Source organism: Artemia franciscana, chromosome 1 (genome assembly GCF_032884065.1).
Source record: "Artemia franciscana chromosome 1, ASM3288406v1, whole genome shotgun sequence".
NCBI classification, from domain to species: domain Eukaryota; kingdom Metazoa; phylum Arthropoda; class Branchiopoda; order Anostraca; family Artemiidae; genus Artemia; species Artemia franciscana.
Window position 1 is genome coordinate 68,124,047 of NC_088863.1, and position 144,179 is coordinate 68,268,225.

Consider the following 144,179-nt stretch of genomic DNA (forward strand, 5'->3'; position numbering starts at 1 on the left):
GCATAAACTGAAATATAAACCAATGAATCATTATTTACATCTATTACAATAGAGAATGAATGCGACTCACAAAGAAGGAATTTAAGTTCATCGAATAAAGAGACGAATAAAGGCCATCAGCTCAAAACGATCCAGGACAGAAGAACCATCAGAAGGATTAGATAGATTTAATAAAACATAATATTGCGAAGAAAAAGAAGAAAAAGTGGACAGTAAACAGCCAGTGAAAAAGTTTTAAAATTATGCGAATAGAATGATAAATTGAAAGATCATACACCGCCTACAATAGAACTGATTTTTCTTCTTTTGATTTAAGTGGAATTCCTTCAACATTACTTAAAACATACTAAATACATCTAAGTTTTCTAGTCGACACATCTTTAATATTTTAGAAACAGTTCCGAAGAATCAGTTTAAACTGTCAAGACACATTCAACAAAGTCAAATACACCATGTGCATAAAAGTAGTTGTAAGGGTAATTCTGCTATATTGAAGGATCGGCTAAGGGTGTTAAGTATATATTTTCAAATAATTAATAGAGGAACGATATTTAATCAAAATAACTTAGATGTTGTGTGTCACCTGGACTTGAAACCTATACCCCAAAAGACATAGGATTGCATGTTCAGCGCGCCATCATATTTCTAATGAATTAGGAACGGCTAACGGTTCAAAGTTGACACTTTCAGGGGATGATGAAGGGTATTTGGATAAAAAGACAATATTGGCAGTCATCTTATCAATTTAGCGTATCTGCAATATCTCGATAACAGCAATGAGTATGAAACTGTCAGGGAACAGTGAGGTGGGGATATGGAACTACATAAGGAGACACTTGGACGATTCAGATCATTAGAAGGGCATATCTGCAGTATCACAGGAACGCTAACGGTATTAAGAGGAAACCATCAGGAAATGTTGTCTAAAATAAAAAGAGCCCATGAGCATCCATGTGGTAAAGCAGGATTATCTCAAAAAGCACAATTTGCATAAAGGATTTTAAATGGGTGTATCAGAGATAATTTTGTAGCTGTTAAGATTTTAAAGTTGAAGTTTAACTTGAATTGAACTTTATGACTGACTAGGTGTATTTCATCTCACCTGGGATCTGAAGTTCAGATGTTTCATGGGGATTCTTTTAACCATAAGCTCTTGAAATTTTTAACAGCTGAGCTTGTAGGGTCACCAAACTGACCCCAAGCCTAAGCCTAAGAAATAGTAACACCAAGACTTAAGCACTCCGACCCCTAACCCTCCCCCCCTAAGACATTTAATTGCAAGCTTTCGTGACATCATATCTAGAGTAGGACAAGAATAGCTTATGATTAGGATTTTGAACTAACTAAAACAACAGTCTTAGCCTCCACCTTGTCAAAATGGCATATCTGCATTATTTCAATAACAATAATAAGAACTACTACTATTAGCTCACTCTAGCACCAAGCCTGCCTGAGGCCAACACAGCACACGCTTCTTCTTTATCCTAATCTACTCAAAGCCTCCATCTTTATACCCTTCAAATAAGATCCCATTTTCTTTAAATATGTTCTTACGAAATCCTCCCTACCCATCTGCGGACGACCTGCTTTTCGTTGGACGACATGGACAATGCTGAGCAATCTGTTATTCTTCATCCGTAGAAAATATCCTAGCAGCTCATTCTTTTTCGAATTTTAGTCCTAGAAAGCGGGATAGAACCACAATTTTCTTACAGCTTACCGTTTGAGATAGGTTCAGCCAGTTGGGTATCCGGAACAATCCGTAAGAAATTTTTTTGTAAAAAAAATCTAGCAAGTACTATAACTTTTACTACCATCAACTCACCACAGCACCAAGCAACCCAAGGCTAACACGACTACGCACACTCCTGCCTAATCTCAATCGTTTCAAGGATTCCCCTTTAAATCCTTCCAGGAAGTTCCCAATAATTTCCCACATAATTACCTTACGGTATCTTCCCATAAGCACAAAGGACGACCTGCTTTCCGTTTAACCATAAAAGGTTGGACAACAAGGAAAAATTTTCAATAATCTGCCACCCTTTATCCGCAGAACGTGAGAAGTAGCTGCCCCTTGGATTTGATGGGAGCCATATTCCTTCGAATCTCAGTTCCGACATTAAAAAAAAAAAAATTTCTTCAAGACGCAGGTGCTTGTTACATAATAGGGAATGTTTTTTCTTAAGAGATATAGGTCTTAATTACATAATAGAGAATTTTTCCTTAGCATTGAATGGGTTAATTTCTTAATAGTTTCTTTGATTGTTTAAAAACCTTCAGGAACCCGCCAAATCGAGATTTTTTTTGGTTGTTCCCTAATAGGGAATATTAGAGTCCGTTAGTCTAGTGGGGAAGTTTTATTAAGACACTTCTCTTTAAGATGTTTTTCAAGATGTTTCAAGACATTTCAATACGTTTATAAGACGTTTCAAGACATTCTTAAGATATTTTCAGGATTTCTTTGGTTGTTATGTAACAGGGTGACATTTACTTTTGTTGATGACGCGCTCTCGCGTGACAAGCTAGACTTCAGGGGCTTGTGAGAAATGCGCGCTTGTAAGTGAGGAAGACACATACGTGGGATGTTACGTAATGACGGTGCAAATATGGGATGTGACGCTACCTTGCGTCATTTGATAGATTTACTGGAGGTGACATAATCTTACGTGACTTGGTAGATTCATTAGGAATGAAGTAGTGGCAGCGCACACGTGAGGTGTTACGTAGTGACGGCGCACACATAGATGTTACATAATACTTTAAGATACTTTTTCCTTCTTGATTTAATTTTCTTCAGGATTTCATTTATCTTTCAAGGCGTTTGTTTCTTCAGGATTTCATTTTTTTCAGGATTTAATAATTTTCTTTCAAGGTGTTTTTTCTCAGGGAACCTTTATATTCCAAAGATTTCTGTCCACATTAGGATACGAAAGGGACTTCCCCTCAATGGAATGGAGCACTAGACAGGTGGGCTACGAAGGCATTTATGATAGTTGACTCGACAGATGCTTTTTAAATGACAACCTACTGCGCACAAGGAGAATACCCTGTTCCTGCTTACTAGAATCTTTAAATGACTCAAATGTTTCCATTCCTTTCCACATGAGAGCACAAGCATCCCAATACTATAGATTTTTGCTCTGTTCGATATACCTGCCTATTAAAGCGTTATTAATTTTCTAACATGACCAAGATAGATCAAGATGCATAGCAGATATTACATAGCATTGCCGTTAGATATTTTATTTACGTAACGAAGTTTTACCCTGGAGCATGAAATCTAGAGAATGAACACTTTTGCATATACAGCTTCTATTAATAAAAACAGACTTAAAAGCATTATTAAGACTCAAAAAAGCAATTAAAACACAACAAAGAGGAAAAACGTGAAAAAAGCTTATAAAGGATAGTTTTATAAAAAAAAACATGAATTAAAGAAAAGCAGGAACTCTAGCAACCATTTCCAGGGAGTTGGTGGGATGTTATTAGAGATAAATTTATGCCATATTGGGAGATAATTCAAAGATCTCTTAGTGAAAAAAGATTGTTTCTGTTGCTCTGTTAGAAGCGCCTGCAAGAAAAAGAAACACTTTTTTGCATTCAGTCATTTCTGAGAGCTTTTAGTGAAAATGCCACATTTCCTTGAGCCACGGCTATGCATATTTCACGCCACCGTGACAATAGGTGGATAGCTTAACCTAGCAATCAATTCCGGAGGAGTCGGTTAATATTTATATACTTAAGATTTTTCGAGGGCATTTAAGGAAAATGCCTCGTTTCTTTCACAGAGCGTCAGATTTCATCCCCCCACTCTGTCAAAAACCTTTTATCCCTGAGGTTTCAATGAATATGCCTTGTTTTTTTTTAGAAAAATATAGGCATTCCTGGTTGACAAGAGCACATTTGAATATTATTTTCTCTTCTTGTTTCAGATAATCTTGTTAAAGGTAAACTTAAACCATATGAATATACTCTTAAGTGTTTTAATGAAATTACCTCGTATCTCTTACAGAGTGTTATTTTTCAGCCCTCTCCGTCAAATTAACATTTTAAAGCCCCTCCCAGATGCCTTGTTTCTTCGAGCCAATACTATAGATTCCTAATCGACAAGGACACATTTGAATAATTTTTTCTTTTTATGCTCCTCAAAGTCACGTTAGAAGTAAATTTAAGCCACATTAAGACATTCTTGAGGGCTTTTAATGAAAATACCTCGTTTCTTTAACTGAGCTTTAGATTTCAGTCCCCCCCTAGTAAAATTTTTTAACACCTCCTAGCTTAACTTTAAGCTTTAAAAATGTTAGTCCAGGAAATTAATGCCAACATGGCAATATGTGGCTGGTACATAGCACTCCTTTGATGCATATTATCATTCCTAAGACATTTTCTTAAATATTTTCTTAATAATTTTATGCTTTAAGTCTATTGATTTGTCTTTTAGCAAGTCACTCCCAAATATGATGCCCTCTAAGGAAATTCACGCCCCTGTGGCAATATGTAGCTGGCCCGTGGTATCCCTATGATATGTGTTATCATTCCCAAGAGATTCTCAAGACATTTTCCAGATAAAATTATGCTAAGAGTTTATTGTTTGGTGTTTTTGCGAGCCACCCTCCACTGTTATACCCACCAAGACAACTCACACGACCATGGCAATATATGGCTGGCCTCTTGGCATCCTGTGATACAAACTACCTTTCCTAAGGATTTTTTCAGACATTTTCTTGATAATATTATGCTTAAAGTTCATTGATTTGTGTTTTGCTATCACCCTCCCCAACGTGATATACCATCTCAATTCGCGCCACTGCTCCGAGCTATTACTACTCCTTTGACACTCTCCGGCACTCCTCATCATTCCCAAGCCACTTTTCAGATATTTATTTTGTCAAAATCATTCTTTAAATTATTTAGGTCATTTTTTATAAGCCAACCCTCAAAAATACAATCAATTCCCACACCGTGCAACCCTATGACTGGCCATCTAGCACCCTCTAAGACCCTTAATTATTCCTAAGACGCTTTTTAGATATTTTCTTGTTAAAAATGATGTATTAAATCTAATATGTTCATGTTTTTGCAAGCCAGCCTTCTGTGATACACTATGACATTTCACCCCACCTTGGTACACTATGACTTGCTTCTCTGGTGCCTTTTGGCACCCCTAATCAGTCTTAAGATCTTTGAAAATATTTTCTTTAGTAAAGTGATATCCAGTTCCACTTCCTGCGCTTCTGACCGCAGTTACAACTGTTCCACCTCCGATTCTGCTGGCTTCCAGCCCAATTCAACCGATTCCAGTTCCAATTATGCCCGCCCCAATCCCAATTTCACATCTAGCTCCGCTTTTATAAGTTCTGGATTCCTCACTTCTAGCCTCTAATTCCACAATTCCAATCCCATCAATTCAGTTCCAAACTCTGTCGATTCTAACGATTGTGTATACATCTGCCTCCGTGGTAATCTATAACTTTCAAATGACAGCCCTCTGGCGCATATTATCACCCCTAAGGGTTTTTCAACCCCTTTTTATCACACAAGAAGCTTTATAAACTAAAAAAGACCATGTTTTTTTTTTGTTTGAACAGTGGAAACTTTCCATTTCATCGATAAATTTAAATGTTCCATGGCGTTTCCTGGTCTGTAACACTAAATGGCTAGCATATTACTGCTTCTGGCGAGTCTTATCACACTTCAAGCATTTTCAATGATTTTCCTGTGACTATATCCATTTAACCTTGGATTGATTGTTTAAGCTTAATGAAAAAAACAATAACGTCTCTCCTGATGACTGCAGGCAATTGAGGCCAGCGTGGCAAAATCTACCAGCCCTAAGAGATCCTCCGGGTTCAAATCTTAAGAAATAAAAAAGCTTTATTACAAAATACCAAATCTTTATTAAAAAAACAAAAGATAATTCTTACAAAACGAAAATGCAAAAAAAACAACAATTGTTCTGAAGAAATATAAAATACTTCTTACAAAACAAATAAGTACTTCTTACAAAACAAAAATACACCCTAAGAGATCACAAATTCTTCTTAAAAAATACAAAATACTTCTCAAAAAACAAAAATTAATTCTTACAAAACAAAAAATTATTCTTACGAACAAAAAATATATCCTTAGAGATTACAAATCTTTACTACCAAACAAAAATACTTTTTACGAAACAAAAAATAATTCTTACTAAAGAAAATTAGATAAAAAAAATCATAGGTTGTTCTTACAAAATATAAAATACTTCTTACAAAGCAAAAATTACTTCTTACCAAGTAAAAATTATTAAAAAACCAAATTACATCCAAAACAATTAAACACTGTTCTTACAAAATGCAAATACTTGTTATAAAATAAAACTACTTCTTATAAAACAAAAAATAATTCTTACAAAACAAAAAATACATAATCAGAGACCAAAAATTCTTATTACAAAAAAAAACTTTTACAAAAAATGATGCTTACAAAACAAAAATCCATAAAAGAAATAGATTGTTAAACAAAAAAAAAATACTTCTTACAAAGCAAAACATAATTCTTGCAAAACCAAAATGCATCCTAGACAATCCCAAACTGTTCTCACAAAATACAAATACTTGTTACAAGACAAAAAATATTTCTTACAAAACAAAATAACAACTTTTACGAAACAAAAATTCATACAAACAGATCACAAATTCTTCTTAAAAAACACAAAATACTTCTTATAACACAAAAACAAAACTTACAAAGCAAGAAATTTATTCTAAGAAATCACAAAGTCTTCTAACAAAACAAAAATATCTCACACAAAACAAAAATACTTCTTATAAAAAAAATACTTCTTACAAAACAAAAAACAATTCTCACAGAACAAACATACATACAAATCATAGATTATTCTTACAAAGAATAGTTCTTACAAAGCAAAACATAATTCTTACAAAATCAAAATGCATCCTAAACGATCACAAACTGTTCTCACAAAATAAAAATACTTGTTAAAAAAACAAACTACTTCTCACAAAACAAAATAACAACTTTTACGAAACAAAAACTCATTCTAACAGATCACAAACTCTTCTTAAAAATCACAAAATACTTCTTATAACGCAAAAATAAATCTTACAAAACAAAAATTAGATCCTAAGAAATCACAAATTCTTATAACAAAACAAAAATACCTCTCACAAAACAAAAAATATTTCTTACAAAAAAATTCTTCTTACAAAACAAAAAAATAAATCCTCAAAGGTCAAAAGTGTTTACTAAAAAACAAATGTACCTTTTACAAAACAAAAATAATTCTTATAAAATAAAAATACATCAAAAAATCTAAGACTGTTCTTACAAAATACAAAATACAAATTCTTAAGAAATAAAAATCGTTATTACAAAATACAAAATCTTTATTAAAAAAACAAAAGATAATTCTTACAAAATGAAAATGCAAAAAAAAAAAAAAACAATCAACAATTGTTCTGAAGAAATATAAAATACTTCTTACAAAACAAATAAGTACTTCTTACAAAACAAAATACACCCTAAGAGATCACAAATTCTTCCTAAAAAATACAAAATACTTCTCAAAAAACAAAAATTCATTCTTTCAAAACAAAAAAATAGTTCTTACGAACAAAAAATACATCCTTAGTGATTACAAATCCTTACTACCAAACAAAAATACTTTTTACGAAACAAAAAATAATTCTTACTAAAGAAAATTACATAAAAAAAATCATAGGTTGTTCTTACAAAATATAAAATACTTCTTACAAAACAAAAATTACTTCTTAGAAAGTAAAAAATTCTTAAAAAACCAAATTACATCCAAAACAATTAAAAACTGTTCTTACAAAATGTAAATACTTGTTAGAAAACAAAAAATTCTTCTTATAAAACAAAAAATGATTCTTACAATACAAAAAATACATCATCAGAGACCAAAAATTCTTATTACAAAAAAAAACCCTTTGCTAAAAAATGATGCTTACAAAACAAAAATCCATAAAAAATAATAGATTGTTAAACAAAAATAAATACTTTTTACAAAGCAAAACATAATTCTTACAAAACCAAAACATTTTCTTATTACACAACCTTATAAAAAAATACTTCTTACAAAACAAAAATTCTTATTACAGAAAAAAATTTTACAAATAAATGATTCTTACAAAACAAAAATACATAAAAAAATCATAGATTGTTCAACCAAAAAAAATACTTCTTATAATGCAAAATATAATTCTTACAAAACCAAATGCATCCTAAACAATTACAAACTGTTCTCACAAAATACAGATACTTGTTACAAGACAAAAACTACTTCTTACAAAACAAAATAATAACTTTTACGAAACCAAAACACATTCTAATAGACCTCGAACTCTTCTTAAAAAAACACAATATACTTCTTATAACGCAAACTAAATCTTAAAAAACAGAAATTACATCCTAAAAAATCACAAATTCTTTTAACAAAACAAAAATACCTCAAACAAAACAAAAAATACTCCTTATAAAAAAAATGCTTCTTACAAAACAAAAATATTTGTTACAAAACAAAAACTACTTCTTACAAAACAAAATAACAACTTTTACGAAAGCAAAACAAATTCTAATAGATTTCAAACTATTCTTAAGAAACACAAAATACTTCTTGTAATGCAAAAATAAATCTTACAAATAAAAATTACATTCTAAGAAATCACAAATTCTTACTGCAAAACAAAAATACCTCTCACGAAACAAAAAATGCTTCTTACAAAAAAATTCTTCTTATGAAACACAAAATAAATCTTCACAGATAACAAATTTTTACTGAAAAACAAGTTTACCTTTTACAAAACGAAAAATAACTCTTACAAAATAAAACTACATCAAAAACTCAAAGATTGTTCTTAAAAAATACAAAATACTTCTTACAAAAAATAATAACTTTTACCAAACAAAATTACATCTTAAAAAGTCACAAATTCTTCTTTCAAAACACAAAGTACCTCTCACAACACAAAAATGATTCTTTCAGAACAGAAATACATCCTAAAAGACCAGAATTCTTCTTATGAAACACAAAGTACTTCTTAAAGAACAAAAATAATTTTAAAAACAAAAAATAAATCCTAAGAAATCATAACTTCCTATTACAAAACAAAAATACTTCTTACAAAAAAAATAGTTCTTAAAAATAAAAAAAATAAGAGTTTGTTCTTACAAAATAAAAATACTTATTAAAAACTAAAAATACTCTTAAAAAATCAAAAGTAATTCTTACAAAACAGAAATACATCCTAAGAAATTAGAAACTGTTAATACAAAACACATAACACTTGTTACAAAACGAAAATACATCCTAAGCTATTTTAATCTGTTCTTACCAAATACAAAATACAAGTAACAAAATACGAAATACTTGCTAGAAGACAAAAATAATACTTATTAAAAAACGAAAAATAATTCTTAAAAAACACAAATACATCATAAAAGATCACAAATTCTCAATACAAATTAAAAAATACTGCTTAAAAAATAAAAATCATTCTAAAAAACAAGATACACACTAAGAAATCTCAAATTTTTATTGTAAAACGAACAAAATACTTCTTAAGAAGCGAAAACTATTTCTTAGAAGAAAAATAACAATCTAAAAGATCATTGCTTGTTCTTAAAAAATACAAAAGACTTGTTACATCAAAGATATTTCTTGCAAAGCAAAACATAGTTCTTAAAAAATTAAACACATTCAAAAGATCAAAAATTCTTAATACAAAATACTTCTTATGAAACAAAAAATAAGTTTTATAAGACAAAAATGCATCCTGCATAATCACAAACTGTTCTTATAAAATTCAAAATACTTGTCAAAATAAAACTTGTAAAAAAAATGCGAACTTCTTACAAAACAAATATTAATTCTAACGAAACGAAAATACATCCTAATAAATCATGAATTCTTTTTAAAAAACACATTTTATTTCTAAAAAACAGGAAAAAATAATTACAAAATAAGAATCCTAAAAAATACATCCTAAAAAATCAGATGTTATTCTTAAAAATACAAAATACTTCGTGCAAAACAAAAAATACTTCTTACTAAGCAAATATTATTTTTTATAAAACAAACATACATTCTAGGAAATCACAAATTCTTATTACATCATATAAAATACTTCTCACAAGGCAGAAAACAAATTGCAAAAAATTCTTAAAAAACAAAACCTAATTCTTACAGAACAGAAAATAAATCCTCAGAGATCACAAATTCTTACTAAAAACAAAAAATACTTCTCACAAAACAAAAATACATAACAAAAATCAAAGATTATTCTTACAAAAAATCAGATACTTTTTAAAAACAAATGAAAACTTCTTACAAATCAAAAACATGATTCATACACAACAAAAATGCATCCTTAGAGATAACAAATTCTCATTACAAAACAAAAATACTTTTTACGAAAAAAAAAAAATTCTTACAAAACAAAGATACATAAAAAAAAATCATAGATTGCTATTACAAAATATAAAATCCTTCTTACAATAAAAAAAATACTCCTTACAAAGCAAAAAATAAATCTTACAAGACCAAAATACATCCCAAACAATCATAACTGTTCTTACAAAATACAAATACTTGTTACAAAATAAAAACTACTTCTTATAAAACAAAAAAGTAATTTACAGAACAAAAATACATCCTAAAAGATGAGAAATTGCTCCCACAAAATAGAAATTACTTCTCACAAAAAATTTATTCTTACAAATCAAAAATACATCCTTAAAGATCACAGATTCTTTTTACAAATCACAATTTTTTTTTACAAAACAAAAATAATTCTAAAAAACAAAAAAATACATCCTAAGAAATCACAAATTCTTTTTACAAAACAAAAATACTTCTTATAAAACAAAAAATACTTCCTACAAAACAAATAATTCTTACGAAACAAAAGTTTATAAAAATAAGAGACCGTTCTTACAAAATACATCATACTTCTTAAAAAACCAAATAATACCATTTACGAAGCAAAACATCCTAAGAGATCACAAATTCTTATTACAAAACACAAAATGTTTCTCATAAAACAAAAAAAATATTCTTTCAGAGCAAAAATACATCCTAAAAGATCCCAAATTCTTTTTACAAAACACAAAACACTTCTTAAAAAGCGAAAATAATTCTTGCAAAACAAAAATACACCCTAAGAAATCATAAATTCCTATTACAAAACAAAAATACTTCTCACAAAAAAATGTTTACAAATAAAAATAAATAAAAAAAGAGATTGTTCTTACAAAATAAAATACTTAATACAAAAATAAAAACGCTTCTTAAAAACCTAAGAATGATTCTTACAAAACAAAAAACATAATCACAGAAATCACAAACTGTTCTTACAAGAAATCACAAACTGTTCTTACAAAATACAAAACACTTGTTACAAAACGAAAATACGTCCTAAGCAATTCCATACTTTTCTTACAAAACACGAAATACTTTTTACAAAATACGAAATACTTGTTACAAAACAAAAAATACTTCTTACGAAACAAAAAATAATTCTTACAAAACACATATACATCCTAAAAGATCACAAATTCTTAATGCAAAATAAAAATATTTTTACAAATAAAAAAATCATTCTAAAAAATAAGATACGTATTAAGAAATCACAAATTCTTATTTAAAAAAAAATACTTCTCACAAAACAAAAAATGATTCTTAAAAGACAAAATAACATTTAAAAAAATCATCGCTTATTATTACAAAACACAAAATACTTGTTACAACAAAGATACTTCTTACCAAGAAAAAATAATTCTTACAAAATAACAATAGATCCTAAAATATTAGAAGCTCTAAATACAAAATGCTCTTAAGAAACTAAAAATAATTTTTATAAAACAAAAATACATCCTGCATAATCAAAAACTATTCTTAAAAAATACAAAATACTTTTTATCAAAATGCAAAATACTTATTACACAACAAATAATAATTCTTACAAAACAAAAATACATCCTAATCTATATATATAAAAATAAGTTGTTTGTGTGTTATGTCTATCACATTATGTCTGTTACGCCAGATTATATCTTCTATATATATAAAAGAAAACAAACTAAAATGTAAAAACTGGGAATTGTATAAATATTTCGAAATATTTTGACAATAGATTTTCGAAAACCTTAAAATAGATACTTAAAATTTGAGGTTTATTATAAATTGATGAGTCTTAGTAAGCTTGGCACGTGAAGAGGAATTTTTAGTATAGATCTTAAAATGACAGAAGAAACAGCCAAGGAAGCTGCTCAAATAGTTAATTCAAAGAGAAATTTTAGTATAAATCCTACAATGGCAGAAGAAACAGCCAAAGAATCTGCTCAAAGGGTTAATTCCAAAAGGCTTGCGGCTAAAGAACGCAAAACCGCTCAGTTAGATGAAAATCCGAATGGACAGCGAGAGTCAAAACGTATCAAAACTAAAAATGATAGCGATGATGATTGGGTTTGGGATTTTGACTTGGATAAGGTCATCAATGCCTACCAGATTTTAGTTTAAAAAATAAAGGCTCGGCGATATGTATTTACGTCTGAAAAATAAAGAAAACTGAAAAAAGGAAAATGGTAAAAAACTAAAAAAACTAAAAAAAAAACAAAAAACTAAAAAATAAAAAAAAATCAAAATAAGTTGTATATATGCATGTTTGTTTGTTTTTGGGTTTGTATTTGACGTCATTATAAGTATATAAGGCTTTGTATATGACGTCATTATAAGATGACACTACAGACCGGAACACCAGGACACAAATGACGACCGGGACATAGGGACAGGGGGAATATAAATAACGACAATAAGTTGTATATACGCATGTTTGATTGTTTGTGGGTTTGCATTTGACGTCATTATAAGTATATAAGGCTTTCTATATGACGTCATTATAAGATGGCACTACAGACCGGGACACCGGGACACAAATGACGACAAAGACACAGGGAATATAAATGACGACCGGGATACTCAAAGAGAAATTACGGACCGGGACACCGGGACACAAATGACTACCGGGATAGAGGGAATATAAATGACGACCGGGACACTCAAAGAGAGACTACAGACTGGGATACTGGGGCACAAATGACGACCGGGACACAGAGAATATAAATGACGACCAGGACACAGGGACACAACTACAACGGGGACGCCGGGGGCACAGGGGGATATATAAATGACGACGGGGACACAGGGAATGTTCGATTAGCAATCACCATCAACAAAGCTTAAGGGCAATCGTTAGAAAAATGCGGTATAGATCTGAATACGGATTGTTTTCCCATGGACAATTATTATGTTGCATGTTCAAGAGCTGGTAAACCTGACAATCTATTTATATGGACAGACAATGGGACAGCAAAGAATGTTGTATATTCGCAAGTTTTACGTAGTTATATATCTATATATATAAAAATAAGTTGTCTGTGTGTGGATCTGTGGATGGATCAGGTGACGTCATGTTTGTTCGCATATGACGTCTGAATTATTTCACACTAATACAAAAGAAGAAAAAAACTAAAAAAGGTAAAAACTACAAAAAAAAACTAAAAAGAAAAAAAAACAAAAAAAGCTAAAAAACTAAAAAAAACTAAAAAAAGGTAAAAATCTAATAACTAAAAAAAAACTGAAAAAAAATAAAAAAAGGCAAAAACTACAAAAAAAATAAAAACTATTAAAAAAACTAAAAAAGCTAAAAAACTAAAAAAACTAAAAAAAACTAAAAAAAGGTAAAAAACTAAAAAAAACTAAAAACTAAAAAAGAAAAAAACTAAAAAAAAGGAAAAAACTGAAAAATAAAAGAGAAAAAGAAAACTAAAAAAATATGAATAAATATATATAAAAATAAGTTGTTTGTGGGTTATGTCTGTCTGTCTGTCTGTCGAGTGACGTCGTGTTTGTCCGCATATGATGTCTGAATTATTTCACACTAATACAAAAGAAGAAAAAAAACTAAAAAAGGTAAAAACTACAAAAAAAACTAAAAAGAAAAAAAACTAAAAAAGCTAAAAAACTAAAAAAAACTAAAAAAAAGGTAAAAAACTAAAAACTAAAAAAAACTGAAAAAACTAAAAAAAGGCAAAAACTAAAAAAAAACTAAAAACTAAAAAAGCTAAAAAACTAAAAAAACTAAAAAAACTAAAAAAAGGTAAAAAACAAAAAAAAAATAAAAACTAAAAAAGAAAAAACTAAAAAAAGGAAAAAACTGAAAAATAAGAGAAAAAGAAAACTAAAAAAATATTAATAAATATAAAAAATATAAATATAAATATAATATAAATTAGCAATCAACAAAGCACCGAGACACAAATGACGACCGGGACACAGGGAGTATAAATGACGACCAGGACATAAGTAAAAAAAAAAACTAAAAAAACTAAAAAAATGGTAAAACCTACAAAAAAAATAAAAACTAATAAAAAAACTAAAAAATCTAAAAATCTAAATAAACTAAAAAAGAAAAAAAAGAAAAAAGGAAAAAAATAAAGGAGAAAAACAAAACTAAAAAACGAATGTATATACAGACCGGGACACCGGGATACAAATGACGACCGGGACACAGGGAATATAAATGACGACCGGGACACAGGGACACAACTACAATGGGGACGCCGGGGGGCAAAGGGGGATATAAATGACGACCGGGACACCGGGACACAAGGAATATAAATGACGCCCGGGACACTCAAAGAGAAATCACAGACTGGAACACCGGGACACAAATGACGACCGGGACACAGGGAATATAAATGACGACCGGGACACAGGGACATAACTACAAAGGGGACGCCGGGGTGCACAGGGGGATATATAAATGACGATGGCGACTCAGGGAATGATCGATTAGCAATCACCATCAACAAAGCTCAAGGGCAATCATTAGAATCATGAGGTATAGATCTGAATACGGATTGTTTTCCCATGGACCATTATATGTTGCATGTTCAAGAGTCGATAAACCTGACAATCTATTTATATGCACAGACAATGGGACAGCAAAGAATGTTGTATATTCGCAAGTTTTACGTTGTTAAAAATATATATATATATATATATATATATATATATATATATATATATATATATATATATATATATATATATATATATATATATATCTTTCTATATTCACAGGTGGGACGCAGGGACACAACTACAATGGCGCGTAACTAATATGGCGCGTAACGACTTACGCGCGCGGGGGGGCTTGGGGGGGCGCGATTGCCCCCACCATATATATACATATATATATACATATATATATATATATATATATATACATATATATATATATATATATATATATATATATATATATATATATCTTTCTATATTCACAGGTGGGACGCAGGGACACAACTACAATGGCGCGTAACTAATATGGCGCGTAACGACTTACGCGCGCTGGGGGGCTTTGGGGGGCGCGATTGCCCCCACCACTACTAGTAAGCTAGTAAATCATAAGCCCCCAACAGCTAGTAAATCATAAATTCTTCTTACAAAACACAAAATACTTCTTAAAAAACAGAAAATAATAACTACAAAAAAAGTACATCCTAAGAAATCAGACGTTATTCTTAAAATACAAAATACTTCGTACACAAGAAAAAACACTTTTTACTAAGCAAATATTAATTTTTATAAAACAAAAATACATCCTAAGAAATTACAAATTCTTATTACATCATATAAAAGACTTGCTTACAAAACAAAACAAAAATTACGAAACAAAATACATCCTAAATAATCATAAACTGTTCATAAAAAACACAGATTACTTGTTAGAAAACAAAAAATGCCTCTTACAAAAAATAGTTTTTTAAAAAGGAAATACATCCTAAAACATCATGAATTCTCCTTACAAAATATAAAATACCTATTACAATACAAAGGATAATTCTTACAAAGAAAACAACATCATAAGAAATCAAAAATTCCAATTACAAAACAAAAATAAGTTCTTAAAAAACAAAAGATAATAATTAAAAAACCAAAGCACATCCTAAACAATCTTAAATTCTTCTTTCACAATACAAAATACTTTTTACAAAACAAAAAATCATTCTTATAAAACAAAACATACTTATTACAAAGCAAAAAATAATTCTTACAAAAAAATACATCCTAAGAAATTAAAAATTCTTATTATAAAATACAAAATATTTCTTGCAAAACAAACATAGATCCCAAAAGATCACAAATTCTTGTAACAAAAGGCAAAATTTTTCTTACAAAACAACTATTCTTACAAAACGAAAATGCATACTAAACAATCACAAATACTACTTACAAAATAAAAAATACTTTTTACAAAACAAAAAAAAATTCTTACAAAACAAAAATACATCCAAAGAAATCCGAGATTGTTCTTCCAAAATACAAAATACTTGTTACAAAACAAAAAATTCTTTTGACAAAGCAAAAAATGATTCTTACAAAACAAAAATAAATCCTAAGAAATCACAAATTCTTATTATATCATACAAAATACTTCTTAAAAAACAAATTAATTCTTACAAGACAAAAATACATCCTAAACAATCACAAACGATCCCTACAAAATCCTTTTTACAAGACAAAAATACTTCTTAAAAAAAAAAAATCATACAAAACAAATACTTCCTAAAAGATCACAAGTTTTTCTTACAAAATGCAAAACACTTCTTACATCACAAAAAAAAATCTTACAAAATAAAAATACATAATAAAAAATCATAGAGTTTTCTTAAAAAATATGAAATGCTTCTTACGAAACAAAAATCATCCTGGGAGGTGTTAGAACAAATATAAGCTGGGATATGCTAAAAAAAATTTACGGAGGAGGGGGAGCTGAAATCTAATGCTTAGTAAAAGGAACAAGGTATTTTCATTAAAAGCCCTCAAAAATCTCTTAATGTGGCTTAAATTTACCTCTCCCGAGATTCTGTGAAATATGAAAAGAAAATATTACTGATTTATTCGCATGTCCACTAGGAATGCATAGTCATGACTCAAACAAACGAAGTTTGTTCATTGAAAAATTGGGGTGAGGATGTTAAAACATTTTTTTGACGGGAGATGAAATCTAACGCTCAATGAAAGAAACGTGGAATTTTCATTAAAAGCCCAGAAAAATATCTTAGCAGACTTAAATTCACCTCTATTAAGAATATGCGAAATATGAAAAGAAACTGTTATTCAAATGTCTGCTTGCAACCAGGAATGCATTGTCTTGTCTCAAAAATGAGGCATTTTCATGAAAGGCTCGGGGATAAAATGCTTTTTTAATTAGGGGGCTGGAATCTAACGCTCATTGAAAAAAAGAGGCATTTAATCCCTTACAAAACCTAAGTTGTCTCGAAAATCAACCCTTCCCCCCGGAATACACTTCTGGGGTGGGCTAGCCACATATTGTAATCGTGGCATGAAATATGCTTAGTCTTAAAGGAAACGCGTCAATTTCATTAGAAGCTCTCAAAAATCACTGAATGCAAAAAATGTGTTGCTTCTTTTGTGGGTACGTGTAATAGAGCACCAGAAATGATAAATTTTCATTAAGACCTCTTAGAATTATCTCTTAATATGGTTAAAATTTATATCTAATTACAACCCACTCTCTGGAGATGGTTGCTAGAGTTCCCACCTTTCTTTAATTCATGGTTCCTTTTGCTTATAATTTAATCTTTATAAGCTTTTTTATGTTTTTTCCGTTTGTTGTGTTTTAACTGCTTTTTGTGTGTTTTTATAGTGCTTGTAAATCTGTTATTTAATAAAAGCTGCATTTACATAAGCATTCATTCTTTAAATTTCCTGTTCCAGGATAAAACTTCAATACGCAATCATTTACGCAATGAAATATCTAATGCAAAGACTATAACATCTGCTATGTAACTTCATCTTTAAGATCACGTTAAAAAATTAATAGCTCTGTAATAGGCAGGTGTATTCAACAAAGCAAAAATCAATAGTATTGGGACGCTTTTGCTCTTATGTGGAAGGGGTTGGAAATATGAAAATCATGTAATTATTCTAGTATGCGGTAACAGGGAATTGTCCTTGAGGGCAGTAGGCTATCATGTAGAAAGTGTTTTCTGAATCAAAACATTAGAAAGGCTTTTGTAGTCCACCCGTCTAGCACTCTATTCCATTTAGGGGATATCCATTTCGAATCTTATTGCAGACAGGAAATTTTTGGAATGCAAAGTTTCCCTGAGAAAAAAACCGTCTTGATAGAAAATGAAATCTGGAAGAAAAAACTTGAAAAGAAAAATTAAATCCTGAAGAAAAAACCGCCTTGATAGAAAAAGTGAAATGCTAAAAAAAATTAAATCTTAAAAAAATCTTTTAAAGTATTATGTAACAAAGAAAAAATTAAATCTTGGAGAAAAACCATCTTGATAGAAAAATTTAATTCTGAAGAAAATTTAAATTCCAAAGTATATCTTAAAGTATTATGTAACATCTTTGTGTGCACTGTCATTACGTGAAAATTCACATGTGCACTGTCATTGCGTCCTTCCCACATTCCCAATAGATCTAGCAAGTCACGTAAGATTAAGTCACCCCTAATGAATCTGTAAAATCACTCAAGATTGCGTCACATCCCACTTGTGCACCACGTAGCATCCAATGTGTGGGTCCTCCTCACTTACATGTTGGGAATTCCCACGAGCCCCTGCAGTCTAGGAGATCGCGTCATCCTTAACATAAGTAATCATTCTTCTTTTACCTAACAACCAAAGAAATCCTTTAAAACGTCTTGAAGAAAAATATCTTAAAAATCGTCTCGAAACGTCTTAAAAAACATTCTGAAATGTCTTGAAAAACGACTTGAAGAAGAATGTCTTAAAAACTGTCTTGAAATATCTTCAAATATCTTGAAAAATATCTTGAAAAAAAATACCTTAAAAAACGTCTTGAAATGTCTTGAAACGTATACATTTTGAAGAAAAGGTCTTAATAAAACTTCTCTGCCTGCCTAAAGGACTCTAACATTCCCTATTAGGTAACAAACAAAGAAATCCTGCTTTGGTGGGTCCCTGAAGGTTTTTGAACAATCAAAGAAACCGATAGGTAATTAATGTATGCATCATATAAAAAATCCCTGTTATGTAATTAACACCTACATCTCTTAGAAAACATTCTCTATTACGTAATAAGCACCTACTTCTTGAAGAAGTCTTAAAAAAAGTATCGGGACGGGGATTCGAAGGGACAGGGTACTCATCAGATCCACAGGGCAGTCACTACTAACGTGCTCTAACTGATTAGTAAGAGCACTTATTAGGTAATTTCCCTTAAGAACGTCAAGCAAATCTTCCTCTCTTTTTTGGAGCGCATTCTCCAGAATATTAAAAAATATCTTTCTCTGGTATTTTCACAAAAAAATCAAAATAGAAAATTCTCCTCTCCCCCCCCCTTCGAGATTTAAAATATATTTCAGATCTTTATGTCAAAAAGGCTGTAAAAAATTGTTCACACACCCTTCCTAACCCTATATTTTCGTTTATTTACACCACTATACATATTCCCCTGAACATGACATTTGGCAATTGTCAACACTATAGCTTCCAATATTCTATTCTTGGCTCGCAAACTTATCTTCCTATTTTTTAAATTTTTTCAAATTAAAAAAAAAAACACCTTGGGCCTTGGCTGTTTTTCTTTTAACACCTTCATTACATCCACCATATCTGCTAATAATATTACCAGGGTAAGTGAAGCTATCCGTTAGATCAATTTTTCGTAGCTCAGTGTCACCTTTTCATCTTCGCTTATTCCTAGCCTTTTTGGCTAAGTCTTGTTAACTTTAATTTACAACCTATTCTAGCACCCTGAATACGTAAATCCTCTACAAGTCTATTCGATTTAGCTCGGACTTTATCTAGGATGCTTAAATCACCAGCATATTCTAAATACAGCAATGTTTTACTCATCTCAATGATGCATACCTCAGGAAAGTAAGTCCATAAAAATGATGCATATACACAGGGATAGAGCAGGGCCCCTGCTAACCTTTGGATTTGATACGAAACCAGCTGCAAACCTCATTTCCTACCTTAACCACAGCAGTGTTATTGCCTTACATAGAAATAATTGCTCTAATGTATTGGCCTGGTTGATCGTACAAGGATAAGACCTTTGCTACAGCTCTAACATCAGTGTAATCAAACACTTGCTCATAGTCTATAAAACTGAGGACTAATAATCCAAGAGTAAAAAGTTGCTAGATTCATTCTCTACCCTTCCGAAAACATCCATACTCTTCTCTTAAAACTTTATCTACAACATTTCTAAGGATGAAAAGTATCACCATACTAAATATTTTGCTTCCCATAGCTATGCTAATGGATCTATAATTACCACACTCAATCTTATAAGCTTTTCCATACAATGCTTGAATTAGAGTTTTTTTTTTAATTCGCTTGGAACTTCCCCTTTTGTGAAAAGCATATTCATAATCTTCTTTACCTTATCTCAAACTTCACAATCACCACATTTAAAAAAGTATATTTCCACACTATCAGCATCTGGAGCCCCATTATATTTTAATGCTTTAAGAACTGTCACTAACTGTTCCCCACAAAATAAATCTTCTTTTACATCCAAAGTTCCACAAACTTTTTATTTCTTTTCTAAATCATTTCTTGTAACTGTCACGTTTTAGCATATTCTCAAAATGTTCAGCCCATCTATCCTTACCTCCTTCCTAATCGCTAATCGTGATCCCGTTCAACTGGGATAAGGCCAGTTTGACTATTTCGTCTCAATTTTATAGCATCCCAGTAAAATGTTTCACTGTTATGACGTCTGGCTGCATTTTTCAACCTTTGGGGAATTTTATTCGTGGCCTCCATCTCACACCTTAAATCACATTTAACTCTTTCTCCATTTCCTTTATGTTACTCTTATTTTCATGTGACCTACCGGTCAAATAATTCTTATACAGGCCCCTCCTCTTCTCTACTAAACATAAAACATTTTCACTGCCATTTCTAGCTGTGTTTCTATCTTTCTTCACTAAGACACCATCAGCGACCTTGAAAACTATTTCCCCATAATTATTCAACACATCTAGTACACTGTCAAATTTTAAACTCTCCAGTTTGGTATCCAACCACTCTTGAAAAGCTTTTTTATTAACTTCTCATCCATGAGTCTACCAATGTTCTAGTTTCCAGGGAGATAGTTATCCTACCTAAATTCCAGATTTGGATTAACCTTAGGCGCTACTAGAAGGCGATCTTTACTTTTAATAGAAATAGCAGCACTCCTGTAAACCCTAATATCTTTTATCAATCCTGCAAGTCTTTGTTTTGTAGTAATATAATCAATTAGGTTACCCGTCACACCATCATGTTAATACCATGTACACTTAAGTGCCATTTTATGACCAATCACTGTATTGGTTATAACTAAATTGTTATACCTGTAAAATTACAGCAGTCTGAAACCATTACTGTTTTACTTTCCTATGCCAAATTTACCCAGGTATGTTCTATCCGTGTTCTTATAGACCTGGGCATTATTATCCTGTAATAAAAATACCATATTTCTACCTTGGCCCCTGTCTTTGGTCCCTATATGTTTAAGTAAAATTCATCCCAGTCTCCTATGTCTCAATCAGTCGGTTTCATAGGGGCATGTACTATTATGACTGATACCTTGTACTTTTTAATAATAAAGCGAGCGAGTAGCATTCTATTGAAATACCTTCCTAACCTAGACAAGACTTGGCAGCTTGTATATTTACCACAAGATCTAATCCTGCCTTTAGGCCCCATCCTTTCTACCTGATTAAAATAAATCTATACCACTTAGTTTCATGTTTCCTGCCCCTGGAATATGAGTTTCTGAAACTCCTAATAAACCTAGCTTGAAGCTTTTAAATTTGTCAGTCAAAATTCCAATATCATAGTTGTTTTTTAACGTCGTAACATTCCAAGTTGCAATTTTGTTTTTTAAACCAAAATAAGGTTGCCCTCTTTCTAGGGCCTGATACTGTGTCTGGTCATTGTCTTATGCAGACTTTGGGTAAACTCTCTTTCTCAAAGCCACTTCTTGACGTACTGATTTCTATTTGTGAATATCTTTACCAAAAGTCCTTAAGGAAACTAACAGTCATCCGGCAGTGCTCTTAACCGAAGCAATAAGTTTAGATCGGTACTCAAAGTTCGGTGACAACTTTATTTTATTTTTAAATTTGATACGATTGAAAAAAGAGGAGAAAACGTTTTATTCCATGCTATTGAATATATATTCCCCAAAGGTTATCGTCAAAATTGTTGGTTTGGTATGGTGTGTGCTGCAATCCCACGGAGGATGTCTCCACTGCCCAGATGTCGCCACCGAGAAAGAGAGTCTACAGTTAATTTTTAGGCTACTAAATATTTCTAATAGAATGAAATACAGTTGAATAACTAATTAAGGCTCAGTTCTTTGGTATTATAATCCTTAGTCCAAGCTATCAAATAAAGTAAAATCTGGTAATTGGATTTAATGTGGGTATTACTATTACAAGTTTACTATATCTGTTCACGTATGCGAAAGTGAATAAAATACTTCTAAGGTGAGCTATGAACTTTGAATAACCTCGATCGGTTAGATACAAATTTATTAGTTCAACTCAAATCAAGGTATTTACTAATTATTTCTCTTAACAATAATCGGTGCTTCTTGGAACTTTGGCAAATTTTAACTTCAACAGGGAAAACCCTCGACTAAAAATCCCGAGACTGGAAAGAACTATAAACTCTTAGCTTGACTAATAACACAATCCTCTCCCTGGCCTTTTTGTATAGACTTAGTGAATAGCTTAGCTGTACAGAGAACAAAGTAAGGACTGGAAGGGTAAAAGAACAAACTGGAAAGGGTAAAAACCTCTCCTCAGGATTCACACTCTATCGTATAAACACTAGAAAACAAATGTAGTAGGTAAACAAAACTAGAGTCTAGGGAATTGCAATATCTATGTGTGAGATCTATTATAACACTGCATTTAAGCAACAAGAAACACTAGACTGAATAGGGGGCGGCAGTTCTTATAGCTTTATACCCCTTGTTGTGAGTTACCCTATGTTACCTTGGGGTTTTTGAGTTAGTTCTTACTCCTGTACAATTAACAGTAAATTTAGGAAAAGAAAAAAGCTTCAGGTTAAACAAAATTTACATTTAGTTTTCTTTCAACAATGCTGGTTTTAGATTGACCTGGCCTTAACTAAGGAGAGGGATAAGAAGAGATCGTAAAACCCGTAACCGAGTAAAACAAATATCTAAGAAATATCTTAGGCTATTTAAAAGGTTGTCACAGCCTTCTGCTGTGGTCTGAATATGCTTTAATACAAAGTTTTAATCAAAGAAATTAATTCGTAGTAAATATAAAACCCCGAAGATGCGAGTCCTTCAAGGGGAAGATACAACTCTAACTAAAGTTACGGGCAGAACCCAAAAAGGTAACTCAAGAGATTTACTTGACAAGTTAATTCAACACAATATTAGATTTCTCTCGGTTTAAAACAAAGTGACGCAACGGTTTTATAGTATTGTTATAATATTACATTCAAAGAAGTTGAAGACAGACAGGTGGTTGCCAAGGCTAACTAAGGTAAGTTACTTACCAAAGTTCCTCTGCTTTCTAATCTGATCTCCTCACAAGAAAAACTCTCTTCTCGATCCCTATGTTCCATTTATTACGGTTAAAATATGGTTAAATATTTATTACGGTTCAAATATTTCAATAGTTGCTATCCTCTGAAACAGAGAGATGTCAATACATTCAAAACTTGACAATTTATTGTCGGTTGTCATAAGAACTGGAGGTATTTTCAAGTTAGTCTAACTTTAAATCGCTGGTTTATCTGATTTGTTGGACCAATGAGGATTTTCACTTCTATCCAAAAATCAAGTCATGAAAAAGAAGTAAATCTATGAAGCATAATAATAAGGCATTCTTACACCACTGTACTTATTATGGCATCAAGATAAGCAAGGGTCCCAAAACCGGTTCAGAACGGGGAGCTATACATCTTCTCAAACCCTCACAAAGCACTTAAGCCGGCTTAGGACCAGACAGTAAACAATCCCTGGGACCTTTGGTTGGATGGAGGTTATGTGCAATACTGGGCCCATCTTGGTCACGACATGGTTTCCCGTACTTTGCAATGCTTTTGTATCAACAAGAGTCAAACGTCCTGCACAGACTGTCTCAAGCCTATTGCCTCTGACTCATTAATAATTCATGCCTAAAATTGTTTTGCTGCAGTGGGGAGGCAACCCATAATAGACAATACCCCAAACCGTCTCACAGCACAGGTACAGCCCCAGCCTTTTATACTGCCATGGCGTTTGTCAGGGTATTAATCTAAATAAGCAATAACAACTAAGTGCAATAAAATGAAACCCCCCAACACTAGTGAGTGTGGATGTTTAACTACATCAAAAGAGAATTTGCACATCCTGGTTGTTAACAGGGCAACAACGGCTAAGGGTATTAATGTGAAATTTTCAGGGGATGTTGACTAAATTAAAAGACACTATACGTATCCAGGTGGTAAAAAATAGTTGATCTGCATTATCTCAGGAACAACTAATAGTTTTAAGTCAAAAAGTTCAGAACATGTTAAAGGACCTTTTAAATTAAACCAAAAGACAAATGTTTAGGTTGAAGAAATTGCCAATAGCACTAAGGTGGTGCAAGCTATGACCCAAATGAAACAGCTATAAATGTTTGACTTTAGGCTCCTCACATAGCCTAAAGCTATCTAGAGAAACTTAACCTTGGAATTAAACAAAGTGGTTAAGAGCTTGCCCTGGAGTTGCTGATTAAGTCAGCTCAGGCTTCAACACTTGAATAAAAGTAATAAGCTTTTTCCTAGCAGTGATAAAATTTTTATTGATGGTAACTATTTTATTTTCAATACTAACAAGTTTCTCCTTAATAGTGATAAGTTTTTCCTTAATAGTAGCAAGTTTTTAATAGGCAGTTGAATAGCGCTGCCTAAGTAAAGAGCGATGTTGCCACAATGTATTATTTTCTTTCTTTTTTTTGTTTATTTTTGATCAGGATACTTCGTATAGAAAGGGTTGTTGAAGTTCTGTACAGGACACTTCAAATAAAGTTTTGGTGCCCTTTTTAATAGTCGAAATTTATTGAAGGGTGATCATCCCCCCTCCTCATGCCCATCATTTCCCCTAGCGCATCCAATCAAAATTTTGAGATAGTCATTTGTTTTAGTGCAGTTGCAAGGACCAGAGGTTAGGTCTTTGAGGATGACAACCCTCGCCCCTGCAATCCTCAAGGCAAAGGTTCTAAGTTGTACCTCAGAGGTTTATAAGGTTTTTTTATGGAAAGAGTGGCATAATAAGCTTGGGAGGGCTAATTGGATTGGAAATTGGAAGTTCTAGTGCCCTTTTTAAGAGTTAAAGTTATTGGAAGGCAACTACTCCCCACCCTTCACGTTGGATTTTTCTAAATTGCATCAGATAGACATTTTAAGGTAGCTACTTGTTCCAAAAGTAGTCTAAAGATTACATTAAGAAAAAACCGTCAAAATTGACACAACCCCCCCCCCCAAAGTCTGGCGGCAAGGGTTTAAATTATACCAAAGGGAAAATATAAAGATATAATAGGAGGGGGGTTCATGTAAACTTTATAGGAGGCTCAAATGACTGGAAATGTAAAATTCTAGTTCCTTTTTTGTGAGTCAAAAGTGATTTAAGGCAACTAGCTCCCCCCTACCTACACCCTTTTTCCCAAATGAACCTGATTGAAGTTGTAAGATGTCCAGTCAGTCCAAAATAGTCTAATGAACACACAACAATACCTCCAGGATTGACACCCCCAAGAGCCCTGGCACAAGGGTTCTAAGGTATGCTCTTGGGGCATATAAGGTTTTTACGGAATGTTTAGTCGTATAAGCTTCAGATCGGACTCATTCGTTTGAAAATTGCAAGTTATAGTATCCTTTTTAAGGGTCAGGAAGTGAATTGAGGGCAACCAGCCCCCCCCCCGCCCAAGCCCGTCATTTCCAGGCTTAATCGCCCAAACATCTAAATGAAATTGGTAGTCATTTACTTTCTTTAATATTGTTGAAATGTCCAGTAATGTGGCCCTAGGAGATATTATTCCCCCAAAACCTTCAGGGCAAGGGCTTTAGTTTAGATAATTCGTTTGTTGTTTATAGGTATTATATGTTATTGAGAAAGCTATGCATGTTTGACCTTTAATTTCCCAAAATACCAAGATCATTCAGGTGACCCTTTCATGGATTGTTGAGCGGAGTGTTGAACTAAATCAAAACATGTTATATGTATATGGGTTGTCAAAAGGGCGTCACTCAAGAATGACTGATAATATTAATTTACAACATTCAGGAAATGATAAGGGAGATGATCAGTTGACCAATAAGACACTATTTGCACGCTAGTACTACTACTACTACTATAACCACCATTGCTTCAACTGCTACCACAAATACTATTGCTACTCCTACCACCACTACTATCACTATTAACACTAAAACTAGAGCTTCTGTAGCAAGTAATATCAAGGCTGAGGATGTTAAATGAAACATCTTAGGACACGTTGAAGAGAAAATTGAACTTAACCAAACATACTATGAACCTACAGATTACTGATACGGGCGTATCAGCAGCATTTCCATACTGGCTTACTGCCAAGAGAAAACTTTTGCGGCATCATGAGTGATATGTTTAAATGATCAAAAGCCAACCTTTAACTGTTACTAGTGCTTTTAATTCTGCTGCTACTTATGTTACTACTACTAATAATAGTACACTACTACTGGTGTATTGTGGCTACTACTGGTGTATGCGGCTACCTATGTTCCTACTACTACCATTGCTACTATGATGCTAGTACAATTAAGGCTACGGGTATGAAGTTAAAAAAGAATTCAGAATATCGAGGGGGAATTTTGAACTAAATCCAAAAACACTATCTGTATAATGCATATTGTCAAAGGGGTGTATTTCGAGAATGGATTTGGGTGTCAAGTTGGAACTTTCAGAGAATACTAAGTGGGGAGATCAACTTATAAAAGATATTATGTACATGCCACTAGTAACATTACTACCACTTCTACTTTTAATAATACTAGTGCACCTACTACTACTACTTTTACCACTACGGCTACTAAACTCCTCCAACTACAACTTCAATTGTATAAACATGTAAGGTGTTGCGTATTCAGACGAAAACAGTATCAAAAGGATGTCATTGGGCACATCAGCAGTATTTTGGAAAGGCTTGCCGCATCAAGTTATAACTTCCGGGGCATCACGAGGGGGATGATCAACTGACTAAAAGGCAATATGCAACGCTACTTCTGTTTTTAATATTCCTGCTGCTACTTTTAATTCTACTAATATAACACCAATGCTACTACTTCTCCTACTACCACTGCAGTAACTGTAGTACTTAGTATTAAGGCTAAGTATATCAAGGTAAAATTAGTGAGAATATTGAAGGCAAACTTAAACTAAATCAAAAGACATTATGTGCACTCAGATTATCAAAAGAATCTATTATATTAATTTGATCTATGTAGTAAGTTCGAACTCTTGAACTCAATAAAAGGGAACGTCAACTGGCGAAAAGGCAATATATGCACGCTAATATTAATACTACTACCATTATTAGTTCTACTACTATTATTATTTTTACTGCAACTACTGCTTATTTTGCAATTACTTGCAAGGCTAAGAACATTAATATAATATTTAAGGAGTATATAAATATACAGGTTATCAAAATTACTGGCAATGTCAAAATCATAATTGTAATAAGTTGAAACCTCCAGAATTTAATGGGGGATTTTGAACAGACACAAGGACAATATTCTAGTACTACTGCTGCTATCATAAACTAGTGCCATTACTCTTAATCCTACTGCTAGCACTGATAGCACATATAGCACTAATACTACTACCGTGACTACTAGTGCCAATATGCCTAAGGGTATGAAAGTGAAATTTTCAGAAAATTTTTAGGGGGAAGTGAAATGCCTCACAATACGTTGTCCACATGCAAGATGTCAAAAGGGCATATCAGCAATATCTTAGGAACAGTTTTGTTTTTAAAATTGAAACTTACAGTGATTGTTTTGGGAGATGTTGAACTAACCAGAAGACAATATTTGCATCTTAATGCTGCTGCTTCTACTCCTACTACTGATATTATTACTACTGTTACTGTTATTACTACTACTGCTGCTACTACTACTACTAAACCTAAGGCCATTACTATGAATTCTACTGCAACTGCTAATCTGCTACTACTATTACTAACGGGCTAATGGTAAATCGGTGAAGTGTAAATTATGTTCTGGCTAGTTAGTTTGTGCTTGCTTGGAGTTTGAATCGGTTGTTTATTATAATTTCTGGTTATTTTCGGTTTCATTTATTTAATGATAGAGATTGTGTGGTAGATTTACGCTTGATAGATTATTTGACTTTATTTCTACTTATTTTAGGTCTAATGGAGTTTTTGACCTTTTTTTTGAAAGCTTATTTTGTGAAAAAGTTTTTTTTTAATTAATCTTAAAGGTGCCAATGGGAATCATTTTTCCCAGATCCATTGAAGCTAGCGAAAGTTGTCCCATTGCCAAAAAGCAGGATCGCCTACTAACATCTCACACTGGAGACCCATATCGATTTTACCACTTTTGTCAAAAAATTATGAAAAAGCAATGCATAAAATACTTTTTGAGTGTTTAATGAAATGTGGATTTTCATCAGAGACGCAATGTGGTTTCAGGACAGCTCATTCAACTGTGAATGCTCAGGAGGACCTGATGGGTATTGTAAATAGTGAACTAGATAAACAGACGTTTTGTGTGTCGATTTTTATAGATTTTAAAAAAGCTTTTCATACAGTAGATTTTAGTATTTTATTGAAAAGAATACGTTGCCCAGGAATAAAGGATGATTGCTTGAAATGCTTTGAATCTTATTTGAGTAGGTTTTTAAGTGTGCTATTAGATTGTTCGGTTTCTAAATACTATCCAATTACTTGTGAATTTCCTCAGGGTTCAGTCTTAGGTCTGGTATTATACGTTATATATTGTGATAGTATGCAATTTCAAATACCACGAGCCAAATTTATCTCATTTGCAGATGCTACTGCACTTACAGTTACAGAAAAGACTCGCAATGAACTTAATGGTAATGCAATGAACTTAATGGTAATGCTAATGAAGCATTAAAAGGACTGCATACATGTGTCTCTCTAAGTCGACTTACAATAATACAACCAAACGAAATTTTATGACATTCACTACAATAGCAACAGCGCCTACCATTTCTCCAGGAGCTATTCTATATAATGGAACTAAACTACTCTAGCTGAAGTTCAAGAAACTCGATATCTGGAACTTATACTCGACAATATACTCAGCTGGAAGAAACAAAGTAATGTGATTTCATGTAAAATATCAAGAGGTGTTGTGATGCTGCGTAAACTAATTTTTTTTTTCCAACTCTGTCATTGTGCTATTTGTTAGTATTGCCTTATATTAATTATGGATTTATGATATGGGAAAGTGCTTTTTACACAAGTTATAAAAGAGTACAAATACAACAAAATAAAGCTGTTCGGATGACTGGAAATTATGACCAAGGAACTGATAGTACGTTAAGTATATAGTGAAAAAAAGAAATCAGCACAAACACAGAAACAAACACACACCGTAAAACCAAACATAAAAAACATAAACTATAAAAATTAACAATAAATTTTAAATATTAAATAATAGAAAATGTATCAGTTATATTAAATAATGAATAGTAAATAATAGAAGAAACAAATATAAACCATATAAAAAAAGAAAAAGAGAAGTAGTAAGGAAGACTGTTTTCCTAATTTAGTAATTGATATGGATAAGCACTTGAACAAGGCCTTAACCCTACTCATCCATCCAATTACATAGGTCAAACAGCATAGCCATACATAATCAAACGCTAAAGTTTGACTCTTTCTCTCAACTATTCTGTTTAAAACAGTAAAAAAAACTTTAGTTTAAAGAGCAGGCCGTTGAAGTGGAAGAGGTGCCTTTCAAATACAAAGTAAATTCTGTTCGTTTTAAGTTTTAATGTCGCTCCTTACTTTCAGTTAAAAAAAACTGTATTTTTTTATTTCTGAATATGTTTGAATCAATGTATGTTTTGATTTTGGCTCTCCGCATAGGAATAATTAAGGCGAAATTTGCATATTTTTTTTTTGTTTTTGCTAAATGGCTTTCTCCTAGTTTTGATCGAATGATTTTGAGAAAAAAAGAGCAGGGGAGGAAGCCTAGTTGACCTCCGATTTTTTAATTACTTAAAAAGGCAACTAGAACTTTCACTTTTTTACGAATGTTTTATTAGTAAAAGATATTCGTAACTTATAAATTAGCTTACGTAACGAACTTTTGTATTCTCATATTTTTATTACATATATGAGGGGGTCCACCCACTCGTCAGTACCTTGCTCTTTACATTAAAGCTTAAATTTTGTCCCAGTTCATTAAGAATGACCCCTGAATCACAAAAGCCATAAATAGTTGAAATTACTAAAAATACCTTAGCGTAAAGAGCGAGGTATTAGGAGGAGGTGAGCCAATCATATGCGTAATAATTTATGTTCGTTTTAAGTTTTAATGCTGAAACTTCTTCATATTTACTTTTTCATTGTTTTTTTTTTTAAATAATACTAGAAAATCCTGCGCTCCCTTCATGGAAATATTCTTCCCCCATGACAAATTCCTTGATGGAAAGTTCCCCCAGCGTATCCCCCTCTTCTCAGCCCCTTCCCCCAACCAAAAAATCCCACTGAAAACGTCTGTACACTTCCCAATAACTATTACGTAAGCACTGGTCAAAGTTTGTAACTTCTAGCCCCTCCAATGGGGACTGTGGGGGAGTAAAGTCGTCCCCAAAGACATAGTTATAAGGTTTTTGGACTACGCTGAATAAAATCTCTATTTCAGAATTTTGATCCGTTGACTTTGGAAAAATAATTAGCATGGGAGAAAAACACTCCTAATCACCCCTGGGAGAAAAACAAACCAACAAACAAATAAACACGCATCCGTGATCTGCCTTCTGGCAAAAAATACAAAATTCCACATTTATATAGATAGGAACTTGAAACTTCTACAATAGGTTTCTCTGATACGCTGAATCTGATGGTGTGATTTTCGTTAAGATTCTATTACTTTTAGGGGGTTTTCCCCTCTGTTTTCTAAAATAAGGCAAATTTTCTCAGGCTCGTTACTTTTTATGGGTGAGACTAAACTTGATGAAACTTATGTATTTAAAATCAGCATTAAAATGCGATTCTTTTGATTTAGCTACTGGTTTCAAAATTCCATTTTTTTAGAGTTTTCGTTACTATTGAGCCGGGTCGCTCCTTACTACAGTTTGTTACCACGAACTGTTTGACATGAATGTTGTCGCTATTACAGGCCAGATCAACCTTTTTGCGATTAATGGGTATATAATGATGTGAAGGTTTTAAATTAAAATCTACCTACCTATATACCTACCTATCTTGTGCCCGAAACTGTTTTGAGACTCATCAAGAAAATCAAGTTTTCTTCTTTGTCCTTTCGCCTCCTTTTCTCTAAGCTTAATATATCATCCTTTTTAGGTGGAGAGTGACCCTGAAAAGTTGTGATACAATTAAAAACCCAAGGTCAAAAATGCCCCCCCCCTCTATTTTCACCAGAAAACCTAATTGTATACAATTGTAAACAATTCCTTAAAACATATTGCTTTGCAAATTCATATATTTCGAAAAAAATATCCCTGTCTGCAAGTTTTAATTTTACTTCATAGGGGGATCGAAGCGGTGATTACGAATATAAGGGGCAATTCTTAGGAAAAGGTGATAGGACCTAAGATACTCAATAGACTGAGCCATTTCAATAGGGAAGGACGCCATGATCCATCAAAAAAAAAAATAAACCTTTTTCAAGAATTTTAATTTAGGCAAAATTAAAAATGCCTCAATTTATTCAAGCTTTCTGTTTTGTTTTCTTAGGGGGGTGGGTAAGGGAGTATTGTTGTCAATATTTGGGGAGAGGTATATCATATCAAAATAAAAGTAGTCCCGATTACTGTAAAGGATTCTCATCTTTGAGAAGATTCATTTATGTAACATGTTCTGGTTCATAAAATTCATATTATCTAGCTTAATTACTATTCAACGCAGCCTTTTCATTACTAGCTGCACAGTGTGTAGCTTGATTAGCTTACTGCTACTACGAAAACATGAATTAATGGTAAAGGTAGTAACTTTAGTGTCAACAGAGTTATAACCTAGTGTCTTTTTTAGGAACGTCGTAAAACATATTTTCTTTTATGTGTATAGTAAATAAAAACATAACTATACTAAATGTTTCACCTGGTATCTTTTTTTCCCACAGATGTTGGACAAATTTATTTTTAAGTTTATTTATCTGTTTTGAAGCCGTATATTGTTTGCCATAAATTCTCTTTTTGGCTCAGCTCTAAGGAATTCCCACCTGTGTCAAAAAATAAAAAAAAAAGCAAAAAACACAAATCATCTGAATGAAGTGCAAAACATTATAATAAAATCCCCATCTATTCTAATAGGATAGAAAAGTCAAGGTAATTGATTTTGTGTACTCGATTTATTTATTAAACATATATGATGCTACTATCGGTTCATAATCTCTCACCTCCCCTCTATCACAAAAAATTCCTTCGGCAAAAAATTACATCATTCATTATGAAATTGTTGCATATAAGGTGTAAGGTCCTAAGAGCATGCTGCCTTGACGAATTGGGAAACTTCAATTCGGGATTATCTCCTAATACTTTCCAGTGACGTGATCTTTAAAAGCAACTTTATTTGCAAAATGATTAAACAGACAAAAGAGGAAACCTGAAGCTGTAGAACAATTTCTCAAATCCAGAAGTAGAAATGTGACTTTGGATTTACACCAGCTTTTGATTTTGTTTTTGATATTTTTTTTTTTTTACTTTATTTAAGATAATAAATAAGAAAGAAAAAAATCCAGAAGATTTACTCGACCAGATATAATATCAAGCTGCTACAATCTTCAACACTTCCAGGTACCAAATAAAATATTTCTCTATCTTTTCAACCTTCTCGGCGGCAAAACCCTATCACTTCCTGGTACATCAGCTACATAACCCTATCGACCCTATGGGCAGGGGAGGCAAAGGGGCCTTGAAGTGATCCAAAAGACTCTTTCCCTTTATGCGTTTCAGAATAGATTATGACACGTAAATTCTATAAACGGGTCTTAAAATTGTCCCAGAATTTTACCCTTTCTTATTTGTAACGAAAGACACTTAGAAAAAAGCTGGCAGGAGAGATTGGCTTCCCCAGATGAATTTCAATGTAGATGGAACTAAATCGAAAGGAAAAGTTGAAAAAGCAAAAAAGATGGAAAGAGTTGATTTAGTGCTAAAAGCACTAAATCAACACAACATAAACATAACAACAAGATACATAAACATAACATAACAATAACAAAACAAACATAACAAAAATAAACATAACAAAAAGTAAAAACATAACATAAAAAGGTTTAGAGCTAAAAAATTTCACGGCTCGGTCTCTGGGTAAAGTCTTAGCTACTTTGTAAATCCTTTGTCAGTTTGATACCAGTTTGATCAGTTTGATATTCAGATATCCTTTGTCACTGATCAATTTTATACTCAGATACGCAAGTCAATGGAACGATTGGAAAAAAGATATGCAATAAAGTAAATTTTTGGTGCGCGTCTCCAAAATACAAAATAAATAAAAAAATTATTTAACTAAAGGTGAGAAGAAACATTGAAAATTGAAAATGATAAACATTATTCCACAGAAGGGGGCTGCCCCTTCCTTGACCGTCGCTCTTTATGCTACAGTTTTAAAGTTCTTTAAAAGACTTTTCAATCAAATTTGACGGCTCCTGTAGTTGAGCAGTCTTTCTCAAAGGATTGTGACAAAAAGTAAAACACTAGCATAAAGTTTTGTGGTTGAGAAGGAGGAAGCGCTCCTCCTGAAAATTTATCATTGCTCGAAGTTTTAACGTTACTCCTTCCTTTTTATTAAAATTTCCTTTTTCATTTATTTCTGACCGTTTTGAATTAATGCCCGAACATTCTCTTAGCCCCCTCCCCTCTTGTAAAAATTCGTCTGAAAAATTCACCTTCCCCAGAATCTTTCCTCATCACAGAGAATTCTCCCTGTGCTGAAATATCCCCTTGCTGAAAATTACCCCCCTCCCCTCCAGAAAAAGTTGGATATTTATCATAAAAAATAAAATGTTTGAAAAATGGGAACATTACGTAGCCTACAACCCTATCCCTAGGGACTACGGGGCATCACGTCATCCTTAAATGCACAGTTAGTAGATCTTTCAACAATACTGAACTAAATGAAATGGGCTTAAAAACCAAAAATGAATGGGCTCTTGAAATAGGCCTAAAAAACTGGTGCCCCTGATCCTTTCTAAGGCTACAGTCAAAAATTCCTAGGCCAAAGAATTCAAAAAAGTACTGCCCCCCCCCCAAAAAAAAGAGGGGGCAAACTTCATTTTTTTCAAAATCCTTAGAAGTTAAAACTGCGAGCTCCTGGCCGATTTTTTTTTATACAGAAAAATTTAGCTTTGAAGGCTCACGTTCACCCAAATCTCCAACAAAAAATGGTTCAATTTTTGTTTAACTTAAAAGTCTCGGAAATAATTGCCTGGAATAAGTGTACTATATTTTATCGAAAGGTGGAGGGGGGGCTACAAATAAAGCCAAGACTTTATTGACCGATAGATAAAATTAGAAACTACACTTCACCAAGAGAAGAAGAACCTAGAATGAGAAGAACAATTAGTTTAGGAACATTGTCAAACAAAAATTTGGCCGAAAAAGGACAAAATTTTCTGATCAGCTCATAGCCTGTAATTCTTTTAAATTCTCGAGGACTAGGACTGTGACTGCTTGTGACAGTGTCCACATGCGACAGCTTGCGCAAAAGACTGTTTGTAATTGTCTGCTATTTTGTGAACTTTTAACCGTGACTAATTTAACTACTTGTTAACTGTGACTGCAACTTCTTGCAGAGACCAAAACTGCTTGCAATTGAGACTTCAACTACTTGCAATTTTGACTACTTGCAACTGCGACTACAAGTTACTGTGACTGCTTGTAATTGCGATTGCAACTACTTACGGCTGTGTCTATAACTATTTGCGGCTATGAATGCGACTACTTGTGGCTCCAGCTAGCTGTGAGTGCAAACGCTTACAAATACGACTTCTCATAATTACGTTTGTGACCCCCTTGTGACTGTGTCTATGACTACTTGAATTGCAAGAGACTACAGAATAGGAAGTGCTGTTGCAACTTTTACTGTTGCTACAGTGGGTGCCGCTGCCTCTGAGACTACTCGCACTTCTGCGGATACCACTTCTGTTAATACTTCTACAAATACTGAACTAAATTAAAAGAGTTTAGGTGAATATCCAGGTTTTAAAAATAGATAATAGATGCAATAGTCCAGCAACAGAACAGGATATTAAGTCAAAATTTTTAAGGAAAACTAATGAGGGTATAAAACTAAAGATTACTTGTTCTTCCAGATTGCCAAAAGGGCGCCTAGGTAACATCCCCAGTAGCATCGTTAAGAGGGGAGGAGGAGGAGGGTGAATTTTCCCAAAATAACTTTGAAAAACAGTTACATTTTATTAAATAACTTTAAAACTTTTTAAAAGCTCATTTTCAGTTTCATATTTGCTCTTTACTTTGAGCCTATGCTTTTTTATTCATCCAAGCTCGTTTTTAACATAAAGAAAACGAAAAAAATAGGCATCCATTACGGTTCATAATATGTTCCGCAATATTTGTCCAAATATACTGCCTTTGAATTCTTATCATCAAGTAAAAATGTCAGCCAAGTTAATAACTAAACTGAAAAATGTTCTATGCTTCCTGTTTCGCAACATTTGCTCAGGTCAATTTTTTCCCCAAAATTTAAGGTGTTTTTACTTCCTGATATCCATTAGTTCAACATTAGATTCTCTTGTTTTAAAACTTTCAATAGTGGGAATGAATACGTCCTCTACATCTGCTAATAGGGCACACATAAAATCATTGAAGAATAAGAAGGTAGTTATACAGTGAATATAACTTCCTGAATGAAAATAAATTATTGAAAAAGAAAATTTGAGTTAGTGCTTTTTAAAGTAATATTTGTGATATAACTAAGATAGGTCAAATCAGTTGTAGTTTAGTCATAGAATTTGGTTGAGAGAGATCCACTCCAGGAATCATTTACTTATTAAGATTTTTATTTCCAATATTTAATTGAAACTCGGATTTTCTTATTTGTCATTGAAATGACTAATAAGCGCTGAAAACGTCCTATTCCTTACGTTCAGAATTCACTTACTAGCCCATAAATGTAGAACTGTCTCTATGTATAATACCAAACGCACTTCTTGCTATTTTTGCTTTTCTAAATATTTCTTTTAACCAGTCCCAAAAAATTGACATAAATACATTTCATTCATAGCCAGCGCTACTTTTGGGAAATTTACCTCTGCATTTTCATGCTGTACAAAATGTCTGCTGAGAATAGAATAAAGTGAATTTAAGCAAAATATTTATACTTTTCTCACAATCAAAACATTTTGTGTGCATATACCAACCCATTCTCTGTTTCTATTGTTATCAGTTTTATCATAAAGCACTAAGAGACCGAGCTTGCTTGTGAAGGGAATTATACACATAAAAACTATATTTAACCCCCTTCCAGAAATGTATGCCCCCATACCCTGATTTACACAAGAGTATATCTGTGTAATTTTTAGAGAATTCGTTTTTTTTAAAACTAATATACACAGAGAAAGTAATTTTCAAACTCCAGGAGCCAATCTTCCCTTCTGCTTGGCATCCCTGGCATTTTTAATTAATCTAATGTTTCCACTGCAATTATGCCACGAATTGTTCAAATTTTCTGGATATGCTTTGTCAAAGAAAGCCCAACGGATAAGCTAATAATTCTAACTTGATTTTTTTGAATAATTTCGAACTTGAAATACGGTCGCTACTTCAATGTGGGGAATGGGTCACAGTATAATGTTAAACAATCTGTGGTAACACTGACTTATCCTATACCTTTGCTCAGACAGCGCAATTGCGCTGTCTATGATTTTTGTTTCGGCTTTATGTGGCCCACTGATAACCATGCTATTTATTAATATAAATCGTCGAACACAAAAGAAAATCAATTTAATGAAAAACCTTAATTAATTTTTCAGTAAATCACCTATAATAAAAGTTTAGTACGACAAATTAAATGTTACTGAGTCGAAATCCATTCAAAATTACCAACAAATGAAAAGCACAATACCAGGGCCTATTGCAACAGAGCTTGGTTCAATTATGACATTGAGCATCATGTGCCGGGCGGTTGGTTGGGGGAAATGGATGGGGGATATGTACTGCAGCATTAGTAGTTAGTCTGGTTGAAATAGGCCGAATTTCAACCAGGCCGAAATAGGCCGAACATTCACCTTCGCCGACCCAAAAGTTTGTTTATGCTATACTACTGTTGTCTGCAGCAGCTCATTGCTGACACTTTTAATAAGAGCCAAGCACCAGCACTTGTATTTATGATTTTTTTTAATGTGGTGTTCATTGTTCATAATGTATTGGGTAATGTTTTAAATTCACAAAGTAGTTGGTTTGTTAATTTTCTTCACTACCGCTTGAATAGTATTAAATTCATTACTACTACTACTACTACTACTAATAATAATAATAATAATAACTCACTGCAGCACCAAGCCGCCTGAGGCCAACACAGCTACGCACATTCCTCCTCCAACCTAATCTATTTAAAGCCTCCCTCTTTACACCCCCCAGGAAGTTCTTATTTCCTTTAAATCTTTATATATGACATCCTCCCAACCCAGACAAGGACAACCTGCTTTCCGTGTAGCCCCAAACGGTTGGCCCCCTTATACTCCCCCTCCAATAAAAATACTGCAACTACGCCCTTGAACATTCCAGCAAGAGTTATGGGTATATCCAAAGGAAAGGCCACGGTAATATCCAGGGGATGTTGTTGGAAGTTTCTAACTAGAGAAACTATTTGCATCAAGGTCCTAAAAAGGTCGTATCTGCAATATCTTGCGAATGTCTAAGGATTTAAACTTTCGGTTTATGTTGAGGGTGCTATTGAGCTTAATCAAAAGACTATTTGTGCATCTAGATTGTCCAAATAGCTTATATGTACGATCTAAAGAACTCATTATGGTATTAAGATGAAACTGTCAGGGAATATTAACAGGTATTTTGAAGTATCAAACAGTTCGTGGTAACGAACTGTAGTAAGGAGCGACCCGGCTCAGTAGTCACAAAAACTCTAAAAAAGGTAATTTTGATACCAATAGTTACATCAAAAGAATTGCGTTTTAGCGCTAACTTTGAATATATATCTTCCACGAGGTTTAGTCTTACCCATCAAAAGTTATGAGCCTGAGAAAATTTACCTTATTTTAGAAAATAGGGGGAGCCCCCCCCCCCCAAAAAAAAAGTCATAGAATATGAATTTTTCATAGAAAAAATCGCACCATCAGATTCAGCGTATTCTAGAACCCTACTGTCGAAGTTTCAAGCTCCTGTCTAGAAAAATGTGGAATTTTGTATTTTTTCGCAGATGACAGATCACGGATGCGTGTTTATTTGTTTGTTTGTTTGTTTTTCCCCTCAGGGGTGATCGTATCGACCCAGTGGTCCTAGAATGTCGTGAGAGGGCTCATTCTAACTTAAATAAAAAGTTCTAGTGCACTTTTTAGGCGACCAAAAAGTGGAGGGTACCTAGGATCCCTCCACCACACATTTTCCCCCAAAGTCCTTTGACCAAAATTTTGAGATAGCCATTCTGTTCAACTTAGTCAAAAACCCAATAACTATGTCTTTGAGAACGACTTAACACCTCACGGTCCCCGGGAGAGGGGCTGCAAGCTACAAACTTTGACCATTGTTTACATGTAGTAATGGTTATTATGAAGTGTACAGACGTTCTCAGGCAAACTTTTTCGCGTTAGGGTGGGGGTGGGTTTGGGGGATGGGTTTACGTAGGAAGATCTTTCCATGGATAAATTTTTCATGAGGGAAGAGAATATCCATGAAGGGGGCGCAGGATCTTCTAGCATTATTTTAAAAAAAATAAGAAAATAAATAAAAAAAATTACGTATATAAGGGGGTTCGTCTCTTCCACAATACCTTGCTCTTTACGCTAAGGTATTTTAAGTAATTTCAACTTTTATTCTACGGCCTTTGTGATTCAGCGGTCATTCTTAAGGATTTGGGACAAAATCAAACTTTAGTGTAAAGAGCTAGGTACTGACGAGGGGGCAAACCCCCTCATATACGTAATAAAAATACACAAATCTAGAAGTTCGTTAGGTAAGTTAATTCGTAAGTTACGTATGTTTATTACTAACAAAAACGTTTGTTAAAAAAAAAATCTATTTGTATTTTTAAGTAACCAAAAATTGGAGTGCGACTAGGCCTCTTCACCCACTCCTTTTTTTTATCAAAATCGTCTGATCAAAACTATGAGAAAGCCATTTAATAAATAAAAATTAATATTCAAACTTCGTTTTATTTATTCATGTGCGGTGAGCCAAAATCAAAACATGCATTAATTCAAATACGTTCAGAAATTTAAAAAAAAACGAGTTTTCTTTAACTGCAAGTAAGGAACGACATTAAAACTTAAAACGAACAGAAATTATTCCGTATATGAAGGAGTTATGCCCTCCTCAACGCCTCGCTCTTTACGCTAAAGTTTTTTATTTGTTTTAAAAAGTAGGGTTGTGACAGAGTCAAACTTTAGCGTAAAGAGGAGGGGAAAGGCGTTGAGGAGGGGAAAACCCCTTTCATATACGGAATAATTTCTATTCGTTTTAATTTTTAATGTCGCTCCTTACTTGCAGTTAAAAAACTTGTTTTTTTTATTTAACATCAAAAGACACTATGTTATTTAATATTATTAAAAGGGTTAACTGCAATACCTCAAGAACGCTAAATGGAATGAAGCTGAGGCTCTTAGAGCATGTTGATAGGGACGGTTGATTATTATTCGTCTATACTTAGGGCTATAACGTGATGGGGGGTCAGAGTAACTTTGACCCTATAAAAGCATGAAGATTGTGCAGATCTTTAGTCAATTTAGCTGAATAATATTCCACGCTTCCATCCATAGTGCAAATATAAACGAAATTCGATGCAAAATTGGTGTTCAATACACAAATAGTAAGCCAAAATCTTGATTCTTGAGGAGATGAACTAAAAATGTTTTACTAATATTCTTTTTGTTAACCAAAGAAAAAAATATGTCATTAAAAACGAGCAGCTTTTAACTTTCAAAAAGCCTTTTCTAAAAACAAATTGTTTTCAAAGAAAAGTAAAGAGCTATGTAAAACATAACACAAGAGGAATAAAGTCAAAAAATGATTCAAACTTTGAACGAGCCTAACCTACAGTCAATAAACAATTGAAACCCAAAATGAACACATATAACAATAAATGATAAAATTGAAACGAAAGAAGACTACTACAAAAAGGGGGGGGGGGGATTGACACCCTTTATACCTTCGATAGACTAGAACATCATTTTCATTCAGCTCCAAAAAAACACATTTTTAATTTGTTCTCTTTTATAGCATCAATAAATAGAAACTTGCAGAGATTTTCCGGAAGTAATACCAATATAAATTGAACTGTCAAACTGCATGTCATTAAATCTTTTCAGTAATCTCTTTTAGTATGAGTAAAACTCCCTACAGTTTTGGATTTATTAACGCTATAACGCATACAAAATGAAAGCAATTATTTAGAACGTATTATCAATGATAAATTGGTTAATGGAACGTCTTATTAATGTTTATAAAGTGCCACATAGCTGAACATGAACCACTAGGGGGTGGGGCTGCCTGTTAACTTTAAGGCATATATTTTCCAAATTTTTCTGAGAGATCCTTCAGATAACAATGCGGAAGGATTCATCCCCCTTGTCTTCCTTCATTTGGGAGAATAGATATTGACTAAACGTGAGATGGAGATGCTGAAAGGGTGATAACTTTCGTCATAATGTAGATAAATTTCTGATTTATAGGGTCAAACCTGCTCCCCAGGGAGGGGGAGAGGGATATGGATTGAAAAAAAAGAGAGCGAGAGAGCGAGAGAGATTGGGAGTGTATAATGTCAAGAAGAAAAAAGAAATTTTTATTTCAAATTTGTTCAGACATAGCAGCCACCGCTAAACTCCATCATACTTCATAATAAAATGATGCCACAGGAAATTTCAATAGATTTAAGTGAGTAGAACTGCATTGTCATTCATTTCTTTTTACCATCTTTTGATAGCCGGAACTACTAAAGAATAAATGATAATCTATTATTAGCCTCATTTTTTCGATCTAACCTTCGATTTTTTTTTTTTTCTTTGTGTGTGACGAAATCCACACCAATCCTTCAGAGTGCCGCAGAAATAAAAGGCTTGAGAACCACTTTGAGAACATATTCATTTCTTGTCAAACATAGAGGAGGACAAAGGTTAAAAAACAGGGTGAAACCTTGCTGTTTATGTGAAGTGATGTGCAACAGGGTAGATTCATACAACTTTTGCCTTGTAATGAATATAAAAATACTACCAATGTATTAATACAAATTAAAGTTACAGTTGGACAATTATTCATAAATATACTCCTAAGTATCAGTGTTAGAATTAACTGTTATGAGAGTGTTTTCATGATTCAAATAAATTGCAAATGTACGAATGTCAATATTTTGCATATTTTAATATTCCGGTTGAAAAAAGTTCCATCTTTTTTTTTAGACTTGATGTCGAGATGCCTCACATATTACTGTTGACATTGTTCTATCTTGCTTTCCCAGGTAAAAGTTCTTCTTTTTTCTACCTCTCTTCTTCTTTTTCTTCTTCTAGAATTTGAATTAAACATGTGGTATTGCTGACTGGTTGAATAATTTGAGCAAAACAGGGCTAAGATGTAGATAATAATTTTTTTTGAGTAATGTATTTTTAGTTTCTCATCGGTCGTGCGATGTAAGTACTAAATTTGTGAGGGAGAATTCGTGGTCATATCGTATTCAAAAGATCTGAACTTTTGTCCTTCTTCCTATATTGTCTTTTATTTCGAATAATAACCGTTTTTTATCTGCTTCCTTCTCTCCCTTTCTCTTTTGCAGAATATCATTCCTTTAAATTCTCTAAAGTTAAGTATGACAACTAAATATTTTATATTGCTTTCAAAATGGGCAACGGGCCCCCATGCCCTTCTGCCTCAGAATGGATCCGATCAAAATTTTGAAATTGCCATTTGTTCCAAACAGTACAGAGATTAGATAACAAAAAATGCAGGTTTGACACAGTTCCCCGAGCCCATGAGTAAGTATTGTAAGTTATAACCCGGGGACATATAAGGTTTTTATGGAAGGTGTTATGGACATTTTGTAGGGGGCTCTTTTGATTGATAATTGAAGAGTCAAAAGTCAAAATGACCCTTTTTAAGAGCCAAAAGTGATTGGAGGGCAACTATCTCCACCCCCGTGCCCTCTTTTCTCCAGGTGTATCCGATCATACTTTTTAGATAACCGTCCTGTTTGAAACAGTCCAGATATCAAATAGCAATGCGTCCAGGGTTGAAATAACCCTCCAGATCCCGAGAGCAAGAATTTTAGCTTATGCCCTGTAGACATATAAGTTTTTCATGGAAGGGATGGCCACGTAAAGTTTCACAATCATATGAGGGCTCACACTCACTCGTTCACTCCCACAAAGTCACTCACTCACTTTCACACTGAGACTCACGGTCATTCCAATCGCTTACTTGCACTAGTTCTCGCAATCACTCACTCACACTCACTTACTCATTCGCACTGACACTCACTGAATCACACTCATTCACTCACTAACTCACTCACTCACACATAATAAACCCAGAGGCAAAATGAGGCTCGATTTTGTTCAGATTAGTCCAAATATCATATAAAAATTCCTTCAGGGTTGGCACAACCCACCCCCCTCCCCCTCCCAGAGCCCGGAGACAGGGGTCTGAAGTTATGCACCGGGCGCTTGCAAAGCTTTTCATTGAAGGGGTGACCTTTTAAACTTTGAAAAGGGCTCGTTTGACTAAAAATAGAAACTTGAATTATCCTTTGTAAATGTAAAGAGATTGGCGGGTAGCTAGCCCCCCCCTCTCCTGTCCCTTTTTTACTACAAATATATCCGATCGAAATTTTGAGACAGCAATTTTGTTCAAATTAGTCCAGAGATCAGCCAAAATGCCTCAAGGGTCGGTGCAGCCCCCCAGAGCCCAGGGGAAAGGGTTTTGAGATATGTCCCGGAGGCATAAGGTTCTTATGGAAAAGGTGGTTTTATAAACTTTGAAGGAGGCTCATTTGACTGGAAATAAAGGTTTTAATTGTCTTTTTAAGAGTCAAAATTGATCGGAGAGCAATTAGTCCCCCCCCCCAGTCTCATTTTCCCGAATATATCTGATTGAAATTTTAAGACAGTCATTCTGTTCAAAATGGTCATCATATAATATAACAATGCCTCCTGGGTTGACGCAATTTGGGGGCAACGGATTTAAAAGGGCAACGGTTTTAAACTGAGTCCGGGGCATATAAGTTATATATCGAAGGGGTAGTCGTACGGTTTGACACTTTTTTTTACTTCGATAACTTGTTACTTTGATATTGTTATTTGGATACTAGTATCAATACTCTGACGAAATTTTGATGTTAAAAACATTTATTATGTAATGGAGAACGTTGAAAAACTCTACGAATTGGCAATCAAAAAGGAAGAGAAATCAATTAAAGTAAACTCTCCAAAAAGAAGTTTTTCAAGGAAAAGTAAAGACCAGATTAAACTTAAAATCAGTGGAAATATAAACGTGTAATAATTCAAACTCAAAACGACCGGAAATTATTATTGAAGTATAAATGAAGTACAAAATGAACAGAAAATGAATAAACAATTATAGCCAAAAAAACATGCGGCTGAATACTATATATATAAAGATACCAATTACTAAAAGCTTGTCAGTTCAAGATGTAGTTCACTGTAGTTTTGTTTTTATTTTTAATGTTAAATAAGTACAAAAGAAATTATTTGTAACATAGTTCGTTCCCAGTAAAGCGACCAAGACGCGGTAGGCTTTAGGCTTTTACAGTAAGGGAGGAGACAGTAGCCAAACTCTTTTTGTAAAGAAAACTTTATGTTCTTTGAACAGTTTTGGAAAGAACTAATGAAATTAAAATGAATTTTTGATGTGTAATGATATTAATTGCTGAAACCTTGTCATTTCAAGATTTTATATCACTCTAATTTTAATTTTCAAGTTTTAACTAAGTACAAAAGAATATATGTGTAATATAATTCGTTTTCAATAAAGCACCAATGCGCTTGTTATTTTCTCAGGCTCGTAACTTTTGATGGGTAAGACTAAACTTGATGAAACTTATATATTTAAAACCAGCATTAAAATGCGATTCTTTTGATGTAGCTATTGGTATCAAAATTCCTATTGGTCAAAATTCAAAAAAAAAAAAATCAAAATTCTTATTGGTATCAAGATTGGTATCAAAATTCAAAATTGGTATCAAAATTGGGGACGGTAGCCCAACATTTGTTTGTAGGGGCTTTTGTTCATTTAGAGTTTTATTTGCATGTAAAATTTCAGTTTTCAAACAGTTCGTGGTAACGAACTGTAGTAAGGAGCGACCCGGCTCAATAGTAACCAAAACTCTAAAAAATGGAATTTTGATACCAATAGCTACATTCAAAACCCCCTAGAAGTCATAGAATCTTAACGAAAATCACACCATCAGATTCAGCGTATCAGAGAACCCTACTGTAGAAGTTTCAAGCTCCTATCTACAAAAATGTGGAATTTTGTATTTTTTCTGCTACCTCATCAACGCCCCGCTCTTTACGCTAAAATTTTTTACTGTTTTAAAAAGAAGAATTGAGAGAAAGAGTCAAACTTTAGCGTAAAGAATGGGGCGTTGATGAGGTAGCAGCCTCTTTCATATACGAAGTAATTTCTGTGCGTTTTAAGGTTTAATGTCGCTCCTTACTTCCAGTTAAAAAAACTTGTTTTTTTTTATTTAATCCTCGTTCTAAGATTTAGATATTCATTAATTTAGTACCTGTTACTAACAAGAGAACTCATACTAACAAGAAAACTATTTTCCTCAAGTTGAATTGCTCTTAAAGGTATTTTTTCTTCTCGTTACATGACTTGTGCTTCATTCGTACGCCAAGGGAGATACACACATCTCCCGTATGACCTATCCAGTCAGACAAGGTTTCAAGCCATCCATTTGACCTATCCAGTCAAGCCATCTCCACAAATCTCCACATCTCCACAAATTCTAAAAAACACTCTGCTTTAGGGTCAGACACTGGGCCACCAGACACTGGGCCACAATACCACCAGTATCTGGACGGGGGTCGTAATTAGGGGAAATGGGCCCTTATATTTATCTTGTACTCTAAAGGCACCATAAGAAGAAGGTCACCACTAACCCAAACTTTTGTGCTATCGGTCATATTAGATTATAAAGAATTTGAGGTAATTTTTTTTCTTTTTAGATCTCAATGCCGGTGTTTACTGTGCAGATGACGAAGAAATCCCCAAGTCAAAAACGGATTATACTTTCAAAATTAAGATTATCAACAGGAATGAGAATCAAAATGCAAACTTAAACAAAGCCAGCTCTTCTTATTCAATTGGAGGAAATAAGCATTACAAGAACCCATCTCTTCGGTCATCAACTACTATTGCTCATTCAAACAATCCGTGTAAAAAATCTAGAAACGATTCTCTACTGAGCGAAGTCAACCTTACTGGTAATAGAAAAGAGACTATGGGAAACATTTATGAAGGTAAATGTCTCAAAGTGTAAGATCAGGCACATATTCGGGAAAAAATAAATACATATTAGGCAGCCAGCGCTAAGCCTCTTATTGCATATGGAATTACCGTCTCGTCCCAAAAAAAAAATTCTACTTGCATTAAACTTCTATATTAGCTAATTTCTTTCCATGTTTAATTTTGATATGTTCACTAGTTTGAGTGGAGACCCCTTTTTTATGAATACTTTTGAATAAGTGACCTATACGTGATTCTCCACAATGCTAAATATTTAACATGGACATTATTCCTTTCTTATTAGTCCTAGCGACAAATTTTATAGAAGGAAAAAAGCTGGGCCAAAGCGCTCTTAAAGAAGGTCCATTAAAATTGAATAAACCATAAACTCTATAACAATGGAGGATCGAATAGTTCTGAAGTTTCAAGTAACATCTCTGGTAATATATCTTTGCAAAAACATTTAAATTTACTTTGGAAATTCTTCATGCCAATAACCGATTCTAAGTACTACCCAAATTTTCTTTCTGAAAAAACACAAAGCAGCATAATTGAAAATCTTTTTAAAAGGTTACACTTTTGGAAAAGGTAAAAAAGCACTATAAAAGTTTGCAATTTTCAATAATTACTTTGAGACAACTAAAACTCGCTGTAGCATCAGGTCCCAGAAACCAACATAGGTGTTCCAAGCCTCCCTCTTTGCATCCTCGTAGGGAATATCAATTTCCATTAATATTTCCTTACAATCTTCTTCCACCCTGCTCTGAGTTGACCAACATTTAGTTTGGCCCTAAATGATTGGTCAAAAAAATAAGATCTTTACGAATATGCCATCATTTATCCACAGATCGTGTCTGGAATCACTTGATGTCCTTTTATCAAGCTCAACATCCCCATAAACCCTCCTCAAAATTTGAAACTTGACAACCCTAACCATTCCTGAGATATTACAGACATAAAATTTCACAAGCTAGATAAATATAAGGTGTCTTGATTTAATCTATTTTCTCCACAACATTCCCAGAAAGTTCTAACTTAAGAGCATTGGCATTTACTTAAGTACTGCAGATAGATAATTTTTACATCCTGGAAGGACACACTGTTTTTGGTTTGGCTCACTATCCCCGCAACATTTCATGAATATTTCAACCTAATACCCCCAGCTGTCTTTTGGTATTGCAAAAGCCTCTATTTTGGCAACATTGATGAACATGGTATGCTTTCATTTAGTTCTTTATTTCTTCAAATTCTTTTAAATTACAACTAATAGCCTTAGGCTTTCATGAGCTATTACTCATACGTCCTTTTGACAACCTGGATTGACTCAGCGTTTTCATTTAATTTAATCCCTCTCAAGATTCAAATAAAGTTTCAATTTAACACCCTTAACTTTTACTGAGATATTGCACAATCTCCCCTTTTCCTTGTTAAAACACATGCTAAAGAATTGCAAATTTGCATTATCCAAAGTTATTGTCCCAGGGCAAATGAAATTTATATCATCTCCTTGGGGAATATTGTTGAAATTTTTAGCTATTTTCAACAAAAAGACAGTTATATTTTTGACCTCACATCATAAGACGTAACAGGAGAAAACTAGAAAGGTAAAAGACTGGCTGCCTTCCAATCACTTTCCATTCTCAAACAATGCACTAGAGCTTTCATTTACACTCTCAATTTCCAATCGAAATACGCCCCTTAGAGTTTCAATTTCTATAACCGTCTCTCCCACATGAATTTTTTCTGAAAAAAAAAAAAAAACAATAAGCAGCACATTGAAGGCTTATGGTCTCCTGCTACAGGCAACGCTCAAGCGTTGCCTCTAATATTGTGTAGAGATGAACCTAGGATAAACCTAGCTGACCTAGATGATTCAATTGATTTAATCTTTAGGACATCTGAAAAAGACGCAAGACGGGGCTGGCTAACCTCCAATCACTTTTAACCCTTAAAAGGGGGGCTAGAACTATCGATTTCCATTTGAATGAGCCGTCTCTAAGGTTCTTACTACCGACCTATAATAAAAAGTGGCTCCGAAAAAGTCTAATACATTGAAGACTTATGGCCTTTTACAACAGGTAACGCTAGAGAATTGGCTCTGATAATAGCAAAATAGACCAAGAAAGCTAATACAAGCTATACATACCCATTTAACTCTGAATTTACCTCCAATTATTTACATCTTTCTTTTCACCTCTAATTCTATAATAATAACAATAATATTTATCCTTCCAATATTCCTACCACACTCAACCAAGACCACTTACATCTTTCCAGTCCCTCACATAATTTTCAGGTTTTTACCTCTAATATGTTTGCATTAGTTAAATAAACTACTAGAGCTAAGACAGCTAAAATGCCCGTTTAACTCTTTTTTTTTACCTCCAATAACTTGTATCCTTCTTTGCAATAATTGTATTTGAAGATAATATCAGCACCTTATTCTTCCATGATCCCTAGCAGATATCACGTAGGTTCTTATGTCTCTTCAACCTCTCTTGAGATTTTTAACTTTTATACAGCTATTTTATCAACCTCTCTTGAGATTTTTAACTTTTATACAGCTATTTTATTTTTATACCATGTAAATATGCCACGAAAGCTAAGACAGCAAGACTTGTTTAATACTTGTGCAATACTTGTTTAACGTTGCAATCCTTTGGCAAATCGTAGCATTTGAGATCTGGCTGCATACTTGTCATCAGCAAGGTCTTTCCGCAGCTGATGGCTCGAAAATAGACAACGACTCTCGGTCCCATTAGCTGATGTGTCTCCTGCGCTCCCCAGGTGGCTCCAGGCAGATCTGATGTTGGATAGCCAGTTCCTGTTTTGAATAACACGTTGCTTCCTTCACGACAGTAACGGTAGTTATTACAGATATTGTGTCGTCAAGGCTCGGCGGTACGTGGCCATACCATTGGAGGTGTCCGAATTTCATCACATTTCATATGGGAAGCCAGCTTCCAGTTTTACTATGGATGGTATCGTTGTTTGACTCTCGTTAATCATCTGAGCTTAAAAATATAACCAAAGGCATTTATGAATCAAGTTATCTAGACCCCGGGCTTCTGAGGTTTTCCTATAGAGCCACCCCAGAAGCCCAACCTGGGCTTCTGGGCTCTTATTCTATAGGGGTCTCATCAGACGGAGAAAAATAGCCCAGGGACAGCTAGACATCCCTCTTTAACTCTTTATTCACATTTTTTTGTTGTTTTAGCTTAGTGAAGAACAAACCGAAGAGAATCAGATAGTGGAGCAAAAAAATATGATATCCTACCAAAGAGAAGCAACTTTTGAACAGAATTGTATCATGTATTATCTTGTTAAAATATACGTTTGTTACACCATTTTTTATGCCGATAATGCAGTTCATGATAAAATTTATACTTTATTTCAATATTATGTTCTCATAGTTTGAAAGAACACGAAGCTATAAAACATAATTTTCAAAGAAGCCCTTAAAATCTTTCTATGATATTTCAGTTCCTTATTAGCGCTGAAGAAAAAAGATTAAAAAAAGGAAGACCCAGGACTGATTCCAGCGAAAAAGGGATTTTCTTTGTTGCTGAAGATGGGAAACTGTAATTCTCCTAAATGGGATTTTGGCTATGGTGATTCAAATGGTACAGTTTTCATTTTGACCAAACAATATTAATGTGTGTTTTTAGGCTATTTTTGCAAATTTTCAATAAAATTGTTTTCGCAACACACTTTAACTAATACCAAAAAAAACTTACTTGAATCAGTTTCGAATGGCAATTCGTCTTCACCCGAGTGCTTTTTTTTGTGTCTTTTTTTAATTATTGCTTCCCAGAGTTCTTACGACCAGTGATTCTATATTGATACCTTTTTATCCTATATATAACCAGTTAGATGTATTTTGAAAAGAAATACTGGGTATGGACATGACATCCTCTAACCTCTATTTTTGTTTTGTAGATACTAATGGCACTGGTGAAGAAAATCCAACAGCTGTGTTTGTACCTTTAGACTTGCTAGAAAATTACAAAGATGATACAAATGGAGAAAAACTTGAGCCATCATCAAACTTAATAGCCGATGTGGATATAGAACCAGAAGATAGTAAGAAAGAGGTGATATGACTGTTTCTTTGCAGTTTCCGTGGGGCTTTTTTGGTTTGGTCTTTAGGCTACTTACGTTTATGTGTCATAGTTTTGTTGCAAATAGCAAGCAAAATTCAAAAAAATCATAAAACTTCGATCGCAAGCTAAACTTGGCACAAAAATCTCTATATAAACCCTTTCAAATAGTTCGTGGTAACGAACTGTAGAAAGGAGTGCCCCGGCTCAATAGTAACCAAAACTCTAAAAAATGGAATTTTGATATCAATAGCTACATAAAACGAATTGCATTTTAATGCTGATCTTAAATATATAAGTTTAATCATGTTTAATCTGACCCATCAAAAGTTACGAGCCTGAGAAAATTCGCCTTATTTTAGAAAATAGGGGGGAACAACCCCTAAAAGTCATATAATCTTAACGAAAATCACACCATCAGATTCAGCGTATCAGAGAACCCTTTTGTAGAAGTTTCAAGCTCCTATTTAAAGAGAAAAAAATGTGGAATTTTGTATATTTTGCCAGAAGGCAGATCACGGATGCGTGTTTATTTGTTTTTTTGTGTTTTTTTTATCCCAAGGGTGATCGTATCGACCCAGTGGTCCTAGAGTCTTGTGAGAGGGCTCATTCAAAAGGAAATGAAAAGTTCTAGTGCCCTTTTTAAGTGACCAAAAAAATTGGAGGGTACCTAGGTCCCCTCCCACACTAATTATTTTCCCAAAGTCACCAAATCAAAATTTCTGAGATAGTAATTTTATTCAGCGTAGTCAAAAAACCTTATAAACTTGTGGCCCGTGGGAGGGGCCACAAGTTACAAACTTTGACCAGTGCTTACATATATTAATGGTTACTTGGAAGTGTACAGTCGGTTTCAGGGGAATTTTAGGTTGTGGTGGGGGGGGGGGGGGGTTGATAAGAGGGTAATATGTTAGGGGAACTTCCCTTGGAGGAATTTTTCATGGACGAAGAAAATTTTCATGAAGGGAGCGCAAGATGTTCTAGCATTATTAAAAAAAAATGAAAAGATAAATATGAAAAAGTTGTTTCAACTGACAGTAAGGAGAAGCATTAAAACTTAAAATGAACAGAAATTATTACGCAAATAATGGGCTCACCTACTCCTAATATCTCGCTCTTTGCGCTAAATTATTTTTAGTAATTTCAACTATTTACTCTACGGCTTTTGTGATTCAGGGGTCATTCTTAAGAAATTGGGAAAAATTTAAGCTTCAGTGTAAAGAGCGAGGTACTGACGAGGGGATGAACTCCTTCATATACGTAATAAAAACATGAATACAGAAGTTCGTTACGTAAGCTAATTTGTAAGTTACCTATATCTTTTACTAATCAAAACATTCGTAAAAAATTAAACGTTCTTGTTGCCTTTTTAAGTAACCAAAAAATCGGGGAGCGACTAGGCCTTCTCCCCCGGTCCTTTTTTTCTTGAAATCATTCGGTCATAACTATGAGAAAACCATTTAGCCAAAAAAAAAAAAATACATATGCAAATTTCGTTTTAGTTATTCATCTGCGGAGAGCCAAAATCAAAACATGCATTGATTCAAAACTTTCAGAAATTAAATATAAGAAAAACAAGTTTTTTTAACGGAAAGTAAGGAGCGACATTAAAACTTTAAACGAACAGAAATTACTTCTTATATGAAAGGGGCTGCTTCTCATCAACGCCACGCTCTTTACGCTAAAACTTTTTATTGTTTAAAAAAGTAGAGTTAAGAGAAAGAGTCAAACTTTAGCGTAAAGAGCGGGGCGTTGATGAGGAAGCAGCCCCTTTCATATACGAAGTAATTTCTGCTCGTTTTAAGTTTTAATGTCGCTCCTTACTTTCCATTAAAAAAACTTGTTTTTTTCATTTAATTTTTATAAAGAAGCCTACTAGATGAGCTAAAATTCCTATCATCAAAATTTTTGGACTTCTGTATGGAATTGTTAGATAAAGCTTGACTGCCAGTCAGACCTACACAATCCGAATGTTGTTTAGGAGAGGTGGGGTGTGTAATTGTACCCAGATCTATTCCAAAATCTTGCAAATTTTCTATAATTTTCTCGATTAAAAATAAGATCTTTTCGATTTACCAAAAGCTTGAAATTCTCTTTCTTATCAATTTCAAAGCCTCTTGAAAAAAAAATAATTTTGGAAAAAAAAATCTTGAAAAGCTGCTGTTGAGGTTTTAAATCTTGATAGATTATGTTTAAAGTGAATACTGAGAAATGATTGGTAAATGGTCAAGTAAATGCTTACACGATGTTTTTGTCTTTTTATGAGATACAAAATTTTGCTTTAATACATGCTTCAATATTTCGGTCGTTTCAAAAGTGTGGTAAGCAGAAAAAAGGACTAGGTTATTCCTAACTTTCGCAAGGAATTCCGATTATCGGAGCATGAAAATGTAATCACCATTTTTATTACTTTTTACTTAATGTATTTTAAAAAAAACTATTTAAGATTTCTAGATTTTTTTTTGTAATTATTGTTTAAGTATTGCTGTAATTAAAGTTCTTAGTACTTCGGTCTAATGTTTATTTAATCATAGACAACGCAATAGCGCTGGCTAACCTGCCATAGCACCCACGGCAAGGTTTGTAAGTTATGCCATGGATGCATATAAGATAATTATAAGAAGGGTGGTCATATAAGCTTCGGAGGGGGCTTATTGGATTTGATATCAGAAGCTGTAACGTCCTTTTTTAGATTCAAAGTGATTGGAGGGCAGCTACCCCCTCCCCCTCCCGAACCCATCATTTCCCTAAACACATCCAGTCAAAATTTTGAGATAACCATTTTGTTCAGCGTAGTTAAAAGGTCTGGAAATAATATCTTTGAGGATTACAACTCTCTAACATTTCTCAGGACAAGGGTTAAAAGTTATGCCCTGGGGGCATATAAGGTTTCTATAGAAAGGGTGTTCGTGTAAACTTTGGAAGGGGCTAATTGGATAGGCAATCTGAAATTCTAGAGCCCCTTTTAAGATTTAAAGTGATCGGAGGGCGAATACCACCCTCCTCACACCTTGTATTTTCCCAAAATGTGTCTGATAGGAATTTTCGAATGGCCATGTGTTGTTGCAGAAACTTGGAAAAAGATTCATTTGATTGGAAAGTGAAATGGCTAGTACCCTTTTTAGTAGTCCAAGGTGATTAGTAGGCAACAAGCCTTCCCCGCGCCCATTAATTACCAAAACAAATCTAATCAAAATTTTGAGATAGCTGTTTTGTTTTGCGTAGTTGAAGGGTCTGAAATTTATGTTTTTGAGGGTGACAACCGTCCAGGACCCTCAGCGCAAGGGTTGTAAGACCACTCGTTCAAATATAGTCCGAAGATCATATAACAAGATCTTTGGGGCTGACAGAATCCCTCAGAGTCTGAGGGGTAAGGGTTGTAAGCTATGCCCCAGGGGCTATAAGGCTTTTACGGAAAGGGTGAGCGTGTGAACTTTAGAAGAGGTTCATTTGATTGCATATGTACGGTTCTAATTCCCTTTAAAAAGTTAAATATGATGGAGAGCAAGTAGCTTTCCCCTCCCTGAAATCCTCTTTTTCCGAAACGCATTTAGTTAAAATTGTGAGACAGTCATTTTGCTACCAATAGTCCAAAGATCAGATATTAATTTCTTTAGGGTGGACATAATCTCCTAGAGCCCATGAGAAAATAACACCCCGGGTATATATATATTTTATGGAGCGTGTGGTCGCATAAACTTTGGATCGGACAGAGCTCATCTGATTGGAAGTCCGAAGTTTCAGTGTCCTTTTTAGGAGTCAATAATAAATGGAAGGTAATCAGCCCACCCCTCAAGCCTATCATTTTACAAAACACATCCAATCGAAATTTTAAGAGAGGTATTTTGCTCAGCATTTTTGAACTGGCAAATAATTATGTCTTTGATGATATCAACCTTCCCACAGTCGTCAGTACAGGGGAAGTAAGTTAGATAATTCATTCATTGTTTACGCTTAGTATGTGTTACTGAGAAAGGTATGCATGTTTGAGCTTCAGTTTCCCAGAAGAAGAAGGGCACTTGGGTAATACTTTCAGAATATGTTTAAGAGAGAGTTGAACTAAATCAAAGTACGTTATTTGTACACGAATTGTTAAAAGGGTGTAATACAGGAATAACTGGCAATATTAATTTGGAAAATTCAGGAAATGATAAGGGAGATGATCAAAAAGGCAGTATTTGCATGCTACCAATACTTCTGCCACTATCACCACAGCTTCGTCATTGTCAAAACTGTGTATCTAAAGAATTTATTTTGGTATAAAGTTGGAACTTTTAGAGAATTCTGAAAGGGGAAGATCATCCTACCAAAAGGCAATATGTACACGCTACTGCTAATATCACTGTTACTACTACATTTACTGCAGCTACTACTGCTACTACTTCTATTGCAACTACTTCTGAGGGTAAGAGCGTTCATATGAAAACTGCAAGAAGTATATGAACATACAGGTTATCAAAAGAACATATCAGCAATACCATAGCAATGGCTTATTGTAGTAAGTTGAAACTTCCAGAACTTGATGAGAGAGATGTTTTAATGACAAAAAGGCAATACGTTAATACTACTGCTGCTAGTAGTACTATCGCTTAGCAATATTATTACTAGTAACATCAATACTACTAGTGTGACTACTGTTACAACTATGTCTAAGGGTATGAAGGTGAAAATTTCAATGAATTTTAGGGGGGGGTGAACTGAATCACAACATGCCGTATGTATGCGGGTTGTCAAAAGGGAGTAACAGCAATATCTTAGGAACACGGTCTGGTGTATGAATATGAAACTAACAGGGTTTTTTGTGAGGGATGTGAAACTAACCAAAAGAAAATATTTCCATCCTATTACTACTGCTTCTACTTATACTACTACTACTGTTGCTATTATTACTACTTTTATTACTACTGCTGCCACTAAAGCTTAAGCTACTACAATTAATTCTACTGTTACTATTAATACTACTGCTATTTAAACTAAGTGTATTAATGTGAAAAAATTCGAATATTTACAAAGTGTATGGAACTAATTTGAAACAAACTATGGCCACACAGGTTGTCAAGCGGAAGCATCAGAAACTTTCAGTTTTTTGAAGGGGATGTTGAAGGAACCAAAGGTGCTACTAATATTGCTACAATTATCGCTTCTGCGCCTGCTATTGGTGTTAAGATGAAACTTTTAAGGAATATTCAGTTGGATGTTGAACTAAATCAAAACAAATTATGAGCATGTGGACTTTCAAAAAAATGACAAAGAAATAACTGAAGAGCAGCTAATATTATTAAGTTAGGCTTTTCAGAGAATATCGTGGATGATTTTGAAATTGAAAGTAGGCAGTAAGCGTATAATCATTGAAGAATAAGACTTAGTGCTTTTTACAATAACATTTGCACAATAACTGGATAGGTCAAATCAGTTGTAGTTTGTTCATGGAATTTGTAGAGGGGGATCCGCTCCAGGACTAGTTTAATTGGTATAATTTTTATTTCCAGTATTTAATTGAAATTCCAATTCTCTTATTCGTCATTGAAATGCCTAATAAGCCCTGAAGACATTCTATTCTCTACGTTCCAGAGTCACATAAAAACCCATAAATATAGAACTGTCTCTATCTACAATACCATGCTGACTTCTTGCTATTTTTACTTTTTTGAATATTTATTTTATCCAGTTCCAAAAAAATAATTGACATAAATTTACTGTGGATTATTACTGTTATCAGTCGTATTTCATGTAACACCAGCGCTACTTGCGTGATATTTATCTCTGCATCAGCATGTTGTACGAAATGTCTGCTAAAGTGAATTTAATCAAAATATGTATATTTTTCTCACAATTTAAAAATTTTGTGTGCACGTATAAGCTGTACCAATTCTCTTTTTCTATTTTTATCAGTTTTATCATACAGCACTAGGAGAACAAGTTTTGTTTTTGTCTGGTCGTTCAGACTTCGCCACTACTTTTTGTGAAATCATTTATGTAGTTTATTTCGGCCTGTTCCAGTTCCCAGGCGCTCAACTCAGTCAGAGACGGTCTATGTTGTATTTTCCCTCTCCTGATAAGACTTTGATATTTTCAGACTTCTCCGTGGAGAAATTTTATTGATTGATTTTATTGATTCGTGGATTTTATTGATCCGTGGAGATTGATTTTAGCACTGCTTAGCTTCAGTCGTAGTTAATGAAAAGCAAATTTACATGTAAATAGAATTGAGTCAGTTTACTTTATCGTTTAATTTTTTCAATAATTTTGGGATTAAACAGAGTCGTTTCAATTAAACCAGGTTTAAAGGAACTGCACTGATAGCGTGGTAGCTTGCCTTAAGAATCATTTATCCCCGCGCATTATATATTTCTATCTGATGGTTCAGGCAGTGTGAACAAACCAAAAGCAAAAGACAGGTTACGCGCATGGAGTGTCGGTCAAGCTTTGACTACGAGTGGAAAAGAAGACATCAAATTTCTAAACACAATGGAAAAGTGATGAAAATCCAAAGAAAAGAGGCTCCATGAGAATTTTTCAAAACAAGTGTATACAAGATAGTAAAAAAAAATCCCGATTACAATTCGGGGCTGATACTGATACAACGCTTAAGAAGGACAAGCAAAAGTTGAGAAGGGCGGGCTGTGTACCCAGAATCTTTTTCCCCAGACAGGAGTGTTTTTGAAGACGCTGGGATGGCTCATTCTAGTCAAGAGGTAAGTTTTTCCCTGGGAAGAAAGTAATGAGCTACGTTAAGATTTCTAACTAAGAGATATTAGAGAAGAAATTACTACAAATATGTGCCTTCGTCTCTTTACGTTAGTTTTTGATGTCACACCATCGATTAACACAGATTATGAGAAAGAGTCAAGTATAAGGCAAGACGTTTCCGATCATAGACCCAACAAATTATTTTTTACATGTGTTACCAAGCCGGAACACACTACATTATTATTTGCTAATTCCAAGACTGTCCGAAAAATTTCACGTTGAATGCAAGAAATGTATTGGTGGAAATACAATCTACATCATCTTTTGTGTCTGAGCTACTTAAAGTGTTAAAAATCGATTGCACTGAAAAATCTCTACATATTTCAACAATTAGTGGAGTTGTTGTTGAAAGTTAGAAAAACGATTTGTGAAGTATAGTACAAAAGGGTCCAGGAATAAGGAAGCAAATCTCTAGAGAAAACTAAAGGAAGTACCTTATTTCATGTGGTCCTAGTCAACCAAAGCGGAGTTTATTCCTAGTTGATCCTTTAATACACAAAATGAAACAATGGTGTTTTCATCCCGGATGGTATTAGGATTGCCAATTTTTAGAATGCAATAACAAGAAAGATGCTGCCTTCTGCTTCATCTGTTCCCTTTGCTCTATTGGTCGGAGATGCGAACAATTTAAAGAAGCTTTGCTTGATGTCGGTCTGTGGCAATGACACAAAGTGAAGAGCAAAGTAAAGGCGAAGAAAGGAAAACTGACAAGGCATTTCTCTTCTGAGTCACACAAAGCAGTATTGTCATATTTTTCTCACTTCATCGATAACATCAGTCTTGTGGATTTCCTACTTGATGAAAGCACTCAAACTGAGGTTTTGAAGCAAACAAAAGACGAAGAGCCAAACAGAAAATTGTGAAAATGTTTTTGGATGTTGCAGGGACCCTAGCAAGATAGGGCATTGACTGAAACCAACATACAATAGTTACTGTACCTAGTTTAAAGCAATAGTTTCAGCCATTTACGAAAATACCGAAAACACCGATGCGAAGACGAATGTGCAAGTTAGCAGCCTTCTGAAAAGGATTCTAAATTTTGAATTTATCGCTTAGCTTGAAAAAAAAAACCATGTGCAAGATCAGGATAGCAGTAGAAAAATTTGAAGAAGAGATGAACATAATCAACACAATCCAGATGCTTGATGCTGTAAAGAAAACTTTTCGAAAGAATACCAGAGGATCAAATAAACAGTTTCACTGACAGTGCAAAAGTGATTGCGAGAATGAGAGAAGCCGATCCAGAAGCAGATTTCTCTAGACATCATCGTCAGCAACTTGGGCCATCTCATTTGAACAGGTGTACTCTGAGTCAAGCCGACATCTCAATGCTTCAGCTCTATTAACAACGTTTTAAATCTGCTTGAAATGATGTGAGATAATATCAGAGCTTGTCTTGCCAATTTTAAGCCATTTTGCTCCTTACTTCGACTTCCTTTAAAAAGGCCTTCAGTTGCATGTTTTGAGCTAGCAACAACGTTTCTTCTACACTAAGAAAGACTTCCAGATTCTACTGCTTTTTAAGTAGAGCTTGAAGTTCTGTTTCAGTTTTGACGGCGGTACTTGCTTCAGAGAACCCCTTGGTGAAAGAAATTGCCGACAACATCAGCCTAAACAAATTAATTACCTTTGCAAATTGGCTGCAGCAGCACCTGTCATTGTTGCTGCTGCCAAAAGAACATTTAGCAAGCTCAAGTTTGTTAAGAAGTTTCTGAAAACTTCCATGGTTAATTCTTGACTAGATTCCCTCATGTTGTTGACGAATGAGAAAGACCTCATCAATGCCATTGTGTGTCTCTTTAGATTAGCATAAATGATAAAGGATTAATGTGTAATAAATTTTCACAAGTTGTATAATATGATCTAGGAGTCGTTTAAATGAGGAGATCCCCCCCCCCGGTCTAGATGCTTCAAGCCACCCCTGCTGACAAGAGAAAATAAAAATAAATATAAATAAATACATATAGGCCTATAAGAGGCATTATCTCCTCCTTTGTCTTCCAGTTATTAGACTTTACTCTGACTGTTTAACTCTAAGGTTTTCTTATTTTCGCATTATTTGTGTTTGTATAATTAGCCTGTATTTGCTATTCTGACTATACACTATCGCTTCGACGATTTTTTTTAAAGCATTGTGAACAAAAAGTCAAAAATTAGCTCAAGGAGTGGGGAGTTGAGAAGAGAATATCTCCCTCATAGGTAGAACAACTTCTGTTTGTTTTAATTTTAAATGCCATTCTTCACATTCATTTGAAAAAAGCTTGATTTTCATTTTATTTTTATTCATTTTGGTATATAGGAGGACGTGTCGACCAGATTTCTACTCTTAGACTAATAATTGAGAAATTCCTGAGTGATCAAACGTCTCTAGTCCTCAGTTTTATAGATTAAGAGCAAGAACTTTATGCTGCCGATTGAAGGTCTTATCCCTGTATAGTATTAAATACAAAAAAAAACTTTTTCAACTGAAAGTAGGAAGTAATATAAAACCCAAAATGAACAGAAATTATACCATATAGGGGGTTCCCCTCCTCGATACCTTTCTCTTCTCGCTAAAGTTTTGGAAAAAACTTAGAGAAGGACTTTTAGAGATGGAAACATGTTATGAAAACAATTCGTACTTCATAATGTGCAGAATAATCGTAGCCAATGCACTTTGCATAAAGCCTCGCGATACTTTTGCAAAAATATAGCCAAACTTCTATGTTTCCCATCTATTCTCTCGAAGCGTCTCTCTTGCTTCAACCGGTGTACATGTAAATTGAATCGACTGTGATAAAACAATAGCCAGAAAAACAAGTGACGGATGGCAGAATGCATTGAAAATATATAATTTGGGCTAAATATTTGCACATTAGGAGGGGATAAAGTATAACAGGGCCGCATACAATATATGTTATCTACAATTATTCTGCTGTTTCCTTTTCTACAGGGCCTTCTCTTGGCTTACTTCAAACTTTTAGCACCTCTAAAAAAGCTTCCTATTCTAATTAAACAACCCTTGTATTTCAGGAGCTGTTCTTATGAAATTGGACGAACGACCAAACCTTAGCGTAAATAGCAAGGTATTGAGGAGGGGGAAACCCCTTCATATACGAAATAATTTTAGTTCATGTTGAGTTTTAGTGTTGCTCCTTACTTTCAGCTGAAAAAACCGTTGTTCTTATATAATTTATAATGATTTTTCAAATAGTACAGGTAAATCTGAATTACCCTCAACGAAACATCCCCCCCTCACGCAAAACTCCTTTTTGGAAAATCCTTCTCACGTAAAATCTACCCCCCCCCCCTAAAATCCTTTCCGGAAAATTGTATTCTTGCTAAAAATTCCCCTCTCCGTCTTTAAAATTTCTTGCAGAAGATTCAACCTAAACATTCTCTTTAGCATACTTTCATTAGAAAAAGACTAAGTTCTGATCGTTTTCTGATCGCTCCAGTTATTCCCCTTCTGTTGAAAGTATTTGTCAAAGATCCAAAGACGTTGAAAATTTCCCCAGGACAAAAAACCCTGAACATCTCCACAAGCATAATTGAGTAGGCAAAGAGAAAGTAAGACAAATAAAAACAATTTCGTATGGGAATACTGTCAAATCCCTCCAGTGTTACATTTCCCTTGGAAAGTTCCTATCCCAAGAGTCTGGGGGAACCATATAATCATGTATTTTTAACTTTGCTGAAAAAACTGGCTGTCTTAAAATCTTGGTAAAAAGATTTTGTTGAAAAAGGAGGCGTGAGAGGGGTTTAGTTGCCCTTCAATCTTTTTGGTCAGTTAAATAGTGCGCTAAACCTTTTAATTTCCATTCCATTCCCTCCTAATATTTTAGGACCATTGGCTCTATGAGATCATCCTAGAAAAAAAAAAAATAAAAATAAATAAACAGCATCTATGATCTTTCTTCTGATAAAAAAAATTTCAGTCAAGTGCCGATGACACAGTAGGTTTTAGACTTTTACAATGAAAGAAGGAGGCACAGCCCAAGCTCTTCTTTCTTGATATTTTTGTTCGTTTTAAGATAGGTTTTTAATTCTACTTAATCACTCAATTTAATTTTCACTCATTTTAAAATTTATTTACTCATTTTTATTAGTGACTATTATTTGTTTGTTTGCTATGACTGCTTATCTAATTTCTGTTCGTTTTGGATTTCATCTATGCCTCAATAGCAAAATATTTTTGTTCGTTTTAAGCTTGGTTTGCATGTTCAGCTTAAGCTTTACTGGTTTTGAGATTTATTAATTCATTAATATTAGTACCTGCTGTATATGTTTTTTTTTACTATGATTGTTTGTTTTAATTTATGTTCGTTTTGGGTTTCATTTATTCTTTAATAGTATTTTCTATTTGGTTTGAGCTTGAGCTATTGTAGGATTCTATTTCTTCTGATCTTAAGTTTAATGTGGCCTTTGCTTTTCTTGGAAAACTTCTTTACGGAAAGTGTTTAAAAATTAATTTCTGTTCGTTTTTGACTGCCAAAGTTTCAATTTTTCAAAATTCCTTACTTCAGTTTTTTTTTATTCCAAAATAACTTAACAGTTTTGGTAGGAACTAATAAACTAAACTGAATATTTGATATATAATAATAATAATTGCTGAAAGCTCACCAGCTCAAACATTTTGTTTCTCCAGGCCGGAAATAAAGCTATGACGCCTCTAGGCCCAAACATTTTTGCCGCTCCATTTTTGCAAGATTTTCGGGAAAATACTCAAAACTTCAGTAATAGTGAAAGCTGCAGGTCCCAGGAGAGCTATTGCTAAATCCTTGTCTGGTTTCACTGTAATTTTGATTTTATTTTCAACGTCTTAATAGAAACAAAAGAAAACATCAGTAAAATAATTCCTTTTAGTAAAGTGCCAAATACGCAGTAGGCCTTCTACGTTTATTGTTAGAGAAACGGGCAGTAACCATACTCTTGTTTGTAGTGAAGACACCATTCAGTAGAAGTACATAGCCCCTGCCCCCTGAAAACAACCACGGTCTAACAACCAATCCTTAATCCAATCCCCACTTGTGTTTGAATTTTGTTCTCCCAATTATTTTAATGAGAAAAACGTTAACTAATTTTTCAGAACATTGTAGCCACTTAGATAAGAGAATGATCATTCTAAGTAAGAGAATTGGTTATTTAAGTAAGAGAATGATACTTTTACCATTTTGGAAATGGCCACTCTTGTTTGTAGTGAAATCACCATTCATTAGAAATACATAGCCCCAATTCTTTCAGAAATTTTTGGAGAAAAGACTTTTTGAAAGTTTTTTCTAATTATTCTTGTTCGTTGTTGATTGCAAAAAGATTTAAATTTTGAAAAATTCCTTATTTAAGAATAAGAGTTTTTTCATCATCAAACTTTCATCAAAGTATCAAAACTAGTGTCAAAATAACAATATCAAAGTATCAAAGTTAAAAAAGGATCAAAGTTAGCAAGGTATCAAAGTCAACAAAGTATAAAAGTAACAATAAGCAATTTGCACAGCTTACAACCCTTGCACCGTAAATCGAAGCTACCGCGCAGATCACTAAATCCAGTTATCAAAGCAACAATAAATAAGTTCCGTAGCTCAGAGCCATTTCCACAAGGCTGTTGGAGGTCAACCCAGAATCATAGTTATTTACCCTTTGAACAATTTTGAACAAAATGGCTATCTCCAAATTTGGACAGGAGGCCCTTAGAGAAAGGGGGCATTGGCTAGTTGGCCATTGATCACTTTGAACTCTTCCAAAAGAGCTACAAGTTTCAATTCCGGATCGAATGACCCCCTCCATAGTTAACACGATCATCCCTTCCACAGAAGCTTATATTCTAATAATGGACAAATTACATAAGTTACAATCCTTGCCCCAGAGGCTAGGGAAGATTTCTCAACCCCTAAGTTATAGTAATTTGAATTTTGGACTATTTTGAACCAAATAGTTCTTTAAAATTTTGATTAGATGCATTTGGCAAAAAAAGGCAAAAGGGGGGGGGGCTTGTCACTTTTGAATCACTTTTGATTCTTAAGAACTTACAAATTAAATAAGTATAGGAGCCGGGACAATTCTTTTCCCGGGTTCTATGAAGGATTTCTCTACCTTAATTTATAGTAATTACAATTTTGGACTATTTTTAACAAACTGGCTATCTCAAAATTTTAATCGGATCTATTTGGGGGAAAAGGCGTGGGTGGCTAGATGCCTTCCGACCACTTTTGATGACTCTTAAAAAGGTAACTGAAATTTTCAATTTCCAAGCAAAAGAGTCATCTTTGAAGTCTATGCGACCACCTCTTACATAAAACTTATATACACTCGAGGCATAACTAAAAACACTTGTCCCTGGGGTCACAGGGGGTTTGTTGACCCTGGAGTCTTTGTTATTTGATCTTTAAATTGTTTGGAACAAAATGCCTATTCAAAATTTTCATTGGAAGAATTTGGGGAAAAAGGGCCTTGGGGGGCCTAATTGCCCTCCTTTCACTTTTGACTCTTGTGAAGGACACTAGAAATTTTGATTTACAATAAAATAAGCTCCTTTCGGAGTTTCTACGACCAACCCTTCCATAAAAAAAATTACATACTCCCAGGCCCAATTTACAACACTGACCCCCTGAGTCGGGGGGGGGGCTGTTTTATCCCTGGCTGTTTTAATTCAGATTCTTCCATCTAAGGTATTAAATTTCTGAAATTTGCATGTTTTATCACGCTTCTGTTCACGCTTTAAAATTTATTTGCGGTTTAAATGCATCAACGTAACACGACTGTTTTGATATCTGAGATTCCGATTTTTCAATCTAAGGTATTAGTTTTAGAAGTTCACGCGTTTTACTCACGCTTTAGCTTACGTTTTCAAGTTTATTTCCAATTTTAATGTATCAACATTCGTCGACAATTTTGATACCTGAAATTCGGCTTTTTCATCTAAGGTATTAAATATTTGAGATACACACGTTTTATTCACACTTTAGTCCACGCTTTACAGGTTTATTTACGACTTTTATGTACCAAGGTAAAACGAACGTTTTAATACTTGAAATTTAGCTTTTTCCATATAAGGCATTAAATTCTTGAAGTTCACAAGTTTTATTTACGCTTTAGTTCACGTTTTACAAGTTATGTACAGTTTTAATATATCAACATAGGACAATTTTTTTTTATACCTTAAATTCACCTTTTTCCATCCAAGGTATTAAATTTATGAAGTTCACAAGTTTTATTTACGCTTTAGTTTACGTTTTACAAGTTTATTTACGGTTTTAATGTATCAACATAAGACGACCGTTTTAATACCTGAAGTTCCACTTTTTCCGTTTAAGGTATTACATTTTGAGGTTCACACATTTTACTTACACTTTAGTTCACGTTTTACATGTCTATTTTAGCTTCAATACATCAACGTAAGACAACTGTTTTTATACCTGAAATTCAGCTTTTTCTATCGAAGTTATTAAATTTTTGAATTTCACACGTTTAGTTTACGCTTTAGCTGATATTAGGTCCCCTTTTGTGACAAGAACTCTTTTAAAACCTTTCGAATTAACTTTTACCTTTAGAACATGCTAGTCCAAAACAATGCAGGCCATCGTGGCAAACTATGGATGGGACACAGCACCCTCTGACGCCTTCATCATTCCAAAGGCATATTTTGGATATTTTCATGATAAAAATATGCTTTAAATCCGACGGTGCGTGTTTTACTAGTCCCTTCCACCACGTTATGCTTCTCTGATAATTCCCACCACCGTCGCAAATACCAAATGACAAACGACGCCATGCGGCACACATTATCACAACTAAGAGATTTTTTCCCTTTTTTCCCACATAAATAACTTCATAAACTAAAATGTACCATTTTGAGCAGCGGAGAATTGCCATTTAATTATTAGATTGCGATTTTCCATGGCAAATTCCAGCCTTTGACACGCAATGGCTGAGAACCTGCACCCTCTGGCAAGCATTATTATACATATGGTATTTTTTAGGGAATTTTTCTCGAAAAATGTCCGCTTACACTTGAATTGATCGTTTAAACTTAACAAAAAACCCCAATAATGTTTCACCTGATCTGGCAAATGATGCCAGCGTGGCAAAAATTGACAAGCCCGATGACAGCCTCTGATGCTTATTATCATACCTAAGGGTTTTCAGCCTTTTCCCCACAAAAAAGACTTTATAAACTGCAAATGACTATTATTTTAATTCGAACATCAGAAAATTCTCATTTCATTGTTAGATTACGATGTTCCAAGGCACTTTATAGCCTGTGACAATCAATTGCTTACATGCGGCACTCTTTGGCAAGCATTATCATACTTTGCGTATTCCCCCAAGAAAAGGAAGTTTCAGAGACATAGTATAAAGATTAAATTAACTGAATGTAACAGGCAGATGTCATTTTTTTACGAATTCAGCCTTTTTCTTACATGCTAGTTGGTTAGGTTAACCCAACCTAGCCTTAAAATGATAGGTTAGGTTAAGTTAGGTTATATGATGCGCAACAAAGGTCTAATGTGCGCAATATTTCTAGTCTATAATGTTATTTTTGTGGGAAAAAGGATGAAAAAGCCTTAGTTATGATTAAGTTTGCCAGATGGTGTCGTAACTAAAACGCTTGAACTTCAAAAATGTAATACCTTTAATGAAAAAGCCTGAACTTCAGGTATCAAAGCAGTTGTCTTACGCTGATACATTAAAAGCGTAAAGAAACTTGTAAAATGTCAATTAAAGCGTAAATAAAACGTATAAACTTCAAAATTTAATATCTTAGATGCAAAATTCTGAATTTCAGGCATTAAAACAGTGGCTTTGCATTGACACATTAAAATCGTAAATAAGCTTGTAAAACGTATACTGAAGCGTAAATACAACGTGAGAAGTTCAAAAACAGTTGTCTCACATTAATAAATTAAAACTAAAACGTAAAATAAATCGTAAATAAAACGTGTGAACTTCAAAAGTTTAATACCTTAGGTAGAAAAAGCTGAATTTCAGGAATCAAAACAGTCGCCTTACGTTGATAGATTAAAATCGTAAAGAAAACTTTTAAAACATGAACTGAAGCGTAAATAAAACGTACGAACGTTAAAAATTTAATTCCTTACATGGAAAAAATCTGAGTTTAATACTTTAAAACCGGTTGATACCTTAAAACCATAATTGAATTTGTAAAGCGTGTATTTATGTTGTTTTTGATGGAAAAAGCTAAATTTCAGGTATCAAAACAGTCGTCTTACGTTGATACATTAAAAACGGCAAATAAACTTGTAAAACACTTGTAAAACTCTTGAATTAGAAAAATTTAATAACTTAGATGGAAAAAGCAGAATTAAAAGTATCAATTCATTCGTCTTACGTTTATACATTAAAAGTGTAAACAAAATTGTAAAGCGTGAAATAAAACGTAAAGAAATTGTGTGAAATTCAAAATTTAATACCTCAGATGGAAAAACCTGAATTTCGGCTACAGTCGTCTTACATTGATACAATAAAACGGTAAATGAACTTGCAAAACGTGAACTAAAGCGTAAACAAAATGTGGAATTGGAAAAATTTAATACCTTAGGTGCAAAAAGCTGAATTTCAGTATTAATTTGTCTTATATTGATACATTAAAGCCGTAAATAAATTTCTAAGGATTGAAAGCATAAATAAAACGTATGAATTTCATAAATTTATTACGTTAGATGGAAAAAACTGAATTTCGTGTATCAAAACAGTCGTCTAACAATGGTACATTAAAACCTTAAATAAACATGTAGAAGGTGAGCTAAAGCGCGAATAAAACTTCAAAATTTAAATGCTTTAGATGGAAAAGGCAGAGTTTGAGATAACAAAACAGTTTGATTATGATATCAAAAAAGTTTGCAACAAAAAACACAAAACATCCCCAAACATCACCCTCCACCAAATTCCCTAGACCCCTTCCAAGCCCCCCTAAAAATATTATTAATTACTTTCTAACCAATGATCTTTTTTTCTTACATGAAAACAGGTGTTAAGCGATCGTAATGCTCACTGGCAACTTATTCCACATAAGTGGGCCCTTACCGTAAATGCTGATCAAACTGTACCTATTGATTCAATTGCTATATCATCACTATTTCTCGTTTTATGATCATGCACTTGGCTACTAAAACAATAAAACTTCTTAAAAATCGCAGGGACTAGATCATTTATACACTGATAAACAAACATAGATGCTTGAAAATCTCTAATTTGTCCAACATTTAACAGATTCTGTGATTTATAACAAGCACTAGTTTCATGGACCTCTTTAGCATATTTACCAATAATCCTATTCGCTTTATTCTGAAGAACTTGCACTCGCTTACAATTAGTAAAAAAATTGCTACTCCAGATAAAGCAACCATAAGCTATATACGGGTAAACTAATGGATAATAAAGTGTAAGAAGAATCTTCTGTGGCAGGAAATGTTTAAAACGTCGAAGTATACCTACACCACGGGCAATCTTAGCCGAAATAGCTTCACTATGATTTCTCTACGACAGATGAAAATCCACTATGAATCCTAGGTAACGCAGTCTACCAACCTGCTGAAGAAGTTTTCCGTAGAGTCTAACCAGGCCATTTAAATCAACAGAACAACCCACTCTACTGTAAGTCATCAAAAATATCTTACTCACATTAACAAATAGAAAATTTACATTCATGAACACTTCGAGTCTTTCCAGTGCACGATTTTCTTTACTTACCAACTCATCTATAGACTTTCCAAATAAATTCAAAGCAATGTCGTCATCAAACGATATAGTGCAGGCTTCCTTTAGGTAAAAACGCATGGTATCAACACACACTAAATATAATAATGGAGCGAGCACTGACCTTGAGATACTCCGCACCTAACCGAAAACGCCGAAGACATAACATAATTAATTATAAATCTAAGCGGTCTCCCCGTTAGGTAGCTTTTAAACAATTTTAAACAATTTACACGAATACCAAGTCATTCCAACCTTTTAATCAACACTGTAACGTCCACAGTATAAAACGCTTTACGGACATCAATAAAAATGGACATTGGTATATCCCCTCTCGCAAACACATTGTTCACTAAATCAACAAGGTGTTGCAAAGCATGCGTTGTAGAATGCCCATCACGGAAGCCAAACTGAGTTTCACTTAATAGTTCATTATTTTTTAGGAAAGTATAAAGCCGACTATGCACTATTTTCTCCAGTAGCTTTGAGAATAAGGGAAGAATGGACATTGGCCTCCAGTTTTCGATTTCTTTTTTTCAACCACCTTTATAAAGGGGTATTACCTTCGCTGTCTTTAGTTTCTCTGGAAATTTCCCTGTTTCTAGTGACAGATTAAGAATAAAAAGTAGAAAAGGATGTATATATCCAGCAACAACTTTGAATACACTAAGAGACAGCCCGTCAACTCCAGCAGAATTTGATTTCAAATATTTAACAATTTTCACAACCTCTTCACTAGTACAGGGTTCAAGTTTAAAACCAGGTGGTTTCTATCGGCCATCAGTTCCAGAATCATCAGGCTATTTATATATGTCTTATATGGAGAACAGCTGCGTTTCAGGTATCAAAAGAGTCAAGTTTCGTTGATACTATAAATTAATTTGTATGGCTTGAACTAAATCGTAAATAAAACTTGTGAATTTCAAAAATTTAACACCTTAGAAGAAAAAGCTGAATTTCACTGTTGTCCTCGTTGATGCATTAAAATCGTAAACAATTTGTAAAACATGAACTAAACCGTAGATAAGACGTTGTTAACTTCAAAAATTTAATAAATTGTATGGAAAAAAACTGAATATCCGGTATCAAAACAGTCGTCTTACGTCGAAACATTAAAAGCGTAAAGAAACTTGTAAAACGTGAACTAAAGCGAAAGTAAAATGTATCAACTTCAAAAATTTAATGCCGTAGTTGGAAAACGCTGAGTTTCAAATATCAAAACAGTTCTTACGTTGATACATCTAAACCGTAAGTAAACTTATAAAATGTGAGCTAAAGCGTAAATAAGATGTGTGAACTTCCAAAATGTAATATCTTGGATGGAAAATTCTGACTTTCAGGTGTCGAAATGGTGGTCTTACGTTGATACGTTAAAACCGTAAATGAACTTGTAAAACGTGAACTAAATCGTAGGTAAATCGTCTTAACTTAAAAAATTTAATATTTTAGATGGAAAAAGCTAAATTTCAGGTACCAAAACAGTGGCCTTACGTTGATACATTAAAACCATTAATAAGCTTGTAAAACGGAGACTAAATTTTAGACAAAACGTGGGAACTTCAAAACTATATTGCGTTAGATGAAAAAGTTGATTCTCTAGTATATAAACAGTCATCTTAGGTTGATATATTAAAACCAAAAATAAACTTGTAGAACCTCAACTAAAACGTAAATAAAACGTAAAAAAATCAGAATTTGAGATATCGGAACATATAGCTAACGTTAAAAGGTTAAAACCGTCAATAAACTTGTAAAACCTGAACTAAGGGGTAAAAAATTTCAAAATTTAATACCTTAGATAGAAAAGACTGAGTTTCAGAATTAAAACAGTCGTCTTACGTTTATACATTAAAACCGTAAATAAACTTGTAAAACGTGAACTTAAGCGTAAATAACATGTGTGAAATTCAAAAATTTAACGGAAAAGATAGAAAAAAGCTGAATTTCTGGTGTCAAAACAGTCGTCTTACGTTGATTCATGAAAACCAAAATCGTAAAAAGTAAACTAAAACCTGAACAAAAAGTATGAACTTCAAAAGTTTAATATCTTAGGTGGGAAAAGCTCAGTTTCCGGTATCAATTCAGTCGCTTTACGTTGATAGACTAAAATCGTACAAAAACTTTTGAAATGTGAACTAAAACGTAAATAAAACGTGTGAACTGCAAAATTTTAATACCTTAGATAGAAAAAAGCTGAATATCAGGTATTAAAAGAGTGGCTTACTTCAACACATTAAAAGGGTTAATAAACTTGTAAATTGTGAACTAAAGCGTAAGTAAAATGTTTGAACTTCCAAAAATTAATACCGTAGTTGAAAAAATTTGAATTTCAGGTATTAAAACAGTTCTCTTACGTTGATACATCAAAACCGTATACAAGCTTGTAGAACGTGAGCTAAAGCGTAAATAACATGTGCGGTCTTCAAAAATACAATACATTAGATGGAAAAATCTGAATTTCGGGTATCAAAATGGTGGTCTTACGTTGATACATTAAAAGCATAAATAAACTTGTAGAACCTGAACTAGGACCTAAATAAAGTTTTTGAACTTAAAATATTTAACACTTTAGATGGAAAACGTAGAATTTTAGGGATCAAAACAGATATTTGATGTTCATATATTAAAAACGAAAAATGAACTGGTAAAACGTGAGCTAAAACGCAGATAAAACTTTGAACTTTAAAAGTTTAATAATTTAGGTGGAAAAAACTGAGTTTCAAATATCAAAACAGTTTCCTTACGTTGATAGATCAAAATCGAAAATAAACTTTTGAAACGTGAATTAAAGCGTAATAAAACGTGTGAACTTTAAAAAAACTAATGCCTTATATGGAAAAAGTCAAATTTTAAGTATCAAAACAGCCGTCTTACGTCGATACCTAAAATCCGTAAATAATCTTGTAAAGCGTGAACTAAATTTGTGTTTAATGGAAAAAGCTAAATTTTAGGTATCAAAACAGTCGTCTTACGTTGATACATTAAAAACGGCAAATAAACTTATAAAACATGAACCAAAGTGTAAATGAAACATGCGAAGTTAAAAAAAATGCAATACCTCTGATGGAAAAATCTGCATTTCGGGTATGAAAACACTTGGCTTACGTTGATATACTAAAACTGTAAATAAACTTGTAAAGCGTGAAATGAAACGTAAATAAAACGTGTGAGCCTCAAACATTTAGCACCTTGGATGGAAAAAGCTGAATCTGGGTTATTAAAATAGCTGTCTAACGTGGATGCATTAAAACCGTAAATGAACTTGTAAAACGTGAAATAAAACTTAAATAAATTGTCTTAACTTCAAAAATTAAATACCTTACATGAAAAAAGCTGAATTTCAGGTATCAAAACAGTTGTCTTACGTTGATCCGTTAAACCGAAAATAACCACGTAAAACGTATTTACAGTTTTAGTATATCAACGTAAGCCAAGTGTTTTCATACCCGAAATGCAGATTTTTCCATCAGAGGTATTGCATTTTTTTAACTTCGCATGTTTCATTTACACTTTGGTTCATGTTTTATAAGTTTATTTGCCGTTTTTAATGTATCAACGTAAGACGACTGTTTTGATACCTGAAATTTAGCTTTTTCCATTAAACACAAATTTAGTTCACGCTTTACAAGTTTATTTACGGATTTTAGGTATCGACGTAAGACGGCTGTTTTGATACTTAAAATTTGACTTTTTCCATATAAGGCATTAGTTTTTTTAAAGTTCACACGTTTTATTACGCTTTAATTCACGTTTCAAAAGTTTATTTTCGATTTTGATCTATCAACGTAAGGAAACTGTTTTGATACTTGAAACTCAGTTTTTTCCACCTAAATTATTAAACTTTTAAAGTTCAAAGTTTTATCTGCGTTTTAGCTCACGTTTTACCAGTTCATTTTTCGGTTTTAATATATGAACATCAAATATCTGTTTTGATCCCTAAAATTCTACGTTTTCCATCTAAAGTGTTAAATATTTTAAGTTCAAAAACTTTATTTAGGTCCTAGTTCAGGTTCTACAAGTTTATTTATGCTTTTAATGTATCAACGTAAGACCACCATTTTGATACCCGAAATTCAGATTTTTCCATCTAATGTATTGTATTTTTGAAGACCGCACATGTTATTTACGCTTTAGCTCACGTTCTACAAGCTTGTATACGGTTTTGATGTATCAACGTAAGAGAACTGTTTTAATACCTGAAATTCAAATTTTTTCAACTACGGTATTAATTTTTGGAAGTTCAAACATTTTACTTACGCTTTAGTTCACAATTTACAAGTTTATTAACCCTTTTAATGTGTTGAAGTAAGCCACTCTTTTAATACCTGATATTCAGCTTTTTTCTATCTAAGGTATTAAAATTTTGCAGTTCACACGTTTTATTTACGTTTTAGTTCACATTTCAAAAGTTTTTGTACGATTTTAGTCTATCAACGTAAAGCGACTGAATTGATACCGGAAACTGAGCTTTTCCCACCTAAGATATTAAACTTTTGAAGTTCATACTTTTTGTTCAGGTTTTAGTTTACTTTTTACGATTTTGGTTTTCATGAATCAACGTAAGACGACTGTTTTGACACCAGAAATTCAGCTTTTTTCTATCTTTTCCGTTAAATTTTTGAATTTCACACATGTTATTTACGCTTAAGTTCACGTTTTACAAGTTTATTTACGGTTTTAATGTATAAACGTAAGACGACTGTTTTAATTCTGAAACTCAGCCTTTTCTATCTAAGGTATTAAATTTTGAAATTTTTTACCCCTTAGTTCACGTTTTACAAGTTTATTGACGGTTTTAACCTTTTAACGTTAGCTATATGTTCCGATATCTCAAATTCTGATTTTTTTACGTTTTATTTACGTTTTAGTTGAGGTTCTACAAGTTTATTTTTGGTTTTAATATATCAACCTAAGATGACTGTTTATATACTAGAGAATCAGCTTTTTCATCTAACGCAATATAGTTTTGAAGTTCCCACGTTTTGTCTAAAATTTAGTCTCCGTTTTACAAGCTTATTAATGGTTTTAATGTATCAACGTAAGGCCACTGTTTTGGTACCTGAAATTTAGCTTTTTCCATCTAAAATATTAAATTTTTTAAGTTAAGACGATTTACCTACGATTTAGTTCACGTTTTACAAGTTCATTTACGGTTTTAACGTATCAACGTAAGACCACCATTTCGACACCTGAAAGTCAGAATTTTCCATCCAAGATATTACATTTTGGAAGTTCACACATCTTATTTACGCTTTAGCTCACGTTTTATAAGTTTACTTACGGTTTAGATGTAGTCGCTCTTAAAGAATCGGGACACAATCCAAAGTTTAGCGTAAATAACGTGGTTTTGGGGATGAGCAATCTCCCTCATATACGTAACAATGTCTGTCCATTTTAAGTTTTAATGTTGCTCCTTACTTTCAACTGAAAAAAAATATTTTTTTATATAATTACTGATCTTTTTTTTAAATAATACAAAGAAATCTGGCTAAACTTCCACGTAAAACTCCTCCTCCTCACCAATTTATTTTCTAGCCAATTCAGTCCTGGTAAAAATTTACCCCGGACAATGATCCTTAACATTTCCATGCGCAAAATTGAGACAGCAAAGAGAAAGCGAGACATTAGAAGAATTTATATACGAACTGTGGCAAATTAAACCAGTGTGAAATTTCTCCTGAAAGATTCAATTTCCGAAAACTTTCTTCCAAACGGAAAATTACCACGCGGAAAATCACAACGGTAGAAAAATCCCCTCCCACACTAAAAAAATGCATTCATACTTTCCAATAGCAAATGCTATACGTAAACAATGGGCAAATTTTGTAACTTAAAGACCTTTTCCCAGGGGCTGTAGGCGTCAAGATATCTCGAAAGTCATAGTTATTTGGCCTTTCAACTATGCTTGACAAAATGGCTATCTCAAAATTTTGGTCGGACGATTTTTAGAAGAAAGGGCGTTGGAGGAGGCCTAGTTGCCGTCCAGTTTTTGGGCCCTGGAACTATTAATTTTCATTCAAATGAGCTCTCTCTCTCTCGATATTCTATAACCACTGGGTCGATACTATCACCCCTGGAAAAAACAAAAAAGTAAATAGCCGACAAACCTGCATCCTTGATCTTCCTTCTGGCAAAAAATACAAGATCCCACATTTTTGCTGATAGGATCTTGAAACCTCTAAAATAGGATTCTCTAATACTTCGAATTTAATGGTGTGATTTCCATCAAGATTCTATTACTTTTCAGGGTGTTTCTCCCTTTTCTTGAAAACAAGGCAAATTTGCTCAGGCTCGTAACCTTTGATGGTTCAGACTAAAGTTAATGAACCTTATATATTTCAAATCAACATAAAAATCCAATTCCATTGATATATCTGTCGGTATCAAAATCTCGTTTTTTAGTTTCGGTTACTACTGAGCCGGGACGTTATCTGCTTTGATCTCTCTTTTTTTCAATTTTTTTGCTACGTGAGGGTTTAACCTAATTTGTTCAACAAATGATATTTCTATTGGTCCTGAAATGTTTTAATATATTCTTTAGCAGGTTTTGCATGAAGTTCGGCTTAGGACCATTTTATACGTTTTATGTTTAATTTATATCTTCTCTTAGTGTATACACCTTTTTCTTTTTGTTTTAATTGTTTTTGTCGTTCTTGTTGTGCCTCTCTTATTGTTCTAGACTCGCGAACTGTGAATTCGACCCTTATGGCTCCTGATAGATGTTTAAAAAATAAATCTATTCTTTCACATATACTATTTTAATAGCCTAGGTGCATGTACTGGTTTTAAATTTATTTCTCCGCCTCAAATGAAAAAGCTCAAAGTTATGCTTAAACGTTAGATATGGAATCCATTTGCCTCATATCCCGTCAACATCCCAAAAGTTTCACCTTGGTTCCAAAACATTATTTCTGAGATGTTCCAAGCTTCTTTAATGTATCCCTATCCTTACCTCCAAGTAAAAATTGGAGGACCCCCCAAGCTCCCTCTGAACATTTTTAACTCGATTTCCCAATCCGTTCCGGAAACAGTGTAAATGGAGTGGATAATAATGATTTGTTTTTGTCCTGTTTACAAGTAAGAAGTAAGAAACAGCAGAAATGAATTTTCAGAATAACCTGAATCACAGGAAACAGTTTCGTGCATTTGTTTCAGACTCCCCAAAAGTATTAAGACAGGAGGGGTTGGCCAAATCAGAGAACTTTCGAAAGGTGGTTACAATTTTATGACGACACAAGTGAAAAGTGCCGGTATGAGCATTGAACGCCAAAAGCAGTACGTGTGTGTGGAATCGCACAGTATTTATATTTTGTGCTTTCATATTTAGTGCAACTCATCTTTTATTTATTCTTCATTTGCCAACTTAAATATTAATATGGTGCTTCCAATACTGACACAATTATAAGATTACAACTATAGTATTAAGTTCCAACTTATGCATCCGTGTGAATTGTGTTGTATACATGTGCCGGTACTAAACAAAAAAAAAATCTAGAAAGGTGTTTATTATTTTATTTCTTTCTTTCCCTCTTCGTTTTTTTTTTTTTTTTGTTTCTGGAAACTCATCAAATTAAAGAAAGTATAGTCTGCTATAAGTGATCGGAAAGACCCTTAGAATCCTTAAAAAATGCTAATGTTTTTGGGTACGAACACGCCTTTTTTGTTCTTTCACATTGTCACTTTCTGCTCAAAATTGCAATCATTGTTTTATATTTATTTTTATTTGCTAATAGATTTATACTCAGGGCCATATTTATATACTCATTGAAAGAGTGAACGAGATTTCGAATATCACACTTAAAGCACTATTCAGTGGGACTGAAAAAGCTCATTATAGTCATTTCAACCGTTTGATACTGTAGGAACTATTCAGTGGGAGTGAAAAAGCGCATTATAGGGATTTCAACCATTTGATGCTACAGGAACTATTCAGTGGAACCGAAAAAGCTCATTATCGTCATTTAAACCGTTTGATACTGTAGGAACTCTTCAGTGGGAATTAAAAAGCTAATTATAGTCATTTCAACCGTTTGATATGGTAGGAACTATTCAGCGGAACTGAAAAAGCTCATCATAGTCTTTTCAACCGTTTCATACTGTATGAACTGTTCAGTGGGACTGAAAAAGCGCATTAGTCATTTCAACCATTTGATGCTGTAGGAACTCTTCAGTGGGACTGAAAAAGCTCATTATAGTCATTTAAACCGTTTAATACTGTATGAACTATTCCGTGGGACTGAAAAAGCTCATTATAGTCATTTCAACCGTTTGATACTGCAGAAATCTTGTTCTATAAAAATATTTTAAAAGGACTACAAATGTTATTCACCATTGTTCTCACACGTACTAGAAAGAGGAAAAATTAGAGGTTGAAAGTGAAAAAATAAATCTTAACTCCCACAAACCTTGTATTCTTTGGGGGGGGCCTTTAAAAACAACACAACAGCGCCATATTTTATAAATAACCATAAAAAAATTTTTAAAGTAAATAAACAGATACAACAATATATTAGCAATATATATTGCTATATATATATATATATTACATATATTAATATATATATATATTACAATATATTAAGATACAAATTTGTTCAAAGATTGTTACACGAGGGGGTAAAAAGGTAGCTTCAGTCTTATGGAAGGCAGAAAATCATGGAGATCTTTAGTTCGTATGAATAATATTACCCCTCTCCATCAACCCAAAGTGCTATAGTAAGACCATTATAAAAATGTATTGCACAAAATTACATTCATCGAAAGTTTGGCCAACTATGCAGACCTTGTTCATAAGTAAAATTGCGCTTTAGCATTTCGGTTCTTAAGCAGAAATATTGGAAAAACAAATATTATAAAAATTCCTAACACTAAACAATAATTAAATTTTCAAACTGGAAAGTAACAAAAGCTGATCTAAAAAAAAGGCTTTCAAAAAAGAAGTTGTAAAAGAAAAGTAAAAAAAATTCTTCTTGTGCCACAAAGGATATCCCACAGCCTGCGATCCTCTCCCTACCCCGAGGGTCTATCAGTAAATATTATTTTATTAGTAAGATCTGTGTACTTTCGTAGACTATGAGAACTCATAGAAATCACTTGAGAAATTGTACATATTTATATTTAAAAAAATAAACTCTTTTTTCGGGTTTGTACTGAAAAAATTGGCCCAAAGAAACAACATGGACATGCAAAGACAGTTTTCTACAAATAAGCATAGTAACAATAGGCTATCAACTTGTTCCGTATAATAATCCGGAAAATATAAAGAGAGACTTTTATCTTATTACTTGCAGAAAAGACCCAAAGAAAACAACGGAACTTAGTTCAATAGATCTTCAATTTTAATTGCTAGCAATTTTGTTCTTTACATTTTTAATGCGGTTAAGCCTTTATATGTTGTTAAGAATAACACCTTGTATTTATTTCTTAAATTTTATTTCAAGTAATGCTGCTTTCTGATTTTTGTACTTGACCAGACCTTTCTGCTGTTCAAGATTTTTGTTAACCAGCACTAGTAAAATATTCTTGCCGTCATAGTGCACAGAGAAAACTTGCCTATAATGAAACAATCATGAGCTGTAGAAAATATTTTAAGGAATTATTTTTTTAAGCTTGTAGATATCTCAGTTATCGATGTAAAAAAAAATTAATGGAAGTTTTGGTCATAATTGTGGGTTTTTTTTTTTAGTCTATGCCTATGGTATCTATCCGTCGTCGCAAAATGACAAGTTACCCAGATGTAAGAGGGGCTCACATGTCCACGGAAAAAGATATCCTTCTGACAAAAGACAATCAAAACCGGGTCAATGGCTCAAATTATGTACGTATAAACATCTGACAATTTATATGTGTATACCCATCTTTTCTCTCTCTCTCTCTCTCTCTCTCTCTCTCTCTTTATATATATATATATATATATATATATATATATATATATATATATATATATATATATATATATATATATATACATTACAATATATTCATTTCAATAAATAACAGAGTCAAACTCAAAACGAGCAGAAATTAACATGAATAGGGCTCATAACCCCTCTGCCCTCTCAATGCCAGAACATAACTTGTATTTAACTGAAAAAAAATAATGTGTTCATTTTTGAAAGTTTAATATATAAAAAATTATTGAAATTCTAAGGAATAAATATTAGCATCTGTATATTAGACTGACAATGCACATTCATTTGTACTTTTGTTTTCAGTAAGGTGAAAATTATGTTCTAGTCGTGGGAGGACATAGGGGTTATGAGCCCTACTCATGTTAATTGTGTTGCGAGAGCAACACTTTGGTTTTGTCCCGTTTTTTTTTCCTAAGCTGCCGATCTCAGCTTATTCCTGGAAACTGTCAAGGTCTGTGCGGTTTTTACGGAAAGTGTGGACCTCAGGCTGGATTGATGAATATGATATTACATTTTGGAAAGCTCCGCAGAACTCTTGCTTGGGGCCAAAAAGGATGGTTTATGCTTGTCCACGAGGCAGAGCCTATGGTGTGCGAAGTGAAGTGGAGTTTTATAGCCTATGTCAGAGCGGAATATCTGAAGTTGCGCAGCCAAGCTTTCGTTTCATCAAACCATGTTTCTGCTTTCGAGTGGAAAGCTCCGTTCTAGCAGGCAAGCAGGCAGGCACCACTTTCGAATTAAAGACGGACTGCGGCAGTTACCCGGCCCCACAGCCAATATATCTTCTTTGAGTGATAGATAGAAAAATTTATAGAAGCAAAAATGTGGCATTTTCTCACGGGTCCGAAAGTGCTGCCATCTATTGTTTCTACCCATTTCTGTTCGTTATTTCAGCTGAGTTTATCATTCGGTTTTTCGGACTTGGGATTACGGTAGAGAAATGGTCTTCGATGTGCCAATAAACTTTAAGAGTTCTCTCATTGCTAAAGAAATTGGAGCTAATCCTTTGCTCCTTTCTAAGTGGTGACGTTAGAAAGTTGGCCGCCGGCAAAGAAATCAACTTTTGAACTAAGACAGATAGAATTTTTTTTTTTCAACGGCAATGGATAGCTCTTGATGAGCTGATCAAAGTATATAACATCCATTTTTTGGTACAAATATTCCTTCATGAGGTATACCCGTTTGAAAGTTTCAAGGGGTTGACAACTTTAGTAGTAAGGTACACACTGAACCGAAATCTAGGCTGATACAAATTGTGAGACATATAGAGGACTTGAAAGCAACAGTCGGCTGTTAGGTAATAATCACCTTCGGTAATGAGGGGTTAGCAACTCTTGCTAGTTGGTGTATCTATTATTTGTTTCCAGTGTATTTGATGGTAAAACCGATTTGGTTCCTGTTGTAAGACATGTAGGAGATTTGTAAGTAATAATCTGCTGTTAGGCTACAGTCAAGTTCAGCGATGAGGGATTTACAACTATGCTAGTTGGTGTACCCATTTATTTGTTTCTGGTTAACTTGATGCCTATCACGAGAGAGGGACTTATAAGTAAGAATCGGTTCACTTAGGGCGAGAAACGGTTGTTAGCTCATAATCATCTTCGGCAACGAGGGGTTTGCCACTTTTGCTAGATGGTGTAGGCCTACCTATTATTTATTTCCGGTGTATTTGATGATTAAACTAATTTGGTTCCAGTGGTAAGGCATGTAGGGGACTTGTAAGTAATAGTCGGATGTTCGGCTAAAATCATCTTCAGCAATGACGGGTTTGCAACTGTTGCTAGTTGGTGTACCCATTTATTTCTTTCCGGTGAATTTGATGTCTAGCACGGGAGAGGGACTTGTAAGTAAGAATCTGTTCACTTTGGGCTATAAATTTGTGCAAATTGGTGCACATTGTATTCGATCTCTTTAAATCTGACAGAATTTAGTGTTTACGCAACGGGTACAAACGATATCGTAAAAAAGTGAGGTAGTTTCATAATAATTAGTGTCACCTATGGTATTTTAATCCTGAAAAGTTACGAATAGCTTTATAATACCAACTAGATTATATAAGATATTGTTCCAAGTTCTCATCCGTCACGATGTCTACGATTGAAAAGGACAAAGTTCGACAGGCTGCAAAGTCAATTTAGTCCCTTCTTTCGATATTGTTTTGCAGTTGTTGTTTTTTCAACGCTGAGGAATAGCCTTTGGTCATGTGATAACTGATTGCGTCTTTGTTCGAACATACCGTTTTAAAAACTTCTATAGGCTGACATCTTCATCATTTAACCGATAGTAAAGAAACAAGCACAAACGAGAATGTAAAACAATGAGATAGTTTCGTAATAATTAATAGAATGTCATCTATGGTATTTTGATCCTGAAAAGTTAGGGATAGCTTTATAATACCAACTAGATTATATAAGATATTTTCCCGAGTTTTCAATTGTCACGATGTCTACGATTGAAAAGGATAAAGTTTAACTGGCTGCAAAGTCAATTCAGTCCCTTCTTTCGATACGAGTTTGTTGTTGGTATTTCAACGTTAGGGAATAGCCTTTGAGCTTGTGGTTACTGATCGATAATGAAGAAACAAAACCAAAGTGTTGCTCTCGCAACACTTTAGTCGGCGAAGCTGGACAAAGGTTTCCGCAACACTTCACGTTGCCCGGGCAACGTAGGTCTAGTTTTTGCTCGTTTTTAGTGGGACCCGGTGATATATTGTAGTTTCTGTTCGTTTTCGGCTTCATTTATCTATATATACTGATTTGGGACAGTATTACTCTTGGTAGATTATTTAATTCTATTTTTGCTTGTTTTTTTTGTTTAATGGAGTTTTTTAATTTTCTTTAAAAGCTTATTTTGTGAAAAAAGTTTTTAAATTATTTCTGCTCTCTTTATATTGACACATTCTTTTTCAGGGAAATAGAAAATAACAGTTTAAACATTTTCCTTTTTGTTAAAGAATTTACAGTTTGGTCTGCTATTTGTATACTGTAGAAACTTTTCACCAATTCTTGTCAACATAAACCCTTTTGAAAATCTTGAAACAAATAGTAGCGTTTAATTTAGCTTTATACCTCCTCTAGTTGACCTGAACCATATAACTTAATGTCGTTCCTAAAAGATCCTATCTATGCTCTTTGACGTCCTTGATAAACTCGCACTATTTTGATTTAGTTAAATATAATGAAAGTAATACCCTCAAATGTTCATTGGATATTGCTAAGATGTCTTATTGGCAACAAGTATACATACAGTGCGTTGTCATCATCATCATCATCTTCATCTTATTTATAACCCATCAAAAAAAAAACTGGGCAGAAAGTTCAGAAAAAGACAGAGTAAAAATCAAGAAAAAAAACAAAAAAGAGAAAACAGAAATAAAAACACACTTTGACAAATACAAACAAGGGACAAACAGAAATGACCAAAGATGGTAAGACTTCTGGCCTTCGACAGTGAAATCACAAATGCGCTTCTCAATAACTTCATCTGGGTTTGCCAATTCATGCTTTCTTTGCAGTAAAGATTTACTTGTCCAAGTTGGAAGTTCCATTAAATACTTTGCAAATTTAAAGTAAAGGATGTGAACTTGCTTTCTTTTGCCACAATTCGGGAAAGACCAAACAGGGGAAAGTGCAAGTAAGTGAGGACTGATAGGCTATTATACAAGTTAGAACTGTGAACTCTACTTAGATACGAATCGTTTGAAGTCAGGGAGGCATTACTGGCATAATTTCTAATTGTTAGTTTCACAGTTTCTTTCAGGTTTGCTCCGGTACGCGTGCCTACTTAACTAATGCTGCTAGCTAAAGAAACCTCAGGGCCAGATAGACTTATTGATTTTCTTTTCCCTTTATAGTTGAATCGTAGAACAACTGTTTAATCAGTATTAAACCTCAAACCAATGTGTTTGTACTCTTCTTGGAGAAACTCAAAGGATGGAGAGCATCCTTGAAAAGTGCCGGAAAGGCTTGGTAGGTCCTCCGCATACTTAACTAACGAAAGATCAACTCCCTTGAAGATAAAAGTACAGTTCAGCTTATCCTGAGCACACCGGTATCACAGTTATTAAACAAAACTGGAGAAATCAGTGCTCCTTAGCATACACCTTTCAGAATCTTAAATAGTTGACTACTATCTTTGATTCCAGTATACAGATTTCTATACATGTATCTTAAACTACTGATTACCGCATCATCAGTACCTTTCAAAAGTGCCTCGAGCAAAACCTGTGAAAATGTACACGAGTCAATAGCTCTTGCAACATCGAGTGCACATAAGATCAAGAAATCACCTCTTTTTTCAATATCCTTCAGCACATTTATAAGTAGAAAGAGAGCATACTCTCTACATAAGCCTCGCTGGTACCCTAAACTGACGAAGAGGAGTGGAACAATTTTCTTCAATACCTCTTTCAAAAAAGACTCAAAGAGCTTGAAAGTAGTACACGAGACGGTAATTGGTCGATAAGAACTGCAAAGAGAAGATGGGAGTTAAAATTTTTTTAAGATGGGAGTTATTTGTCCGATATAAAATTGCAAAGGTACTACACCATGAACAAGGATCATCTGGAACAGTATTGCTAAATGTTGCTCAATTAAAGAACCTCCAATTTGCAGGCGCCTTGCTGAAATAGAATCAACACCAGAGGAAGATTTTGTTTTTAATTTTGGAATCAAAGAGTGAATAGCACTTGGTCACACAACCAGGAAAGATTTCGTCTTATTTGAAAGAACAAGGTCAAGCTGTTTTGATAAAACTCCTCTATATTTTTGTTGGGAGCACTGAACTCCATTGTGAAACATACAACCCACTTTTTTCAGGCACAATAGCGCTCTGGGCATTGGTAGGCTTACTGTACTTTCAGATTTTGGAGGGGTCTTCAGCAATATAGATCATATTTTTCTGGATCAGCATTAACTTATGGTTTTTCAACTCCTTCTTAAATTTCCGTTTTGTATGGAGCCTCAAGTCATTTACTAGGCCATCTCACGGGCGACCACAGTCGTTCCAAATAGAAAGCTACAGCCTGGCTGAATTATACGCATTCACTAGCTCTCTATTTTCTACCAATCTTATGGCTGCGATTTGTTATGAACATATCGAAGCAGAACGGTGCTTCTTTCAGCACATTTCAGCGCGTGACTTATTTGTGACAAGTAGGAAGTGAGCTCAACTGAGATTTCCTTTTTACTTTATGGCAGCACAGTACGATCGCATAAAAGATTGAAAGGCACTTTGATTTTGCTCCACATCTCGCCACATACTCTACTGAAGGACTCACTTGACACATTTTTCCAATCTCGGCAGGAAAACCAATTTGATTTGTATTTTGAGCCATAGGTTGGGATGAGTAAAAGCAGGTAAAGATAGGAAGGCGATCAGAGTAGAATCCTTCTTTTGAAACTTTGACCTCGTGACTGCCAAACGATGCAACAACATGGTCTAAGCTAGAAGTTGAGGAGGGCGACCTAATATATGAAAAGTTGTCATTCTTAGGCAATACACAATAGTCGTGAGGAACGCAGTCCCAAAAGATTTGTGATATGGGAGACTTTGAGTTTGTTATATCTACATTAAAATCTCCGCTGGTTATAACAGAATTAGAGGCAACTTTTTTAACAAACCTGCCTAAAAGCTTGCAGGCAGACGCAAATCGTGAAACAGACTTTTCGTTGCTATAATTTGTAGGCAGATAAACGTTAATTACTACATGATTTTCAAGCTTAGCGGCAATAAAGTAATCAGTCTCTGCTAATAACTTGCAAAGGAATCGGGATAGATTAGACAGACCGCCAGATTGTATGTCTCGCAGTCTCACAACTGCGCTACAAAAGAAGATGTAAAAATTATAAAATAGGGGTAACAGGCTTTGGCAGTCTTTCGACAGGAAATGCTCCTGAATCAGAACTAGGTCATGGGACTACAAGAGCTGCGACAGAATTGGGATTCGATCGGTAACTTTTCAATTAATATTCCACGACAGAATTCGGCATCTGATTCTCATTTTGAACTAAATTTACCTTTCAGCAGAGCTTGTGCAATACGGCATTTGCTATTGTAACATGATTGACTGTCTGATTTTCAAAGAGCGCATTTTTCTGGTTTCTGGTGGGGGGCTGTTTTGAGAGCTCCCGTGACCTTTTTTCTCCAGAGACAGAACAATAAATTCTATTCATACGTGTACTTGAAATATGTCCGTGTGATTGGCATTTATTGCATCGAAGGGAGCAAAAAGTCTTGAATGGGGAATCGTTCGAAACCGTTCACTAATGGGAACTTCATTGCTCGTAGTAAATCCTCTTTTGTTTCAAATTTCAGTCTGAAAAATCCGGTAGAGCAGCTTTGCTTTGCTTCACTACAATCTGGCACGAGAGACTTGACATCATCAGAAGTCGGATCATTTGGGACACGTCTAACTATTCCAAAGTGAGAAGGACTTTTAACCTTATCGCTAATGGTGCTGCTAGAGCTATGATGTGCATTCTCTATTGCTTGAGCATCACATTTGGATGCAGGGATAGCTTTCCTGTCACCTCAGGTGTACTTTAGCTCAATTTTTGAGCTAACATCACCACATGCTTGTTCTAAGAAGTCCTTCCTTGATTCTGGTTTGGCCAGGTTAATTGGTAAATTTTGGACAATCACGGCATAGGATGGTTTGAAAATATATATTCAGCAGCAACTTTTCATTACAGGTTTACTTTTTGAAAAGTTTAGAACCATCAGAATGTCTAATTTGTTACACATTTACGCAATCTTGAGTGTAACAATCATTGGTACTTTCACCTGGGATCGAGGGGACTTCTGCTGGCTCGAAAATAAGGAAAGTAGGCAGAGCAACCTTATCGTCATCACAAATCTGTAACAGTTTGATCGTTTCTAAAAAATTGTCGCTCATAGAAGCCTTTGTGGATATTCGAGCAAGACAACTTGCTTCTGTCCATAAGATCTCTTTTACTTTCATAGTGTCTTAATTTGGAAAAACTGGGCTGCTCTCTTTGTGACTTCATCATGGCTTTTTGCAATTCTATCTGCACGTGACAAAAATTTATTACGGGATTCCAAATGAGCTTACCGGCCATCGCAAATATGCAACAACATTAACACTGCAAGTCCAAAATAATAGACCGTATTTCACGATCACAGAAGAGAGAATAATGAGGACTTCTTTCCCAAGACAGTGACCCAACAAAACCTATTTGTATATTTCGGCCCTATATCTAAGGGCAGTCTTCAGCAAAGAAAATAGTAAACAATAAAACACTTACAATAAAAGCTCCCGGCTAAAAATGTATAGGTATTTATATTAGTAGTAGTGTGCTCACATTGGCTTTTGGTCACTTGATCTTCCCCTTTAAGTATTCTCAGAGAGATCCAACTTAATACTCAAATCAATTCGTAAGATACCCTCGTTTGACAATTAAGGTGCAAATGTGTCTTTTGTTAGTTCGAATTTACCATCGATATGCTCTCAAATTTTAGCCTTAATAGTACGAGTGTCGCAGTAGTTGCGGTTGCAGTAGAAGAAATAATTGAGATTTTAATGTTTTATTAGTAGTAACAACAAGAATAGTGGCAATGGTATCCCTTTCAAGATGCCCCTAAAGGTTAACCTTGACACGGTGAAATATTGCTTAAGTGGATTGTAATTGAATCAGTAGATGGAATACACTTATTGCAGTAATAGTATTAGTAAAAGTAGCAGTGGTAGCTGTGTTAGTCTCTCTTTTAAGTATTCTTCGAAAGTTCTAACTTTCCAAATCTATTCTTGAGATATGCGCTTTTAACAATATGCCTGCACATAGTTTGTCTTTATTTAGTTTAAATTACCGCTTAATATTCTGCCAAATTTTCACCTTCATACGCGTAACCCTAATGTGCAAATATTGTAGTAGTAGTGGTGGTAGTAGGTCCGGTAGCACCTGTAATAGTGTATTATTATTAGTAGTAGTAACAGTGGTAGCAGCAGTACTAAAAGCGACAGCAGCAGGCATATTTTGCCTTCTAGTCAACTGAACATCCGACTCACGATCCCATTGAATGATCCCATTTGATTTCCTCTTGATACGATAAGCCGTTCCAGAAATATTACTGATCCCCATGTATCAGCAATCTCTATGCACATAGTATGTTTTGATTTAGTTTAATTTTCCCCTCAATGTTTCCTCGAATGTTAATTTAAATATACTCAGCCTTAGTAGTCCTCGCTTTAGAAGTAGCATTTTTAACGATAGCAGTGGTTGTAGTAGCAGAAGTTGCAGTATCAGTAGAAGCAGTGGTAGTTATAGTAGTAGTAGCGTGCAAATATTGCATTTTTGGTTAATTGATCATCTCCCTTATCATTTCCTAAAAGTTCCAAATTAATATATTCAGCTATTCCTGTGTTACGCCCTTATGACAACCCATATACACAAAACAAGTTCTGATATAGTTCAACTTTCCCCTAAATATTCCCTGAAAGACTCGCCTTAATACCCTTCGTATTTTGGGAAAGTAGAAGTCAAACATGCATTTCTTTTCTCAATAGCATATACTATATGCAAGCAGCGAACAAATTGCCTAACCTAAGGCCCTTGCCCTGAGACCTTGGGGGGGGGGAGTTAACATCCCCGAATGTATAATTACTTATTCTTTCAACAATGCTGAAAAATAGATTCCTCAAAACTTTGTTTGGATTTTTGTTTTGGGTAATAATGGAGATGAAGGGGGGGGGGGGGCTTGTTGCTATCAAATCACTTTTGACTCTTAAAAAGGGCACTCTAAATTTCAACTTCAAATCAAATGAGGCCCATTTGAAAATTCATATGACCAAACATTCCATAAAAACCTTGTAAGCCCCCCAGGGAATAATTTACAGCCCCTTCCCCAGGGGGGGGAAGTTTCACCCCTGAAGGCATTTTTATATGTTTTTGGACTATTTTGAACAAAATGGCTATCTTGCAATTTAAATCAGATGGGATCTTTTTAAGAGAGGGGTGGTTGGGTTTTGGGGGCGCTTGATGTCCTCCATCACCTTCGACTCTTATAAGAGAACTAGACCTTACAAAACCATTTCACGCGAAGGGGCTAATACCCCGTCTTGCAATAACTCAGTAAAATACCTCCGGCACCCTCAATTGAAGCAAGGCTGGAGAAGAAGCGTATTACGGAGATACACCCAAATAGCTATTATACCTAGAGGTGAAATCATATTTTCTAGTAGTCCATAGTCCACTATGCAAATTGCATAGTTTAATATCCTTGCTCCTGGAATTGGGAGGTATGGTATACCTAGTGATATACTTAACAGACCTTTTTCCATTTTGAATAGATGGCTTTTCAAATATCAATCAGTATTGCGGGATAGGAAATATCTAAAAAGATCGAGCAGGCATTAGATACCAACATTCAATAAGATTCCAATATTAAAATTCTAGTAACACCCTCAACATGTTCCGAAAGCTTCAACTTAACACTCAAAGCGATTTTAAGATGTTGCTGACACGCTCTTTTGGCAACTGGAATGTAGACGAAGGTTTGGGTTTTGTTCACCATCAGCTTTAATATTTCCTAACAGTAGTCGCAAGTAAAAGTAGCCGACGTCCGAAGTAAAAACAGTTACATGAGCAGTCACAGTCACAAGTACATGCAGTCACTTTTGCAAACAGTTGTAGTTAAAATTGCAAGAAGTTTCAGTAAAAAAAAGTTTAAGTTTAAAACCCTTAGCCTCCTCGAATATACTCAGGGTAAAACATTCTCCTCTTTCAGAATGATGAACTTTGCACGTAATTAATGGAAAAGTAAAGTTCACAATCCTTGCCCCAGTGCTCTAGGGGACGTGGTCTCCCAAGAGGCATAGTTAACAGACAATTTGATTATTTTGGACGAAATAGCATTTCAAAATGTAGATCGGCGTTTAGGGGTGTGTCTATACAGGGGAAAAGGAGCCTAGTTGCCCTCCGATCACTTTCTAAAACCATTAACAAGCACTAAAATTGACCTCTTAATATCCTTAGCTATTCCTGAGATAATGCTGCTATACCCTTCTGACAACCAGCATGAACATAATATGCTTGTATTTGGTTCAATATATACAAATCAAAATTTGCTTAAAGTTGTTGCAAGCTGGAATAGTAACAGTTGCAAGTAGTTACAGTCATAGCAGTTGCAGTTACTAATAGTTGATTTTCTAAGCCATTCCTAAAATATTACAGATTCGTATTTGCTATAATCAGGGCGCATATAGTGCCTTTTGTCAAGTCCAAAACACCAATTAGCATCTGCTGAAGTTGACCGTAGTATCCTCGGATTTTTTCGACATAGTAAGGATCCACCATTCCCCACTTTCCCAATGGTAATCCTGCATGTTAACAATGAGTAAACTCCATAATTGTCAGTCCTTCCCAGGTAGATGTGTGTGGGGGGGAGCATACCATCCCTGGATACATAACTATTAGACTTTATGATTATTTGGAACAGAAAACCTCTTTCAAAATTTTTATCACTGTTGAGGGGAGGTTAGATAAACAGGACAAGTGGGGCTGATTTCCCTACCATGATTATTCGGAATCCCCCTCATCATGCCATGCATGTTCTCATTTAATTACTTGCATTATTTGATACCGTGACCAATTAGAGCTTTAGCCCTGGTCCTCTGGGGCATTTTCTTTAAAAATAATCCACAAGAATGTCCATAGGACACATCACTGTATAATTTCAGATTCTATACTGAAGCAACTACTGATCTCACTTCCTATTTTGACCGAAGCAAATTAAATCAAACAGTTCTTGATAACGAACTGTAGTAAGGAGCGACCCGGCTCAATAGAAACTGAAACTCTAAAAAATGGAATTTTGATACCAATAGCTACATCAAAAGAATTGCATTTTAATGCTGATTTTAAATATATAAGTTTCATCAAGATTAGTTATACCCATCAAAAGTTACGAACCTGAGGAAATTTGCCTCATTTTAGAAAATAGGGAAAAACACCCCCTAAAAGTCATACAATCATAACGAAAATCACATCTTCCGATTCAGCGTATCAGAGAACCTTATTGTAGAAGTTTGAAGCTCCTATCTACAAAAATGTGGAATTTCGCATTTTTTGCCAGAAGACAGATCACGGATGCGTGTTTATTTGTTTTTTTTTTTTGTTTTTTTTTTTTGTTTTTTTTTATCAGAGGTGATCGTATAGACTGAGTAGGCCTAGAATGTTGTGAGAGGGCTCATTCTAATGGAAATTAAAAGTTCTATTGCCCTTTTTAAGTGACCAAAAAATTGGAGGGCACCTAGGCCCCCTCCCACGCTCATTTTTTCCCAAAAGTCAGCGGATAAAAATTCTAGATAGCCATTTTATTCGCCATAGTCGAAAACCCTAATAACTATGTCTTTGGGGACGACTTACTCCCCCGCAGTCCCCGTGGGAGGGGCTGCAAGTTGCAAACTTTCACCTGTGTTTACATATAGTAATGGTTACTAGGAAGTGTACAGACGTTTTCAGGGGGGAATTTTTTTGGTTTAGGGGGAGGGGGATTTTAGGGGGGGTTATGTGGGAGAATATTTCCATGGAGAAACTTCTCATGGGGGAAGAAAATTTCAATGAAGGGGCGCAGGATTTTCTAGCATTATTTGAAAAAACAAAGAAAAAACAAATATAATATTTTTTTGTAATGAAAGTAAGGCGCAGCATTAAAACTTAAAACGAACAGAAATTATTACGCATATGGGGTGTTTACCTCTTCGTTATACCTAACTCTTTACGCTTAAGTATTTTTAGTAATTTCAACTATTTATGCTACGGCCTTTGTGATTCAGAGGTCATTCTTAAGGAATTGGGACAAAATCTAAGCTTTAGTGTAAAGAGCGACGAAGGTTGAACCCCCTCATATACGCAGTAAAAACATACGAATATAGAAGTTCGTTATGTAATTTAATTCGTAAGTTACGTATATTTTTTACCAATGAAAACGTTTGTAAAAAATGAAAAGTTCTAGTTGCTTTTTTAAGTAATCAAAAACTTGGAGGGCAACTAGGCTTCCTCCCTCGCTCCTTTTTTCTCAAAATCTTCCGATTAATTGCAATTAATTAATATGCAAATTTTTTTTTAGTTATTGTGCGGAGAGCCAAGATCAAAACATGCATTAATTCAAAAACGTCCAGAAATTAATTAAAAAAACAGGGTTTTTCAAATGAAAGTAAGGAGCAATATCGAAACTTAAAACGAATAGAATTTACTCCGTATATGAAAGGGGCTTTTCCTCTTCAACGCCCCGCTCTTTACGCTAAAGTTTCTTACTGTTTTAAAAATAGAGTTAAAAGAAAGAGTCCAACTTCAGCGTAAAGAGCGAGGCGTTGAGGAGGAAAAGCCTCTTTCATATACGGAGTAATTTCTGTTCGTTTTAAGTTTTAATGTTGCTCCTTACTTTCATTTAATAAAACTTTTTTTTTATTTAATTTCTGGACTTTTTTGAATTAATATATTTGTTCAAATACACTAGGCGCTTTAATGTTCTATACACATCTTGAATGATCCAATCTGTGGTAATGAACTGATATGCTTATCCGCATAATTTCTTGAATAACTTGGGGTATCGGGCATAAACTTCTAGAGAAGGCTTAGGGAAGGAGAGACGCTAGAGAACGTGGAACTGGGTCTTCAGAGAGAGGATAAAGAAGCGTCAAAAGACTCTTTGCTGCTCCATGCTTTGACTCCCAGCTCCATCAAAACTGTTTTACACTACAAGCTCCTCTTGGTGTTTTAATCCATTCAGAGTGTATTATCAAGGTCAGTCAAAATAAATTGTGAATAGTTTTGAGTCTTTTAAGCTCTTTTTTTTACGGGTACTTTCGAACAAGATTTTATTTTTATTTTGAATTTAATTTTATTTGTGTGCTAATGAAAGTTAAACGACTAACAATCACAAAAGATCTGCACATACCCCTTCTACAATCTATTCCGCTCTAGAATATTTTATATTTTATTTCGAGCTTATTTTTTTAATTCCAAATGTCATTTCGTTTAAAAACTAATCAAAGAGAAAATAAACAAGAAGTGTAAATAATCTGATCACACCCTTGCCATAATTTTACATTTTCTCTCAAGGCGAATTCGATCTTTTAGTTTTTACTTTTGAGACTTCTAAGCCTTTTATTAACTCTAATCGTAAAATCAATGATAATTAACCCCACATAGTAGACAAAAACTAAAAAATTGCATTTTGGTGCTGAAATTATTTAGATTTTCATGTTCTTTGAAACTAATTCAACTAAAATTTTATTCTATATTCAATTTCCCTCCCGTTTTCCTATGTTATTTTTGTATGCCCCTCACTAAAAATTCGATTTAACTTATTTACTATTGCACATTTACTATTTTCAGTAATTACATCTACTATTACTACTTACTATTTGTTATTAGAAAATACATTTATTATTTCCAATACTATTCAAATAGTATAGGCCTTTATTACAAAGTTAATTTTGATTACTTTGGTTAATTAATTAATTAACCAAATTAATTAATTAATTAATTAATTTTGATTAATTTAGCTTACTTTGGTAAAAAAAAACCTAGCTCTGAGAGTTGCTAAATATTTTAATTTACTTTGTCGAGTTACACTGCAGCCTTGATTTACCCCTGCCCCCTGTCTCCATAAGTTCCAACATCATCTTTATGTTTTTAAGTTTAATTTAAAGCAATAATTATAACCTCAGTTTTGGCCCCTTCTTATTACCCTTCCCTCCAAAAAACTTCAAATACACAACAAAATAAGTGAAATAATAGAGAAGCTATAAGAAATCCTGGAGGGATTCATAAAAAGCCTCATATTTTTGATATTGAGGGTTGGACGTTATTTTTTTTTAAATCCCAAGAAAGGACCAAAGCAAGCAAAAGATGGTGAAAAAACGTCGGATGAGAATCGAGGGGCTGCATAGACCACAAATGTTGTAAAAAGACTAAGCAATCTGTTCTTTCTGTGTATTTTTGATGTGTAACAAATGCTCATTTTGAATATTTTATATGTTACAGTGTTAAAGTTGTGTCTTCTTAGTTCTCCCTTGGGCCTTGAATCCTCATAAATAGACAAAATGGGCTGCAAAACTATTTTTCACCACTCTGGAATTTTTTCTTTAACCGTATCAGGTTGAAGGCTTCCTTTTAACCCCCCCCCCCCCCAAAAAAAAAAGAAATTAATTAATAATCGTATATTCAAAATTAAAGAAGAACTTATAAAAATCTCGGAAGAAATTATCTAGAAAAGGAAGGAACAGTACTCCTATTATTTAAGGTTGGAGGCTATTTTTAGAACTCCCCTATATTAATTTTAAATAATTTTTAGAAGTGCAAGTACGAATGTAAAAGGATCCAATTGTGCCCCCAGAAATTAAGAGTCTCCATTCTATGCTTAAATAAATAAAGATTTTAAAATGATCTCCCCTCTAAGTTTTACCCTTACTCCACATCTTTTTATTTTCTAAATGCGGTGTATTTTAAATTTCCTTTCAAGTCTATTCTTATCTTTCTTTTAAGTATTCACTTTTATTTAAATAGTAAAGAAAATGACTCTTAGTAACATTCAAGAAATATCTGTCCACAAACAAGCTGCAAATTAATGATCTCTCATTTATTTTATATTTTATTTCGAGCCTAATTTTATCTTCCTATTAGGTTTTTTATTAAAATATTTAATTTTTATTTTAATATCAACAGAAGCAGAAACTACCAACAAACGTGAAAGATTTGTGCACACCCCTGCTACGATCAAACCACCGCTGACAAACTTGATATTTTGCTTCAATTTTCTTTGTGTCTAATTGATAAAATCGTGAAATATTGTACGTGCATGTTAAAAATGCCAGGTTATTATGCCGTCTCATATGTCGGGGCATCGGTTATTATGTCGGGGCAAGAAATCCCTGTTTATAAGAACTAAAAACAATATTCAGACATAAAAAGAAAAAATTATATTTGTCACAACAGGTAGCAACGCTGGAAGTCTCATCCCATTAGGTCCTCCAATCCTAAGATATAAGAAATGGTAGGGCAGGAATGCCCGTGTATACAAAAAAAAAAACGATTTTCAAAATTAAAGATAAATCATATTTTCCTGAAGTGCTAAATTCGCTGAAAGTTTCATGTCAATAAGTCTTTCCAACCGTAAGATAAAAAAAATGGCTGACTCCATACCCACAAAGAGTATGTGCTGAATATAACTGATAACAGATGAGCATTCAATTTTTCAGAGAGCATGTGCTAAAAAATAATGAAAGGCAGAGGAGCAACCAATTGCACAGCGAGTTTGTTGATTTTCAAGGTCAATAAACTATTATAGTGGTTCAAAGCCACATTATTGAGATGTAATGCTTAGCTATGGGTCGAGTATTAGTTATTGCCTCAGGATGTTCCTGAAAAGCTTCCAAGGAACATACACCGGTCATGATTATTATAAGGTACATAACTATCCATTTCAACTATACCTTTTGTTTTGAGTAACGTAAAAATGACATCTTGGTCTTTTGTGAGTAGCGGTAGCATATGACTCTTTTTAATAAAAAAGAAAAAATACAATCAGCAGACATAAAATTTGCGACCATTAATCAACTTTCTACCATTTTAAACAAAAAATTCTGTCATTATTTCCTTTACTTAAAATAGTCAGTTTAGAATTTCTTCCAAATCGCTCATAATTATTCTCCATTTAGTAAAGTTTTGCTAATTAATAATAACATTTTTGTGCCTTTGTTTTGCAGGATGAAAGCCAAGTAAAGAACCAGTTAACAAATGAGAAGTTTTACAGAAATAAAGCTGCGAGTAAGTTGCTCTCTCTGGGAGTGGAAGAGAATTCAAAAGTGAATGACCAAAGCAGCTCATTAATGCCTGTTGATAGACCAATTAAGGATGGTTTATATTACGAAATTGAAATGATGCCCCCACCACCGTTCCAAGGCCATATTTTTTCAGAAAGACATCGTGCTGAGAAAACCAAAGTGGCCGATGCTTTAGATCCGAGCTTTAGATCACCTTCTGGCTCATTTGTACAGAAAACGCAAGCAAACGGTGTACCGCATTTCACCAGGATGGGTGTATCCATGCCAAAAGATGATCTACACAAGAAAGTCAGATATATAGGGCCACCACCTTATCACCCAATATTTAATCCATTTTGATGCTCTCTTGTTTAGAAAAATTTAGTATTGTAATTTGTTTAATAAATTTGTGATTACATACATACTTGCCAAGAGAAAAAGATGAAGTGAATTCAGTTACAACCACCATATATCGGTCCTAATTTATTTCTTTGTCAACTGAAAAACAAGTTATTGAGATAATTTAGTTTAGGTTATGAATTTGATAATTTTACTGGAAAGCAATGTTGTCAAATCTCTCGTCCCCCTCTCCAAATTTCCTCTTTCCTTTTCCATACGAATCTGAAGAACACCAATTGGAAAACTGAAATCAAAGAATTTGAAGAATAAAAACCTTACCTCTGTTTCCAGATGACCCGGTAAGCAAAAGTGTACAGGAATGATTAGATCAAGCAATGATTGTAGATTATCAGGAAAATAGTTATTTTCAAGGGTAAAAACAATTTTAGCCATGAAAGATGCCAATAATCTGTGCTGTATGTAAAAGACAATCGATTTAAGACTATACACAGAACAATATATTAAGCTTCTTAAATTTAGGAGCAGCAATACCAAGCAGTGGCACATTCATTCCTAAAGATACACGTAGTCCATACAAGACACATGATTCTATGGACATTTATTTTAAGGCTTCATTAAGTTGATTTATTTGAGGTTTGATAAAATCATAGACAGTCTTGTATTTTCTTAAATCAGCATTTGGGGAGGAGGGACGGCAAAAAAAAATTTATGTGAGGGCAGTTTGCTGAAACCCCAAAAACTGTACTCTGGGCCCAAATTTAACAACTGTGTAAAAGAGGTTTTAAGGGGTAAATTCTAATCTTTAATTAGTCTTAAAATATTTTTAATCATTTTGGATCGTCTTAGATTGCTAGACACACTTTTGGACTCCGCCAGCAAAATGATTGCTATGGACTAATGGCTCCCTTCTTATATAGATATTTATTTTAGTTAGAACGTCTGACATTCCTTCATTAGGAATAATATACATCAAAGTTCGAATATTCATTCAAAGTTTCAGTCAACAGTAGCTTTGTGTGTATAAAGCTGTAATAATAGTTTTGCTAATAGAAATTTGGGTATTTTTATTCGTATGACTTTTTTCTTTATTTAACATATTAAGCAAAAATATGAACCATTACAGGTATATTTCACTACGCTAGGGAAAAAATAGTTCATCTTAAACTAATAAATTAAATTAAAAAAACAAATTATATAAACATTCCTTGAAGCATCTTAGACTAATTTATTTAAATTTAAAGAAAAAAAAAACAATCAACTTCTCCCGAATACCCCAGGGTAACAACGACCATCCAAATACAACCCCATTCACACTATCTCTTTAATTTGTTCCTCCCTCATCCCTATAACCCACTCACATCAAGCCCCCAAAATAAAAAATTCACCAAGAAATGCTCTTTTAATCTATTTTTAAACTGTGGGAGGTGTTCAGCCACCCTAACGCAGCCACCTAACATACAGAAGGGCAAGATACTTCACAATAGAACCAATCTCACACTATTTCCATTTTTCTTGTACCATGTTCATGAACAGAACTTCAGAAACGGTAAAACTCATTAAACGTTTCCAGGACTAGATATGCACACAATTTTACATAAATATCGCCACTTGATAGTTCCTTATATGTCTAACATTGAGTAGCCATAGAGACTTAAAACATGCAATGGTGTCTTTCACATTTCTTACGTACTTTTAAATTTTTAAACGTTCCCAATTATCCTTGCTGCTTTATTTTGAAGAATTTGGACACGCTTGCAATTAACATAAAAGTTGCTGCTCCATACGACACTTCCACAGGATATATACAGGTAGATTATTGCAAAACATGTCGTGCGAAGAGCATATTCTGGCAGAATATGCTTCAGTCTTCTGAGAATACCTGCTCCACGTGAAACTTTTCTGGAAATAATGTCACTATCATACTTTCACGAAAACTTTTACAACAGGCTTTTTACACAATAGGACTTTACCACTCACATCAGTAAAATCACCCACTGTACAGAACATCAGCAAAAACGTCTTCTTTACAATTAAGCACAACAAACTTAAACTCCTAAGCACCTCCACTGTTTTGAACACATGATTATCTTTTGCTATTAAATCATCAGCTGATTTTTCTAATACTGTTTGCGCAATGTTATTCGCAAAGGAAGTAATACATACATGGTGCAGACAAAAGTGCATCATGTCCACGTAAACTATAAAAAGTAAAGGGCGTAGAGCCCTGAGCCACACCACACTTCACAGGAAAAACAATGAGATTGTATCATTTAAAAAAGCTTTAAGGGAGCTACCGCAAAGATATCTCTCAAACCCTCTTAGACAAACTCCATTTATTCTAAGACTTCTCATTCGATAAAGCAACACTTGGTAGTCAACTGTGTCAAACCCTTTTCTAATGTCAATGAAAATAGACATATGTACGTCATCTGTGTTTAATGCGCAGTTGACACTTTGAACCAGGTGATGTAAGGTTTGCGTTGTGGAGTGGCCCTTAAGAAACCCAAACTGTGTCTGACTCAAAAGCCTATTCATCTGAAGGAAATGAAAGACCTGTTTCTATACCACTTTTTCCAGTATCTTTAGAAAGATAGTAAGAAATGATATGGACCTCCAGTTTTCTATGTCTGCCTTGCAACCACCTTTGTCAAGGAGAATGATCTTTACCACCTTAAGCTGCACCGGAAAAACTTCCCTTTCCTAGGGAAAGATCTTGAGATGAAACGCGCATACCTTTCTCAATAGCATATACTAGATGTAAACAATTAACAAATTGCTTAGCTTACACCACTTATCCTGACTTTTGTAAGGAGATTAAGTAAAAAAAACAAGTTTTTTTAAACTGAAAGTAAGGAGCAACATTAAAAATTAAAACAGACACAAAATTACACGGTATATGAAAGGGGCTATTCCCTCTTCAACACCCTGCTCTTTACGCTAAGGTTTTTACTGTTTCAAAAAGTAGAGTTGAGAGAAAGAGTCAAACTTTAGCGCAAAGAGCAAGGTGTTGAAGAGGGAACAGCCCCTTTCATATACGAGGTAATTTCTGTCCGTTTTACGTTTTAATGTCGCTCCTTACTTTCAGTTAAAAAAAAACTTGTTTTTTTTTATTTCACCTACCAAAGAGTGAAAATGACATCATTTTTATACAATACTGAAAATGGTTTATGCCATCTTTGCCTCTCACTCTGCCTCTCTGGAAGCTATTAAACCAAAAAAAACAAGTTTTTTTTTAAATGAAAGTTAGGAGCGACATTAAAACTTAAAATGAACAGAAATTACTCTGTATATCAAAGGGGCTTTTCCTCCTCAACGCCCCGCTCTTTACGCTAAAGTTTGACTCTTTCTCTTAACTCTACATTTTAAAACATTAAAAAACTTTAGCGTAAAGAGCGGGGCGTTGAGGAGGAAAAGCCCCTTTGATATACAGAGTAATCTCTGTTCGTTTTAAGTTTAAATGTCGCTCCTTACTTTCATTTAAAAAAACTTGTTTTTTTCTTGTTTAATTTCTGGACGTTTTTGAATTAATGCAGGTTTTGATCTTGGCTCTCCGCACATAAATAATTAAAACAAAATTTTTATATTAATTTTTTCGGCTGATTGGCTTTTTCATAGTTTTAATCTGAAGATTTTGAGAAAAAAGGAGCGAGAGAGGAGGCCTAGTTGCCCTCCAATTTTTTGATTACTTAAAAAGGCAACTATAACTTTTAATTTTTTACGAATGTTTCCATAGGTAAAAAATATATGTAACTTACGAATTAACTTACATAGCGAACGTCTATATTCGTGTGTTTTTATTGCGTATATGAAGGGGCTCAACCTTCGTCGATACCTCGCTCTTTACATTGAAGCTTAAATTTTGTCCCAATTCCTTAAGAATGACCCCTGAATCACAAAGGACGTAGAATAAATAGTTGAAATTACTAAAAACACTTTAGCGTAAAGACCGAGGTATAACGAGGAGGTAAACCCCTCATATGCGTAATAATTTCTGTTCGTTTTAAGTTTTAATGCTGCTTCTCACTTTCAGTAGAAAAAGCTTCTCATATTTATTTTTTCATTGTTTTTTAAATAATGCTAGAAAATCCTGCACCCCCTCCATTGAAAGTTTTTTTCCCCATGGAAAGATCCTCCCCCGTAACCTCTCCCATCAACTCTCCCCCCAAACCAAAAAAAAAACCTGAAAATGTCTGTACACTTCCCAGTAACCATTACTATATGTAAACACAAGTCAAAGTTTGTAACTTGCAGCCCCTCCCACGGGGACTTCGGGGGAATAAGTCGTCCCCAAAGACATAGTTATTTAGGCTTTTCAAATATGGTGAATAAAATGACTATACCAGAATTTTGATCCGGTGACTTTGGGGAAAAAATGAGCGTGGGAGGGGGCCTAGGTGCCCTCCAATTTTTTTGGTCACTTAGAAAAGGTACTAGAACTTTTAATTTCCGTTAGAATGAGCCCTTTCGTGACATTCTAGGACCGCTGAGTCGATACGATCACCCCTGGAAAAAAAAAACAAAAAAAAACAAATAAACACGGATCCGTGATTTGTCTTCTGGCAAAAATGCGAAATTCCACATTTTTGTAGATAGGGCTTTAATCTTCTACAACAAGGTTTTCTAATACGCTCAATCTGATGGTGTGATTTTCGTTAAGATCGTATGACTTTTAGGGGGTGTTTCCCCCTATTTTCTAAACTGAGGCAAATTTTCTCAGGGTCGTAACTTTTGATGGGTAAGACCAATCTTGATGAAACTTATGTATTTAAAATCAGCATTAAAATGTTATGCTTTTGATGTAACTATTGATATCAATATACCACGAACTGTTTGATTGGCATCCACAAAAACATAATTACTGGATCTTTCAACAAGGGTGAACGAAATAGCTCTCTTAAAATTTTGATCGGATATTTTTTGGGGAGTGACAGGCCTGGAGGAGGGGGCTGATTACACTGTATTCACTTTTGACTCTTATAAAGGGCATTAAAACTTCCAACTTCTTGCTAAATATACTCCATCCGATCCGAAGTTCATACGATTACCTGTTCCATTAAAACCTTAGACGCCCCAGGCATAACTTACAAACCTTGCCAATGGGCTGTGAGGGATTATGTTCACCCTAAAACATTGTTTTATGATTTTTTGACTGTTGGCAACAAAATGGCTATCTTCATAAAAACCTTATATACCCCTGGGGAATAACTTACAACCCTTATACCCAGACTCTAGGGATTCTGTCTACCTCAAAGGCCTTATTATATGATCTTTGGATTATTTTAAAAAAATGGCGATCTCAAATCTTTTATCGGATGTATTTATAGAAAATACGACGCAGGAGGGGAGCGAATGCCCTCACTCGCTTTCAGTCTTAAAAAGAGAACTAGAACATCTGATTTTCAATACAATGAGCCCTCTCTGTAGTTTCTACAACCACCCTTTGCATAAAAATCTTAAATGCCCTCGGGGTATAGCTTACAATCCTTACGCTAAAAGCTGTGGGGGGCTGTCATTCTCAAAGACATAATTTTTAGACCTTTCAACTACGCTGAATATAAATTGCTATATCAATATTTGATCATGTGTGTTTCGGTTTGAGGGGGGGGCTTGTTTCCCAAGAATTACTTTTGACTATTAAAAAGGCCCTTTCAATTTCCAATCGAGTGAGCCATTTTTGAAGTTTTTGAACAGCAAATGGCCATCACAAAATTTTGAGTTGTGTCTGGGAGGGGGGATCCACCCCCCCCCCCCTTTGATTTGAATCTTAAAAATGGTACTAGAACTTCTGACTACCAATCCAACAAACCCCCTTTGAAGTTTATACAACGACCATTCTATAAAATCTAGATTGTATTTTAAGCCAGGAAATCTCACTGAGCGAATTAAAACAAAGTGCACAGCCGTTTCCAAGAAAAAATACATAAATAAATACACAACTACTGATCGCGTAAAATTATAAATTAAAAATATTCCCAGAGAACGACCCAAAAACGTAAAATCATCATTGTTGGAAATCACACATCGTTTGAACAACACTGGCCTGGGCAATCAAAGTTCCTGAATTTAATGGACCAGAATTCCAGGATACAATCTGGACCATACAACACAACAAGATTCAGATTCGGATTCATTTATTCAAAAATTCATATTCATCAAAATCTTCAACTCTCCCAAATGGAGAGACAAGCTTGACTACTGGGCAAGACTTATAACAAAATTTAACAATCCCCATTGATACAAAACAAACAAAAAATGAACCACTATTTCATCAACAACAAAAAACAGTATCTTTAATGGGAGTATTTCAGGTGGAGTAAGTGGAGTGAGGCCAAAATAAAATATAAAATAAAAAATTTTTACCAACCGTTCTTGCAAGCAGATTCCATCATATAACTTTTTAATCGTCTCTTGAAAGATCCTTTTGGTAACTCAACAAATTTATTTAATGAATATTTGTGGGCTATTGATGGGATCATATACCGGAAGTTGAAACGGGATCTTTCATTTTTCACCAGAGGTAGATCAATCTGAACAGCTAGAGATAATGGCATGGAAAAATATATGAGATAATTATTAACGAAAATAAGGCACGACGAAACCTGTGGTTGGAAGATATGTGACGACGAGCATCAAAACATATCAAAAACAGAAATGATGCACACAAAATTAGTGCTTAGAAGACATGCCGCAGCCAGCATCACAACGAATCGCAAGCAGAAGTGATTTACAGCGAAATTTGTAGTAAGATGAACAACACAGCCTTAATTTTTTATGGCAATGAGCTATGGAATGTATTTAGTATTACCCTTGTAGTAACCTATGCAAGGGTTAATTACAAAGTCTGAAACTTTTGACGTTGCTAGATCCAGTATAAACGTACGAAGATGCTGAAAAATGCCTAAGTATTAATTATGATTAAGTAATTAAGCATTTTTGACACCAATGAGCTATGGCAATGAATTCGGTACTATGCATTAATTAGAACATGTTTGAATCATATCCACATTTTCTAAATTTTTTTAGAATTTTTTTTTTAATTTTTCTTTTTTTTTTCTCCGGCGTGACCCGCTTGCCAATTAGTTCCATAAATGAATCTGAAACTTAAACTCATGTTTCACTTTATCTTCATTCAGCGCAAGTGATGGTTGAACTACCAATAGTCGCAAGGTTTTTAGCTTCAAAACAGAAGGATAGATTCATCATAAAGTTTATTCAATGGAATATCCGACGCAAACGGTTTTATGTGATATCGAACCAGTTTTATAATGCCAAATTCACTTTTCAGAAGCCAACGATGTTACTGACCAACGCCTTGTACATACTCTAGATTATAGAATGAGCCGTAAATTAATGAATCTGCTGGAAAAAATATTGCGAGGCTAAAACAATTATGCCAAAATCCCATATGAGGATGTGATAATTGTAGGATAATACAAGTCAACGTCCTACTGTACTGGGACTAGAACTTCTAATTATGCAGCTTACTTTTAATGTACCAGAAGGTATGGATTATAGAAGGTCCAACCTTCCTATGAGCAATGATGTATGTGCTGTTCTTGCAAAAATGTGCAAAAGATGTGGCCAGTTTAAAAAAATATCGATAATCATGTAGAGCCCTCTATCTACCCATTGTTTGAACACGCCAAAAACCTCTCTTTTCAAAGTGTAACTCCTGACATGTGTAAGAGCGATTTTAATGCTTTATATTGGATGGACGACTTTCTCAACAATATGTCGTAGACTCTATTATTCGATTTGAGTGAGACTTCATTCAATAGGTAAAATTTAATTAAAAACATTAAAAACCTATTTTAGCTGATCGGTACGAGGTCTTCACTAACTTACCAACGTCTTAGCTGCGAAATATAACACAGTTGTTAGTGAAAAAGAGATTACATCATCGCGATTCTCCATGCCACGGCGTTTAGAAATATATTCGCCCCCTGAAAATTACACGTAATTAGCAATACTGTCAATGTTTAATGATCACAGGCCCTCTTTTAGACTCCAATTACACGCTGTGCTAGCTACTAATTTAATTTAAATTCTAGACTAACCTATAGTTTGTAGTAGGCATGCTGGACTTTTTGAAGATGCAATGGTTATTGTTCGTTACCATGGATTACGAGATTTATTCACCACTATGACTTGTAATCCCTACTGGCGAGAAATCAAAGAGTTTGTGGCGTAAGTAAGGAGCAACGCGGTTCAATATGAACCAAAACTCTAAAATAAAGAAATTTTGATATCAATGTATATTTCAAAAGAATGGATATTATGCTGATTCAAAATATATAAGTTTAATAAATTTATTCTTACCCATCAAGGCCTATGGGCATGAGGAAATTTGAACGATTTTTAAAACAGGCGGGAACACCCACTAAAAGTCAAAAAATCTTAATGAAATCATACCATCAGATTCAGCGTATCAGAGAATCATATTGTAGATGTGTCAAGCTTCTATCCGCAAAATATGGAATTTTGTATCTTTTGCCAGAATAAGAATCAAGGATGCGTGTTTATTTGGGTTTTTTTAACCAGGGATGATAATATAAATCCCAGTGGTACTAGAGTATCGGGAAAGTTCTCATTTGAACAGAAATAAAAGTTCTCGTCCCCTTTTTAAGTGACTAACAGGATTGGAGGGTTGGGGATTGAATTGGAGGCTTCTCCCACGCCCCTTTTTTCCCAATCTCGTCCGATCAAAATTTTGAGATAGCCATTTTGTTCTATATAATTTGACCCTTAATAAAAAGACCCAATGACCATGGAGATACCATGACCCCCCCCCCACATCCCATGGGAAAACGTCTTATAAGTTACAAAATTTGCCCATTATAATCGGATAGTATTTGTTTTTGTGAAGTATTCATACATTTTTCGGAGGGGGGCAACCATTCTGCTCGGGTATTTTCCACAGGAACAACTTTCCATAGGGAGACCAGTTTCCAGTGGGTGAGCTTTTCAGTAGAATTTTTTTACTAGGGAAATTTTTCAGAGTTCCTAACGAAGTGCGTTCTAAAAATCTTGGTTTCTCTTCGCTGACTCAGTTCTATGCGTGGAGATGTTAAGGGTAGTTGTCCGGGATAAATTTTCGCCGGTATTGAAATATCTAGAGGATATTCCTGTGGAAAGGGGGCATTTTGCGCCCTTTCCACAGGGTGCATAGGTCGAGGTCGGTCGAGCGGACGGATTTCCTGGTCGAGGAGGTCGAGCCAGATTTCCTGGCATTATTTGAAAACGATCAGAAATTAGATTTAAAAATTAAGTTTTTCAACTGAAAGTAAGGAGCAGCATTAAAACTTAAAACAAACAGAAATTATCTGATAAAGCAGGTCGTCCTCGTATGGGTTGGGAGGATGTCATAAATAAAGATTTAAAGGAAATGGGAACATCCTGGGAGGGTGTAAAGAGGTAGGCCTTGAATAGATTAGGTTGGAGGAGGAGCGTGCGTAGCCGTATTGGCCTTAGGCGGCTTGGTGCCGCAGTGAGTTATTAGTAGTAGTAGTAGTATTAGTAGGAATTGAATTCACGTGAAAATTTCTTTTTTGAGTTGAAATTACTAATTTGTCCACCCATGACTAAAAACTAAAAAATAACGGAACGATTATGCTCGTGCATAATTATGCCTGTGCGATATATCAGAGGGTAAGGATATTCTAGCATGACTGGTTGTTATCAATTATGTAATAACTTAATTTAAGCAGAAAAAATTATTGGGGAAAAGTCTAGAAAAGTAGTCCATATTAACCATCCGGTAGAAGCTAACTGGCCGTGAGATTCATACATACACAAGCCTGCCACCTGCCGACTGCGAAGGGCAGAGAGAAGCTCAGTCTCCTCATACTATAGGGTATATACATATATCTCCTTTCTTTAAACCATTCAATAGCCATTCAATAAAAAAGGAGAAACTAGTGGGGTATTTTGTTCGTTTTTCTGTAATGAAGGGGACAAAGGTTTTTTTTTTTTTTTTATCTGGAGGTAAAGCAATAAATTGAGTAAACATGGAATGGCTTTAGAATCAGCTCGAAACGTTTTTCAGTCTAAGTTTTCAGTCACCTTTTTTCACCTATGAATCTGGTAAGATAATATATTTATTTCTTAGAATCACTGTTTAAGCCCCAACGGGACGATTCGGACTTCAGTGTCAAAAATTGAAAAAAAAACGAAGACCGAAAAACCGGCAAAGAATGCCAAGGTGAAAATGAAAAAAAAAATCAGAATGAATTATCATTCATAAGGCAATAATTTAACTGTAAAATGTCAATTAAAAAGATGAAATCTGATTGAACTAAACTAAATATGAAATTAATAAATACATGTGAAAAAAAGTTAAAAGCGACACTAAAATTGGGACTCCAAAACAAGCGAATAAACACAAAAACTAAAACAAAGGAGCGAAAAAAAAATATGCAAAAGGTTAAAATGTAAAGCAGTAAATGGAGTAAACAATGAAATGGATTCAGAAACAGCTCGAGGTGGACCTTTGGACGGGGAGTGACGTTTGGGGTGAATGTTTTCCGTGCAAATGTTTGTTATTGCACTTTCTGCGAAACCGAGGCACAACGTAACGCATTCCTCGTGCGCTCAATGGTTTCCAACCTAACTTTTTTTAGAAACAGAGACAAGGACTTCAAAACAAGGCTATCCATTTTCTTTTTCATAGGGGCTACGAAACCCAATATCCATGTCGTTGGAATTTGCCCAGACTCAATAATCTCATTGAAAAGGACAGAAAAGAGCTTTGAAAGGAAGTCACCGAAAGCACAAATAAGAGGGAACTGGGCTTCCAGAGGGCAAACACTTTTTGTTTACTTTTCGAATTTTTCTTTCTATCTCGGATGGGGAAACAAAGAGAAATAAAAAGGAAAGATAACCTGTTGATAATTGATTGGATTACGACGGAAGATGCTGGACAAGGGAAGCGAGGAATCTGTTAAGATTATTGGATGTAACGTCAGGTAACTCAGGTAGGTTAAAGTAAAGCTGCTCAAGCCTCTTTCCACACACCTTTTTAACCCCTTTTTTGTGCATTAGTAAACAGTTCTTCGACCTTACTTTTGCAGTAGGATCAAGCCAATTTGTGAATTTATCTTTTTATTGTTTTTCTTAGTTTATTAGCTACATCTAGTTTACCATTTCTGAAAAGATTCAATTTGCTACTAATGAATGCTGTTATTGGTTCATAAATACAGGGTTTATCACTGGAGAAGCTTTTAAATCTCTTTCTGGAAAACAAATTAGATATTTATCACTTAAAGTAGCAATTTTTCAGTAAGATTTTGTAACTTGTAAATATATACCAATCTTTAGTACTCTCATTCATATCAAAAGAAAGAAGCCCGCAATTTTAAAGAGGGCAGTAAAAGCCATAAGATACTGAGCAGGAATGTTTAAAATTTGAAGATGGGATAACAGAAGGGAAATGTGGTAACTCCCACCCGATGGGGGTAGATCTAAGTAGGAACAGAAAAAATTATAAGCAGTGAGGCGTTTTCAGTTGTAAGCGGGGTCCTATCTCTTCCAATCCCAATCCCAAAACCTTTTTTAAAAATTTCCTCAAGATGCAGCTGCTTGTTACATAAGATGGGGTGTTTTCTTCAAGATGTTGGTATTTTTTAAGTAGTAGAGATGTTTGTTTACTTATGCAAATGTTTTCTGCAAGATATAGGTGTTTGTTATATAATAGGAACTGTTTTTTACTTGTACAAATGTTTTCTTCAAGATGCAGGTGTTTTTTAAGCAATAGGGAGTGTTTTCCTAAACATGTAGCTGTTTATTACATAATAGGGAGTATTTGTCACTGATTGTTTAAAACCCTGAATATGTTGGGAAAAATCTTCAGGGACCTCCAGCAAAGAACCAGGAAGAAACTAAGCCCCCGCAGTCAACTCCAAGAGAGCCCTAGCATCCAATTTCACCAGGGCCCTACCAGTAAATTCTACCAGGTCTCTAACATCCAATTCCACCGGGGCCCTAGCAGCCAATTTCACTGGGCCTCTATGAACCAATTCCAAATGGGGGCCCACTAGTCAACTGGGGAAACCTTATTTGTAACTGAAATTAACAAAGTCTCAATTGACATGTTAGAGCCCGTGGGAACCCCCTCTTGTAGCTGAGAATGCCGTAATATCAAAAGACATGCTAGATATCTGAGCCCCACTTGTGACTGTGGACGGTGGACACGTGGGTTCTACGGAATGGTGGCATACATGTGAGTTCTACGTAATGACGGTGCACACGTAAGATGTTATGTAATATTTTGAGGGATGTTTTTTTTCGAGATTTTATTTTCTTCAAGGCGTTATTTTTTCTTCGAGGAGTTTTTTCTTCAAGATTATTTCTTCATATCTCGAATATTTTCTTTTCATCGAGACATTTTTCGTTTGGGGACCTTTATAATCCAAAGATTTTTTTCTGCTTTAGGCACCGAATGCAAGACCAAAGATGTCCTCCAATGCGACGGTGCCTTTAACAGATGGAGAAACAAAATATTCCTATTATTTTGACTCGGAAAAAACATTCTAGTGAAAATGATTCGGTAAAACTATGGATCGCGTGTTTTAAATCCATTCCTCTTGAGGGTACGCAAGTATCCTAGTGCTATTGATTATTTGTCTATTGGACACAGCAGTTTGTTAAGTAATGTTTCAAAGGGCATTATCAGGGAAATTTGTAGATTGAGAATAGAGCCGTTTACTTTATCGGAACTTGAATATGCTATCAGAGGTTAAACAAAGCCTTGAGCATCCTTATGGCTAGAATAGGGTACACCTCTATATTAGATCAAAAGTCTATCTTTTCCTCTTCGCAACACGGAATTTTACAGTTATATTAGCGAAAAATCTTGAAAGAGCATACCTATGTTCATAGGCTACAAGATGCATAAAACGTATTAGCATATTCATCCTGATTGAAGATTCATCCTGCAACAAGGACAAAGACTTTTTATTGTACATATAGTTTTACTAATAAACAAATTTACAAACATTACTTAAACACATTATTCTTAGGGCACTGAAACCACTATTATAAAGGTGGGAAAGGGCTATTTTCCTCCGTTATCATCACTTGAGCATTTTCTGGTGTTTGAACACCCTGTTAGATATCTTTTTTATTTAAACATTGGGAACATACGATTCCATTATTACATCATGCTAATCTATGGCCATTTCAAGCCTATAACACTCAATGGCTGGCATATGGCATGCTCTGACTTTGCCCTATCACACCTAAAGCAGTTTCAGGCATTTTCAAGCAAAAATATCCGTTTACAATGTAATTGATACTTTAAACTTAAAGTAAGATTCTCAATAATGCTTCTTCTGATGACATTTTCTAACTGCGCTATTTAAACATTAGAAGGATAAACACTTGTGTCTTTTTTTAAAAGGTGTCTTTTTTTTAAAATTTTGAGAAAGTGTTTGTTCATGATATGGTTATCGTAGCCTTAAATGTTGACAAAGAAAAATATATTGAACTATGAATTAAGCATTAATAGGAATTTAATTCCAAATGTATGCTTGGGCTGTCATGACAGTGAAAGATTAAATTCCTATTGGATAACAAAAAATTCAACCCTACTGACGGTGGATAACCGAAAATAGTGTTTCCAGAGATGATAGTACCCAATGATAATGCAAAGACAATACTTTTAGCTGATGGCGAAGGCCAACTTCTCGCAAATAGTTCTGGTAATAAATTACCCGTGAATATATTTTTCTAGTGTTAGCATTCTAAATAAAACAAAAAGAAGATATGCCTACTGCTAAACCAATGCCCTGAGGCACGTCTTATATGTGTGCCGAAACTGCTATTAATGCCGAAATAACATCAAAATAGACGTGAAAAATGCCAGTAAAATTAAAAGAACATTGTCAGACAATATAACAAAGGACTATGAAGATAATTGATAAAAAACAAAGCACCGCCGAACGTTACTAGTAACATCGAAAGTATACCAACGGATACAGTCAATGAACTCAATAATATCAAGGATGAAATACATGATGAGGCTGTTAAAAGTTGTGTATGAGCCCAAAATAGAATAAGCACCACTTCAAGAGGAGAAATTATGACGTATTTTATGGAATGAATTCAAAGCATCAATTTGCTTTTTAAGATAATATTCTACATGCCTTTATTTCAATTAAAATATTTTATTGCATACTTTGCGCTGTTTTCATTATTTTTAAGTTATACTAACAGATACAATATTTAAAAAGTTCAGACAAACACGCGAAGTTAGACAAAAGAAAACAGAAAAACGCACGAAAAGCAAGAGACGAAAAAACACTCAAATATCAGTCAGACACAAAACATACAGAGACAGGTAAACACACGGTCAAAGACAATGGCACGGTGAGAGAGAGAGAGACAAAAACACACGCAAATCACAGAATCAGACACATAAACACACCATGACACACAAAAAGCAGGTAAACACAAAGTCAAACACACGGGCAAGGTGAAAGAGAGAGAGACAGAAACACACAAACGCATAGAGTTGGACACACAAACACACACAAGGAGAGACAAAGGCACGGACAAATACACAGTCAAACAGACAAGTACGGTGTGAGAGAGAAAGGAAATCACACAGAAACACACATAGTCCGACATACTAACACAAAAAGATAGACACCGAGACAGGCTAACACACAGTCAGAGACACAGGCACGGTGAGAGAGCAACAAAACCAACAAACACACAGAGTCAGACAAACACATAAAGATAGAGACAGGCAAACGGACTTTCAGACATGCAGGCACGGTGAGAGAGAGACAAAAAAATACACATAGAAAGAGTCAGAAAACACAAAAAACAAAGACTTGCAAAAAAGGACGGACACAGGCACGGTGAGAGAGCAACAAAACCAACAAACACACAGAGTCAGACAAACACATAAAGATAGAGACAGGCAAACGGACTGTCAGAGATGCAGGCATGGTGAGAGAGAGACAAAAACATACACATAGAAAGAGCCAGAAAACACAAAAAACAAAGACTTGCACAAAAGGACGGACAAAGAGACAGGTAAACATAGATTCAGATATACAGACACGGTGGAAGAGATAAAAAGAAGCATAAACAAACAAAAACAGATATAGTGAAAGGTAAAATTCACAGTTAGACACACAGGAACGGTAAGAGAGAGACAAAAAACACAATACAAATGCTAACATAGAGTCAAACACACAAATACACAGGCAGACACAGAAATAGGCAAATACACAGTCAGGCACAAAGATACGGTAATAGAGAGACAAAACACGCGCAAATACACAGAGTCAGACGCACAAACACACAGAGAAAGGCAAACAAGCAGTCACACTAACAGGTACTGAGAGAGAGGGATAAAAACGCACACAAACATATAGAATCAGACACAAAAACACACAAAGACAGACACAGAGACAGGTAAACACAGAGTCAAACACATGGGTACCGCGAGAAAGACAAAAACACACAAAGATAGACGCAAAGACAGGCAAACAAACAGTCAGACATACAGGCATGGCGAGAGAGAGAAAAAAACACACATATAATCACACGGAGTCAGTGAAACACACTAGGGCAGAGACAGGGAAACCCACAGTCAAACATATGGTTACCGTGAGAGATAGACAATATCACACACAAACACCACTAGTCAAACACACTAGCACACAAAGACTAGCCCACAAGGACAGACATAGAGACAGATAAATACGAAGTAAAACTCACAGGCATGGTGAAAGAGACTAAAGACGCACACAAAAACACACAGAGTCAGGCATACGCGCACAAAGTTTTTGTTTCTCTCTCTCTCACACTATTTCAGTATGTCTGACTGTGTGTTTGACTGTATCTGTATTTGTGTGTTTGTTTGTCTGAATATGTGTGTTTGTGTGTGTTTTTCTTTCTCTTTCTACATTTGCCTGTGTGTCTGAGAGTGGGTTTTCCTGTCTCTGAGTCTTTCTTTTTATGTTTATATGCAAGACTTCGAGTGTATGTGTGTTTTTTGTCTCACTCTCACCATGCCTCTGTGTCTGACTGCGTGTTTGCCTGTCTCTGTGTCTGTCTTTGTGTGTCTCTATGCCAAAATCTGTGTTTTTATGTGCGTTCTATCTCTCTCTTGCCATGCCTGTATGTCTGACTGTTTGTTTACCTGTCATTATTTCGGTCTGTGTGTGTTTTTGCATCCGATTCTGTGCATCTGTGTGTGTGTGTTCTTCTCTCTCTCTCACCGTTCTGTTGTCTCTTACTGTGTATTTGCCAGTCTCTGTGTCAGTCAATACGTGTTAATGTGTCTGACTTGGTGTGTTTTGTGTGTTTTTGTTTCTCTTTTTTGCCATGCCTTTGCGTCTGACTCTGTGTCTACCTGTCTCTGTTTCGGTCTTAGTATGATTGTGTTTTTGTGTTTTTGTCTCCCTCTCTCCCACCGTGCCTGTGAGTTTGATTCTGTGTTTACCTGTCTCCGTATCTGTCTTTTTTGTTCGTGTGCCTTTACTCTGTTTGTTCGTGTGTGTTTTTCTCTCTCTCCCCACGTGGCTGTATGTCAGACTGTGTGTTTGCATGTCTCTGTGTCTATCTTTGTGTTTATTTTTGGCTGACTATGTGTGCTTGTGTGTGTTGTCTCTCGCCATCACCGTGCCTTTGTGTCTGACTGTGTTTTCCCCTGTCTCTGTACCTGTCTTTGTATAATTGTGTGCATGACTGTGTGCTTTTTTATCTATCCATCTAAATGTACCTGTCTGTATGACAGTGTGTATGCATGTCTCCGTTTCTGTCTCGGCGTGTTTGTGTGCCTAATTCTGTGTGGTTGTGTAGGTTTTCGTTTCTCTCCGGCCCGCCCTGCCTGTATATCTGACCGTCTGTTTGCATGCCTATGTGTGAGCTTTGGTGAAAATATCCTGCCCATCTCTCTCAGATCTCGATAAAAACCCTTTTAGCCTAACTCAGACTCTAGTAGATCCCCTAAGAGCCCGGTAGTAGTACAAGTGTTTCTGAAAATTCCCTTTTATACATCCCCGACTTGTGAATAAAAACTTTAAGCGTCGGAGTTGTTGTCGCACCCTAAACATAACGGAAATATAATGTTTAACTAAAATAATGGCATGTAGAAAAGTATAAAAAAAAATGATTGCTACGAATCCATTCCATAAAATACGTCAGAATGTTTTCTGTTGAAAATGTGCTTATTGTTTTCATACAAAGCTTTTAACAAGCTCATCATACATTTCATAATTTACATCATTGGATTCATTGATTGTATCTGCTGGTAACCTTTCGATGGTACTAGTAACGTTAGCTGGTGCTTTGTTTCATCTTAATTCATCCTTATAGTCCTTTGGTATATTGTCTGTCAATGTCCTTTTTTGTTTTACTTGTGGTTTCAACGTTTATTGTGAAACTATTTTTACATAGATTGTATTTTCGGTACATAGATAACCATATGCATTATAACATTGGCGTAGCAGTAGGCATGCCTTCTTTTTGCTTTCTTTTGAATGCTAAGACCAAAAAGACAGTGATAGAATCTATCAACAGGTAATCTGTTGCTAGAATTATTAGCAAGAAGGTGGTCTTCATCTTCAACTAAAACTCTTATTTTTACTTTCTTTATGAGAACTGTCATCTCTGAAAATATTTTTCTGGCCTATCCAACACCAGTAATGTGTACTTTTTTTGGTGGTCAAAGGAATCTAAGATTTCACTGACATGATAGCACACGCTTGCATTTCCATTACGATCTCCATTCTGACTTGTTTCATAGTTCAAATATTTGTCTTTGTAAGCATCCATGGCTACCGTTACTTTATCATGAACACGCACTTTTTCGAAATAATTCGTGATCACCTATTAAAATAAGATATGTGTATCCTTCCAATATACAAATTATACTGTTTGAATAAGTAAAATTAACTAGCTAATGACGATGACAAACCATCGATTACCATGGGGGCAGCCAAATAAAAAATCCTGGAACTGTTAAAAGTCGGATTGAAATTAGTGGAATCTGATCTGTGGAGTCGAGGGGGGCAGAAATGACAGAGTTTGAACTGACGGAATCGAAAGTCTAGAATTGGTGGTAGAAGTGGTGGAAGCAGAATTGGAAATGAGGGAACCCTGACGGTTGGAGGTAGGAATGTAAATAAGTGCCATAGGGTGCCTTATAACCATAACCTGGAATAACCTGGGAATAGCCATAGAGTGTCACGATATAATACTGAAATGCTATATTCCCATTGATCAAATATAAACATATCCATCGGGATATTAGAAGGTAAAAAAAAAGACCAAGTATTGATTATGGATACCAGAGGGTGCTATTGGGGGCCTCGTCGTGCCACGCTTGCTTGCGTTGTCAGGAGACGTCAGAAGAATCGCTATTGGGGATTTTCTCTTAAGTTTAAGGTATTGATTCTAGTGTACAAGGATATTTTGCAGTAAAGTGCCTGAAAAATACCTTAGGTTTGATAATAAATGCCAAAGGTTGCCAAATGCCAGCCATTGAGTGTCAAAGGCATGGAATGGCCATAGAGTATCACGATATAAAGATGAAATTTTATGTTTTGATTGTTCAAATAAAAAATCTCTCTCAGGATGTTCAAATATCAGAAAGCGCTCAAGTGATGATGTTGGATTCCAAACGGTGTCATCGAGGTGGGAAGCACCTTGTGCCACACTGGCTTCAATTGCTTGGAGTAATCAGAAGAAACGCTATTGGGAAATTTTCATTAACGTTTAAATTTTTGATTCTAGTGTAAAGGATATTTTTGTAAGAATAGGCTTGAAAATGCTTTAAATGTGATAATACACCCCAAAGGGTGCCAGATGCAAGCCATTGAGCATCACAGGTACACAACTGCAATAGAGTATCACTATATAATCATGAAAATGTTTGTTCCCCTGTTCAACTAAAAAACACCTATCGGGATTTTCAAATGTCAAAAAATTCTCAAGTCATAATGACAAGGGGGAAATAATAATTTCCCACCTGGATAAAATTGATTTCAGTGCCCTAAGAATAGTGTGTTTTAATGTTTCTTAATTTCTTTATTGTTAAAACATGTATGTACAATAAATACTTTTTGTCCTTTTGATTCCTTGTTCCAGGATGAATCTTCAGTATATTGTACTAATGCAATTTATGCATCTTGTAGCTTATGTATATAGGTATGCTGGTTCAAGACTGCCTCTAATATAACTATAAAATTACCTGTGATGCTCAATGTACTTGTTATGCACATTGAAGAGAACATTTGCAGAAGTCAACAAAAAATCCCAAATCCGTAACAAATACCTGCATCTTAAAGAAAACACCCCCTATCACGTAACAAGCACCTCCATTTTGAAGAAGTTATAAAAAGTTTTGGGATCGGAATTCGAAGGGTTAGTTTTGCGCTTGAAGCTGAAACTCCGTCACTTCTTTTGTACATAGAGCGCCATCAAGATGTTTCCCCTAGTAGTTGGTTTTTTTAATTTGCTTCACTTTAAGTTTGGAACAAATTGAATCCATTTTAAGGTCATTGGCTTCACCAACTAAAAAAAGGATAAACATTCGGGCACTTAGAAATAGCAAAGTCAGCACTAGTATGCAACTGCTGAATAAATTAGCGCTTTGCATCGATATTTTGGCTTGGCGAGTAATAGAAGACGGCAAATCCAATAATATTAAAGAAACGAGGGAGTAGTTTTGATCTAATACTTATCCAGAGGATTTTCTTGTTCTCTGGTAAGCTAGAGACACGAATAAACTAGGTGTAAAGGTTACTCATAGTAAGATAATAAGAAACTAGTAAACTAACACTTTTTTTCCGAGTTGGTGGTTTAAATACGGAGTTTAATTAATTTTGAATATTTTGCCATGTGAAGAGACCCTGCGTCATGAGACTGTACTTGTGTAAAAGCTATAATATCAATCTGATTTCATTTTGATTGCAATTCGAGTAACCTTTTCAAGAATCAGACTTCAAGCATTTTTTTTGTAGACTTATAATAACTATAATAGTCTACATTATTATAATCTATGATATTATAAACCATAATAACACAAACATATAAAATCCTTTTCTAATACATATTTTGAATTCTAATTCTTTTCTTTCTTTTATCCAGTGTTATTTGGTCCATGTTGAAATATCCTGGATGAGTACCCCTGAAAATAAAATAAAAAATCAATCACATTTCTTTCTTCTTTTTTACTCTAAGATTCCCTGCTTATTCGTAACCTAATTCATTATTATCTCACTGTTATTTCTTTTACTTTACTACCTATCTATTTTACCTTTACTCAGCATTCCATAGCTTTCTACCTTTCTAATTCCTCCCATACATGATTTTCTCTCTCCTAATACATTTTATCTACCTTTTTCCTAAAAACATTTTTTTTTTTAACAATTTCCCTATTCGTGTAATTCTCCATCCATTAATTTACGATACAACAATTTCAAAATTCACATTCTAGCTACTCACGACCGCAAAATATTTTTCATTATATTTATATAAATAAAAAAAAAGAGTCTTGTGTTATTGTATAGCTACAGCAATCGTAGAGCAATCGTAGCAATCGATTGCTACGATTAGCTGTACGATCGTACAGCAATCGTAGGAAAGCTGTAAAGATTTTAGAAATGCGACAGTAGATGCGTTTAAGTAATTACTGGGTAGGGTTTTAATTTAATGTTATGATACATTGGAGCTGTAGGGTAAGAAGCGAATTTAGGAAACTGGTGTTCAGTTGATGGGAAGTTAGAACAATAAGGGTTTATTAAAGACAGTCTTCAAACGCAAAAAGTCTCAAACATGAGTCGTATTGACATGGTAGCTACCGACGATAAAAATGAATGGGACGAGTATGGGATTTTACGGAGATAGGATAAGAAGAAGTCAAACTAGGAGGGTTTTCTATAAGGCAAAATAAGAGGAGATGGGAAGACAGGGTGGGGTCGGGAAAGGGAAGTAGGGTGGTGACTATCGGAGAGTGAAGGGCTCGGAATTAGTTTGGCAAATTACGGTTGATGGCCCAAACCAATCGACAATATCTTGGACGCCTGGAGAGGATCGGACTTACAAGGTAATATGCTATTGGGAAATATTAGTTAAAAGAGGTTGGGAGAAGGTCTAAATGAGTTAAGATATTCTGCAAAATTGATTTGAACTGACTTGAGTAAATTTTAGGGTTGGAGAGATGTTTCCAGGGTCAAATGAAAGACCTGTCATACAGAAAACGAGAACAAACTCGTGATATAGCTTCATTTCGATTTTCGAAGTTAGGATTAATACCTGCATGATTTTAAGGGCACTTTGGACCTAATTTACAGCTCCCTCACTTAAAAAAAATTACAGTTTGTATTAGCATTATTGCCAGGAATACTCTTTTGCTGAAGCTTACTCGAAGCACGGTATGTCCAAAATTACGATCATATCCTAATTTCAAAACTCGACAAAATTATTTTATGGTCATTGATGATAAAGCTATGGAGGCTGAGCTATTACAAAGGTTATGAGTATTAAGAGGGGAAACTATGGACTGTTTAGGGGAAGTGGAACGACTTAATCAAAACCTATGTGCATGCAGGTTGTCTTAGGGGTGAATAGGCAACATCACGTTTGTATGAAACGTTTTGATGGATTTTGTCCTAATAAACACAGCAAAGGTGGGTAAGCTATGAACTAAACAGGAAGTAAAAATTTTCTAAAATCAGTCGACGATTCTAGCGGTCTAGATAAATATGTTAGCAAAAAAAATCATATTTAAGAGGTTTACAGAGTTCAGGGTAAAAGATGGGATTTGAATAGATTTGGATGGAAGTAGTTCCTGCGTAAGGGTCTTTTACTTGCTAAAATCTATCAGTTCAATACGAAATTTTCTTGTTTAAAACTTTCAAAAATGGATATGAATACACCCTCTACATTTGCAAATAGGAAAGACATGGAACCACTTAAAAACAAAAAATCATTGAAAACAAGAATTCTTTTGAGGGAAAACATGAAAAGAAATCATCAAAAAAGGAAATAAGACCTTGCACTTTTTACAATAATATTTGTAATGTAGCTAGGTCAGTACATATAGGTCAAATCGGTTGTAGCTTAGTCATGTAATTTAGTTGGGGAAAGGATCAGCTCCAAAAATCCTTTAATTGTTTCAATATTTACTTCCAATCTTTAAGTCAAAAGCTCCAAAGTCTCCTATTTGTAATTGAAGAACCAAGTGATCGCTGACTACTTCCGATTGCTTGTGCTTTGTATTCACATACTAACACATAAAAATGTGTTACATAATATGTATCATATTAGGTATCACATAATTATTATATATTAACATAAATATGTATCACATACTAATACATAAATAGAGGCAGAATTGTCTCTATGTACAATACCATGCTAAATTCTTACTATTTTCGCTTTTCTAGATATTTCTTTTAACCAGATCCAAAAAAAGAATTCACATAAATGTGCTGAGGATTATTACTGTTCCTAGTCGCATTTCACATAACGTCAGCGCTACTTGTGTGACATTTGTCTCTGCATCAGCATGCTGTACAAACTGTTTGCTGCAAGTTGGATAAAGTGAATTTGAACAATATAAGTGTGTTTTTCTCACAATCTAGAATTTTTTATGCTCACAAATAAGCGGTACCAGCCCATACTCTTTATCGATTGTTACCAGTTTGAATATGCAGCCCTAGGAGACTCGGTTTCGCCTGATGAAGGGAATTTTTGACACAAAAAATATTCGGCCCCCCTCCCCCTCTCTAAATGTATACCCCCCATACCCTGATTTACACAAAACAAACTTTTTTATAATTTTTTTTTAGATTTCACTTTTGTAAACAAAAGTACAAAGGGGAAGATAATTTTCAAACTGTAAGTGTAATTTTTCCATCCAATTGGTATCCCTGGCAAGTCCCCTATAGCCCTAGACCGTTGGTCAAAAAGGACAATCCTCGACAATCTGTCATCCTTCATCCACTGAACGTTCCCTAGCCATCTCAACCTTTTTTTCATTATAGCCCTAGCAATCTGGATTGAACCATATTTTTCGTAGAGCCTACTGTTCGAAATAGGGTCAGTCAGCCGGCTACCAAGAACAATCCGTAGACAATTTCTCTGGAAAATGTCTAGTAAATCTTCATTCACTTTTCGGAGCGCCTATGCTTCAGAGCCAAATTTGACCACTATCATCAATTTACCTTCCAATATTCTAATCATGGCTTGCAGACTCATCTTTCTATTCTGCAAAACTTTTTTTAACTTTGGAAAAACACCCTGAGCGTTGGCTATTCTACTATTAACATCTTCACCGATCCCACCGTCTCTACAAGTAATACTACCAAGGTAAGAGAAGCTGCTCACTTACCCAACGTCACCTTTACCCAACGTTACCTTTTCATCTTCAGTTATTTCTAGCCTTAGTGACTTAATTTTCTTAACATTAATTTTCAAACCTATTCTAGCATCCTGAACTCGTAAAACCTCTTAGAGTTCATTCATTTTCCTAATACTTTCATTTAGGGTGCATAAATTATCAGCATAATATAAGTCCAGAAAAGTGTTTCCTTCCTATTTGATTCCATCATCTCCCATTGCCTTTCCTGTGCTACTCAAGATAAAGTCCTTCAAAATAATCTGTATAAAAGGGGGTGGAACACAACCCTGCTTAATTCCTGATTTAATACAAAACCGGCTACTGACCTCATTTCCTACCTCGACCACAGCATTATTATTGTCGTACATAATGCTAATCACTTTAATGTATTTTTCTGGTTTACCATACAAGGATAAGACCTTTGCTGCAGCTCTTCTATCATCAGAATCGAGCGCTTGCTCATAATCTATAAAACTGAGAACCAAAAGTGTTTCACAGCTATGGCACTTCTCAATTATTAACCTAAGAGCAAAAATTTGGTCGACAGATCCCCTACCTTTTTTAAAAACACACTTTTCTTCTCTTAAAACCTTGTCTATGGCATCTTTAAGTCTAAAAAGCTATCACTGAAGAAAAATGCCCTCTTGAAGACCTTTCCATTAGGTGGAAGAGTTCTCATGTGGTTCCAGAATGAGGACGGCTGGGCTGCTACATATTGGGACAAGCATATCCTTAGGCTCAGCGGTGTAACATAAACAAACTTCCGGTTCGTAAAACCAGTTCCATAAAAACTGGCGTTATCCAGCTCTCAAATTTGATGTCTTTTATAAAGCTATTAGAATTATGATTTGCATCAATGTTAATTGGTTCTCATAGGCAAATAAACAAATTTTAAATAAATAAATTTTATTTAACAAATAAAGTTCAAAACTCCTTACGTTCTTTTTTTGGCTCAGAACCAACTTTATAAAGTAGCGAATAATAGAACAAGAAGAAAAAGGTATTGAAAAGAGATTTGATTCTCATCTACATCTTCTTATAGTAACGCGATAACAGAAACCGTGAAATCAGCTCGATTTTTAACCAAATTAATTAACAAACGGGATCCAATTAATGGTCCAACCTCAGCTTCGACTCATATTTATGATGGCCTCTTTTCAACAAAAAGACTTGATTTTCCCTTAGACTAACGGGAGAAAATATGGAACAGAATAATCATAATTTTCAGATATCTTTAAAACACCTTTAGGCTTGTGTTTTTCACAAGTTTTCTAACACCCTTTTCACCACAAGTGGTTATAGAAAAGAGGGCTCAAGGGTGCATTCGCCCCGGGTGCAGCTACAAATTTGAAATAAATAATCTAAAATTTAAGTTCATTTTGTAGTTTTTTTTAAAAATTTTATCTTTATTAATTCCTTTCTCGTATATATACGAGATAATCTCTCGTATATATTTCTCGTATATATTATCGATAATCCATGGCCTTAGACTATCCGGATATGAACCCCTCTTACCCCCCCAATAAAATTGCATGAGCTAGGCCACTGGTAATGCACAATGTTATATTTTATATTCATCCTACGGGAGAACCACTCAAAGATGAACCCACAGATTCGTCATTCCTTATACTGAATCCAGACATGAAATAGATGGTGTTGAATCTTCAATATATAGGAACCAGCTTTTGCTCTTCGTAGATCTTTCGAAATACATTCTGCACGATACCAATACCAATATTGCATCATTATTATCAAAACTTCAAAACAAACTCCATATTGATTCAATAAATTTTGTGTATTTTTCTGAGTCTTATCGAAATTAATCCTACGTTAAAGGATTTTAAGTTGTACTACATTTTAAGTTTCGATTTAGGATAGAACGGATCGAGGTTCGTTGACTTTCTTACTGTTTAATTATTGGCATTAACGTGAATATTTTAGTCCTACCTTTGTTAATATTGAAGGTTTTAACTGACAATTGAAACTTGTTACTTTAATGTAAAAACCTCGGAATGCTCAAAATTAGTTGAACACAACTGTATTGGAGTATTTCTATCGTTGTTGACATACCCAGGTTTAATTTATTTCTTAATCTTAGAAAGACTTCTTAGACTTAGATATGCATTTTCTGCCCCTCAAGATAGGCTAATTATCTTAGAATAATCATAATCCAAGCTTAAACATAATATCTTATCTCCTTCAAACATCATTAATTTCAGTATGCAACCCTTGCAAACAATTGTCCTAGCTGTTACCTCTACTGCATTTTGAAGTTTCAATAGTGCTTAGATTTTCAATATTCACTTTTTATAAAACCTTCTTGTATTAGACTGTAGCCTAGATGGTTACTGGGTTTTTAACAAAGTAGGCCCAGGGTAGGCTACTATCCATAATTTTTTAAACAACAAACAAATTGACTAGCATAGGGTGAACTGTGGCTATAGAGTATTGTACAATAAGGTATGCTTTGGAGTTATAGCTGGATTTGCTTGGGTTTTTAATCTTCTGTTACCACCCATCCAAGTTGTGCTGAGCTTGATACCTCAGTCTAGTCATGAAGTTATGTTCTTTTCTTTCTGTTGTCTAAAATTATTGGGCCTAGCCTAATTGTTGATATGCCTTGCCCAACTTCATGTTAAATCTTTAAGCTAGTCATTTATTGTCAGAAACCATCCATTTTTTTTCAACCTGTCAAAGATTTGATGTAGGCAAGGGCTCCAAATTAGCCTATTGACTATGAGATTAATTAAGCTCTTAGGTGATGTTTAGTTTTGTACTAATTTTGTAGTTTCTAGTTGTTGTATAATTGGGTAAAATTCTAGTTAATTGACTTCTTGCAATCTTGGAAATGGGTTAGGTTTGAAAACTGAAATGGTAAAATTCTTGTTGAGTGACTTCTTGTCATCTGAGAATGGGGTCAGGCTAGGAAAATGAAACTATCAGGGATGGGTCTACAAGCTAAAGTATGTCCCAAGAAGGTATTTTAAAGTACCCACTTCCACTCCTTCTTTCTCTAGAGGGCCCTGAAATTTGCCTACATGACATGTCTATATCTATTGAAATTTTGACAAAACAATGTTTACCTTAGTTTTCAGTTACTAGCCTATTTGTTAACTCAAAAACAATTTTATTGAGGATTGTGATTTGTAATAGGCCTACTTGAATCATAGGCATTTAAATCTTACCCATTTTATCAAGCTTTCTTCATCTCCCATCTTTGGATTTGGTCAAATTTATTTGATTATTAAACAAATTTAGGCTGCTTTTTATTATATAGGCCTATTTGCTTTTTCTCTGCCTTTAGTTCTGAATCAGAGGGAACAATAAAACATTAGCATGGCTTAAAACTTAACTCAAATAACAGGAATTGCATGTACAGACCTAAAGCCAGAAACAAAGAAACTGGTAACTAAAAATTAAGGTAAAATAGTGTTTTGTCAAAATTTCAGTAGGTTGTCATGTAGGGAAATTTTAGGACCCTCTAGAGAGAGAAGGAATAGAGGTAGGCACTTGAAGGTACCTTCCTGGGACATATTTTAGCCTGTAGCCCATTTACCAAAAATTATTGGCATATCTATTGTCAGTATAAATTAAAAATCTTTCTTTAAAAGGGGCTTTAAAGCTGCAAAATATTTAGCTAATGTTTTGTTTTTCATGGTCGACTAGTGATTTGGTATAATTTAAACAAGGTAATCATAGATAAGGTAAATTAGACTGCTAGATTTGAGCCTTGTGACCATTTTTTACATTTATCTGATTATTCATTTAAAATCAATTTTACTGTCCAAATGGCATTTGAAAGAGCACAATAGTTGGTTTTCAGTGTATTAGAAAATAAAGATTTATTTTCTGAATATTTTAACAACACATAAATTTGGAAATAAAATAAGTTCCACTTTTTGGGTAGCCGTACTCTATGTTGACAGGCCTTTTCCAAAAGTTTAATCTCAAAACTCAAAAATTTTTCTGCACCCATTATGTGTTAATGTCATTTTGACAGAAAATTTAAAATTTCAGTGTCATTATGACATTTTGAGGTAAATTATAAAATTCAAATTAGTAACAATAGATTGTGTGCCCTTTTTGAAACTGAGTCTAATTATGACAAGAAAAAAATTTGACATTAGACAATTTTTGGATCTAAGAAGGCAGTTGAATTGGTCAATGCAATCCATGGTTTTATCCAGAACTTGAATGATCCCCTTAAAGGCCTTATAAAGTATCTATATCTACTTTATCCCTTTCCATAGGGACTGACTTTAGATGTACTTACACAACCTTTGTGTTCTGTGTTCTAAAATTTCAATTTTGACAAATTGATCCTTTTTTCCTGATTTGAGTGATTGAATGCTAAGGTTGGCATTTTATATTTTTCAAATCTTTGGTACTGTCTATTGTATAGAACACACTTGGGAACTGAAGTTTGATGATAATAAAATATGATAAAAATGGTGGGTTTTGGAGACTAATTGTATACAAATAATCTGATGTTTGAATGACCCTAAACTCAAGTATTCCATCAAAATCATTTATTAACCAAGTGTAACCTTAGTCATGGCTAAATTCTATTTTTTTGTAAATGATGAAGCATAATAGTAGTTACAGTACATAATGGTACTGAAAAGAAACATACTGGCTATTATTGATTAAGAATACACATGATAAAAGGCACAGAAACATTCATATAATAGCTTTTTCTGCATTTGGGTGGCATCAGTGAGTTTTTGTGATTGATGTCATGACTGGCTAGTGTGGTTAAAGGAATAGCATGTGAAGTTCTTTGAAGGAATAGATGTACTCTCTGAACTTTTGCATTAGTCATAAATGCCTGAACTTTGCATCTAGGCTTTGCAAGGGGCATTCATCTGGCTCAGTTTGATTTTGCTCATCTGTTTTTCAACTACTTCCAAATCTTCACTCAGATTGTCCTTTTTATTGATTCATGAACCCAACATAGGGCATATATATGTTAAGATAGGAACTGGAAAGATTCAACTATTGTGAATGCATAAGTGAGTGAACTGCATTATGTTACTCATTGCTTCTAAAAGGGATATGTAGAAATTGAGTACACAAAAATAAGATTGCAGGCTAGTAACTACAAATTATTTTAGACAGCTGGTTAACTGTCATCTATCCTTACAGCTAGAATAGGGGTGATTTCAATTTAAGGACTACATAGGCAAATGTTAAGAGCCCTGGGACAAGCTATACTTGTTTCAGGAACATCTCTGAGAATGTTTGTCTGTTACCGCCTGTTATGGATATGTTTTAAATTTTTATAGTTATGCAGAACAAATAAATGTTCAAATGGGGATAAATCCATTTATTTAGGCAGTAAAAAAACAAATGCAAAAGTCCAGATGTTTTGATCACCTATACAGCTACCATCATCAGTAGAAATACTAAAATGATAAAATTGAAACTATCATATTTACACAAAACCAAATAAACAACTTTTTCAGTTCATTCACAAAATAATGAACATCTAGATTATCCACCAGATTCTTTTCAGAGGGAGTTCAATGAGAAATTTCATTCAGAAATCTTCATGTAAATTCCTTCTTTAAACTTGCCCAAAAAAAGTTTCCAATTAAGGTTGCAAAGCCTTCTGCATCTTCTAATTGCAAAAAAAAAAAATGCTTGGTTTATAATTGTTTACTTTATCCCCATTTGAACATTTATTTGTTTGTCAAAGAACATCAGTGTGGTCTAAGAAAGGGATGCCTAATTTAAGGGGATAAATTGAAAATATATAGTTATACTTAAAAATATGGTGGTCAGTGTCCTAAGGAGCCCATTCTGTTACAGATTACCATTTATTTGTGTACTCTGGGACAAGAGCTTGGACAATTAGGACACTGTTTGTTGCTAAAATCTATTATAAAGTAGGCTACAAAAAACAGATATTTGTAAAAAAAAAGTTTAATTACTAGTTTATCATTTGACTGAATATTGGGTCAGATTCATATCAGAGCCTATTTTGGTCTTGTCTGGCTCCACTTGGGACTACAAGAGCTGGTTAATATACCAGAGCCTTTGATGCTTTAAGGTTTTTTCCACAATCCCTTGGAAATCTAAGCTTGTATATTTCTCTTGAGGAAGTTAACTAACTGCCAGTAAAACATAAAATCGTAAAGAAAGGAAGAAAACGAGGACAATATTTTCTGACTAGGTGCCCATCTGTCTCAGTGTCAAGCACATTTCCTTTGAACCTTTCATCCTGTACATTCAATAAGAAAGATGTCCCCACTGCATGTGTTAGAAGCTTCACAATCCTCTTCTGCTGGCTTCTACTGGCTTTTACCATTTAAAAATTACAAAGCAAAGCTCTTGACTGAGAGGTCCAAGCAACATTAAAGAGCTCTTCTCAGCATATGTCATTCAATTGTTGTTAATTCACTAAGAAATCTTCTCAGGTATTACTTTGCCCTTCATGGAAAGTCTATTTATTGATTATGTTGCGAGTTTAGGCAGCTTTGAGAGAGGTCTCTGTCACTTGTGCAGATATTGGTAGACATTCTGATTGATTTACCAACATGTTTGGCAATAAAAATTTTACTTTTACAGTGCTGTTGAAATTTGGTGAGGGGGGCATTATAGTTCTTTCTTCATGTTGTATTTGTGTTGACTGTGTTTGCTGGATAGTTGAGGGGTTGTTAGATAACTTTCACACTATGTACATAATGTTTTGTGCTTAGTGGTTATGTTACACTACCTGAACTAAAACCTTTAATCCCAGCCTGATGTAAAAATATATAAACATCATAATCTTTATCCAAAATAACAGTCATTATAAACCTACTGTTTAAAATTAATAAAATGTGGAATGGAGATTGAGATTTAAGCTTTGATGAACCATGAAAGTTTCTAGGAAAAGTATTTTTAAAATCTATTGTAACAAATTCTATGTAGAGGTTGGGTCAACTTGGTGCTGCCTACATGCCTGACAAAATTACTGTGTAAGGCTACATAATGTAATGTGAATTCTGAGTCATACTACTATGAAAGAATCCACAGCATAGTTTGAAAGCACCATTAGGTGAATTTAGTAAAGCGGTTAGTGAATTTTGAATGCAGTTGATAAAAATGCACTCAGGAATGTTAAATGTAGAGCTATTTAAAAAATAGAAAAGCAGAAGTTCAGATGCCCAGATAGCAACAGAAGTGGCAAAGATTTTAGTTGAAGGTCTTTGCATATCTGTTATATATTAAATTGACCTAAAAGTTTTTCCACGTAAAACTAAGAAATAGACCATTGGTATTAAAATGCCATTGTTTGGGTGGATTTAGCTTGGAATGACTATGCAATGCAAATACCTCTGTCTGTAATTACTTGAGTGGAAAATTTTGTCAAAATAAGATAAGATAAATATCTTTGGTTTATTATTTTTAAATAGTGAGAACACAAGGATTCAAAACAACATTTATATCACATCAACTAGAAACTCTTAAAAACATAAATAAAATATGTGTAAATATATAGTGGTAGTAGTAGTAGTAGTAGTTGCAGTAGTACACTTTTTAGTACATTATGAAATAAAAGCTCTTTTTTTAGCTTTTAAAAATATTATTTGTGTTTTTTAATTAGTTACCATGAGCAATTTTCATGTCAAGTAAAAATTGCATTTTTATACTTAATTTTGTGTTGCAGATAGCTCTTTTCTACATACTACATACAATATTTAGTAAGTTCTATCTTTGGAGTCCTGTCTGAATTTGAATCATATAATAAATACCAGCACCTGTAAATAAAGCATATGAGGGAAAAAAAAAGGAAAAACATGAGCACAGTCGTTTTATGGAATCATGATAGTTGTATTTCAAAGTAGCTCTTGGCTGTATCCACTATAACTGGCAAGGAAGTCTTTGTTGAGGAGCAGAGCAGGCTTAGGTCTCAAATACCTAAATTCACTCACACAAAGGATGTTTGTCTAGCTCCTGTATGAATTTGCAAATTTGTTTTTTGCTCATACAGGGATTGATTAATTCTGATCATTGGATATTCTGCTGAATCATTTACTTTGTCTGCAGATTCAATGAATTATTCTATGTTTCCTTCATTATCAGTTGATTGACCTTCAATTTTGTTGACTGACATGTTTTTACAAATCTGAGCAAGATGGTTTTGCTTCATACATTTGGAGCAAGTATTCCCTTATCATGATATTCATGTTCATAAGATTAAGCATTCCCACATAGATATAAGATTGATATCGTTGGTTGTGGTAAACTCTTCTGTTTCCATATAAATTTCACTTCTTGTTGTATTGAATTATAATTTGGTACCATTTACATTTTGCACATTTGTGATTCACCACATTTGTTTAATTATGTAACTTGCCTCAACAACTCTTGCTAGTCTCAGTAAGCTACCTTTGCTCAATTTTTTCTTTTGTTTGGTCACTTCATACTAAATACCAATGTGTCTCCCTTTCTGGACATATTGGTGACTTCTGCAAGAATTTTGGAATTGCAGACAAATTACCATAGTTGGAAACAGAAATGAGGTGATATTTAGATTGAGTTGAAAAACATGATCTATCACATTTCACCAATCATGAATATTCAGAGGGCACATGGTAGCAAGACATCGCTTAGATATGAATACTTTTGCTAATATTAGTTTGGACAAGAGAGGTATGAGAACCAAACTTGTATCCTGCTTGCCAAACAAAGATACACATCCTTTCATGTTGATATTGGTAAAATAAGCGTAAAAAATGCAAGCCGTGCAATTGTGTGAGGGGTGAGTTAGGGCCTGTTTAGACTTCCTCAGTGAAATGCCCTGAGAGTTGGGTTTTAATTGATTTGCAACCTGGTAGGGATTATCCCTCTACTGGTGGAAATAAAATTTTCAGTTGGATTTTGAATCTCTGAGCAGGATTTTTCGGTTTTAAGCAATTTTCGAGTGCCTCAAAATGGGTAAAATCACATCTCCAGAATCGGACAAGGAAGGGGAGACTTCCTCAGAAGTTATATTTTGACTTCCTTGGAAAAATTCTCTGAGAGTTGGCTTTGGTTTGATTAGCAACCTGATATGTATTATCCCTCTACTGGTGGAAGTAAAACTTTCAGTTGGATTTTGAGTCTTTGAGCAGGATTTTTGGTTTTAAGCGGTATTTTTGAGTGCCTCAAAATGGTTGAAATCACACCTCCAGAATCAGACAAGGAATGAGAGATTAAATGTGCTTGTACATATTTCAAAAGGTCAAGATACATGGTGGATGCTGATAAAGCTGTACTCAACTTTGGCAAGAAATGCTTTATGTGGTAGGGGGCATATAATTTTGCATGTACTATTATTGTTTATTTGCTATTATTCTTTGTTGATGGTTTGTAAATAAATATCTATTCATCTAAATCAGAATATAAAATCAAGGTTCATGTAATTTTACATCTGATGAAGAGTTTAGTAAGGCTCTTTTTTTAAATTCTTTTATTTGGTTAAGAAAAGCTTTTGTTGTAACATAATAATAAATGACCTTTTATAGGAATTGTATTGGAGAAGGAGGTTGATAATTATAGACTGGACTACAAGTTTTTTAACTTCCAGCTGCTTTTGGCTGGTATCCCCATCCCAAAACAAATTCCTAAATACAATCTTGATAACATGTATTTTGAAGGGAAAATGGCTCATTTCTAAATTCAGGCCAAAAGTTCTCTTCTGTTAACATAGTAGCCTATGACTACCATTTAAATTTTTTAAATTTCATCATAATATCTTCCAGTCAAATGCAAGTAAAACAACAAAAATAATATTCAATATAGTCGTAAATAATATCGAATTTAGTCAAATAATAGTCGATAATTAAATAAAAGTAGCTTGTGACCCTACCATTTTTATTTTTCAATCCCTTCCCAATTGGTCAAAAAAATGGCCTTGCGTTCCTATTGTTAGGGTTAGTCTGTTTCATCATAATATCTTGTAGTCAAATGCAATTCAGAGGATATTTTTTTTTATATTTTAACTGAACAGAGATAATTGCCTTGATATGTTTTGAACCTGAACATACCCGCCACTGGTGCAGGAGGTGACCTTCAAAATAGTGATTTAAAACTGCATGTATATATTTTTTTTAAGATAGGACATAAGAAATGCATAAAAAAAATTCAACAGCAAGCCCCAATGGATGGAAATCGAATTTTGGAGACATAAAAAACGTCCCAGCAGAAAATTCGTCCTCCCTCCCCACCCTAAAAATGTATGCCTACTTCCCAATAACAAATAAAATAATGAGCAAATTTTATAAATTAAAAATCTTTCTCCTGGGGCTGTAGGGGGTCATTTCATCTCCAAACACATAGTTATCAGTCCTCTCAACTATGCTTAACAAAGGAGACTATCTCAAAATTTTCATCAGAAGATTTTGGGAAAAGGGGTTTTAGTTGCCCTCCAATTTTTTGGTCACATAAAAAGGCCACTAGAACTTGTCATTTCCGTTAGAATGAACCCTCTCCTGACGTTCTAGTTCCACTGGGTTGGTATGATTGCTCCTGAGAAAAAAAAAAAAAAAAACAACAGCAAATAAACACACATCCATGATCTTTCTTGCGAAAATTACAAAATTCTACATTTTTGCCGACATGAGTTTGAAGCCTCTACAGTTAGATTCTTTGATACGTTGAATCCAATGATGTGATTTTCGTTGAAATTCTATGACTTCAAGGGTATCTTTCCCCCAATTTCTCTAAAATCAAACAAATTTTCTAAGGTTCGTAGCTTTTGATGGATAAGGCTAAACTTAATGAAACTTATATATTTTTAATCAGCATAATAAGCCAATTATTTTGGTATATCTATTGTTACCAAAATTCCGTTTTTAGAGTTTCGGTAACTATTGAACCGAGGCACTCCTTACTTACAGTTTGTTACCATGAACTGTTTGAGAACGTATCAAAATCCAAACAGAGATCATTGAAAAATTGATCTTTTTTTCTGCGCTATCAAAAGTATTGTATTCATAAAACTTTAAATGGTAATGAAAAGTATTAAAACAAATAGAAATTGTTTTTATGGCACTTGGTATTAACCAAGTGACATAGCAATCGTCAATTCTGTCGGTCTGTCGGTCCTGGTTTTGCTACTTTAGGCACTTCCAGGCAAGCTAGGACGTGAAATTTGGCAGGCATATCAGGGACATGACCAGCTTAAATTAGAAATAGTCGTTTTCCCAATTTGACCATCTGGGGGGAGTGGGGGGCCAGTTAATTCGTAAAAATTAGAAAAAATGAAGTATTTTTAACTTATGAGCGGGTGATGAGATCTTAATGAAATTTGATGTTTGGAATGATATTGTGTCTCAGAGCTCTTATTTTAAATCCCGACCAGATCTGATGACGTTGGAGGGAGTTGGAGGGGGGAAACCTAAAATCTTGAAAAACACTTGGAGTGGAGGGATTGGGATGAAGCTTGATGGGAAAAATAAGCACAAGTCCCAGATATATGATTGACATAATCGGAACGGATCCGCTCTCTTTGGGGTAGTTGGGGGGGGGGGGTAATTCTGAAAAATTAGGAAAAATGAGGTATTTTTAACTTACGAACGGATGATCAGATCTCAATGAAATTTGATGTTTAGAAGGATATCGTGTCTCAGAGCTCTTATTTCAAATCCCGACCAAATCTTTTGACATTGGGGGGAGTTGGAGGGGGAAATCTTGGAAAAACACTTGGAGTGGAGGAATCGTGATGAAGCTTGGTAGATAGAATAAATAAATATCCTTGATACGTGATTGACAGAATCGTACTGGATTCGCTCTCTTTGGGGGAGTTGGGGGGAGGGGTTCAGTGATTTGGCGAGTTTGGTGCTTCTGGACGTGCTAGGACGATGAAAATTGATAGGCGTGTCAGGGAGCTGCACAATTTGACTTGATAAAGTCGTTTTCCCAGATTCTACCATCTGGGGGGCTAAAGGGAGAGGAACAATTAGAAAAAATTAGGTATTTATAACTTACGAGTGGGTGATCGGATCTTAATGAATTTTGATATTTATAAGGACATCTTGACTCAGAGCTCTTATTTTAAATCCTGACCGGCATTAAGCCTCTTATATTCCTTTTTAAATCAATCTATTGATTCATAGAATTTTGTTAGAGCTCATACTAAATAATCTCTTGGCTCATAGCTCTTCTCGCCTCGTCACAAGTGCCATATGAGCTCTTAGTTCTTGTTCAACTAAATCAAGGAGCAAGTTTAAAACTTAAAACAAATACAAATTACTCTGTATGTAACGGGAATTGCCCCCTTCTTAACACCTTGTTCATCAAAAATTTTTTTTTAGTGCTTTTGAAAAATCTTTTTTTTTACAAATTGCAAATTTTCTTTAAAAATTTGGAAAAAGTTAAGCTTCACAGGAAACAGTAAGGAGCTAAGGAGGAGATAGTATCCTTCATGTAAAGAATAATTTGTTTTACAGGTTTCAAATCTGTTCCTTGCTTTCAGTTAAAAGGTCTTTTTTTTTTATTTAATTTCTTATTATTTCCCAAATCGTACCCAGGCCTAACCAAGATATAATTTGAGGTACCCTTCCCTTCAATACCTGGTTAATTGCGTTTAAAATATGTAAATCAATAATTGTACATGATAAGTACCGTCCTACGTTTAAATTTGCAATTTCAATTTTGAAAAATTTGAATATACATAAAAAATTAACGAGAAACAGTAATTTTAGTAAAAGTCCTTGTTGATATTACTACTAAAGAATTTCGGTTGGATGAAAAGCAGCATTGTTGTTTGTATGGTTTGAAATTCTGTGAGACTTTATCTTCTACATAACTGAAGCCATCACAACCTCTACAATAGGATTTTTTTGTCGATAAATACATTACATACATTTGTTTAAATATTTTAAAGTAACGTATATAAATAGAAAAATGAAAATATTACCATTTAGACTTGCTGAAAACTAAGTTCCTAGCAGTATTTGCCATCCCAAAGAAATTCTCTAGTGGGGCTGATGATGAGCTTCCTTGGCGTTTCCACCTCTGTCCTCGTAGATATGGGAATGTAACCTTTTAGCTGTGTAGAGAACCATTTCAGTTTATTCCTTCTCACTCCCCCTACCTCTTTCGACATTTATCTGAAACCTCATGAAGAGTAAGAAGTTTGTCCATTAAAATGTAATTTTTTAGGAATCTACCTTACCCCCACCAAAACAATGACTCACCCCCTCTCATTATAGCTGAAAGGCACAGATTACCAAACGTAGCCAAATTTAATTACAAATGAAGCAAATCAACTTGGTTGACTCCACTACTGCCACCAGCATTACTTCTTTTGCAACTTCTTTTTGCAACTGGGCCTAAATGTTAGTTATTGATACTTTTAAAACAATTAGCTTTTTAGAATTTTAAATTGATTACAAATTCATCCTCTTTGGACTAAAGTTGTAGTTTGGTGTCCTAAAATGGAGAAAGCAAGACTTTACCCTGGTCCAATCTGTATGGTCACTTAAAAAAGAGCTTTAAATTTGCGTTTAAATGAGTTCCCTTGCAATTATCTTTGACATTCGGTTTGGTACACTACCCTTGGAAAAAACAAAACAAATAAAGATGTGTGAAGCTTAAAACCTCTACGACGGGGTTCTCTGATATGGTATATCTAATAGAGGGATTTTCAATAAGATCGCTTGCTTTTCTGGAGGTGTTTCCCTTTTTACCATGGAAATTTTCTCAGGCTTTTGGTTTTGGGTGGGTAACAATAAACTGAAAGATTTTTTTTATATTTAAAATCAGCATAATGAGCCAATGGTGCCGGTGCAGCAATTGTCATGAGAATTCCAATTTTAGTTTTGGTGAATATTGGCCCATTTATTGTGGTTGGTGTTTGTTGGTTAATATGCTGAATATAAAATAGGTTAATAGACATGTTTCTTTTTTTTTGTCATTTGTAGTTCTTTTTTTCCTTTTTTTGATTTATATTATCTAAAGTTAAAGTTTAAGTAAAACAGTTCAAAATAGGGATGAAACCTTTTTATTGACAGTGAACAGATACAAAGTTTTACTGCTGATGATGAACACTGTATATGTGTTCGAAATATCCAGAACTGTTTTACTTTCGTCATGGAAAGGCAGTGTGGTCTTCGAAGTTATCTAAGTTAAGGTTTGTTTCTGAGATCTGTTTGTAGACTGTATTTTGTGTTGCTATGACCTGTAGACTTTTTGCAATAAATCTTCTATTATATAAGTGATTTAAGTTCCTGGGGAGAATTGTCCTGTTATGAAAGAGATACATTTTACATGAACGTTATAAAATCAAACATGGTATCTATACAGGCAGTATGATTTTTGTGTATCTCTACTTCTTCTGTAAACTATTATATGCCATAGGGAATTGCATAAAGATAAGTCTACATGTTTTATAATATACCATGGCTAAACTGGGACCAGGTTTCCATATCTTAAGATATTTGCTTATTTTCACGAATATAAACCCAAGCCAAAAACGATCTTTTAAGATAGTATATGCTATGCGATTTGTAGGCTGTTAAGCTAAAAAAAAAAAAAAAAAAAAAAAAAAAAAAAAAAAAAAAAAAAAAAATCCTGAACCATTTTCTGAGTTATTGGATCCACTTATAACACTCATTTTACAGATGACTCTATACCTATAATTGATTTGTTTAGTTAAGGTTTTATATTTTTTAAGTATAATTTTTCTCTTGCAGGCTATACGGGCCATCGGTTCGTTCTTATATTTGTGAGTATATCCAATGTCATCTCTTACGACTCTATTGGAAGTGCAGCATGTCAGCAGTGTCTTCTGGAAATGTGTCAAAGGGCGAGAAAGGCAAAAAGTATCAAGCTCGAAACATCAATAGTATTTTTAAAGTAAGTAAAAAAAAAACTATTTATCAAAGTTTAATTATAGTAGAAATAAAACTTAGATGTTTGTAAATGAAAGTTGGCTTAATTTCCCCTATAATGAACTATAAGTAAAGCATCATCCTCATTGGTAGTAACGAAAGATGAACAAGGAAGCTAGAAACAGAACCTTACCCAGAAACAAATTACAATAGGTGTAGGCTGCATCCAATAAAAATGTCGGTATAAGAAAAAAAGTAAAAATGCTTTTTCGACTGCGAGTGCTAAGGATCCTAATGGTGGGCATTTTCCAGAGCTATCAGATATGCAAAAACGATCTAATATTAAAAGAGATCAAACGAGTCTTGGTGCTTCATTTAAATGTATATGATATTTCAATCATTGACAAGAAATGTTGTACATCTTTCAGAAAATCCGGTTGTTTCACATTGCACAAAGTAATCTTTTGCCACTACAGTTTTAAATAGGCGGTGTGGGGTCCCTTCCTACAGTAACCAAAATTACCACAGGAAAAAAAAGACACGGCAAAAAATAGGCGAGTCTTTGATGGGACACACCTTACGGGGATACTATCTTATATCATTAAAAATTCTGTGATGTAATTGTTTTTGCGCTGTGATTGAAATCGGAATTTATTATTGGGATTTTGTACGGTCTTTGATCTACCATATATTTGTATACAATATACATAGGTGTATATAGGTCCGACCTCCTCGCAGGTGAAGTATTTTTCCTACAGGAGGGGTGGAGGTGCATGATGAAAATAGGATTAAAATTCTTGGGCTGTATCTTTCCCTATTTTTCTCAAGGATATGTAAGTCTTTGGGGATCCTTTCTTCTGCTATTTGAAAGTATGTATTTAATTTTTGTTACTACATTCTGTTACTTTAAAGAATTTGGACATTCTGTTGTATTTATTGCAGTCTTCACAGTAGTGACATGAAAAGGAAAAAACAGGTAAAAATCTAAATACATTTTTGCTTAGCAGCTTATGCTAAAATTGCTCAAGGCTTTTTACCAAAATGCATTTTCCTATTGTATGGCGGACATATGTTCTTAATCTTTACTTGTTGTGTAACCATATTGTAGTTGAAGATAGCAGCCACTCTGTACAGACTGACGCAAAGATAACCTTTGCCCCCCTCTCTTAAGACTTTTTGAATTAAAAAAAGGGAATAGATGTGAGAAAAGTCAAAGTCATGGCCAATTGTAGAAAAAAGCCAAGACAGACTATCCAATTGGGTGGGCATCCCAGTCAAGGTTCAGCATCTATTGATGCTAGTCTTGTTTTTTCGATTTTTTTTTTTTTTTTCTAGTTTAGGAGTTCAAAGTGTCTAGTTTTGAATGTATTAGGGATTTAAAACATATTAGTCGCAATCTTGCAAGTATTCCAAACACCCACCTCCTCTACCCAAAAAAGTGTATAACCGTAGGTGATACTGTAGTTAAAAAGTTAAGAAATATCGGCTTTTTATTTAGAAAGTGACATATATTTCGGTTTGATTTCATATTAGTCACATTTGTGCTTTGACACGTTCAAAGTACATAGCAAAAGTGTTTTTTATTTTATGTTGCTTAATGGCCATATTTTTGCCAGGTCAGTGGTAATGAATCTCAACAGAAGAATACAGCACCTAAACATGGACTTCAAGTAATTGGGAAAGTTCCTGCTGGCAGACGTGTACCTAACCCTGTTCATTTGCCTAGTTTGAAATCTGAAAGTGGAGGTCAAGACCCTAACGTTGTTTTGGTTCCTTCAAGTTCGTCTGGATGGGTCTCAGGCTTAGAAGCGAAAAGTGGCACCACACAAGCTGGTGCTCTGGCCTCTCAGAGTCTAGCAGTAGTTCCGCCAGAAATAGAAGTGTCCCAGTCACAAGAAATTCCTGCAAAGCGACCACCCCTACTCAAGGTCTAATTTTGTATTAATAATTTTTCTTTATTTATACTCTTTCTTTTTCACTTTTTTTTCAACAGGCTGCTGTATTTTATTTGATTTTTGCCCAGGTGCTTTGATTAGTTTTTAATAATAACTTTTCGATCCCTTCCTGTATCTCTTTTCTGTTTTTTTTTCTTGTCCTTTAGAAGCTAGTTCTATAAAAATTTTTTTTATAAAATGTAAGAACTTTCGGACTATATTTCAAAATTGCTACAAACAAACCTTTGTACTAAATTTGGGCCCATCCCAGCATTGATACTCCCTTACTACTCTGCTGGTAAGTAACAAAAGAAGTGATCTTCTGAAAATACAGGATTGCCGTTTTACACTGACTGATTTAAGGGTTGTCTGTTAAAGGTTGCTAGCAAGGTTGTATCCAAGAGGGGGGGGGGGTATGGGGTTCGACTCTCCCCCGAAATGTTTGTCTGAATCGAAAAAACATAATAAAAATAAATACAAACAAATTTTTGATGTGCTTTTTTTTAAATTCTATAAAAAATCCTTAAAAAAATTATCATTTAAAAATTCAGCCCCCCCCCCCCAAAAAAAAAGGGTAAAAAATTCTGAATATGGTCATGGTTGTTAGTTCAGGGAAATTTGAATAATTTGTATTGTAGTTGAGCATTTTTAAGGGGGGGGGGGAATCCGAGGTGACTAGCCGGTCTGCCTCCTTAGACCCATATTTATGTACTTAGATAAGATAACCGGGTCCAAATGCGTGGTGTTGTTCCATCTGAAGCTAGCATTAGGATAACAGTCACACACTTATTCTCTCCTGTCTGAGAGAGAGAGAGAGAGAGAGAGAGAGAGAGAGAGAGAGAGAGAGAGAGAGAGAGAGGAGAGAGAGAGAGAGAGAGAGAGAGAGAGAGAGAGAGAGAGAGAGAGAGAGAGAGAGAGAGATCGGTATATTTAAAAACTATCGTAGCATAGCTAAATTCAGTTTTTTCACAAAAATCATACATTTAAACAAAAATCACACACTACAACTTAGCATTAAAAACTGATGTGAAGAAAGGCACAAATGAGTTTGCGTATCGATTGGTTTGTACTTTAGGGGGTACAAGTTTATTTCGTAACCGAGTTCGGCTATAGGGAGGGGCTGGTTCGGGTAGTAGTGATTGGTGGCTCTTATTGGCTAGGATGAATTTTCCAAATTGGTGAATAAGGTGTTCAAGCCGGACTTTAAGTGGAGATAAATTTGATTTAGTGAGGGCTTGATCGTAGGGTATGCCACGGTCTCGGAGTATAATCCTTGTTGCTCTTTTCTGGACGGACTCTATGTCGCGTAGTAGGTACGCTGTGCGGATAGCAGATGAACCCCACATCGGGCACGCGTACTCGAGCAACGGGCGAACATAACACGTGTAGGCATGGAGAAGGCTTTTAGTATCACGCCCAAAACGCCTCATTTTGGAAAGTGTCTGAAGGCTTGCATTAGCCTTGTGGACGGTTAAATTAATATGGGCACTGAAACTACAGTCACTAGTGAAAGTTACTCTTTAAGATTTTTATTTCGTTCACAAGCGGGAAAGGGACTAGAGGCATATCTATTTTCCGCTTCAGAGGGTTGAAACGAACTATCTTCGACTTGGCTACGTTAATGGTAAGATCATGACTTGAGCATTCGGTCTTTAGCTGATCAAAAAACTGGTCTGAAAATTGCTTTGTTATGATAGTGTTTTCGACCAGGTAAGCGAGCACTATGGACAGATCATCTACAAACTTGTAACGGTCGTCGTGATGGTTAAGGAGGGAATTAATTACAGCCAGGAAAATTATTCCAGCTAATTTTGTGCCTTGTGGGGCCCCGCAAGAAGTATCTGACCATGATGAATCGTTTTCGTGGAGTGCAAAGACTTCTTGTTTTCGGCCAGTTAAGAAGTCAAGTACAAGGCAAAGGGTGCATCGTTTGGCCCCCATTTCCTGGAGATTCATGCCTGCAGTCCGGTGGCGGATTAGGTCAAAGGCCTTTCGGAAATCCACTGCGCAAATGCCGACGAAACAGCTACCTTTTTCAAGCCATTGGAGGACGCAGTCAAACATCCGTACTAGGTGGATTGTAGTACTATACTTGGAGAGTCCACCGTACTGGAATTTATCAATACGCCCATGAATTTGTTTCAGAAGAAACTTCAGTATAAAGGCCTCAATTACTTTCGCCAAACAAGGTGTAAGTGAGATCGGGCGGAGATCGTCGCATGCACTAGGGGCGCGCTTTTTTGGAATAATTCTAATATAGGCCCTCTTCCACTGTGACGGGAAAAAGCCAGAAGCAAAACACTCGTTAATGATGCTGGACAGTGGTAATGCTATGATGGCTGCATATTCACGTAGCAGTTTGGAAGGTAATTCACCAGGGTATGAAGATGTATTCGGTTTGATCTTCCGTAATTCCGTGTAAACATCAAACTCACTGACTATTATGTTGTTCTCAGGCTCACATTTTTCAAGTATGGTGGACTTTTCATGAGCCGTAATAGTTGGATAGGTAGTACAGATCTTGGTGAAGAATTCACTCACTTCTTCTGCACTGATTAAGGACCCGCCATCATTGCTGATCTTTACACTGCTGTCAAAAGCTTGGCCGGCCACCTTTTTCACAGCGTTGTGCCACTTTTTGGGGTCTGAAGTAAGTAATTGGGAGGGCATGGTTTCACGACCATACCGAGCTTTGGCTTTCTTTACCAAAGAGACTATTTGATTTCGCAATTTCTTGCCGTTGATTATATCACCACGGGAGTAGAGGCGAGACCTCTCTTTTATTAGTGATTTAATAGCTGGAGATATCCATGGTTTGTCGTATTCACTAACAACAAATGATTTTGTTGTAAAGATCTTTAGGTATTGACTGAATAACGTGGCATTGAAATCGGATACCTTAGTTTCCAAGAGCCCGGTATTGGACACTTCGGGGAAGTCATATGTGCCAATCCATCGACCGTATTCACAGATGGCCGACTCCGTACAAGGACGAACACTGACACGGGATAGTTTGGACTTTGGTAAAGACTCTCTTGCTTTCCAAAGAATTGCGTTGTGGTCTGACATACCAACGGGACCAAGAGAAAAGGGAGGGGAGTAAAAATCATCACTATTTTGTGAGTATAAGGTCCAATATGCCCCCCAAAGAGTGGGTGGGTATGTGTACTACTTGTTTTAAAGACAAACAAGATGATAACCAACTCTTCTTGGTTTGGTTAAAGTCTCCTCCTATAATAAAAGCAGGGCTACTGTATATACTTCTCAAGTGATCAATAGTCGTTTGGAGGTAGAAAACCAAGTCACCCCGGTTTCTTGCACTTTCCGGGTAATATACTGAAGCGACTATAATACAAGAAAAGCGCCAGGGAAGAGATTTATGTTTGCAAATAGCCCAGATTACTTCATGAGCTGGATCAAATAATTCCGGTAATGATTTGCAAGGGATGTCTTTCCGTATGTACAAGGCAACACCTCCACCTAGTCTATGCTCACCTCGATCAGCACGTATGCTCAGGAAAATTTCGTAGCCTGCCATATGACCTGACAACCTATCAAGATTCCAAGTTTCTGTAACTGCGATAACTGGGATACTATTTTGACGGACGATAACTTCAAATTCTTCCATTTTGTTACACAATGACTGGCAGTTTATAACGAGAAAATTCGGCATTCTATTTTTCGAATTAAAAGTCACTGACCTTAACCCTTTGATGCCTGAATTATGAAAAAAGAATTGGAAAAATATTTCGGCCGTGTCCAGGCTTCGTTATGACCTATTCCACGACAGAAATGGCAAAAAGAAAAAAAATGTATTGATAAAGATGATGAAATACAAAAATGGTTCCCACAGGAACCATCCGGCAATCATGGCACAAAAACACTCGGCTACATAGTGTGGTAAGTCAGAAAACAATTCCCGTTGGGTGTGAAACACAAGGACACTTCACATTTTACGCATTTCACTTTGGAATGAGCTTGTACACATACTCTGCATCTCTGTTTGCTCTCTATCCAAGCCGGGAAGTGCCCCTGTCCATCGAGTCTTGTCGAATCTGGGGGGCGACAAGTATAATTTCTTTTTTTCTGAGAGTTGGTATCTGCGTCACTGAAAGGACTACCTCTCTTTGGTGTTGCCAAAGATGCACCAGATAGAAGTGCACGTGCCACATCTGTCTTGAACTGTAGCAGGTTCATTGGTTTCTGCCCAGCAGCAAGACAGCTGCGGTATAAGAGCCAGCCATTCACAACGGAGAGGTCAAACAAGAAGAAGGAGATCCTCATGTACCATTTGCTCCGTGACTTGAAGTCGATCCTGTAAAGCTCCAGCAACATGTCGGCAAGATCTACACCACCCATAAAGCGGTTGTACTCCTTCACACAATATGGTCGCTTGACATCGGCATACTCTTTTCGCTTACCATCCCACCGCCTACACGTATCTTCTGGGTCTAGGGCGGCATAGGTCGAAATCAAGTGGACTGGCTTATTGTCATACCACTTCACCACAATGGCATTCGACTGCGTTTCCACTCGCCAGTCGTAAGAGCCTCTTCCTCGGGCTTTCAATTTGCTGTCTGATTCCAAAGCACAGCCTTTCAACCTGTTTGCCCTCACTATGGCCAGTGTAAGTATGCCCTGATCACTTAGTGTTTGTGCCAAGTCTAACGAGGAGATCCAATTGTCAAAGAATAGCTTGTAATTTTTGTGCTTGGGTATTCCTCTTGCAAGCCGCAGGACAAAATCAGCTCCAACTCCCAGGTCACTGACATCAACCGACCCCTTACCCGTATACATTTCAAAGTCGTAAACGAAACCACTCTCCCCAGCCCTTGAGATGAACTTATAACCCCACTTATGCGGTTTCTTGGGATTGTACTGCTTCAACGAAATCCTCTGTTTTGTCGGCACAATTTGCTCGTCTACTGCCTGGTGTTCTTCTGGGGGTATCTTCATAAAGTTATCTCTGATCATCTCTATCAGAGGACGAACTTTGTGGATCTTGTCGTGCCCAGGGTCTCCTCGTGGTTTCTGGGTAAGATTGTCGTTGAAATGAAGATTCTTTTTGATCTGCTCGAATCTGTCACGCGACATGGCATCAGCTATTACAGGGTAGCGCGTTTCGTTTGACCATTAACTGCGGTATGACGGCATTTTCACTATTCCTGTGAATGCAAGGATCCCTTAGAAGCATTCCACCTCGGCAGATGAAACTCCAAATTCTTTGGCATCTTTTTGAAGAGCGTAAATTTTCGTAAAAAAAGAAGTCGAAATCTAATGGTTTAGCATGGTGTCCGAACCAATACTGGGGCCGTCCGATCCAACCCCGTGGGTAGGGGTTGTTTCGGACATTTCAAAAAAATGAAAAAAAATAAAAATCTTTTTTTCCTTTTTGTAGAAAAATCTGAAAAAAATCTCGAAGGTAGTCCTAACGGATACGCATTTTATGGTGAAGTCAGAACTGGAGAAAAGTCAATGGCTTAGAAGATATGCCGTTTCAAAAAATCGCGTCCGGGTCAACCCCGGTCTCCCCTACATTGTTATTGACGACGGCAACTCCACCAGTTCTTGTCTAGATGGCTCTTCCGAGCGATAAAATTCGGAGCTGGATGGTTCCTTGAAGCCACAGAACATGGTCGAGACATGGTCGAGCTCTCAAAATTTGATTCCAATGGTGTAAAGCAACTGTTTTCATGATATCTAGGCATCTCACACTGTATACGGCTTACCGTCTCATCTGGTCTCGCTAACGCCGGATGGTTCCCAGAGGAACCACGACGTTGGGGGTCGTTTCTATCCTCTGGTTTTCCAGCTATAGGAGTGTATGATAGCTCATCTGAACAAACAAAACGTCCTCTTTCTAAAACTTTTGGAATGAAATCTCTAGCACAATAAACAATAAAGTTATTCACAAAAAAGTATTCTCACCTTTCAGGAAAAACAAGCAAGGCTAGAGGGCACAGGTTCAAACTTCATTACCTCACACAAGGGTGATAGATTACAGACTAAGAAAAATACAAACCTGTCTAGGTAGATCAGATTGAGACAATGGCAAACGGATTGACGTTAATAGGTCAAACGGTCAGGATTAAAATAAATTATAAAAAGTTCATGGTTCCTGAGGGAACCTTCAGGCATCAAAGGGTTAATAGAGGGGGAGGCAGATCACTACTAGTTGAACATACCGGATCTTGATTGAAGGGAATAAGAGATGGCATATTGGCATTTGTAGAACAGTCTTTCTTAACAAGGATACGTTGATGGGGTGAGGTTTTCGGAGCAAGACTAGTTGATCTTAATGAAACGATAACTGGGATCATCAGCTGACCTCATTTTCGGCCACGCTTGCGGCATCGCTTCCGCTTCTTACGATTAGACAGGAGCTCTTGGGACAGTGGTCTGTCATCTGGCGTTCTTCCGAGCAAATTTAATGTTACGAGTTTTGCAAAAAAAAGATGGCACCACAGTTAGCTCCGGTGAAAACATGTCCAATTAAGACTTCTTTATCATATTTGAATGGCATGGCACACACATAAGACTAACTTAATAGTGTTAATAACTATATTATGTTAAGATGGAAGTTGCTCTTAGCAAATTCCAGCTCTTGTAAGAGGGAAGGGCCATTTTGGGATAGATTCTCTAAGACAGTCTGGTAAAGGAATCCCGCAAATAAACCTATATGAGGTGTATTTTAATATCGCTAATTTGGTTTCCTCAAAAACGTTTCAATAACATTTCAAAATAACCCACATGAGAAATACAGTGTCATTCGGGAAGTATTTGGGGTGTCCTTTGATTTATTTCATTATTTTTTTTTTACATTTTGGCTAATTATGACATAAGGGAGTTAAGTATTAGTTCCAACTAAGAAAATCATAGTTTTTTTTTTCATACGTTTATTCTCTCATTACTTATTCATATTACAAGTATGCATTTGCTCTCGAATTCCTTTCAGCGGGACCTGTGTATTTGGATGGGGTTTATTTTTGGGAATCTTAGTCATCCTTCACCTGGGGTTTTCCCTGTGCTCATAGTACTAAATACAACTTCAGGTAATATTGACCTGCTCTTAAGTAGGGAGGGGGAGAGTCTATCGGACACCCGCTCTACAGATACACTGTCGTTATTTGTTATAATTTCTTTGTGTGTTTTCTATTCGGGTGCCCTCGAAGATTGTATCTAAGGTACATGTGACTTTTCTCGTACATATTTTTTTTATATTCTATCTTGTCTTTATAGATTCACTTTTATTATCTTTGAATTCATATTTAAATTTATGTTATAGTATTGATTAACATAAAAATGAATATGAGTCATAAAAAATGAGTCTAAAAAAAATTACATAAAAAAGGGAATTGAAAGTTGCACAAATTAATATCCCAATTACTGCATGTTAGTAGTTAAGAAACATAAACTTCTAAACTGGGCAAAAAATGTTGTATATCATGAATATTTGTACATTAATCAGTTTTGAATCGTAAAAGAAATTATCAGTGTTGTATTGCATATGGATAATAAAAAAGGGGACAAACAACACAACTGATCACGACTACCATTGAGAAGCCAGTGCCCGTGGCAATATAATCCAAATGTCAAATAATAAGTGTACAATTAAGGTTAATTTAATAAGTTCAAGGTCAAAATCTCACTGGTCACCTCGGATCCTCAAACCTTAATGCTAGACTTAAAATAAATAACACATCTTACTGTTGTGTTTTATTTAAACTACGGTACATTTATATTATATCTTTGCTTATATATCTTATATTTATATTATATCTATTATATAATTTGTTTTTAAAGCCTCAAGTTCCGCAAGTCCCACCTCCAAGTGTTTCTTCAGTCAGTCAAACATCTATTTCCTCAGTTCCAGTACAACCCGGTCAGTTGAGACCCGGAGGAGGGCAGCTCTCAGCCCTAAGACCGGCGGCAAATTACGACCGGCAGTTCCCCAGTTTAAGTGGGAAAGGAGAACCAATAAAGGGTTCTTCGGATGTGGGTGTCGAGGAAAAGCAAGTTCAGACTCTAAAACCAAACGGTATGTCTCATTTATTTGCTATTTTGTCCTTGTTTCCTTCTTGCTTTTTGTCATCAAGGATCGTATTTAAAAAGAGATATAGTGAAATTGAAAAATGAAACTGTATTTGAAAAATAAAACTGAAAATAAATTAACTTCTTTTTCTTATGGAATCAAATATAAGTCTTTTTGAACTTTTTCAATTAATCTTATGTAGTCGAAACACTTGTTTAACGTCTAATTTCACGTATATCGTTTCCTAAACTGGTTTTAAATTTTAGCATGCCAAGACTTGTGATCTAAAGCAAAAAGTAAAAGAAAGCATTTCAGGAAGATAAGTTCCGTTTTAGATTTTGAACTTACTAAGCCAAATTTTATATCTATCCACTTCTGAAAGTAATTTTACTTAGGAAGATATTCTCTATCACAATTGACACAATAGCAATGAATAGTGCTGCTTGATTGCTGATCATAACTGCTACGGCACAACAAGCGCAAATTAGTAAAACTTGGTCGTAAAACAGTATTTGGCAGTTCAAACTGTGGCGCAAAATCCAGTACAAACCTATAATGATATAGTAAACTACGCAAGTGTTAATTAAAAGTCATTTGGACCCTTCAGGGTTGTATGTACACTGTAAACAGAGGGTTGGCACAGACACAGGGTTGTATGTGCCAACAACAGTAACTCGTTTAATGCTGCTTGTTTGGTCGAATTGCATTGCCCCCTCCACAATATCTAAATAAATTGCAATGACCTTTTATAGGACGTCACTTGTTCTCTAAAGAGGTCTACAAACAAATCCGAAACTTGTAACTTATGTTTTTATTCAATGTAAGCGATGATCCAGCCATTAATATTAGTGGTGTTTTCAGTTTAAAAGGAGCTGGCTAAATTGATCATAAAATCAATTTAGCGGTACATCCGCTAAATTGATACAAAGTTTCCACATAACTGACACCTGTGTAAAAGAAAAATGTTATGGCAGGGCGAAGAGCGGATCGACTGCGGCACGATTGCCTACCGATGGTTTACCAATGGGAGCTTCTCTTTGCCTCCGTAGGCAAACCTTTTCATGGATCCTATTGAAACGTCCGCTATACGTAGTTTTAAACTTTTCCCTTGCTTTCGGGGCAGATTCATGGATGACGTAGCATGTATTTGAAAACACGGATTTGAATCATTAAACCTTTTTTGTCAACATTTAAATAGTTCTTATAAAACTACAATTGAATTTGAAGAAAATAACAAACTACCGTTTCTTGACATTTTATTAATTAAGAGATTTCCATTCTTTTTCATCTTTCACAGTCCTGAGTTTTTTGTTATTGTCTGATTGCTTCGGAGAAACAAGGTAAAGTTTAAAGTCTTGTTCAATTGTTCCTTTGAGGCTGGAACAGTAATAATTTTATCCTCATTAACTGGTCACCACAATTCCTTGAAAATAAAAGTAAGCAGACCGAATTGAGTTAATTTTATTGTTTTTTGGGATATTTTGTGTTTTTTTTTTAATAAATGAAAATAATGTTAAAATTATTAGGAGGAGAGCTCCTATCTTCTCTTGAATCTTTTGTCAATTTTTTTGTACTTTCCAACTGCACACCGAATTGACATCCCAGCACATTATAATATGTAAAGGGAATAGCCATACAGGCCATTAGCCTGTTCGCTGTTCATTTTGTAATATTTTTGAAGAAAAACTGCTTCTGCTGAAGATGCCAACGGGGTTTTAAACGTTCCATCATTGTAGATTGTTTTACCACTACGTCTTGCTACCGTTGTATTAGCAAGGTGACTTGACATTATTATTTGTATATCAAGTTATATTTTATTTTGTTCTTGTCTATTCTTTGTTTCTTACTTCGAGGCATATAGATATGCAGAAATAAAATCTTAGCTTCTTGATTTTATTCTTTAAGGAATGCTTTTATTATATTAATTCTTAAAAGCCTTCAGAAAAAGGAAGTTTTTAAAGAAAATGAAAGAGCCATATTAAAACTTATTAAAGACTTACATATTAAAGACAACCAGAAACGAAGTTTTACAATAGCTCAAACTTAAGATGTAGTATTTTTTCAACTTTTTAATGGGATTAAAAAAATATAGTTTGTATATGTTGAGCCTACTAAATAAATGATGCACTGTCAAAAGGCCTTGTAGAATGTATTATTTTTCTTCAAGAAATTATTTGGCATTGTCTTTACCATTAGTTAGAACATGGATCTTGTGTATTTATAGTTCTTTTTTTTTTATTTAGGCGACAGGAGCTGGATACAACATGGCAAACCACTTCCTGTAGACCAAAGAAAAAATACTGTGAATTTTGGTTTAGCGCAGGAAATCCCCCGCGTACCATTACCAGCAATGGCACCGGGCCAGGACCGCCAACAACCCTCAGTGATGCATCCATGTCCAAGAGGAATGCCGCCTACATATATGCGACCCCCTCCCTTGGGCCCATTCCCTCCATATTTTTTTCCTCCACAGATTTCCG

The 144,179-nt window shown here is 34.6% G+C and overlaps 2 protein-coding genes across 3 annotated transcripts in view; both read left to right on the forward strand.

Annotated features, from left to right (window-relative positions):
• Positions 1-32,468: 32,468 nt before the first annotated feature.
• Positions 32,469-93,627, forward strand: LOC136033245 (uncharacterized). Of its 2 annotated transcripts, none has more exons than XM_065713968.1 (6): positions 32,469-32,641; positions 41,902-41,960; positions 45,688-45,981; positions 49,907-50,061; positions 77,195-77,326; positions 93,151-93,627. In XM_065713968.1, exons 2-6 carry the CDS (start codon positions 41,915-41,917, stop codon positions 93,565-93,567), a joined length of 1,044 nt encoding a protein of 347 aa, XP_065570040.1. In that variant the 5' UTR covers positions 32,469-32,641; positions 41,902-41,914; the 3' UTR covers positions 93,568-93,627. The 2 variants fall into 2 exon arrangements, with proteins under 2 accessions (XP_065570040.1, XP_065570050.1); XM_065713978.1 differs by lacking the exon at positions 32,469-32,641 and adding an exon at positions 36,177-36,215.
• Positions 93,628-118,673: 25,046 nt separating this feature from the next.
• LOC136033251 (protein PRRC2A-like) overlaps positions 118,674-144,179 on the forward strand; it is a 30,498-nt gene continuing 4,992 nt past the window's right edge. Inside the window, exons 1-5 of the mRNA XM_065713993.1 lie at positions 118,674-118,818; positions 131,596-131,758; positions 133,350-133,661; positions 141,471-141,705; positions 143,943-144,179. The exon at positions 143,943-144,179 is cut by the window's right edge and continues 163 nt beyond it. Of these exons, the coding sequence (XP_065570065.1) occupies positions 131,675-131,758; positions 133,350-133,661; positions 141,471-141,705; positions 143,943-144,179 (868 nt within the window). The 5' untranslated portion in view covers positions 118,674-118,818; positions 131,596-131,674. The remainder of the gene's footprint in view (positions 118,819-131,595; positions 131,759-133,349; positions 133,662-141,470; positions 141,706-143,942) is intronic.

Bases quoted from the DNA above. Each gene is read 5' to 3' on its own strand.
- LOC136033245 (XM_065713968.1), top strand. From the start codon at position 41,915: ATGCCTCACATATTACTGTTGACATTGTTCTATCTTGCTTTCCCAG. The intron at 45,982-49,906 runs GTAAATGTCTCA...TTTGTTTTGTAG, and splicing joins TATGGGAAACATTTATGAAG to ATACTAATGGCACTGGTGAA. The intron at 50,062-77,194 runs GTGATATGACTG...TTTTTTTTTTAG, and splicing joins CAGAAGATAGTAAGAAAGAG to TCTATGCCTATGGTATCTAT.